This window comes from Dendronephthya gigantea, unplaced genomic scaffold, assembly GCF_004324835.1.
Source record: "Dendronephthya gigantea isolate DGI-Jeju-01 unplaced genomic scaffold, DenGig_1.0 000202F, whole genome shotgun sequence".
NCBI classification, from domain to species: domain Eukaryota; kingdom Metazoa; phylum Cnidaria; class Anthozoa; order Malacalcyonacea; family Nephtheidae; genus Dendronephthya; species Dendronephthya gigantea.
In genome coordinates this window covers 121430-265608 of record NW_021163212.1, presented here as the reverse complement: position 1 = coordinate 265608, position 144179 = coordinate 121430, and the positions used below count along the sequence as shown (strand labels likewise).

At 36.1% G+C, this 144179-nt stretch overlaps 11 protein-coding genes and 2 long non-coding RNA genes across 24 annotated transcripts in view; 6 read left to right on the top strand and 7 right to left on the bottom strand.

Moving 5' to 3' along the window:
• Positions 1-9253: 9253 nt before the first annotated feature.
• Positions 9254-9862, top strand: LOC114539421 (phosphoethanolamine N-methyltransferase 1-like). Its single transcript, XM_028560048.1, has one exon. The coding sequence runs from the start codon at positions 9254-9256 to the stop codon at positions 9860-9862; it is 609 nt and encodes a 202-aa protein (XP_028415849.1).
• A 468-nt stretch (positions 9863-10330) lies between these two features.
• On the bottom strand, positions 10331-22563 carry LOC114539411 (cholinephosphotransferase 1-like). Its single transcript, XM_028560039.1, has 7 exons — positions 22229-22563; positions 17403-17692; positions 16253-16337; positions 15529-15660; positions 14057-14215; positions 11884-12009; positions 10331-10584 (listed from the first exon to the last, which is right to left on the bottom strand). The coding sequence occupies exons 1-7, from the start codon at positions 22451-22453 to the stop codon at positions 10444-10446; spliced, it is 1158 nt and encodes a 385-aa protein (XP_028415840.1). The 5' UTR covers positions 22454-22563; the 3' UTR covers positions 10331-10443.
• A 3996-nt stretch (positions 22564-26559) lies between these two features.
• Positions 26560-52057, top strand: LOC114539403 (multidrug resistance protein 1-like). Of its 3 annotated transcripts, none has more exons than XM_028560030.1 (28): positions 26560-26591; positions 36683-36725; positions 37430-37625; positions 38522-38708; positions 39546-39717; positions 39935-40059; positions 40697-40813; positions 41100-41154; positions 41799-41912; positions 42081-42191; positions 42733-42858; positions 43509-43712; positions 44291-44461; positions 44919-45080; positions 45424-45496; positions 46112-46185; positions 46307-46459; positions 46594-46713; positions 46894-46971; positions 47603-47686; positions 48216-48407; positions 48608-48708; positions 48930-49070; positions 49504-49660; positions 50292-50489; positions 50724-50930; positions 51363-51509; positions 51767-52057. In XM_028560030.1, exons 1-28 carry the CDS (start codon positions 26575-26577, stop codon positions 51968-51970), a joined length of 3729 nt encoding a protein of 1242 aa, XP_028415831.1. In that variant the 5' UTR covers positions 26560-26574; the 3' UTR covers positions 51971-52057. The 3 variants fall into 3 exon arrangements, with proteins under 3 accessions (XP_028415831.1, XP_028415830.1, XP_028415829.1); XM_028560029.1 differs by lacking the exon at positions 26560-26591 and adding an exon at positions 28379-28643; XM_028560028.1 differs by lacking the exon at positions 26560-26591 and adding an exon at positions 31040-33128.
• Positions 52058-52884: 827 nt separating this feature from the next.
• On the bottom strand, positions 52885-54831 carry LOC114539420 (steroid 17-alpha-hydroxylase/17,20 lyase-like). The gene is made up of 2 exons (XM_028560047.1): positions 53985-54831; positions 52885-53543 (listed from the first exon to the last, which is right to left on the bottom strand). Exons 1-2 carry the CDS (start codon positions 54829-54831, stop codon positions 52885-52887), a joined length of 1506 nt encoding a protein of 501 aa, XP_028415848.1.
• Positions 54832-59566: 4735 nt separating this feature from the next.
• LOC114539419 (steroid 17-alpha-hydroxylase/17,20 lyase-like) lies at positions 59567-61509 on the bottom strand. Its single transcript, XM_028560046.1, has 2 exons — positions 60553-61509; positions 59567-60093 (listed from the first exon to the last, which is right to left on the bottom strand). Exons 1-2 carry the CDS (start codon positions 61507-61509, stop codon positions 59569-59571), a joined length of 1482 nt encoding a protein of 493 aa, XP_028415847.1. The 3' UTR covers positions 59567-59568.
• A 2325-nt stretch (positions 61510-63834) lies between these two features.
• LOC114539409 (cytochrome P450 4V2-like) lies at positions 63835-73925 on the top strand. Of its 3 annotated transcripts, none has more exons than XM_028560035.1 (15): positions 63835-64096; positions 65597-65709; positions 65848-65920; positions 66419-66431; positions 66863-66983; positions 67232-67301; positions 67579-67648; positions 68404-68530; positions 68746-68937; positions 69335-69437; positions 69568-69641; positions 70030-70096; positions 71727-71906; positions 72175-72348; positions 73876-73925. In XM_028560035.1, the coding sequence occupies exons 1-14, from the start codon at positions 63916-63918 to the stop codon at positions 72336-72338; spliced, it is 1548 nt and encodes a 515-aa protein (XP_028415836.1). In that variant the 5' UTR covers positions 63835-63915; the 3' UTR covers positions 72339-72348; positions 73876-73925. The 3 variants fall into 3 exon arrangements, with proteins under 3 accessions (XP_028415836.1, XP_028415835.1, XP_028415837.1); XM_028560034.1 differs by lacking the exon at positions 73876-73925 and adding an exon at positions 73070-73154; XM_028560036.1 differs by lacking the exon at positions 73876-73925 and adding an exon at positions 73070-73154 and having other exon boundaries at positions 64029-64096; positions 65611-65709.
• Positions 72180-82198, bottom strand: LOC114539418. Its single transcript, XM_028560045.1, has 16 exons — positions 82194-82198; positions 81730-82032; positions 80301-80566; positions 79686-79787; positions 79337-79387; positions 78904-78978; positions 78665-78772; positions 78155-78262; positions 77248-77565; positions 76759-77215; positions 76110-76122; positions 75615-76017; positions 74774-75395; positions 74309-74699; positions 73510-73564; positions 72180-73278 (listed from the first exon to the last, which is right to left on the bottom strand). The coding sequence occupies exons 1-16, from the start codon at positions 82196-82198 to the stop codon at positions 72992-72994; spliced, it is 3564 nt and encodes a 1187-aa protein (XP_028415846.1). The 3' UTR covers positions 72180-72991.
• Positions 82199-82362: 164 nt separating this feature from the next.
• Positions 82363-83657, bottom strand: LOC114539408. The gene is made up of 3 exons (XR_003688881.1): positions 83598-83657; positions 83068-83265; positions 82363-82832 (listed from the first exon to the last, which is right to left on the bottom strand). It is a non-coding gene; the product is annotated as an uncharacterized LOC114539408 (long non-coding RNA).
• A 2644-nt stretch (positions 83658-86301) lies between these two features.
• Positions 86302-95698, top strand: LOC114539406. 5 transcript variants are annotated; one of them, XR_003688880.1, is made up of 10 exons: positions 86302-86481; positions 89269-89500; positions 90817-91023; positions 91121-91270; positions 91410-91481; positions 91842-92017; positions 92390-92629; positions 93029-93175; positions 95330-95476; positions 95614-95698. It is a non-coding gene; the product is annotated as an uncharacterized LOC114539406 (long non-coding RNA). The 5 variants fall into 5 exon arrangements; XR_003688878.1 differs by having other exon boundaries at positions 92149-92629; XR_003688877.1 differs by having other exon boundaries at positions 92146-92629.
• On the bottom strand, positions 94765-105886 carry LOC114539404 (probable serine/threonine-protein kinase ireA). Of its 3 annotated transcripts, none has more exons than XM_028560032.1 (4): positions 105844-105886; positions 99356-99761; positions 97270-97341; positions 94765-95722 (listed from the first exon to the last, which is right to left on the bottom strand). In XM_028560032.1, the coding sequence occupies exons 2-4, from the start codon at positions 99611-99613 to the stop codon at positions 94886-94888; spliced, it is 1167 nt and encodes a 388-aa protein (XP_028415833.1). In that variant the 5' UTR covers positions 99614-99761; positions 105844-105886; the 3' UTR covers positions 94765-94885. The 3 variants fall into 3 exon arrangements, with proteins under 3 accessions (XP_028415833.1, XP_028415834.1, XP_028415832.1); XM_028560033.1 differs by lacking the exon at positions 105844-105886 and adding an exon at positions 104635-104667; XM_028560031.1 differs by lacking the exon at positions 105844-105886 and adding an exon at positions 103544-103741.
• A 13426-nt stretch (positions 105887-119312) lies between these two features.
• On the bottom strand, positions 119313-119711 carry LOC114539416 (uncharacterized protein K02A2.6-like). Its single transcript, XM_028560044.1, has one exon. The coding sequence runs from the start codon at positions 119709-119711 to the stop codon at positions 119313-119315; it is 399 nt and encodes a 132-aa protein (XP_028415845.1).
• Positions 119712-125222: 5511 nt separating this feature from the next.
• Positions 125223-129680, top strand: LOC114539401 (L-tryptophan decarboxylase-like). Of its 2 annotated transcripts, none has more exons than XM_028560024.1 (5): positions 125223-125345; positions 125768-126067; positions 127556-127782; positions 128393-128744; positions 129035-129680. In XM_028560024.1, exons 2-5 carry the CDS (start codon positions 125797-125799, stop codon positions 129547-129549), a joined length of 1365 nt encoding a protein of 454 aa, XP_028415825.1. In that variant the 5' UTR covers positions 125223-125345; positions 125768-125796; the 3' UTR covers positions 129550-129680. The 2 variants fall into 2 exon arrangements, with proteins under 2 accessions (XP_028415825.1, XP_028415826.1); XM_028560025.1 differs by having other exon boundaries at positions 125229-125345; positions 125771-126067.
• An 8238-nt stretch (positions 129681-137918) lies between these two features.
• Positions 137919-144179, top strand: part of LOC114539398 (L-amino-acid oxidase-like) — an 11931-nt gene continuing 5670 nt past the window's right edge. The window contains exons 1-2 of the mRNA XM_028560023.1: positions 137919-137989; positions 142775-143196. Coding sequence (XP_028415824.1) covers positions 142779-143196 — 418 coding nt within the window. The 5' untranslated portion in view covers positions 137919-137989; positions 142775-142778. The remainder of the gene's footprint in view (positions 137990-142774; positions 143197-144179) is intronic.

The following is a 144179-nucleotide window of genomic DNA, read 5'->3' as shown; positions in this document are numbered from 1 at the left end:
TTTATATCCGTTGAATCAGCCGTAGTTTTTATATGTTTTTTTTGAAAATATTTGCGGCAATGACATTCTACTGATCTAAAGAACAAGAAAGCTTCATTTGTCAGTTGAAATAAACCACCTCTATTTTGCTTGTCAATCCAGCATTTTGTGTAGTCTAAAAATGTTTGTGGATTTTCCACTCCCTTCATCACACCAAGAGCATTAAGACACTGGGTTTGAGCATCACTCTCCATGCACTGCTTCTTTTTGCACCTTTTCTTTAATGCAAAGGGAACAAAACCTGCAGCATATCTCAGGATGTTCTCCTCGACATTTGTTATTTTCTCTGGACTTTCAGGATTTTCAGAGCTAAACTGTGCACCAGATTTCAGAACAATTATTTTTTCAAACAGCTTTCGTACTAAGGTCTGAATAAAAATTGTCAATGGGGGATGATCATTCAAGGCTGGACGCAAGTAAGACTTCAACCCCTCAACAAAGAAGAGTTTAAGCACATGTGTGAAAAGCTTGCCACATTTTCTCACGCTGGTCAGCCAGAATCTTTTTTGAATCACCAGCAGAAACAGCATTCCAAAATCATAGACAATGAAGCAGCAACCTTCAACATTGCATTGATCTTATTTTTCAAAAAACACTCAGCAGTACCAATCAGTTGTCCATTTAGTGATCCTTTTATCTTGTTGAAGGGATCGTTAATAAATCACTCATAGTTTCCTCCACTAACTTTTCACCACCAGCACAGAGCTTAGAAAAGGAATACTTTGTATATTTGCCATGACTTATAATATGTAACCACATCATGTCAAGGATTTAGAATAGACTCTTATATAAAGGATTTCAATATTTTTGTTTGGAAATGGAATGATACAACTTCCCATAATTTCGTAAAACAGAAACAGTATAGAAACAGATTTACTTCACTTCATTAAAAAATCACAAATTTAATTTAAACAATTATACAAATCGTTTTAAAAACTCTTTTATGCCAAACTATTCAAATAGACACAGTGACTCTTAATGACTGCGAGATGTATATTTATTAAACGATTTGATTGATTAAACGATTTGATTGATTGATTGATTGATTGATTGATAAACGTATCAAATAAAGCAAGTACATCAGTTTATATTTCACAGCTGGACGTTTAATAAAAATACTAATTATTAGTATTCAGTTCCCAAATTTTTACCAGGCGTTTCTTCAACATTATCATTTATTTCTGGACATTCTTCACTCAGAATGAATGCCTCGTCTTCGTTAATTTCCTCGCTACTTTCTTCTTCGCTTTCAATAGCTTCTTCTTTATAAGTATATTCAAAAATTGTATCCCAGTTAACAGTTTCGCTGTTTAAGCTTTCCGCCATCTTGGATATAATTTCGCGCGCAAATCGCACAGGCGTATCACGCATCGTATCAGCGCTTTATATTAGCGTTTCCAGTCCATTCCCTTCGATAGTCTATGATCTGACTGAATAAGCTCGTATGCACTCGCCATCAATCCTCGCAGCAATTGGACGAAATATTACAAAGATATTAAACACGTAATCAAGTTCGGTTGTTTTTGTCTCATTTTGAGTCAACAAAATTTCGAGTTTTTAACAAGTGCGAAGTGCGAACTAAAGTCCTCGCTAAAATCAAATAAAGCGAAGAAGAAAAAAATCTCAAAAGAAGAAAGCTCAAAGCTGGTTTGATTTTTGAAAAAGTGGCGACGAAAATACATGATTTAAAGCTTATTAAATAAAAATACATGAACGACTGAGTAAAGTTCATCGACATCGTTGATATGAATATGAAATTCGTTACTGAATTTCTTTCCAATTTCAAGAGAAATCTGTAACGAGGAAGACGCCTTATTGAAGCTTTGTGTATGTACTATTTTTAAGAAAAATATTTTGTTTGTTTGTTTTGCTCAGTCAAAACTTATCTCACAAGTGTTAAAATGCTTGTTATTTTACGAAACATTAAAACCGAAGTCTCGACCGAAGTATGGCAACCTCGATGGCTACCGTTTGGCTGTTTTTTTGTTTAAAATGGTGGATATACGAAGCTTCATAAGGCGCTTTCCTCACTTCGCTTTTTGACAAATTGCATCAAGTCTGCAGTTCACAAATTGCATCAAGTCTGCAGTTCACAAATTGCATCAAGTCTGCAGTTCACAACTTGCATCAAGTCTGCATTTCACAAATTGAACCAAGTCTGCAGTTCACAACTTGCATCAAGTCTGCTGTTCACAACTTGTATCAAGTCTGTTAACAACTTGCAACAGACTTGATATTATCAAGCCAGAGCAAGCGATGCGAACGCATCCTGATATCGGCTTGATGATCGCAACTTGCATCAAGTCTGCAACAGGCCTGCTGCAACTTGCGCGTTTCTGGCTGTTCAATTTGAACAAAGCTTTGTTTTTATTTATGCAGTAGTATTTTAATTTTAACCAGCGAGTTTTTCGAGTCAGAATTTCATAAACACTAATCTCTCCCTACCCTCCCTCTCTCGCGGACACTGGCGCGGGTACTGGAAACTGGACATTTGTCGATTTCCGCGCGCAATGAGCAGAAACGTGAAATATATTAAGTAACTAAAATCAGTAATATGCTAAAAAGGTAAATTTACCTTCCCACACGATGACCATCATAAAAATATTCTTTCTCCGGAACATACTCGAGTTGCCTTCAAGTTTGCAGTGAGTAAAAATTATCAAACATGTCATTTCACTTGTGGGTTAAATAGAAAGCAATTTCTAATGATTCCCCACTCTTTTCTTAGAGGCGTCATATCTAAATTATAGCCCTAAGTCGCGCATGCTTGGCCTACATTGCTTCAACATACCTTTTTATTCAACTTTGACCTACATCGATTTCCGCGATAATTGCCCCAATTTTGGTGGAATTTAAGAAATTGTTAGTCAAAGTTTTTAGATTTCCAGGTTCGAGTGGTTTGACCCACACCCTCTGTTCCATACGCCTATGCCATCTAGACCGTCATAGAGTAACAGGCCAAGAATTTTAGGTACTTTGCAGCAGGTTAATTGGGCGATTTTTCTGGACGGAATGTAATAAAGCATTTTAATCACTATGTTTGAAAAAGTTTTCAATGCAGCACGTACAATATGCATAGAATCGGGCGTAGCTGTGCTTTTAAATTAACGGAAATGTAGGTAAATTAGAATTCGATCCAAGTTTTTGCCTCATTCAGCTCACAGATACAGACTCTACAAAATATTGAAAAACACGTTGATGCTGAAAATCGACATGATTTCTTTAAAGTGCCTATATCACTTGTGGGATCTTTACGGATTTGAATAGGGCTTGAAAAATCTGCTTATAAGTTCTACAACCTTTTTTGATATAATTCAATAGTTTCGAAAATACGTCGGTTGGGACTGGGACTCAAGAATGATTTGCAAATACGCCGTCTTTTATAATGTTAACACGAAGAGTTTCACTAGCGATATAGTTTGCGCTTTCAGTCAAGAAAAAATGCCGAAACGGTGCGTTGTGTATGGCTGTACCAACTGGGCGACTTTTTCTCAAAATATTTTACGTTATTGGAAGATCAAAGTAAAATTACAATTGATTATATTATGTTTGACAACAGCTGGGCATTTTGTAGTCGCTGTCTAAAAATTGCGGGCGCATTTCTTCAAGAAAAATTTTAATTTTTCGAACGCCAAAAACAGGTATTTTGAGGAGCTTTTTCTCCTTTTTTACTGGTTTGTTCATGGAAATAAAAGAGTGTATTCAAAGATTACGTTCCCGTGCTTGCATACAAGGGTATAACGACATTCTCGCGTAAATATTTGCGAAGGATTTTTATTTGCAAATGGGCGACAAGTTGAAGTATTTCACTCATTGTCAAAGTTTCAGGACCAGGTTACAGCAGTATGCAAACAACGAATTAACCCTATTTTACTCTTGACACAAGCTGACATATTGTTGTTTCCACATGTGTGTTTATTAATCTATTTGTCCCTTCTCACGCGAAATAATAAGTACCTTAACATGCATTTTTCTATAGAAATAACACCTTTTCCTCTTTCGATTTCGCGAAAACTGACCTTTGCCTTCAGTTATAAAGTATATTTTATGAAAGTTAAATCATGTTTTGTTTTATTGAAACATTAGCCACTCATGGGAAAAATGCTCTAGATGTTGTAATTTCACAAACCACTTATGCTCTAAAAATGCCATGTTGTAACATACTTACGAACTTCCTTCTGTATGAGTTTGTTATGATGTAAAAATTGCTGCAAAAGTGATTTTAATATGTCCAAGTATTGGTTGTTATGAATTATGAAAAGTCCTATTGATTTGGTAAGTTTTAAGAATCTAACCGCAAACTCTAATATGGGCATGCTTGCTTTGTGAAATTATGTGATGCTGTGGCACATATATAAAAATATTTTAAAATTTTTACCAGTGCCTCATTCCGAAACATGGCTTAAAACTATCCATATTGTTCAAACTTCATAAAAAAGTTAGTGGGCATGCTGAGAAAAATGCGCACAATACTTATTTTTGTCTGTAAACAAACATATAAATTAGCCTGTGGGATATGTTACTTCCTATTTCTGATCATTTAACTAGAGTATAATAAAATTATTTGAGCAAAAATTTAGTATAACATTGCTTGCATCAAAATACAATAATGGGGAATCTTTAGAACCTTTCATTTTCCTAAGGGAGGTGGAAATATATATGTTTGGGCTCAATTTGGCCTGAGACTGTTGCTATAGCTGTCCATATTTCACTTTATTTTATAAAAATTATTAAATAAATGATGTAGAGGAGTCGAAATTGTTTGCATAGCACAGTTGTATATATTTTATAAATTGATTAATATGGAAAGATCAACATCTGATAAAATGAACATAACTATTTTGGTTTCAATACTCTCATGCCATAGTTCCACTGTGAAGATTCTGGTGGCTTTTTTAAGTTAATGTCCAGCTGAAAGCTGACAAATGACTGAAAGCTTCCTGCAATAAATGCTTCCTTAGCTGCTAACTAACCAACGACGACCACATTGTGACTGAAATTCTTAATTTCCACACGAAAGTGACGAACAAAGTTGTGAGTGTGACAAACCAACATATTGTTTGCTAATTTAGATCATTCGGATGCTTTCTCAATGCCATGTTTTGTACCACAAGATACAACAAAACCAGCAGTTACACCAACTTACACGTACATGATATTCTTCTTTTCGTAAAGTGCCGAATTCTTTCTTTTACTGCAAAAGATATTCAACTATCTTCACTCCTATCAGCCGCCATTATTTAAATATACGAGGTCTTTCCGAAAACTACGAAGGCGTTTCGTGTGCGTGGATGCCAAGTTCGCGCATGCTCCGTACAAAATGCCCAGCTTTTATGTTTGACAAGAACTCGGTTCCTGAGTCCCAGGCCCCCGAGCACGACTGCAATTTTGGCAAATCGTAATGTTTAGATGTAAATATTTCCGACTATTTAACTATATCAAAAAGGGTTGTAGAACTTATAAACTAATTTTTCAAACTTTATTCAAATCCGTAAAGATCCCACAAGTGATATAGCACTTTAGAATACTTAATGATATGCTAAGTTGCTAACTGATGATGAGGCCAACCTCGCAGGCCAGGCTTTTGGTACGGTATGATTAATATCATTTACCTAAAGCTTTGCTATTCAGGGAATTCAAAAGATTCACGTATATCACTGCATTTGAATCTCATCGTAATTAATGACTTGTTTTAAGCTATACTAGCTGAAATTAATGCTCTAACTGATGTGATATGGCGGTTTCTGTCATTGTTCATATCAAGAAAATTATTAACAAATATATATTTATTACTTCCTGGATTAATCAGCCGTTGTTGAAAATGGATATCAAATTAGGCCTACCTGCATTTTTAGCTCTTTAATATATATTTTATCAATTTATATAGCTTATTAAAAATAATCTCATTATTGAACCTAATATAACATAATTGCACATCCAATTCGCTAAATGTGTGTAAATGTTAAAATGTTATATACGAATAGTTTTAAAACATTGTTGTGTGAAAATAAGTGTCGAGTCCTTTTATTTTTACTATAATTTTCGGTATTGAACGCGTCTAGCTTTAACGTGTTTAGAATTAGTTTTCAATCAAAATGGTAACAAAATGGAATTGAAAACGGATATTGGTACTGAAAATAAAACCAGACAATATAAATTACTCTAGATGAAACATGTAAACATAGCTGCTATAAGCACACAAATTTTCCAATATATAGATACTAGATTGTTTTTTAATTCATGCGTGCAAGGGGAAAAGATTAGGTATAAAAATCAGCGCATATGCCATTTTATCTGTGTAATATAAAAGTATCCATTGAGACAATTTCTACAGATTTTTGCGGAAATATCATAAAGGAATAAAGAATCGAGAGAATCAGACGATGAGAGGAAAAGTGGTCGTGTACTGGGTGCTTCTTCTCACTGTTACGGCAGTTCTTTTTGAAGTAAGTGTAGCTATACATTTTAAGTTCTTATTTGCGAAATCTGTTTTAAAAAAAAATTGTAGAAGCTGAGCGGAAATTTATCACAGAGTTTGCATTATAGATCGGCCAACACGCCATTACTGTATCCCAAAATTACAAAAACTACAGCCAGGGCTTTGCTATAATAATGAATGATGTGGAAGAAAGCATTTGTACCCGACTAGCTCGTTTAGAACATGACGCTTAGCTTGAATCTTGAAATGTCACACGGTTTGGGCGCGCATCTTGCATGCAAGTCTTCTATTTTAAAATGTGGAATGTTATTAATTGGCGATCTTAAAGTCATGAGAAAGCATTTTCTTTTAACACAAGCACTTCTTTTAAAGCACTTTCTTTCAACAACACTGCAACTATATGTCAAAGCACAAATGGAACGCTTCGCTCATTCCTTGGAAACAGTGCATGTGTTATTTCAAATGTCATATATAATAAACGACCCCAACATGCGTTGTGAACGCTTGTTGTTTTGCAGTCAAACGGAATCCGCTGTGTTTAATTAAGCTTAATTTGTGAATAAAATTTATTATCATGGTCAAAAATTTTCATAAGGAACAAGATTTGATGCAATAAGTAAAACTTTCATTTACAATTCATGCGCCATTTTGTCAAAATTTTTTATGTTATAGAATTATATAAAATTATTCGCCTTAGGCTCCGTGATTATCGGTGAATATTCACGTACCTCGACGGAAGTTTTAGTATTTTTGCACAAGTAAATTGACACAAGAACTACATTTCTTCGCCTATCTCTTTGTAAGAAACGTTTACTTGTGCAAAAATACTAATAGTAGATATTGACAGACTGGAATTAATTAAACAGTGGTCATAATATTTAACATAGGCTAATAGGCATCTTTGGGAAATATGAATTTATTTTTTTTTGCATTCTTGAACGATCTTGAACCTATTAACATTAAACAATATACGAACGAGCTAGGTTGTTAAATTTTCTAGTTTTATAATATAGTTGAAATCTATTTTCAGAGAGAATTTCTCGCCGCTGGGGAAACCCCGCCTTGCCCTTACTTTCAACCCTGTACCTCAAATGATGAATGTGAATGCGAGATAGAGACATTGGTGTGTCAAAAGAAGCATAATGGAGCCCGCAGATGCATGCGGGACAATTCGTAGCCCTTTGGAAATAGTCGTATCTAAATCACCACTAACTTAAATGTATATTAAAATGTTCGGGTTGAAACAAGACTTAGGGTTATCAGTTATGTCATAATAAAATATCCATAAACTAAAATTGTAAACATTTTATTTATTTTTCATATTCAATATATTCAAGGCGTCTACTGAGCATGAAAGTTTCTCTGCTGCTTACAACTATTATTACACTATTAGCATGATAAAAATTCTGGATGCTGATTGGTTGAGAGGTGTAGAAAAAAGTAATTTAATAATTTCGCCTATAAACAAACAAATTTGCCAAAGGATATTCGCATACAAACTTAATTGCTCTGGAGCAATTAAAAAGGCCAGAAAGGAAAATATATATACATGTACAATTGAAAGTACAGAATATTGGATAGAAGTTTCGCAGGATTGTATTTTGACATGAAACTATCACACTACATGGGATTGAAAATTATGTACAAGAAAATATTATAATCAAGCGCATGAAAAATTAATATGAATAATTAAGCGCGTGAGGGGCGGATCTTGGATTTCCCAAAAATTCCAAATGACAAAAATGTCGAGAAAGTTTTCAAATCGGTAGATTGGAAATTTTACTATTTCGACTCATGTTGGGGTTCATGCATCGCAAGCCCAAAAAAGACGTACCTCCTGGGTTCCGCATAAAAAATCATGATAGCAAGTTGATTTGAATTTGATCACACATATCACAGAACATCGATCCTCAAGCCGAAAGATGAAGAAAAATATTTTAATTTTACCGAGTAAGATACATTAACCCATAGCCGTACATATGCATGAACTTTTTATACAAACCATGCCAATCGAAGTATATTAGGCTAAAAAAACACGAGTATTGATAATTAAAAAACAAACCAAATCATCAACAGAATCCAACCCTATGCGTATATTCGTAATGTTTTAATTTTATTCAATTGGTCTTCTTGCATTTCAAAAAGGCTTTGGAATAATTAAACATCTCCTTGTAGCAACTACTTTGCAACGACCAAATCTCCACATGGTAAAGGTAAAAACATAAAATTTATATGTAAAGATATTCTTCATATACACCTCGCCAATTGTATGGTTTCCATGGAGAATAAATGAACTATATATAAGACATCCTGTCAGCAAGTTTTGACAGCGAAACAGACAAAGGTTGAGAAAAAGGTAACTTTTCATAATCCCCTGTTTTTTGACGGGTTTTGAAACTAGATTTTTGTAGAGTACGCGGACTTCGGTCAGAAAATCTATAGGCCTATTGGAACTTCGTATATATACCACAGGAAATCTACTTCGTACTAAGCTATATAGCCTTTTAGGCTAAGCCCGAAGGGTAAACACGGCTATAACCATGTGATGCTGAAGATTTGAGTTCCTGGCTCATTTTTATTTCTATACTTGATGAAAACTTTGAACTTTGCCCTAACATTGGTCGTGTCTGTATTATTAATATTAGACTTAATTCTTCCATAGACTGCCTGGCACGAACAACTGAAACAAGCGAAGGGCAACGAGATAGCAAGGTTTAGATAGGCTATCGTTTGGATATCACTCTAAACCAAAATACCCGACAATATAGAGCTGAAATGGCCTCTTTATACAGTGTTGTATCCTCACGCCAATTTCAGAGTGGAAGAGGTTTTCTTGAAAAACTTGAGCTGAAGCCTGGTGACAAAGTAATAGACATGGGCTGTGGTACAGGGAAACTAACAAAATACATCGCAGAGCAAGTGGGAGATATCGGCGAAGTGATTGGTGTTGACCCAGACAGTGCAAGAATTGAATTCGCGAAAGAGAATACGAATACCATTTGCAACGTATGTTTTCATGAAGGCGACAGCAAATCTGGATTTCCGTACCAGGATGAAGCTCACTACGACCTTCATTTCAGTAATTATGTTTATCATTGGCTGAGTGATGAAGAGAAAGGGAACTACGTTAATTTGGCTTCCCGATGTCTCAAACCAGGAGGCCTGATTGCCATTCAGTGTCTCGCTGCATCAGGCGAGGCCACAATTGATAGCTTGAGTAGGTCAGCAAATGTCAGCGTAGTTGATTCACAAGCTACGAGAGAGCTGCTGCATGATTGTGGGTTTACTGATATAAATATAATGGCAAGGAAACACGCTATTAACTTTATCTTGAATAATTCTACTAGTTTATGCATAAATAATTGTCTCATGACAAGAAATTAATCAATTTTAGATAAATAGTACTTTAGAATAATTTGGATTAACAAGAAATAAAATTTGAAGTTGAAAAAAATAAAGTTTAAAATAGATTGAACATCTGTATGATCCTTTGCTGCTTGAGGTTGCTGCTTTCATCTATAAAACCTCTTAATTAAAAGTTGAAATTAATTCGCAACGAATTATACGTATTTGCGTTTTTTTTCGCTCTTCACTTAGTCGTCCATTTTGATTCGGCCGATTAACATGTAACCCACATACAGTAGCGAGGTAGGTTAAAATTTAAGGCAATGCATATGGCAATACAAACACATTTACCCCTAACCCCCCCCCCCCTCTCGCGCGAATATTTGCAACTTCAAATCGGCTGTTCCATCCTCGTTCCCAGGTTTCCCGAATGCTGCGTGTTTTCTAAAAATCCATATCTTGAAATATTTGCTGTGAAAACAATGTATACGAACACATCATAAAGGCATTGTTAATTTATTATGAACATTTGAATTAAAACCCGCCAATCAAAACACAACAAAAACAAATATGAAGATTCCCTACATAATTTATCATACAGAATATGGTCATGTCCATAGTTAGCTCGCCTTTCCCTCCTTTGTAGACGACTCCTCATTGAGTGGTTTTGATGTTATTCTAAAGCAGCTGATATTAAGATAGTTACATATTTCAGTGATTACAGTGAAGCAGTACTGAAGTGCATTCAAAGTTGAAAATATCTGAAATTGAAAGAAATCTGTTGAAGACAGACCATGCATCCGGAAGGTGTCAAAACAACGAGGTGGTGTAAAATGAGGTTCGCTAGCTCACCATAATTATACGGTAACTTGTACGAGACATTTCCCCCTCCCTCCCAATATATATATATATATATATATATATATATATATATATATATATATATATATATATATATATATATATATATATATAGTGCATCTAGGAAAGGTTGTCCGAAAATATATACATATATACAAATAGTTGTGACATGTGACCACATATTTCCATCACGTGGCATATCTAATTACGCATGCAAACGCTGCAAAATTGCTTCAAGGTTATTGCTAAGTTGGGATATTTTTGTTGTAAAATGCCTAAGCCGTATTTAGACGATATAAGATGGGGGATTGTGTGGCAGAAATTATTTTATAACAGGTCTTCAACCGGAGTTGCTGTCAATTTGTTTGTTTCGGCAAGGACAGTGAACCGCGTTTTCAACCTGTTTATTAAGTTTGGCAGGCCTCTTTGTAGCACAACACTTTACCAGCATGAGGAACTGGCAATATGTAAAATAATTCTCAGACATCCAGAGCTATACCTTAGGGAAATCGCCGATCAATTAGAAAACGCTGACAACGGGCTCTCAGATAAAATAAATGAAGGTATATTTTACTAATAGCCTGTTGTCACATTGTTTACGCTTTGCCAGCTATAAATTTAACGAAGCGTTCGCAGCGTTTGCATGCGTAATTAGGTGCGACACGTGATGGAAATATGTGGTCACATGTCACAACTATTTGTATATATGTATATATTTTCGGACAACCTTTCCTAGATCCACTATATATATATATATATATATATATATATATATATATATATATATATATATATATATATATATATATATATATATATATATATATATATATATATATATATATATATATTCAGAGATTCTATTCAGAGTAAATTAGTTATATATGCTTCTAACATCGAGAATTTTGTTCAACTCATTTATTTCTTGCTAAAGTTTATTACTTTTCGAAGCTTCTCGTGAAGCAAGATTTTGCAGCGATGTAGATACAGAATGCTGTCGCACTATGTAAAAAGAATAATGTTGACTTCTAGTGTTTTACTGCTTGATTGTGGCGATATACTCGAAGACGCAGGGCAATTTTGCATCAACTCAAGCCCATGCAACATTGAACAGGAGAAGGGAGACACGTACACAACCAGTTTTGGACTGCCAACACCCAGCCGAATTAACAATGTAAAGATATATTTTAAAAACCTACCAGACAAAACCATACCAAGCGATATTCGCTTATTGGTGAGCTAAAATGAATATTAACGGCTTGAACAAAAGGGCATAACAATACAGTGTCGACCATTGGTACACTACTTTTCGACATACACGCAACCTAAAAAAAGTTGGAGAAACAATGGATAAATAACTTGAATGCATGGTATTTAGTTGATCTAAACTTATAATAAGAGCTAAAAGTACAGTGTAGATCAATTTCCGCATTAGAAAGATTTCGGGCAGGTATTTCCATTTGCTTTTCCGAAGGTAAATGGCAAACAGTCACTATATTGAAACAAGTGGCCTGAACAGACTAGATACATTTGTTTGTATTCGGTTGATGCAGGTAAAGTTACAAGAAAAGCTCTTTCCCAATTATCGTAAAAAAATACTCCAGAACTGGCTAAAAATGCTTACATATTATTAAAATTAACAAAAAGGCCATCTCCTTGGATTTAAACCAAACTGAATGTGAAGTGTTTGATGAAAACCCTCCCATGCAAGCTTGCTAGTTCGTTATGAGTACAAAAAAAGGTTGGACCCACACGTTCGTTTCATGTCTTTGACGGGCCCAAGTCAGCCAACTTCACAGTGGGAAGGAACAGAAGTACCGCGTAAGGAAACACACGATATTCCATATATTATTTATACACAGTCTAATTCACAATGGAAAAGTTCGTATCATGAAATCGAATCCTTCAAAATAAAAGGCAATGGCCCTATAGGGGTTGTTAACACTGCGAATACGGAGTTTTTGCAGAGGCACAAAATACAAATATTACTAGAGGCGTAACTAGATTTTGTTTTCGTAATGTCCACGTCATGTACACGCCTTCACACTTGCTCGAAACTTCGCTGCCTTAGAATTCCTGGCATTTTACTGTTAATTTGTTGATTAATGATTTGAGAAATGAATTTTCAACTGCGCAAATGCCACGTACATTGCAAGGCAGAGGAAATTAAAGAAACGGGCTAGCAATAAAAAACTACGTAAATCATGATATCGATACTTGCAAAAGCCTTCGGAGTCTTTTACACACGAGGAAGACATCTGTCCATTGCTTATCTGTGGTAGTGGCTAAAGTGGGTACTGGTATCCAGTGGCCACAAGTACGAGATTCATCATTGGCTTAATTTATACTAGAGACGGATGATCCGTCTGGAGGAATGATCCGTCTGACAGATCATTTCCTACAAACACACGATCTAGGCGAACTAAGACGAACATGTCAAACGAAACAGAACCGAGCGTTTAGAAAGTTCATGCGGGAATTGGGAAATTATATATATGTGGTAAAAAGAGTTTTACCACAAAAAAAGTTTTTCACATGCAATAACCGTTTTATCTCGATTTTTTCGTAGTTCGTCCCCACCACGTATTTATACTACCTACCATTCAGATTCGTCAAAATAGACGAAAATAGACGAACTATATAATGCAGATAATTCGTATTATATAATACTCCATTAAATTTAGAACGTTTAATTGGTTGATAACGGTCATGTGATAATGAAAAGAAAATGTCATTTCCCAAGAGTGCAATGGAATACATTCATTGAGCTCTCTAGAGTGCAAATGTACTATACATTATGTTGCATTGCATTCTTTACACGATTTCAGACAAGAGGAAAATGTTATTTAATGCAAACACTACTATTCAATATTCAAGGATTCAAGATAGTGAGAGCTTGTAGTAAGCCTTTTGTTTTCGTTGATGAAAACGACATTTCTCCACTTATCGAGAAATTCATTATTTGTATATTGACGGACGATCCGTCTGTTTGCCCGTGTTTACACACAGACGAACTAGAAGACTCGTTTAGACGAATTGTCCGTTTATAGTATAAATCGGTCCATTCTCGCAATTGTTTGTCATTGTGCAAAACTCGTAGTCTTTGAAATTTCGAGCATCAGTTTGTTGATAATTTCGCATTCCCTACCGAAGGAGTTCGAGTGAGCCCAAGCAAAAACCACCGAGTTTGGCGAGAAAATGTAACGAAAAGTTTGGCTACAGAGGGAAATAATTTCATATTTATCTGTATTAAAGAATTGTTTCATTAATCCACTAATGCGCAATTGAGAATTAATGCATGATTATTTGGTACTTGGTCGTCGTGAATACAGATACATAATAGGTAATAATAGGTTCAAAATTATAGCTTACCAATAATAGAATTGAAACTTTAGCCAAAACAATACCAAACGCAAAAACGAATAAACACGGGCCTTTTGCAAACACGTTCGTGTTAGAATATGCATAATTGTAGTAGATGAGGTAGAGTGTTATCAGCAATGGTACTACAGGAGAAAGGACGCTCGTATCCTAAAGAAAACAGGAAAAAATCATTTCACACACCATTTGGGAATACTTCTCAATTCAACAAAGCATTAATTTTCTAGTTCAGCACTTAGAGAAATAAAAGAATGGTCTATATTGAATATTGGATTAACAACTGATTGAAATAATTATGCCCCAAGGACCGGTTTTCATCGGGAGAGTTCAGATCCAAATTAAGAAAAACTCGAAACGTAGCTACTGAGGTAAGAAAAGTTGTAAAAAATCATTTATACAGACGACATCTCATGTCAAATCTCGTGTGAAAAGCGATTGTTTTTTAAACGAGACTATAGTATAGTCCTCTATATGGTTTTAGCACAGTATATATAAGGTTTAAATCTATTACGCTCTCAAAGTTCACGGTTTTGGATGAACAATTTTTATATGTAGCTTATTGTATGTATAGATGTACAACTGTATATATGTGTACAGTACATTATTCCTATAATATGCATGGTTTGGTTATTTCGTCCTATTACACTATAGTATGGTTATTATATGAATTTATAGTTCCAAGTGCCAATATTTTTTTTTTAGAAAAGAGTCCTCTTAAAAAACGTAATCTTCGTCTAGATAATTTTAAAAGTATAGCAATTAAAGTGCCTATATCACTTGTGGGATCTTTACGGATTTGAATAGAGCTTGAAAAATAAGTTTTTAAGTTCTACAACCTTTTTTGATATAATTAAATAGTTTCGAAAATACGTCGGTTGGGGGGACTGGGACTCAGGAATGATTTGCAAACACGCCGTCTTTTATAATGTAAACATGAAGAGTTTCACTGGCGATACAGTTTGCGCTTTTCAAGAAAAAAATGCGGGAACGGTGCGTTGTGTATGGCTGTAGCAACTGGGCGAGTCTTTCTCAAAATATTTTACGTTATTGGAAGATCGAAGTAAAATTAAAATTGTATATATTATGTTTGACAAGAACTCGGTTCCTGAGTCCCAGGCCCCAGAGCACGATGGAAATTTTGGCAAATCGTCATGTTTAGATGTAAATATTTCCGAAACTATTTAGCTATATATATCAAAAAGGGTTGTAGAACTTATAAACTAATTTTTCAAGCTCTATTCAAATCCGTAAAGATCCCACAAGTGATATAGGCACTTTAAAGCGTTAATGAAAGTCTTTTGTCGACAACAAATCGTGATCACAAAATAATGAAATATTTTGGGCTGGAACTTGCTTTTTCAATCTCAATCTCAATTTGTTAAGTCGGTAAACTTTTTCAGATCACTTTAGTCGAGGCAAACTAGTGAGCACCAAGTAAAAAACGTTATAATCTAATTACATACCGCGATAGAAGATCCGTTTTTTCCTACACCACCTTGAAAGATTTCATAAATTCCTAATATCGTTGATAGCAGCGCAGGTATCGATGCTCCATACAAGAAAACTTCCCGAACCTGCAGCTGAAATATGGGCGTCTGAAAGAACAGAAATGGATATGGCACTGAGAAATATATGTAAAAGATCGCCTAAAAATCATGATAATAGCAGTATTATTTATCAATTTTTTACATATTAATGTTCAATTAGTGAACACATGCAGTTAAGTGCATCTATAAAGACAAACATGTTAATTTGCCTTCAAATAGCTATAAAGGAAACAATGCGAATTTCCGCCAAATTTTCAGATATATGGTGACAGTTCACGTAAGTCACTTGACTTTGTCATCGGCCGACTTCTTGAGCAAAGATTAATTCGTTTTCAAAGACGTCAAACGTTTATGTTATATAGATGCATTAAATGCAAGCACGCAATTTCGTCTAGACGAATTATCCGCCTCAAGTATAGACACAGCTATTATATCAGGGGCTTTTTTCATTGACGAAATATTGACAGACTTGTTTCCTTTTGAATTTTAAGCTTTGACTCCGTAAATGAATTGCGCGTAATGCTTCAGCAATTTAATCTGGAGTGATCTTTCGAACTGTACTGTCGAAGTTTCCTAGTCTTAAATTTACTTTAAACTGAGAAATGATTCATTGGCTTTAAAAGCATGTATATACATTTACCTCAACCCTGAATATATCTTGTCCACAAAACCCAGTGAGAAAGAATATGAATACACCTAATAATTGCAGTTCAGTCACATCAATTCTGCAAGAGAATAAAGCGTTTAATTAGGGTTAATACTATACAGTATTCTTCTGAATACGCATTCTGCAATCTTTTAACGGCTCATCATATATACACATATCTGATAGCTGTGAAATGGCCAATTTGAGGGTTAAAGTATACACAAGGTTATTAATTCAGACGATTCGTTTTTACCGTGTACAAGCTTCGGTGCAACTGAAGCATATTTTGTTCAGCATTTATAAATCGGTTCACGTGTAATCCGGCTTGGTATTTAAGAATTTCGTTATTTTCGTACCTACTATTCTGATCTCGGAAAGAGAAAAGGATAGAAAGGGGGAAAACACTAGCTGGCCCGGATTAGATGTCGATCGATTCAATGAGGTTTTCATCAAGTGATTTGCATCCGCGATTTTAACTAAAAGAAGGTCGGATTTCATCTTTGAAAAAAGGTGAAATACGGCTTTTTATAAAAGCAAAATTAGATATTCTCTCATATTTTAGGTGTTTTCATGACCTTAATAGGAAAATTTGTCACCATCTTATGCGAAATTGCCTTATTCAGCACAAATACTTTGAACAAGCCTGAAGTGTATCTTGTCCCTAATAACCTTTGCTATTTTTTTTAGCTTTTCCAGCCGATCATTTTTGTCTTTTAAAAATCTCTACATCTCATGTAAATATGATTCAGGTTTAAATCTTAATATAGAGTTTAAATACTCAATCTTTTGTCTTCGACTATAGAAATTGCGACCAAAGCGTTATATATTCATGCACATGCGTCTTTTGATGTAGAACGATAACAGGGGGGGGGGCTTTATTCACATATTCAGTTTTGCTAGACGGATTTCCTTTGTAAGGCCCAGGTCAAGCGTCGCTGTAATGATGCAAATGAAGCAAAGACTTTAATTCATTTGCATTAGGTTCGGCGCATGAGAAGAGCGACGTTTGACCTAGGCCTAAGATCGTGCAATAGCTTACAATGGAAATCCATCGGTTAGAACTGAATATAAATAACCGCCCCCTTCTCCCCCCAATTATTGTTCTAGTTATGCCCCTGAGAATATCAGCTATGTAGTCTCTTACTTTCCAAAGCGAACTACTCCACTAACATATGCTCGCCAATGTGTAAGGTAGAACATAGCACCAGCAGCTATGCACATAAACATCATCAAGTCGGGTAGATCACCTAGTTTCATAGCTACAGATGCGCCAGTGATAACAACTACCATAGATATCGCATCACAACCATGATCAAATAACTCCCCGAGCGGTGAACTGCTCCCAGTCCTACGCGCCTGTTTACCATCCACTGCATCCAAAGTTTGATAAACAAATAACCCAAGTGCATTAAAATGAAGACTCCATGATGGAACCTGCAGAATGAAAAAAAACGCCGTGCATTTTCTGGACGAGGGGTGGACTTCCTTAGGGGGAGGGGGGTGCATAACCTAGCTTCAGGATCTCACTTCCCACACGCTCAAATTTTCTTGGATGAAATTCACAAAAACTGTTCACAGTAGTTAGGGGAGTAGAGGCCTGGGGGCCTTAGCTCTCCTATAATGATTTGGCTGTGACTGACTAAAGATCTTAAGGTAGATCCGCACAGTTTTGACAATTATTTAATGCACACTTTAAAGTGCCTATATCAACCTCAGGGAAATAACCTACTTAGATAGATCAGACGATTTTAAGAACATTTGCAATATATTTGATAAGACGAAAATTTGATCTTCATGTACTTTTCGGGCCTCAAAGTTGGCTTTTTTCGTGTTTGACCGTGAGGTGCTGTGAGTGGGAACTAGTTGCCCTTTTTCAGCGGAAGTGACGTACATTGGAGAACACGCTAATTTTGTAAACAAGAAACACGCTTTAAAAATATAGAAGTATTGCGGCAATACAGTGGGAAATCTTGTAGTATATAAACTTTTTGGTTCGTTTTTCGCTAAAACGACGTCGTCAAGTTTTTCCGACAACTTAGACAGCCAACTTGATTCGGATGTTTAATTCATCCCGGATTATGTGTTGCCGATATTGGAAGTTGAAGACGATGCGATACTGTTGCTTCAAGAGACAGTACACATGACGGTTTATATCAACCTAGCCTGCGCCGCAGACCCATGCCCGAAATAGAAAGGCGGGGAAGAAGAGGTATTTCCGCCATATTCCGTCTATGCGTAGACTAATATCAACCTTACCAAGACAAACCGATTGCTGACCGTGCCGAGTATAATGAAGACTAAAAGAGGGTAGTGTACATGAAGAAAGAAGGCAGCTTCTTTCATTCGCAAAACAGCTGGGCTATCCCAGTGTCAGATTGGTCAGTGAAATATATAAAGGCACTATATCATTACATATAAAGCACTACATATACTGACATTTCACCCTATTGTTTCACAATCAATAGGGTTTTTGTAGGTGCAAATATAGAAATTGCATGATCGATCTCTTGGTAAATGAAAACATAGATGGAAGGAAGTATAAATGTGCAAGGTGATTAAAACAGGCAAGTATTCAAAAATAACTAGTGGCTAATATGCATGTCCTTTAGCCATTTAAATTCATACAGGATAATTTAGAATAAGTTCTCAATACTTCACATTGATCTATATTGTATATGCTTATGATTCCATAAGACAAAGGTTTGAAAGTTTTAATGATCTTTCCTCCAAAACTTTGTCTGGAATGGAATCATGAGCACATGTCGACAAAGGTATTCTTCTCTCTCCCAAGTAGCCATAAATCAATAGACCTTTTCATCTTGCATGCAATTGTGACTTGAATTGGGTTAATTTGCATACAAGCTGAAAAGGTCTATTGGTTTATAGCTACTTGGGAAAGAGAAGAATACCTTGGTCAGCATGTGCTTATGATTCCATAACCAGACAAAGTTTTGGAGGAAAGATCTTTAAAACCTTCAAACCTTTGTCTTATGGTATCATAAGCATATACAATATAGATTAATGTGAAGTATTGAGAACTTATTCTAAATTATCATGTTTGAATTTAAATGGCTAAAGGACATGCATATTAGCCACTAGTTATTTTTGAATACTTGCCTGTTTTAATCACCTTGCACATTTATACTTTCTTCCATCTATGTTTTCATTTACCAAGAGATTGAACTTGCAATTTTTACATTTGCACCTACAAAAACATATATTTATATTGATTGTGAAGCAACAGAGTGAAATGTCAGTATATGTAGTACTTTATATGTAATGATATAGTGCCTTAATATATTTCACTGACCAATCTGACACTGGGATAGTCCAGCCGTTTTGCGAATGAAAGAAGCTGCCTTCTTTCTTTATGTACACTACCCTCTTTTAGTCTTCATTATACTCGGCACGGTGAGCAATCGGTTTGTCTTGGTAAGGTTGATATAAATCGTCATGTGTAGGCGGTACTGTCTCTTGAAGCAGGTTGAACCACAACTGTGGTTGAACAGTATCGCATCGTCTTCAACTTCCAATATTGGCAACACATAATCCGTTGTCGAAAGTCTAAGTTGTCGAAAAAACTTGACGTCGTTTTAGCGAAAAACGAACCAAAAAGTTTATACACAACAAGATTTTGCACTTTATTGCCGCAATATTTCTATATTTTAAAGCGTGTTTCTTGTTTACAAAATTAGCGTGTTCTCCAATGTACGTCACTTCCGCTGAAAAAGGGCAACTAGTTCCCACTCACAGCACCTCACGGTCAAACACGAAAAAAAGCCAACTTTGAGGCCCGAAAAGTACATGAAGATCAAATTTTCGTCTTATCAAATATATTGCAAATGTTCTTAAAATCGTCTGATCTATCTAAGTAGGTTATTTCCCTGAGGTTGATATAGGCACTTTAAGGGAAAATCAGCATATCCAGTATTTAGCCAGAAGTCAAAATGGGAGTCACAAATGCCAGGTGGCACCGTGGCAGGCTAAAATTTCCAAATAAGATCCAGCATGAAATTGGCACGAGAATAGAAATCAAATAACAAAATCAAAAAACTTATAATATAGGAACACTAAAGAAAAACAAATATTTTATTTGACAACAAGCAGATATTGAACTATTTCTTAACTTAAGGTGCTGTTACACAGTGCAATTTTTCTGAAACTTGCAATGCAATTCTACTTCTAAGAGATGTAAATTAGTGAAGAAGAAAGAAAAGAAAAGTGCATGAAGTGCATAAACACAATAGTTTCATTGTTCCCAAATCTATACATCTCTCAAAAGGAGAATTGCATGCAAGTCTCAAGAAATATTGCACCATGTAACAGGGTCTTTAAGCACCCAGCAATTAAGTAGCATAGTGAGAGTTGGTAATGAAAAAGTAATATTGAGCTCTTGGAACTCTTGTGGTGTTGACAAAAATTGGCATTTCATTGGAGACAAATAATGTGCATACAGATCTGTTGTGATATTGGTAACAATAATGCCTAATTCCTATCATTTCTGAGCACTGAAGCATACAACAGGCTTGAAGTAGGTGAATGCAGATGCAATAACTTTCTATTATTAATGCTTTAAATGATCTGATATTTTAGTTATATTATCAGATTGTTTATCAATTTAAAATACAACATTCAAGAACTTCAATATTTAAATCTTATAAACTCAATAACTGATTACTTCCATTTCAGTACCAGCTGAGAGCCTGTTCTGCTTAAAGTTAATACAATATACACTTTTAAATGTATGCTCCCGAGGGAAATAGTGAGTTTTGTTTTCCCAAGAATCTGAATGTTTTGAAAACATTGAGACTCAAGGGAAAACAAAACTCACTGTTTCCCAAGGTGTAGCGAACATTAAGTGTTAAAGTTATATAGGAACAAAAACATACATGTTACAGGACAATTTCAATTTAAAAAATTTTGTTATGAAAATATGCAGACAACAATTTTTCACTTGTTTCCCTGGCGGGAAACATTGCATTTATTCAAAGTCATGTGACTACAAATGAACCAATCGCATTTAAAATACACAGCACATATATAACAAACTTCATTATTTATCAAATTGATAGGAAACAAGATCTGTAATACACAAGCCAAAGATCATAAGCAGGAAAATATTTCTTTACTACAGCTCAATTACCTTGAAATGAACTAAAAAACTGTTTACTTATACTCTGTGTTCCAGCTGAATAATTATACATATGCGAATTACTGAGTTGTACTTATCTTTCAATAATTTAAAACCTGGTCTTCGCATTTTGAAGCTTATTCTGTACGAAAATTAAACACTTGTGTTGTTAATACAGTGTATTGTAAAATTGTATTGTTTAGTAATTATATTATGTATTGTACAAATTAGATCATATATTAGTACTGGATATGATTAACTGAACTTTATCTTTTAATATACCATCAGTTTGAGAGCAAATGATTCATTGCAGCAATGTAATGACTGTCGTAACTCGTAGAGGTTTCTCAATTTAATGTTAGCCCCAAAAGTTAAATTAAAATAACTTTATCAAATACAAGAACTGTTGATTTCTGTTAATAACTGTTAATTTAAGATCAAAATAGGCAATAAAAAATATTGTGTATGTGGTTGAAGCTCAAGGAAAACATTGCTCCCACAGCCTCAACACCCATATATACAGCATTTTAAATGTTAATATTTAACACATGCTGAAGGACTCCCAGCTGAAATAATAACATTGCAGGTTATAAAAATCTGATAATACAGCTTTTAATGACTGAAGACGGCATTTTATATCAATACAATGCTATGCCTACGCTATAAATCGAATATTTTGGTTTAAGCAATAGGAACTACTTTGATAAACCTAAATAGAAGGCTTGCTACGTTTATTAGCCAAGAGATAGTTAATTATTACACACAATGTTTATTATGTTTACATGGCATAGCACATGCATTTAATATCAAGGGCAAATGTACTGAAGTATTACGCTTACCTCCGATCGAGCTTGAGGCGAGAAATAGACTAAAATCAAAGTTGTAACCAAGTTAGTAATTAATCCCAAGATTGTTATAGTGTTCGGCGCTATCCACAGTGGCAATCTCTCTACAAACCATCGCCACCAAACTTGCATGAAAGGATCGAACAATGTTGTAACGCTTGCATTATACTTGTGCTTAGCTAGTCTCTTCAACTGTGATTCACTTAAGACTGCGACCATATTGATTCTCCTAAAATATCGTATAATCGTTCAGAATATTGATTTAATGTTCCCTATTGCATAAACTGTCCACATTAATAAACGCCATGTTTTCGCGATACAGGACGCCGCCGGGCAGGCGATAACATCTATGTAAAGCTCTAATTGGTCATTCCGCAACATTCGATGGCAACTGATTGGCTCACGATTATGTAATAATTTTAAAGATTACCGATTACTGAAATTACATAGAAAATGGTCGTTAAAAGCGAAATAGTCAACACAGGATGTTTAAAAAAAAACGAAGTGTAAGCAAAGCGATTCGACATGCCTCATCGAATAGTAACATTACTATGTGTACATATACATATTGTACAGATTAACTCGTCGCTCCGATACAAGTTATATAAAATCCCCCCCCCCTCGAAAGTATATAGTCTGTAATTATTATATAATATTACTATACAGAATGAGAAAAAAAGTGATAGTGATGCCTTTCAAATTCATCCTAGGCACATAATTAAACAGAAATTGCCTACGGGTTTTCAATAAAGCCCCGTACAGCATGTTTTTCTTGACAAGTTTTTGACCAGATCATTTGCTGAGGTGTATGCCGAACAAGTTTTCCTTGCCAAGTTTTATTTTCTCGTGTGTACGCGAAAAATTTGACAACTTTTTCTTGACAAGTTTTACGATGATAAAATGAGTATATAATAGAAGACAGAATCTCAAAACAAACATCTCAAAAAACCCGCTCAATTGGCTCGAAGAGTATTGTTGCTCAGCTTCCCATTACGCAATTCCTTCTCAAGCTTTCCTTGACGGCCGTACACACGAGCATTTTTCTTTGTTAAAGCTGGCATGACTAGCTTTTGAACTAGGCTCTTTGTCAAGGAAAACATGGCAATTTTTTCGCGTACACACGAGCAAAAAAACTGACTTGGCAAGGAAAACTTGTCAATGAAAACCCCGTCTGTACCGGGCTTAACTCATGGCTATACGAAGCATGTCAAATAAGTTAGCATTAATTAGTCTGAAACATAAATTGTGACCCTTTGGAAGTTATAATGTTGCGATAAATAATAATTAAAAGTGTGGAAATTTGCAAATTTTGCATGGAACTGGACGACTTTTTATTTGTCAGTCATTTTACTTGTTGACAAAACACGATGGTTAGCCAACCACTGAACAACGAGTATTTGTTTTTAACATATTTTCATACGTGATTCGACACATTACGGCAAACGCCTGACATGATTCAGAGAGTGTTTCGTGCTCACTGCAATGCACATGCGAACAATTTGTGTTGAAAAACTCTTTGTGCTGAAAGAAACGGTGGTCATGTTGAATGACATGGCGTATAGCTTGTGAACATTTTTTTATTATAATCTCTGTATAATAATAAACCGTGTATCAAGTAGTTTTTATAGCAACTGCGTCACGTTGAATCAGCCTCGTATACTATAAATATAGGAGACTTCAGGTTTTTACATAGATCAGTGGCTGAGCTGAGTGAGCGCGAAGGTATGTGAAAGTCTATAGTGTGTGGTAGTGTGCCTATATTTAATTTGTAGTTATTTAAAGCACCTGGGTACGGGGTTGTAAAATTGGCCAGTCATAAGTTCGCAGCTAATTTAAAAATGAAATTGTATCACTTTTTTTACTCAACCTGTATACTTTTATTTATGTACTATTTTTTAAAGGAATATCAAAAAGCCTGTTTAACATTTTCGCCACGTAGAAAGAAGGAGAGAATTTCATGTTAGAATGTGCATGATAACAATGTGAGGACTCTCTGACCCTCTGATGTAAAAAATACCCAAACCTAAATTGTGTTTTAGTATATAAGAAGTATTGAAGTTCAAAATGTAAACAAATATGAACTTGACTTCCAAGTTGCGCCTTTTGCTTAATAACAAAGTTCGACTATTTTTATGGTCGGTCAGACAGAACGATGAATGTCACTATTATCCACCCACTACCCACCAAAAAAGGTCAGATTCATTTTACAAATTAACCTTATTTCAAATTTCACTCAGAAAATTTCAAAAATCTACATAAATTAGCGGGGTAAATACCGATTCGGTTTATTAGGGGTTACTTGCCTCCCATTAATTTCTTTTCTGATAACTGACAACGTACGCCACTTTCACTGACGAACACGGCAAAGGTTTTATCATGATTAAACACGACAGTAGTTCACCACGCGAACTCCAAAGATATCTACAAAACTACGAAATCTCTGGCCTATGATTGGATGAAGCCGATTTGAGTCTGATTTGAATACTAGCTAATCGTTGGCGGGAGCCGCGCATGCGAGAAAAAACAACTTTAAATTCGACCGGAGACGTGCAATGGCGACCTTATATTCAATTGCTGCGTTATCGTTCCAGTCTGTTTTGAGTTCACAACCCGAAGGCAATAGTTGCTTCTTCCAGTTAGTAACAGATCAGTGCCTCTACTCGTAAGCTCATTCCTGGAGACGAATGATAAATGATTTCTTCGATCATCGAATCTACATGCAACTAATACGTGCGACCTTTTTCAGATCATAAAACGGACGAAAATCTTCGCGCACTCTCCCATTTTAGGTTCCTCCAGAAAGTTACCATTCATCAGTGACATATCAAGACATCTTGAGAATCAAAATATTATTCAAACAAGACACATATTAAGACTGTAAATTTTCTACTTTATTACAAAGTCATCTTCAGACAGAATATCATTCTGTCAACAACAAAATTGTAAAATGGCCCGTTGAAAGTCTGACCGATTATATATCTTCCGAAAATAAATTAAGTAAGTTTTGTCCAAATATCGGTACTCTTATTAGGGTCTGGATCTTCGCCAAATAGCTTCATGTTCTCATGTACCCATTTGAGAGCTAATATCTGATCAAAAAGTGCAAATTTAAACTCTAGGCAAAAAAAGAATTGGTTTGACCAAGTGTGTTGGGGAAAATTTCATCACGCCATCTCCAGGACAGATAGATCGTCATTTTGTGGGGAAGTCTTGGACTGGAGCACCCTAAAAATCTTACTGGGCTCGCGATCAAGCTCTTTGTGAGCTAATCCTACGGTATAATATGTCCATAGATAAATTGATAATGTTATGTTATGGCACTGCCGTCCGATATCATAAAGATTGCAACTGCCAAGATTGAACAAATGATGTTTTATAGTATTTGTCTTGTAATGTAGCAGTATAAATCCACCAAAGCTACAGCACTATACTGCTTCATCGATAACCGACTATATACCATACATCAGAAGTGAATTGGATCCAACAAAATTGGATCGTGTGAACAGACCTTAAGTTTTCCAAATATAAACTAGTAAAGTTTTACGTCTCCGGATGAAAATCTATGGTGACCTCACCAATTAAAACTAAACTAACTTATGCTTTTATGCATATTCAGCAGCGATGAATATCGAAAACATGCAGTCAACACTTGTAAACATCCATAATGGCGTTGCAAAATGAATTGGTTGCTGAGGCCTAGCCTGAACACAGACTTTCGTTTCGCCCGCCTTAAAACGAAGGTCTGTGTTCAGGCTAGCTGATGCCGTATTGGATGTTTACTTTCATACTACGCATGCGCTGTTAAGACAATCCGTAAGCACATAGCTTTCATTTAGCCGCACACGGAAGATTTGCGGCACGCGAGGAAAAAATTATCAAACATGCTAGATATTTGACGTTATCAGTGGCACGAATGACCAAAGTTGCCGGAAACTGCATGAGTCGACCGCACACGAGAGCATCTGGATTACATGCATCAATGGCCACGAATCAATTTTTGCTAAGCACATAGCTCTAGTGTGCGACGGCGTTAACAAAGAAATGATCAAACAAACTAGTATCCGCCTAATACTCGTTACACTTGCACTTTGCACTACATACAATTTGAATGACAAAAATTGTGACATGCATGCGCCCCATGTAATTTCCTCATCGATATTGACCTCCTATTGTTCTCACAAAATACGAAATAAGAACAATGATATTTTTGTGCCACTGTTTTGAACGAATATCGTTTTATACGATAGCTGAATTTTTACACATTCAAAACGGGGAAGTCGTTTAGGATGGGAGACTCGACTGTAAAAACCCATCTGATTATAAATTGTTGGCATGGATAAATGCAAACGAGTGATCGGTAAGGCTTGAAAAGATGTGGTAATTATTATGATAAATATTCTTTTACCCGTGACAAACGCAATACTAATCCCGGATCGTGTAACTGGGACCGTAACATGTTATATAAAGGCTTATACAATCTGAAAATCGGTTTCAAAAAAAGTTGGTCGTTGATGAACTTGATTTTGATCGATTAAAAACGAGATAAAAATCGACCCTCGGCCCTTAGGAAACATTTAATAGCCGGCCATGCAGCATAAACAATGATTTTTTTCACGCTGAGTTGAATAATTTGATGTCGTGAGTATACGATATGGAATACACCACCATTACTACGAACCGGTATATTCCATCATTCCATACTTGTAAGTTTGATATTCGGTGCTAAGTTCGTAATACATTTTAAACTTTAATTATGTTTGAGTCTTCTATTTAAAATAGGCAAGTTTTAATTTGTGACTCTGAAAGTCTGAAACATTTCTTGAAGCCGTACGACTATTATAAATAGCAGATTTAAGTCACATTGACTTGGACCCACTTGGTTAGGCCCGTTTCGGACGTCGAATTTCTCTAGGGAACGTACCGCCGTATCGAATGCAAACGAACCTAAACAAAGACTCAATATAACCAGGGAGCAGCGTGGCAGCGTCTTCAAACAACTTAGCATCAAATGTGGTATAAAACTGCCTAAAATAGACAAAACATTTCTTGGCGTTTCGACCTGGTTGTTCAAAGCTAGGTTAGGGCTAACCCTGGGTTAAATTTTAAGCCAGTGTTTCTATTTATGTGCTTCTGAACCACTGTTCGTTTTGAAACTTTAGAAAATATGACTTCTATCGGTACGGAAATATTTATGAAAAAAATTTATTCAACTTTGTAAACAAGCGATATAAAAAATCGATGTAAAGATTTGCTTTAACCCAGGGTTAAGCTAACCGGCTTTTGAACAACTGGCCCCTGAAGGCCTTCGTCATGAGAGTTGGTATGATATGAGAGTTATCATACAAACTCTCCTGACGAAAGCTCTAGTCGAGGTTCAAACGTCGAGAAGTGTTTTGTCTATTTTAGGCATTTGTTATCAAACAAAGACTCATTAACATTAAGTTCGGCACATGAAAAGTTCGACGTCTGAGACAGACCTTATAGCCTGCGAAATATTGGCATGCACTATTGCCTCGAAAAATGCAATACAGTAGTTGCTATCTAAGTTCAATGTCCTAATCAATTAATTGTGTTAACGTGTTCTAAATAACTCTCTTTAAAGAAGCCCTAATTGTACGTGGAAGCTATAAATACCCAGTTAGTTGGCGCTGCGAGCCTTTGTCATGTCCCACAAAATCCAACTGGCTTGATTTTGTGCGACGTTTTGCAGCGGCAAATTTGCGTCGGAGCGAAAACGTTTTCACTCAAAATTTCTCTGTTTATAGGCGATGAAATTTGTCGCTGCGATGTGTTTTGTTAGCACTAAAATGTAAAGCGAGAAGCACCGATTTGAATGCCTTATTCAATTACTATGTTATTTACCAGTGCATGCAATTCCAACGGAAGCTTCATTTCAAGAGGGGGTACTTTTTTCATTCATCCTTTTACCGCAAAAAAGTACCCTTAACAACAAAAGAATGATTTCAACAGAGGGTACTTTTTTGGGATATATGGTATTATCTCTCCACGTTTATGCATGATGTTAGAATTTAATAGAGCATTTGAATATTTCAACTCCCAAAGGCTAGGAGCAAGTGATGTTTTAAATCAATCACCACTGAACTTTTGTCAAAATTACTGCGGCTCAGCGGGAAATTTGCATATGAACAGCATCAGTTTATATACCCACCCTTTACTTTATGTGTCACAGATACATGCATGCTTTGTTCAGGCTGCATTACGCCGCCAACCATCACTCGGTTGAAAAACGTGGCTTCATTAGACTGGCTGTTTCACAGAGGCTATAGTTCTGGGCTACTACAGTTCCAGACCTAAATCAAAATCGAACAACAATGTCAAGCGAGAAAACTCCACTCCTACATTCTGGCAAAGATTCAAGGGTAGGATCTAAAGCTTCGTCGAAGGCAAGGTAATGTTTGTGGATGTTCTTACAGTCATGTCAACTTGTGTGACAATTCAATTTTATACCCTGAGTACTACACAAAAGTGTTCGAACACTTGCTTGTATTGTACAATATAGATTCTCTACTCAGATACTATTTTATACGAGCATGTTTCATGCAAATATAATATTTCGAAGCTAAACCTGTACTCAGATAATAAGACACGGCTAAGTATACATATCCACGTACGTAACTGCAAACAAAACCCCCGGAAGAATTCGGAAATTTGGGATACATGCACAGCATGCAATCAAAGGGGTCAAGGGCGCTTATATATAAACGCTCTGAAAGGGTCTGTTACACGGTAGAAGTCGCTCTAACACTGGCCGTTGTTTAGTATAACTTTGCTTAAACGTTAGTAATCTTATGTTGAGGATATATTTGCTTAATGATTGCTACCTCCTAGCGTATAGCTTTGTTGCTTTTCTAGCATTTTTACAACTATTGAAAAATCACTATCTCTTGGAAGGCGCTATGTAGCCTTCGTATACAACCGGCGCCAGTTCATTTTTTTTGCCATGCACATGGCCGACAATCCCATATAAAAATATGACTTAAATCGCTAAATTGAAGGAGTAACTATAATTATGCTATTAAGGTATTAAGCTATAAGGAGACCATGCTTTGCATTAAGGCGAAAAAGCGCCCATTCGACCAAGACGGAGCTTAAAAACAAAGCGCGCTTCGCCCACGCGGGCAAAGCAACTGGAAGGGAAAATTGCCTTTGCAGGCGAGGATTGCAGAATAACCCTCCATTAATGATATTACATCGTCTAGCTATACTGTTTCACTGGATACGCGGATTCGCAGTCTCAGTTTTAAAGGCAATCACAAACGGTCGGTGGAAATTTTCATACCTATTGATCAGGCAGTTCACTCACTTCACTGGAGCAATGAAGCCACACGTTTTGTGTTATAGACTTTCGTGTCCTGGACCTTTTGAAACATTAAAGACTAGCCCTCTGTCAATTGTCAAATGGCTCGATCCTATAAGCACCAGGCCCTGTTCACACCGTAACGGATTGCCAGAACAAGTTAAATTGCGAATAAAAGACTGTATAGAGGTCTTTAATGTCCGAGATCTGAATAAATATACTAAGTCTCTCAAATTAAAAAGCGTTGGCTAATAATGCATGGTTGCTTTATATTGGCAAACGAAGATGTCGTGACGAGCGAATCCGGCACCGTGTGAACGCAGTCTCAGTATGGATAAAATATAAACGTTTACTAGCTACCTTGAAAAAAGAAACCTTTAGCTACCTATACTAAAACAAAATCAAAATCTCTTTGAATCTACTATGTCTGTAGTCATGCACGTTAACAAATTTTAGATATTCTCAATAACCAATTGTTATTTCAATAGCGGATTTTTTATTCATAATATATGCATAATATAATTGTTATCGTAAGGCAATAATGACATTTATATACTTTCAAACATTACATCGTTCTTTAAAATATTAAACGACTGCGTATCCACGTGTCCACACAAAATATACATTTATCTTACGTCATATATTTCTCATGTCTTATTAACTTATGCTTCGTTGCTTAAAAAACTTATAGCTACATTTATCTTACGTCATATATTTCTGATCGCTTAACTTTTCCTTCCTGCTTTACCTATTCACGGCGCCTCGTTTAGAAAAACTATAATATAACTATACACATCCACGTATCCATGGTATTTTAAACGCAACGTCTAAAAAAATACAATCTGTATTTTGCAATCGCTCCAAAGGCGATTTCATTACCGTCCGAACGATAATTTCACCCACGCGAACGAAGCGGCTCTTGAAAATGCGCCAATGCGACTAACACGGGGCTTAAAAACAAAACGCACTTCGCCCGCGCGGGCAAAGCAACTGCAATGGAAAATTGCCTTTAAGGTTGGATTTCCTTTCAGTGCAAAATGTCACGCTATCGATTTTTTGCGACGCTTACCTTATAATTGTGTTCTGACATTCAAGTTCATCTATAATCTGATTAGTTCTGTTTGTATTTCAAAACAAAGCGATGGCAAAAAGTCGATCGCGCGACATTTTGCACTGCATGGAAATCCGCCTTTAAACCAAAACCAACCACAGAAACACTATCAATAGACAATACATTCATCGCACTGTATACCTAATCAAATCATTATTATGCCATGGCAACATTTTCCCACTTTACACACTTTTCTCATCCCGCGTGGAGACCACGCATATTTTCGTGAGTAAACTACCAGGGAAAACGTTACAATGTAACGCTTTATTTAAATACACCGACATTAATCCCTCTATTATGAAAGAGTGTTCTATTAAGTTATTAATTAAAGAAAAGAGTTAGTAAATTGAGTAAAATTTTTTTTGAATCCTCAGTATTATGCGAGTAAACCAACCAGATTAAACGTTATCATCGCATTCGTCGAATTTCACTTGCATAAATCATTAATACTACCATTTGCGTTCAAGTATGAAGCGTAAGCCGTAAACGATTTAACGGGTTTGTTTACGTTTTAAACATTGGGAATTTGGGATTACTCGTTCAAGTTCAAACTAAGAAGTTTACGCTTTTACGGATTTTAACCATGACCATTGCTCATTCCGGTTATCAACTAGGCGGAATTTTTCTACCGAACGGAATTTTCTTTTCAATTGTGAGAAATATAATAGTTAACATTCACCGAAGGTCCGAAGGCAATGCAAAGTCTCATTACTGAACGAAACAATCGTTAAAATACAGTTTCCCATTGGCTAACAGCGCTGAATCCGTAGAATAGCAAGCTCTTATTGGACAAACGGCTTAATTTATTCGCAGGAAAGTTGCCAGCTTGGAGAATTACTGAACGCTTGCATGCTTACGTACGGAACGCGAACATGGAATTTGCTTGCATGAGGTGTTATAACTTTGGTCCTGTGGCATGTCACAAATTTTATATTTCACAACTCGGGGAAACGGTATACAGCTTAGTGAGCTTACTCACTAACTTAAGACTTAAGTAACTTTCTAGGATCGTCGTGCATGTAGCTCTGTGCAACTGAATATATCCCAGTTTTAAATCATAGTAATTGCTTGAATATAATATTACGAAAATATTTCTTTAATTCTTAAATTCTTAAATCTGCTCATGAATCAAATGATATTACTTCACTGTACATGTAGCGATAACAAATCGTTATTTCACAGGGGGTAAGGTTTTATATAACTCGCCGATAGAAAGGGATCGCTATATATATGGAAAGTTTTATTGCTCTTTATTACGTTGTCGGGGCCGCACAAATAAATAATGTTATTCCTTTGTGACTCTTGTGGCTTCGCCTAGAAACGTTTCATATGCATGTTTTTAAACTCTGCACCGACTGCACGATTATGAACAACTTGACATGTACGACACGATAAGTTAGGAAATCTAATGATCTATAGATTAGGCGTGTACAGGTACCGACATAGCTATGTTCGACCCGAAATTGATGTTAGCGAATTGAAGCACAATAAATTCTTCTGAATTTGCACATTCTACAATACAAACGATAAGTGCATATGAACATGTACATATATTAAAAAATAATGCTGCCAATCAGATAATGCTTCCACACTTTCGCAACAGAAATAAAAAATATGATGGACTTCCCTTGGTAAACAAGGTCAGAACTGTATGTAAAACTAATTAAAACTGAGTTCCTAACAATCCGGTCTTATTTCATGTCACGTCCGCGTCGAGGATTTGGTGCATCTTAGAAGCTGTTTACATAAGCCCGGTTATTCGAGATAGATGATTCGGTGGATAACACGATCCTGGCAGTCGTATAATAACCACAACGATAGCATGTGCTTGTTTGGTGTCACAAAGACTTATTTCAATACCTCAAAGTCCTCTCACGCTTCGTTGAATCTCGCGCAACCGGGCTAATGTAAACAGCTCCTTAAAGTGTATATGCAAGGAAAAATGATAAAATCAAAATTGTGAAATTCCGAGATACTTTAATGTCCTGGACTAGATAAAATACTTTTTGGTTGTAAAAGCACTGTTAAGGTAAAATCTTCAAATCAGCCTGAAACATACGGGAATTACCCATTTTTTCCATCGTAAATTGTTGAAAAACTGGTACCGAGAGTTTCGGTCTTGTGACGTATGCAGACACAGCGTGTATTCGTGACACAGCTGAGCTGCTTGGCTGCACGAAAGCAACACAACATTACCGATCGCGACTCGCAAGACAGTGACTTATTTGTTGCAATAATCGCACGATGTCCGATAACGAAAGCTTGGAATCACAGACGGCTAAAAAACAGTCGACAGATAGCGAAGACGTTGCTGAACAGTCGTCTGTTGTACAGCCTTATGAGCTTGAGCCGGTTGCCGACAGCGATTATGAGGAAGATGAGGTAGACGAAACTGACGAAGGCGGAATTTTGCTCGAAGAAACCCTCGAAGCAAAATTAAAAAAAAAAGGAGCAGCCAGTTCGTGGTAAGTTTGGGAAGACAATTTTATTCTATAATGTTAAATTATTCCTCATATTCTGCAAATCTCTATTGACAAATGAATTGTTTATAATATTTCATTAAAATTATTGTTATTGTTATTGTTTTTATACATAAAACGTGTACATTTCAGTGTGTACAAACATGCAAGCAATAAAAGTTATGTTTTTCTATCTACTATTACGTTATTGGCTATACAATATATATTTAGGAAATATATTTACAATTAAAAAAAGGCTTTGTTACAATTATATACTAATACTTTTACTAAGAGACGTTTCCGTTAGCATTGTTTTCTAACATATTTTTCTTTAAGTGCTTCCTTGAAAAGATAACTTTTTTAAATTTCAGCTCTTCATCATATTTCAAATTTTTGTTCCTCCATAGCGAAAACTTCTTTTCACCAGGGGGAATGTTGAGTTTATTCCGGGTGTTCATTTTGCGAACTTCATTCCCTTTTAAAAACTGGTCGCATAAATACAGCGGTTCAAGTGCGTTCATGCATTTGTAAGCGATTAGTGTGTCTCAATACTGTAGATATTATGTCATCGTATTGGTTATAATCCTGCGAGCAAAATTTTATACTGTTTCAAGTTTTTTTTATATTTGTTGCCGATGTATTTGATCACACCGTAGAGCAGTAATACAATTTGCTCATCACTAAGGCATTGACAATCGTGCATGTAGAGGGTTTCCCTATCGAAGCTGTCCTTTAGTTTTGCTATTAAAGAGGATATGACGTGTCGTATATGATGATCGTAACTTAAATAGCTAGATATTAGGGCTAAATTGCACACCCGTCCACTAGTTATTGATATCACTGTGTAGCCTTGCTAATGGCTAAGCAGTGGAATCTAAAACTATGATCAAATTGCATGCACATAACTGTGACTGTATATATAGGCTGTATATTAGGGCTGGATTTCCATTGACAGAGAAATTGTTTGCTGGCGAAATATTTGCATATATTTTCTTTAGAATTTAACAGCAGAAATAAATTAGTTCAACTTGACTGTTCTTAATTCAAAAGAAAAGATGCAAATATTTCGCACGCGATCTATCTCATTGCAAGTGAAAATCCACCCATACTGGCTACCTGCTACGCAAATATTCCGCTAATGAGCTAAGCATTAATACGTGGCCTTAAGCGTACTTTACACTATACCGGATTCGCTTCTCACGATATCTTCGCTTGCCTTTAAAGGGCAATGGTTAGTAACAAATGCTTATAAGTTTGATAGATTTGGTATATGTAAAATATTATTTACTTTGATCTCTGACAGTAATTTTTTACTAGCTTTTAAAGCTTCAAAATTTCACCCACTCCGGAGGCAACCGGTATAATGTAAATGGGGCCTTATTAATTTTTAAGTGGGTACTCGGCGTATATATTCGCTATGGCAATGCAGTCCAATCTAAAACTATATAATTATATTCAAATTCAATGTATACTTCACAGCATATCACAGTCTGCCTGGCCCGTATATCTAGTTACTACGGCCTATTAAAAGCGTTTTAAAATTCAGTTTACTCCATTCTAGACTAAATATAGGATTGCGAAGCCGTATTTTTGTAATTAATCGCTACTGCCTACGCAGTTGCATTCAAATGACCCATTCATTAGATAGCGCTGTCACGAACAGATGAACGATCGCATGTGTACGCTTATCTGACAATCTCAGTAACAATTCTTTTTATTCATTTTGAATAACTACACAAAAAAACACTTAAATGAATATACGGTAACAATTAATGTATGTAAGGAAAATTTACTTTAGTATCTAAACAAGATGAAATGTGCATGGGCCTAAATTTCCAAATTGTTCAATAATAAATATACATATATGCTAATATGCATTTTAGCATCAAATGTTGCATAACAACTGTCTATAAAATAGACAAAACACTTTTCGACGTTTCGACCTGAGGGCCTACAAAGGCTCTTAGGTCGAAATGTCGAGAAGTGTTTTGTCTATTTTAGGTAGTTGTTATACCACATTTCATGCTAAGTTGTTTTAAGACGCTGCCACGCTGCTACCTGGTTATATTGAAACACATCTATACAGGGTGAGTCAAAAAAAGTCCCCCTATTGAAATGAAGCCTTTGTTGATTTGAATGCATGATCAACGCAGTAGTGTGTAAATAGCATAGTTATTAGGTTGAGGCATTCAAATAAAGCGTCTTGCTTTCAATTGGGTTTATCATAATATTAAGGCAATCAGATTCTAACAAAGGCTTGATTTCAATAGAGGGGACTTTTTTCTGACTCACCCTGTACATCTCTTCGCAGCGACCATGGTCTCCCTAAAGGTACTCATACATAATTATATGCATTGTTATGCAAAATTAACATTAACATACATTCTAAAAGTCACCGTATATTTTCTTGACATCATTAAGAAAGATAGAAAACAAGTCTTTAACCTTATACTTTCATATCTCGAAAGAAATTTTGCTAGGTATAAGATGAGAATGCCAGCTTTCTCACACCAAAACATGGTAGTTTTCTTTTTTCCTGTTTCCAATGACCATCTGTTTTGTTTGCATAAAAAACCATCTTCGTTCACCAATTTTTTTTTGAATGATTCACTATAACGGCCATAGCCGTTTTAGTTGAAGTTTCGAAAACGCTTTCTAGCAGTCATAGCAACTGACTGATTTCTTTAGCAATATGTTTCTTAATTAAAGGTCAAAGCGCTGCTTTGTCTCTTTTGTCAACTGTTACCACAAAGCTTCTTAGAGATTCTTCTTCAATGGCAGTAAACACCCATTGTCCTTCAACGCGATGACCATGCACGATGATATTTCCTCTTACCAAACTAGCTTTCGTCAATGTGAACAGTTTCCCAGGCCCGCCAATCTGCTCCTCTCGCTCAAGAAGAGTTTCTTTTCGCGACATACAGAACGAGTCCCAGTCGATTGCTGCATGTGTTAAAAGCGATCTTATAAGTTCATGACGTATTTCATCTTGTTTCATATCACGGCACTACCAGTAGCTACGTTTAATCGATCAAATTTCAATGCCCTTACCCTTCTTTCCTCACAATGGTAACTTCCCTGCTCAACAAAATCTTGTTTCCCACACTGGATTCCGATAATTGTTAAATTAAACAATAAAATTTCCGATTGCGTATCTTTAGCTTTTTTTTTCAAGTTTAACGTACACCTGAACGCTTTTTCCCATGTTTGCCGTGCATGCGATCTTGGGTTAGTGTTTATAAATAAGGTATACTGTGAAAGCAATGCTACAGTCTATTACTGAAAGCAACCGATGCCTGAGTTATCGTTCCAGTTTGTTTACAGATCAGTGGTTTTTATTTTCATAGCCAACTTTGAACTTAATTTTTTACTTCTAGTCCGAATTTGTCGACAATGTTGGTATCTTTTTGATCGGGGGTGAACAAATTTTCAGAAAATATAAAAACCCAAACGCGAAGGTTTCATTGCAAAAAAAATCATGTACTTTAAGGTCCCTATTACCCCCTATAGCTAGGGCGGGAATCTACCGCCAGATATAATATTATTGTCTGTATTTTTAGTGAAACAGCGGATGAAAAGAAACTAGTACCTGTTGGACAATTGGTGAGTTATTCAAACATAACATTGAATATTACTAATTTGGAGAACCGTGCTAGAGTTCTTCCGCGCCCTCCTCATGTGAACACCGTCATTCACTTTTACATTGAAAACACCTGCACAGGACGAATTTTGAGCACTGTTTTAAATTCGTACGCGTAAACGTAGTCCTAGCCTTCACTTTCCATAACTATTACAACTATTACATTTCAGAAAATAACAATCCAACGCATTCTGAAAGTTGCCAGAAAATTTGCGACGTTGCGTGTTACTATAAAACCTGGGTTGAGCTTATATGATAATAGTGCCTAAGAGATTGCTTCCGGTCAGGAAAATTATCCTCCGGACCTGATCGGACCGTATGGTTTCTTTTGTGTTTAAGACAATTAGTTTTGGTTGCGAAGCCACTGACATAAGAGAGACGTTTTTGTTTGACCGGTCCAGAGGCAAATTTTCCTGATTGAAAATTAGCGTTGAAACGAACTTTTATTTGATGATGCGAAATTTTGTCTTCATCTGAAAATTCTTGAATTGGTGGCAATAGAGTGGGTTAAGCTCGCTGCTACGTACGGCTCGCTGTCTGCTTTACTTCTGCAAAGTATCCCAGGTGCTAACCCCTGTTAAACATTAACTGTAATCTGATTTCCCCATGTTTTCACGTCGTGTCAAGTTAATTCATTTGACGCCTTTCGAATGAATCCGTACTGTAGTTCCGATTTGCTGATGGCAGAGACAAGTTTCTCATGTTCCTTGGCGTGATTGGCAGTATAATATTTGGCGCTATTGCACCAGTGCAATGTGTATTGATGGGGGAACTTGTTGATGATTTCGTGGATTTTACGATTTGCCAAAAGAATGCGAACTGCACTGATCCACCTGACTTAGAAGACTCGATGACAACAATAGGTCAGTTCTATTATACATCTTGATATTCAATTGACATTGTCTTTTATCTCAGCGCTAGTTGTGTTTACCAAAGGAAAAAAAATAGAGATGAATAGCGAGGTTGCTTTACAAAAAAAATCATCTTTCCACCTACGAATACCGGTACTGTATAACCCCAAATTCAATTTATTAATCAATGAACGAACTTGCGTTTTAGACTAATTTTCGACCGAAGTGACTAGACGAAAATAAATTACCACTGCTAGAAAGATTACTTAAAATAGTGCAAAATTTGGCTGCGAAATTTTGTAAATTACGGAAAACATAGCCATGCGAAGTTGGCAAATTTCGTATACTTTTGTATTACGTGCACGTGCGGTAGTGTAACTAAATTAGTTACAAACTTCCGCCGTAATTCAAAAATTTACAAAATTCGTCATTTTCGCATTGCTATATTTTCCGTAGTTTACATCAATGCGCAGCCAAACTTGACAGTTTTACTAATTTTAGTAAGCTCTTTCAGAAAATGTTGTTTTATCGCCGAGGTAGGAAATCAGTCTTAAGCGCAAGTCGTCCATTACCATATTGGACACTGCTGGAAATAGTTGATCCTCGGTTTGCCTGCCCGGTTTTATCTTTTGATGGGTTCTTATTTCATATCATCAATAACGTGTAAAATCAAACATTTTAAGCAAAGAGTTTGAGGGGCATGTATACGTTAATTAGCACGATCACGGACCGTAAATGTAAAATCGATTTCGAAAAAAAAATAATACGATTATGTCCAACCCACTTATTAGCTGTTGAGTTGGCTGCAAAAATATTTTTGTGAGTGGAAACACATACAAACCAAATGTTCAAGTGAAGAATTTTTTTCTTGATGCTATGATGTTGATGTAATTTTAATTTTTATATAGGGTTGTGGTATGTCGGTTTCTCGATTGCTAACTTCCTTTTTGCTTGGATGGGATTGGGTCTCTTTGGGTTAGCCGCTGAGAGGCAAGCACATAAAATGAGGTTGGCGTTATTCCGAAGTGCCGTTCATCAAGAAATTGGTTGGTTTGATGCTCACACGAGTGGTGAGTTGATCAATCGCTTGACGGAGTAAGTGACAAAATATTTTCCGTAAATCATGTATACGTGTGTAATTGTAATTTGTTTCTTTGGCAGTACATATTCATAATTTGTATATAATTTATAACAGTGCATGATGGGAATATTGCTTAATCAAAGATTGGCTCGGACCCGATTTGCTATATATGATTGTATTTCACCATGGCTGTCCGTTATTTCCTGAACAATGCTATTATAGTACAACTCTTTCTCTCAATAGTCAACCATCCACAGCCCTATACACTGACTAGAGATTTACTTGTCGACAACAATAATATTTGTGGTCGACAAGTCGACAAGTTAACCTTATAACGTTATCTTCAACTGAATAAGTCCTAAAAAGGGACGATACACATACAAGGCGCTTAAATTTGATTTGGCAACTGATACGTAGAGCTTGACAAATAGCTGACAGAATAGCGTGGAGACAAACAAAACAAAATTTCAAACAGCGACAAAATAGGATCATGTGCGAGGACGGTGAGAGGACGTGTATCTCACAAACCCAAATTTTCGTACTGAAATACAAATTGAATTTTATCAGTTTCGTTGTGTTTCTTCTACCATTGATATATAACAGAAAACATAAGAATTATGAATTTTATATGTGTACTTGTTCCGGAAATCGCTCTCTTTTTGGCGACCTCTTTTAACGACACAACATATCATTCACCATCATTGTATATGCCCGCCTCTTTTTTAACAAGTGTTGGCCATCTTTGTGTGAAAAACCCTTTCACAACAATGCAGTATTCCTCCAAGCGCTAGACCCATCTTTTAAATAAGAGAATGACACCTGTAATTACTGATTGATTGTTTTTGATACAGGGATATAAACAAGATAGCTGATGGTATTGGAGCGAAGTATGGGCGCATATTGTCAAGTATCGTTTCCTTTATCGTGAGTTATGCAATCGGTTTTGCTTACGTTTGGCAGTTGACACTTGTTATGTTTAGTCTATTTCCGCTAATGGTGATTGTCGGTGCTATGATGTCGAAGGTAAATATCATGTATTGATACGTGTGAAACTAGCCAGTAAGTTGCGGCTGCGTGAGCTGATATTGTACATCATTGTGACAAACATACAACGAAAAAATGTAAGCCAACGTTCATCTCTTGAGGTGTAAGAACTACATGAAGCGAGTTATCCCGGCTAGGCGAGGTAAAAAGTGCATCACATCAAAGGCTTAAACTGATCGTCTTATTCACTATTTAGCTGACAGGAACTTACGCCGCAAAAGAGTTGGAAGCGTATTCTAAGGCCGGACACGTGGCGGAAGAAAGTATTTCATCGATAAGGACAGTAGCAGCATTTGGAGGCGAATTAAAACAAGCAGATTTGTGAGTTTAATTCACAAGTGCAAAAAAAGAATAATATACTTGAGCTAAATTTTGGGTCTTGCATGAAAATACAAATTAAATTGCACACTCCCCTGACTAGCATATTATAAAATAATTTTAGTAAATATTCCTGCCTACGTCAGTACGTCAGCTTCCTTTGCGAAGGTGCAGTAAGCTGTGTAAATTTCTATCAGCTTGACATTCGCCTCAAATTTAGGCATGATTTACGTGCGATCCTCCATGTGCAGTGGCTAATTTATAAAACAGGCAGCTACCACATAACTCATTAATTTCGAAACAGCTATTGAAATTGAATTCACCCTCAATTCATTTCTATTGACTTTTTTCCTGTGTTTTATTAGCCAAAACCGATCAAATTTAGATTTGAAAGATTCAAGGATAAATGGATGTTTAGCCGTCTTTCAGTCTGACCACATGCAAGATTTAGTTTTGTCGGAACTATATTATTCACAGTCATAACTGATTATGCAGTACTGCTTCTTTGGCTTTAGTTGAGTGCTGCCAACATACATTGCATGAGCATACCATAAGACATCCGTCAGAAATTATTTGGATCGAACTTATCTTTACTTTTACGATCACTTTACTTTTATCACTAAATTTCAACCGTGTTTAGATATGAATCAAAGCTGGATGATGCTGCTAAGTACGGAATCAAGAAAGGTTTTGGAACCGGTGTTGGCATGGGATGTTTTCAAATGGTGAACTACATCAATTACGCGCTTTCGTTTTGGTAAAAACTTATGAATTTGTGCCGTATTACACTAGAATCGTTCAATTAATTACCCACTTTTGCTACCGGTAAAAGAGGATAAAAGCAAAAAAAAATCGAACATTTCCTTGATAGAATTAAACGTGATCATGCAGTTAAACGTGATTAATCCACAGTGTGTTTATTCAATTTGTACCCTTGAGATAGGAAATTTTATTGTTTTCAATACTTTTTAGACCTTCTCTTAATTCCAATTATGAGTGTTTTAAAAAAATCTCTAAAACCCTTTCAATATCAATTTTAAAAGGTACGTCATCAAGTTAACCCGAGACGGTGATGCCACTGCTGGAGATGGGATGCTGGTAAGCAATCAATTTCAGTGTTGGTCATTTAGGAATACATACCTCAGCATAATTCTAACAATAACAGTACACTTACCTTGAACAACGATGCTATTAATTTTGCTAATATGAATTTCCAAAAATTCCGACATTCAAATTGTTGAATTGGATAGGTTAAGATACTCAGTTCCGTATACGGGGACATTTAGTCTTATTCAATAGAATTCAATTTCTTCATCTTTTATGAGGCAAACCTTGCTTGCCAGAAGAGGCTCAAGTCCTCCCTGCGCAAGTTAAAGGTCTGTTCACATGATCCAACTTTCTCGGATCCAAATCACTTCTCATGGGTGTTTTAAAGTTTGTTGACTTGCAATATAATTATATTGGACAACAAGTCCCCTGAAACCAATGCAATACCACTTCATGCTTTCGTTTATCAATAACAAACTACATTCCATCCTTCAGAAGTGAATTCGATCCGACAACGTTGAATCGTGCGGACGGGCCTTAAACTCATTTCTAATCAGCTATCCAGCAAAAAAGATATCGAGCTATGTAAAATTGTAAAAAGGACTAGCTAAAGTGATACGGACAGAATCCTAGATTTTATAATTGCAAGTTAATCATAATCATTATAAGTAATCCATGTATTCATTTTTTTCCAGGTATTCTTTGCCGTAAGCTTAGGATCATTGATGTTGGGGCAAGCGGCTCCCAGTGGCGAAGCACTGGCTGCTGCCCAGGGAGCTGCTTTTGCCGTATTTCATATCATCGATAGGGTAATGTTTGTTCAGTATATGTAGCAGAAATAAATGGAATTATCACAAATCATAAGCTAAATGTTGAAGATTTGAATTGAGTGGAAGTTGAATGAATGAAAGTTGTGAGAAGTCATTTTAAGATGACATAATTATAACCTAATTGCGATAACAAAATAATTCTTACAGAAATCCGAAATAGATGCCTCAGCTGATGGCGGCCTAAAGCCGACGACTATTAGGGGTGACGTCACTTTTTCAAATGTAGATTTTTCTTACCCAACTAGAAAAACGGTCAAGGTTAGTTGATTTATGCCAACTAGACTTTAGGTTTATCTATTTGTTTCTGGGACCGGTTGTATGATAGCCGGATAGCGCTATTCACCAGATAGTGATTTTTCAAACGCTTTGAAATAGCCTGCATGTAATTTGCTAGAACTTTGATCAAATATTGGTATTCCTAAATTAAGGATGCTCTATAATAATTGCTCGTTCCAAAGAAGAAATTTCATCGCTTTTTGAGCATTTTTTGAACGGTTGAAAAAACCACTATCCGCGGTGGATAACGCTGTTCGGCTTTCATACAACCGGCCCCTGGAGGCTACTAATTTTGTCATTCACAGATAACCCCAACGTTTTCTCCGGTTACCAAAATTCCATGCATGCACCCTAAACATTATTAAGATTATTGTGCTTGTGCTCTAAAAAGGGATGAATATGCAAATATATGTTTTGAAATTTGTGGGTAGATAGAAATTATGCATGTTATAAAGAAGGGTTTTGTGCAACTCCGTTATTGTACGCACTGAGTTTGAACTCTTTACTTTTACACACTGAATAGATCCTTGGCGATTTTAATTTGGAAGTGAAAAGTGGAAAAAGGGTTGCATTAGTGGGAGAGAGCGGTTGTGGAAAAAGTACGATCGTCAAACTTGTGCAGAGATTTTATAAACCTCTCCGCGGAACTGTGAGTAAATATTCACTCGTTTATATGTCTTTTTTACCCACATTTTTAGTTTTCAGTGATTGTCAATATTTTTGTACATTTTGTACAGTTAATCTTTTATCAAATATGGTGAAACAGCTGCCCAAAATTGATAACAAATTCGATGTTCCGATATTATGACCTTTATTCGCAGTGTACTGACGTTATAGCAACCTTATAAGAGGTCCTGGCAGTACGTCTAAACGATCAGAAGTATTTTTGTACATTTTAGGCAGTTGTTTATTCACATTTGATGAAAAATCATTGCAATGATTTCGTTTATCGTTACTATTACTAAGTCTTATTGGATGGATGTTGTTGTTAAAATGTGTTATCGGTCTTTCCGAGTGCCGTAAACGATGTGAAAAAAAACGAAAAAAGTTTGCAAACCACGTAAAAATGCAATGCTGACATCACACTTCATGTAAACGACTGTGGCGCAGCCACCCTGACAATTTGGGCCTGCTATGATAATATCTTGTTATTGATTTACTGTCAAACAATGAATTTTTAAAGAAATGAGTAATAATAAAATATAATTTGCGTATTAGGACTAAATCGCCAGGCTGGCTACGGCCTATATGGCACTGGTAAACGATCATTGCATGGACATCTTTCTTCTGCTGGTTCAGGTTTTGATTGATGGTAATGATATATCAACATTTAACGTGAGGCATCTTCGTCGATTCATCGGCGTGGTTAACCAAGAACCGGTCCTTTTTGCAACAACCATCGCAGAAAATATTGCATTTGGCAAGGAAGGAGCAACAAAAAAAGAAATTGAAGAAGCTGCACGGCTGGCAAATGCACACGACTTCATCACGAATTTTCCTGACGTATGTGTAATTTGAAAATGCGAATTTGTTTGTAAACTCTGCTCACCTAAGCCATGAAGATTCTTAAAATCGTGTTAAACGAATCAAATTCAAAGAAAGTTATTTTTACATTCCATTCACAATTGGGTCTATTTGAGAAATTTGGGGCTTAATGCTTAATGCCATGTTACATGATGCAATTTTTCTTGCAACTTGCAACGCAATTCTACTTTTAAGTGATGTAAATTAGTGAAGAGTCTTCAAAATGTTAGTGTAAGAAACACCATAGAATGTAATAAAGACAAAAGTTTGGTAGTTGCCAAATTTACATCTCTCAAAAGAGGAGTTGCATTGCAAGTTGCAGGAAAAATTGCACCGTGTAACAGGGGCCTTTTGGGCAAAATAGAATTTAAAGGGGCCTTATATAATTTCCTAATGGAAAGAAGGGCGTTATTGTTTCGCATCTAAATTTTCTAACCCTTACCCTTACAGCCTAAAGAACCGGTGCCAATACCCTTGTCTTCCTGCTTGTTTTCTCCTCAGAGAGCCCTTTGACATGGATTATTATTTTCCGTAAATGTATGTGTTTTTATTTTTAGGGCTACGAGACTCTTTGTGGCGAACGTGGAGTTCAAATGAGTGGTGGACAAAAGCAAAGGATCGCTATCGCGAGAGCACTCATACGTAATCCAAAAATCTTGTTATTAGATGAGGCAACGTCGGCGCTCGATTCAGAAAGTGAAGCAGTTGTTCAAGAAGCTCTTGATAGGGTGAGACAGCAACAAATACTTGTTAAGTTCCCATTGAGTGCATTAAAAATTTGTTGAAACATTGTTTTACCAAAAGGCGATGAAATTAAACGAATCAGAGATGATATGTTCCCAAAACATCGAAGCAGCGTAGTAGGCGACAACTGATAGTTATCGACGACCTCATTTTTTGGCGTTTTTTTAGTGTGTGAAAACTATTGTTTTAGTTCTCAAGTACTGTTAATCTCCGCGCTATTTCGGTTAATTGCTAAATCAGTATTTGAGCGCCAGTGTGTCGAATCCTTTATCGGACTTATTTAGTTGTCGATAACTTTTAGTTGTCGAATAACAAATAGTTGTTGACAACTAAATCCCTAGTCTGTCGAGGCCCTTAGATTCTTAACGTTTTAACCCAACAAGCTCCTAGCAAACTATCTTCATTTAAGCTACAAGACATTGTACATTCCAATTGATTTAGGCAGGAGAAGGTCGCACAACTATTATCATAGCTCACCGACTATCGACAGTGAGAGATGCCGATAGTATCGCGGCTGTAAGCGAAGGTCATATTAAAGAAATTGGTTCGCATGATGAGTTAGTCGCAAAGAAGGGTCTCTACCATACATTGTTGAAAATGCAGGTAACCCTTTGACTACACAACTTTTGATGTGGCAATCAGTTATTTCTGGATGTTGACTATCTGTATCGACGATTTCATCTACTTGTATTTAAAAAATCCTTTCAAGTCACATGCTTATAAAATGCCTATTAATTTTTATAATTAAATGTGGCGATAGTTTTGTATTGTACATTTTGTATTTTAGCATCTGCATTTTATGAAAGCTACATAGTCTATTAAACCTCTAAGCCGCTTTCTCACTTTAATTGCATGTGAGAGTTCGAAAGGCAAAAAATGCCCGATTGAGGAATTAGCTACGCTTAGTGGCAAACTGCTCTTTAGTTTCAATTTTCCTATCACGTAGGAAAAAGGAAAGGACGATGTCAGCGATGATGAGGATGATATGAGAGCAGAAAACGATTTTGAGAGGGGTGAAGGTTGGTGCCTCTACTTTTAAACAAATGCATATAGTCATTGCAATCGTTCGGATAACTTGAAGCGCTTGTGTGTGTGAGTGTTCACGGAAAATCTTTAAGTATTTCTAGTTCTTAGAAACTGATTGACGAATGACGTATAACTTCAATAACTCTATAATTCCTGAGCCGGTGCGGAGCACCGTGCGAGGGTATACTAATTCCGTCCGAAGATTAGGAATTACACCCGGAACCCGGGAGAACAAAGCGGAATCAAATGTTGTCCAAAATTTTTTCAGTAGTCATTGTACATGAACAAAATTTAGACGAGTACAGACTGGTACTCAGCGACTTGCTGATTGGCTAAGATAAAAAGGTTGTATTTCAATAAAAAATCTTTAAACTGCATGCAGCATAGCTAATTGAGCAGGAAAATTGGTGAATTTACTTGAATTTTTAAATGACTGTGTTTGTTTCAAATGTGGAAAATCAGTTATCGGCTTTATATTCAGTTAAGTCATTTCATAATATAAGTTTAGAGGGTTAGGTCTGGCTAATTCAGGAAACATTTTACTTCGTTTGAAATGGCGTAGGGTTGCTGCATGCATTTTTTTCTAGCTCTTTGATCTTGAATTTCAGCAATTGATGGAGCGTTCAAACTGGGTTCTGTTGGTGGAAGTACATTAAGCGGTTCATTCGTTACGAAAACGCAGGTGAGTTTGAATGGCGTGTCCGGCTTTAGCCATAACTTTTAGCCAATTTTTCGTGTAATCATGTGAAGACACCTCTTGATAGGTTTTTACGTAATGTATTTCTGCATACGGGAATTTGTAGATTGATGATGATGGAAGAAAACCAGTATCATTTAGGAGTTTGATCAAACTGAGCGCTCCAGAATGGAAATACTTGGTTGTTGGTTGTTTTGGTTCAATCTTGTACGGGACCTTTCCCTTTCTCTACGGAAAAGCTTATGGCGGACTTTTTGATGTGTGTATATGTTCGTTATTATAATTTGAATTAATTGCAGAAATTTTTATCCTTCAAATAAAGGTCTCGCTTAAATAAATCGTTCTGTCTCGCTAATCAAATCATAAACTGTCTCTCACACCTTTTCCTCTTAGACATTTAGTTATGATCCGAAAATTCCGGATGAAAACGAAGAAATGGATGATGAGAGCAAAAAGTGGGCAGTCGTGTTTCTTCTTATCGGGCTAGAAAGTGGTATTGGAATATTCTTACAGGTATGCATGCTTATTTAACCCTATTTTAAGGCGTTTAATTTTCACACTATGCCACTTGCTTGACTTGCTGTAACCTTCGCTTTCAATCTTTTATTTCATCAATAACACCGGAGTATAAAAAAGAAAAACAAGAAGCTGAACAGTTATTTTATACTCTCAAGCATAAATTATTTTGTTTAGAATTGGTATTTGGCGAAGGCTGGCGAAGCGTTGACGAAAAGATTACGAAAGAAAGCATTTCTGGCATTCCTTCGTCAGGTAAGTGATATTCATACAGAACGTTAAGAAAAATAACCTATTAATGTTTACATGTATGTAATGTAGGCGTAACATTTTTCCAATTATTTGTTTATTGAGATATCGAAAGAGAGCATGTAAATTTTTCCAATTATTTGATTATTGAGCGAGATTTTGTAGCTGCATATTGGACAGAAGCTACCGTGCAGAAGCATGTGTTTTGGAATAAAGAATTGATTGTACAGTAGTGGCACCTTTCCTTTGCATATTCGCGCGTCTTTATTGTGAAATAGCGAGTTTAAGATGCAACAGATAAACGACACTAACATCCTGACCAGAACTTATTTTCCATGGAAATAATTTACTCTGCAGTTAAATATATTGCTATGTTGTGAACATATCCTGGCAATAGGAACAGGGCCTCTCAGAGAAATTTGAGGGGCCCGGGGCAAAATCCAGCTTGGGGCCCTTTCACTATAGAAGCAGTTTACTCCTATTTTATCTTATTGTCATCGTATCTAACATTTTTTATTTTCGTATTCATCCTGGGCACCTTTAACCCAGGGGGGCCGGGGAAAATTGCTCCTCCCCCCTAATGAGAGCTAATCAGAATGTTATAGAGTGTTATCACGAGTAGACGTTTCATTTACAGGAAATTTCGTACTATGATCTTCCTAATCATGGAACCGGAGCAATTTGTTCCAGGCTGGCGACAGAGGTCTCGTCTATTCAAGGGGTATGTATCTTACTGATACGAGTGCTCAGAACTCGTCATTTCTTAGCTAGCGCTGGATTTTTTATGGCAATGGGAAATGAATGGTTGCCATTCATGATAAGAGAATACATGTGAGTAGGGTTGTTTCGATCATAAATTTCAGGTCGATAAAAATTTTTACTTACCTATTCTTCACTTGTGCGAATTGCGAAATCAAGTACTTAATATTTTATCGAAACCATGCATGAATTAGTTAAAGCGGAAGTCAAGTCCGTATGTAAAGAAATTATTTGTTTACATTTTGAACTTCTATACTTTTTTAAATCCGTTTTGAATATCTAACAACAGTTACGTTCGTTATAAACTAGCGTTGTTGATGAGAAAAATTCGACTAAAATGCGAAATTTGGGCAAAATTTTTATCTCAGGACCTCACATTATTATGAAAAACACCCATGCACAGACTTGACTTTCACTTTAACAAATTGGAAAAAATAAAACTTTTATACTTTAATAAACTTTTTTATGATTTTTATGCATGTATTTATTAGGCAACTGGGCCACAACTTGGATTACTTCTTGCTGGTATTGTGACCGTAATTGGTGGCCTAATTGTTTCCTTAACTGCATCTTGGCAACTGGCATTACTCATGATGGCTTTCATCCCCCTTCTCGTGGGAAGTGGGATGTTCATGAACGCCTTTTTCGGCTCCTCAAAAGAATCCCTAAGTAGAGGTGGCAACGTACGTACTGACTTTGTGTCATTTTATTGATAATCTCCTGGCCTTGCATGTTGCTTTTTAAATTATATTCGCTGTCCATAGGTAGAAATTTCTTTTTCGAGTGGAAGCACTGTTTTGTCAGTTCTTTTCTCTTGTTTCTCATTAGTTTAATGTTGTAAAAATTAGGAAATACTTGTTCTAGTAAGAGGCTTTTTTTTCAGACCGCTGAAGAAACGTTTTCTAATATCCAAACAGTCGTATCATTAGGAAGAGAGGAGGAGTTCTACCAAAGATATCAAGAAGAGATGATTATTCCATACAGGTTAGAGCACAGATTCACTGTTCACAAAATAGATTATAAACAAGAGATGGCGCTAAAACACGTGATGCAGAAGTATTAGAAAAATTTGGAGACACGACGAAAGTTTCTGGATCACATGAAGACCAACCATGAAAATTGATAATAATAAACTTAATTTGTATTTCTTTAAACTTTTTAATAGTTTCGTCGTTATAAATCTAGTGTTATTTTGTTTCATTCAGACGTGCAAAGAAAACTAGCCATTTTTCTGGGCTTTCCAACGGTTTTTTCTTTGGAATCATGAATTTGAGCTATGGAGCAGGATTTCGTTATGGCGGATATTTGGTTGAAGAAGGTGACGTCAATATAGAGGAAATGATGACGTAAGGAAACCCATTTCGATCTTGAATAAAGTTGTATTTACTTAATAGAAAGAACTGATGAGGTTGAAAATGTGGAACATAAGTGTTTTTAAAAGCCCTAAAATCTCATCACAGATTTTTTAATTTCGACGTTTTTTTTCCTCATATTCTTGTCTTTTCCACAAAAAACCTCAGATATACTTAAACCAGATAAATAATTCATTTACGTTGGGGGTATGCATAACAGAGGCTTTAAACCGCTTGAATTTTCGCTCAATTTTTGCTAAACATAACTTGACAACATAAAACATAAACTCAAAATTCAATAAAAAAATTAAACTGTGTGCTCATTCCCTTGGTCAGCTGGCCTTGATACACATATTCTGATGTTAAAATAACGCGTGCAAGCATTTAATTTAATATTTTTCAAACGCATTTTTTCTCTTCCGTGTAGCTCAATAATCACCGTATTAATATGCTGTGTTGTGCTTGGACAACTGGCGTCGATAACACCGGATTACAAAAAAGCAAAAGAAGCAGCTGAACGAGTATTTTATCTCCTGGGTTCAGTCCCCGACATCGACGTTTACTCAGAGGATGGATCGAAGCCGGTGAGTAAAATTGAAACTCACCATTAAACTTTACAATTTGTACAATATGTAGGTATTCTTGGATGTAATTTTTAACAATATCAAAATTAATATGACCTTGGCTAATTTTGTTAATCGCAGTTATATGGGAACAAATGTTACCTTGTACTAAACAACAACTATCTTTGTTGCAACATTTCTTAGCTCGCCTATAGGAATCACTGACGACGCAATTGTGTCCATTTTGCGCGTTTATATATTATTGTTTTTAACCGAAGAAATTCTTGGGCTCTTCAGTTGTACGTAGCCGCGACCCTTAAAAAATACAGCTATATTTATAATTTATTGACTCAAAAACTGACAAGAGAAACTCCAGCCACTCAAATCAAACTACATAAGCATTTTTGCCATCGAAAATTCAATCAATCATGTGTTTAAGCCCCCCCCCCCCTCCCCTCACACCCGCCTTCGTATGAAAAGTTCTTCCTTTTTGTGTTGCATGATTTAAACACTCTCGATGTTAAAATACCATCGCTTCTTAATTAGACAGTATGTATATCATTCCTGCAAATATCAACTCGTGAATCCAGTCAGTTCTATCTTATTACTATATTTTTGTGATTACTTTTATATGCTCGTTCTCATCATTCAGGAAACGTGCAACGGTGAGATTACATTCGCCGGTGTTAGATTCCGTTACCCTACCCGACGAAACTTGAAAGTTCTTCGTGGTCTTGATCTAACTGTTAAACCAGGTCAGACCGTCGCATTGGTAGGAACAAGTGGGTGTGGAAAGAGTACAACAGTCTCATTGGTCGAAAGATTTTATGATACGAGCGCGGGTCATGTGGTAAGACGTCTACCTTATGATTACTTACATGTAGAGACGTCGGTAAACGGTTATGAATTCAGTTCAAGCATTTGACTTCTGTTCTTTTATTTCCTCTTTCGATAATTACGTAACAACTTCATTGTTTCAAAAACTTTACAACAACATTACATTAAAAAAAATGGAGGTTTTACTAAGATAAAAATCAATAAACAGTTCTTCGCCGAGATTCACGGAAACTTCTTCTCGTTATAGATGGTGGATGGGGTTGGTGTGGGGCAACTCAATTTGAAGTGGCTTCGACGTCAAATAGGTGTAGTTTCACAAGAGCCGGTTTTATTTGATTTATCGATAAGAGACAACATTGCTTTTGGTGACACGTCAAGAAAAGTTTCTGACATGGAAGTAGAAAAGGCAGCGCAAGAGGCAAATATTCACCAGTTTATCGTATCCTTGCCTAAGGTAATCTTAAAAAAAAATTTGTTAACGTCATATTAGCTGTAAATGTGTATATCCAGTTAGATTTTCCCGGTATAGTGGTGACGTGCTAATCGTGAGACACACAAAACATTAGGCATTCCAACAACAAAGCTATACATATACATGTGTTAGCTATATACTTATATTATTGTTCACCGAATAATAATTTACTAATATCAACAGTAAAAGAAATCAAAATCGGAAAAAAATAAAGCATGAATTTTATCTTTTTTATCCCTCCCTTCCAACCCTAGTCACCAAAGTGTGCATGCAGGGGCAGCCCCTTTGAATTCCCCTTATAAATCTTTGACTTGCGGTAGTAGGAACTATTGTTGAGATTATGATATCGCTTTCAAAGTATGATGTTAATTGGTGTTTTTGTTTAACGGCTTGTAATACTACTCTTGTGCATAGGGCTATGACACAATTGTCGGAGACAAAGGGACCTTGATATCTGGAGGACAAAAACAGAGAATTGCAATAGCACGGGCTTTGATTAGAGATCCAAAAATTTTATTATTAGATGAAGCAACATCGGCTTTAGATACAGAAAGTGAAAAGGTAATTCAAATCATTATACTGCAAAAGATCGGACAAAGTTTGGATCCATGGATCCTCATAGCTTGTGGCTTTTAATATAATACGTTTAAATACCAATAATTCAATAGAAATTTTTAAGCAAAGAACTTACAATGTGGAATTGAGTATCATGCACAGAACACAAAGTAGCGGCATAAATCAGTTGTGCAGGTTCCTGCATCAGCTTCCTGCATCAGCTTCAACTAAATTTTATTATAACCAAAGATTTCTTACTTTAGGTAGTTCAAGAAGCTCTTGATAAAGCCAGTATTGGGCGAACAACACTTGTTATTGCTCACAGATTGTCTACAATACAACATGCTGATGCTATTTGTGTAATTCGCCAAGGCCGAGTGGTTGAGCGTGGAACTCATCATCAATTGCTCGCAATGAAAGGAATCTACTACGCTCACAATAAAGCACTATCTTTGAAAAAGGAATAAATTCATTACCTTAACTCTCTCTTTTCATCCATAATGGGACTTGTTACCTTTTTTGATATTTTCAGTTAGTGTATTATAATTTCGCATCATTTTCAAAATAAACTTAGTCATGTTTAATAAACTAAGTCCGAGTCTCATCCTTTGCTTTTTCATATAATTATTCTTTCTGACAGGAAAATTTACATCTTGTTAAACTTCGCGGTATTATTGCATATCAAGCTTTCAAAATATTTTTTTCGAAGTCGCGAAAAGGATTTTACGGGTTTTTTGGGTGGGAGGGGTAGAGGGCAAGCGCCTCTTGCCATCTTGGTCAATTGCAAGCTCCTACCTATAGTACTCTTTTCTTACCTAGGTTGAACGGTCCACACTTTCCTTCTGCATTTATTTTTTATTGAAAGTATTACGACTGTGTTCTAAAAGTTTACTCGCACTCAAATTTATTGAGTGAGCCCTACAGTGTTTCCAATCCCGTCTGCCAGAATTTAAAGGTGATGTCCAGCCGTTATGTAAACAAACGACATGTTTACATTTTGAACTGCTATATCTTTTAAACATGAGGAACTGTATGTTTACCTCACACATTATTGGTTCTCTATGATTTAAAATGAATATGTGCATGGTAGAGTCTAAATAAGCAGAGCGCATTGATCCGTAATAACAATATTACAAATTCTCATGGTAGTCATGGGAAATACCAAACGGAATTTTTCGCAAATATCGAGCTTAAATATGAGGCCGTTCCAAACGTTTCCTCGATTCTAAGTAAAACCTGATACATTCAGCGATATTGTTATATAATATTTTATTTCTAATAACACTTCTAATAATAACATTCTTATATCTGTTCATTATGAAGGCAATTTCCTCTAAATTTCACTTTATTATTCTAACGAACACAAAGTTTTCATGTTAGTTTAAGTTTTTACTGTATTTATGGCTTTCGTGCGTTTTATAGCTTTCACTTCATAAGGCTTTGGAAATCTCACAGAACTCGTCATCGCCTCTAAGGTAGGTTTAGGCGAGCCTGGTGGTATTTTAAATCGAAATTGATGGAACAGCCTTGATAGAGTGATAAAAACGTTCATTTTACCCAGTGCTATTCCCGGACAAGCCCTTCGACCAATAGAAAATGGGAAGAAATCTAACTCAGATTTCCAGCCGATAAACTGTTCGTTTTCATTTAGAAAACGGGAAGGAAGGAATCTGGATGGGCTTTTCCATTTCGTTTCATCATGATGTATCCTCCAAAGATTCAAGATTATCGTTGTTCCTTTCGGAATGATGTGATCCTGAATTTTGGTATCCCGTACAGCTCTACGCATGATCAACGCAATTGAAACAGCATGTCTGATAACTTCACATATTGTAGCTTGAAAATACGGGAGATTATCAGCATCTTCTAGACAAGGGAGACGGGAATCTCCAATAACCCGGTCAAACTCTTCGTGAACTTTCTCTTGAACATTGCGGTATAATATCATATACAGTATAAACCATGTTGAGATGGCGTTGTTGGTATCGTGAGCAGAGAAGAGAACATCCATTACCAAGAACTTAATATCTTCTATGGAACCTAGAAGGAAAAAAATTAAAACTTCAGTCTTAATTCGAAATCATGCCTGCTGCATGAGCAATAATCGTACTATAGTAAGACTTTTCCGGTCTGATCAGTGGAACAGATTTAAAGGTTTAGTCGTACCAGTCATTGTAATGATACTAGATATCCTAGACTGAGACAGGCATGAAAAATATTTTTAGAGCAACAAATGTGATCAATGCCTATTGTGTTTTTTTTGCGATCCTCGTCTTCGTGTTATGGGTTTTCATACATTTATTTGTCAGAAGATAAATCAGTAGTAATTTTTATCTATATAGGATATCTCACTGGGCAGAATCGTACTTTCAAAGATACCGTGTTTATTTAACTATTATCACAGTCCGAGGAAATCTTTCTGTATTTAACCGTACTTAAATAATAGTTCAGCATTCTTTTGTTGGGATACGTTCTTCCTACCTATGTCACTATCACGTTCCTTTTCCTTTTCATTGCGAAATTGGACAATGAATGCATCAATTATGTCCCGAACTTCCCCTTCTTTGTAGGTTTCAAGGTGATATTTCAGCTGCTCACCGCAAAACCCGTCTCTTATGTTTAACACGTTTTGAAGGGATTTCGCATATGACGTTGGAAAGAACCTCAAAAATGGGAGAAAATAATGTGCACTCCCAGGGCGGATTACAGTAGCAAATTCTTCGTTGAATTCTATCAACTTCTTTATTGTCGGATCATCATAACTGAACTGTTTTCCAACCAACCATTCACATAGGATTATCATGCTTGTTTTCCCAAGGTATTCCTTCACTGAAAACGGATTCCCTTCCGTTTTGTTTATCTTTTGCAATAACCTGTCGGATGCGTTGTACAATCGTTCCTTTGCAAGGTTTTTACCTTCACCAAAGACGCGCAAGGCATTTGAAAACACCCTTCGACGAAAAATGTAAGCACTGCTGTGGTTTGTAAATCCGAGATCCTTGTTTTCAAATATGACATTGAATGGAAACTGTGATTCGTCAACACGACCTGAAAAATCATCTTTTCTTGTCACAAAAGCTTCCTGAAACAATTCAGAGTTGTTTAAAATAAGAAATGTTCCAATGGGCAGAGAAATTGTGTAAAGGTCTCCAAATTCTCTGCGAAGGTTTTCCATTGAGAATGGCATATCCAAACCGACTTGAAGAACGTTCCCAATCAGAGGTATTGGTATGGGACCTCTTGGTAACTTTCGTCTGACTGCATAAGTGGACAGGTAAAACCAAGTCACATATAAAATCGCCACCAAGATGAATATTTCCAGGAGCATGATGAATTAAACAGTTCTGCAGAAAAAGGTTGGTCATGTTAATGATTAAGACAAATAGTTATGAAATAAAAGAAGATAACACATATGTAGCAAGGCGACTAACGTACACTCTACCATCAGCTTAAAACAGCTCCTTTTGCCGGGCTTTGGAACTAATGATGAATTTCACTTCTGAACCTTTTAACACCAGTGCAATTAAGCGGTGGCATTTTTATGATTGTGTTTTTCTTTTTGTCATGCACCTGTTTAATTACGCTCAAAAGTGAAAATATGCGAATCTGGGGCCGGTTGTATGTAAGCCGGATAGCGCTATCCACCGGATAGTGATTTCAACCCGTTCTAAATTCTAAAAATGTTTGAAAAGCAATAAAATTTCAACTTTGGAAAAAAAATTATTGAAGACGATTTAGTGATAATAAGATTCAATCAAAGTTATACCCAACAATAAGCGATTCTAAAGCGATTAAAAAAAACACTATATCCAACGCTATCCGGCTTTAATACAACCGGTCGCAGACCAACTATTTTTATCAGCCTCGCATTTGCTCATTTTTTTCTCCATTTGGTACTGAACTGAAACGTGTCATTCGATAGTTAAAACGGATTAATCTTTCCCAATGTGAAGCAATTATTAAGTTCATCTTTGATACTTCTGCGCAATATACTAAGCCACTTGAACCAGACTCTATATACTTGAAATATACAGCCATGCACAACATTAACTTGCATGCAGGAGACTCGTGTGGTCTTTGACCTTTTAATTACTCGAGCTAAAGCGAGAGTCTTAAATTCGGTCAGTTTTTTTCACGCAAGACTTATTTTCCCACTCGGCCAATCTTAATTTGGTCCAAAAGAAATACGTGGTGATCGCATGTGACGTATTTGTGACCATCTTATCGGCGTTGAGCGGCTCAATCAACTTTCCGCTTCTTCGTGCTAACTTAAGCGGCTGATTCCGTCACTTACACGTCTTTGTACTTAACATCAGCTCATACTAACTCTCGTCACGAAGGCCCTCAGGTCGAAACGTCGAGAAGTGTTTTGTCTAAATAATTGATGCTAAATACGCCTTCTAAGCGTACTCAATGGAAGCTAATTGCTAAATGACACTTCACGCATATTTTGTGTACTCAATCAACACTAAACGACGGAACGCATGTTCTGTGAACTTGATCAGAGCTAAACGACTGCACGCGCATATTCTGCACGATCAAAATCAAAGTCCGGCTTAAATCACAAGCAAAAACACTCCTTTTTGGCTCGATAAAACGCTAAACGTTTGTCATGCAGCTTGTAGGAGAAAACAGGGCCATTATTAGGATCTTATTTGGGGTTGTATATTCACGAGTGGCGTCGATTCATACCCTTTTAATACAAATCAGCCTTGCATAACAGAATATCGCTTCCGGCACTTTAAGCGGCTAAAATGGTCAAACCGTTCATATATCTTGAATTGAAATAGAGCATTTCCTTAAAAATACATTTCCCGTGCTAGAGTTCTTGAAAAACTAAAAACAAAGCAATCTGTCTGTACTAGCTGAAATGCGACTAGACCGATATGTCTGTTTTTACTGTGTAAATAAAAGAAAGCGCTCATGGTCCCCTCAACCAACGTTTGATTAACACCCATGTTATTTTGTATATTCATCTTCAATTACATAAGCGTGAAACAATCGCGACCAACAGAAACATGTCGGGCGTAACAATAAATATGAATTTTCATGCTTTAATTCAAATCGCAATCGATAAGTACTGTAATAGATTAACTGCATCACACACCTCTTGTCCGCACACCTCACCGTTTCCTCTGTTGTCCTTATCACTTCTCAATGCATATAGGCACAGTTATAGAATATACAAGGTTTGGAGACCACATAAAACTACAATACAACTCATTAACTATGTTGAGGTAGATTTATGCAAAAAATTGTGCCTTTCTCATCACGTGCCTATTGTATTTACACTTATAAACCAATAGCAATCTTATAACTAACATGTTTTTCAAGCCTAGGTTGAGGAGCTTAGCAAGACGAATGCCATTGGTACGTTTGGCTAAAATACAATAGACACGTGACGAGAAAGGAACCATTTTTTGCATAAACGTCGACAATAACACTGTTAATGAGTTGTATTGTACTTTTGTTTAGTCTCCAAACCATGTGACTATATTCTATCAACTGTGATATCGGTGATTTCAGACAGTTATGATTCGAAAAACAACAAAAGCTATTTTAAAGCTACTTAAAAGTATGGTGTGGCGTCCAATGGGTAATAACCGATTCTATAGTCTCCCTTGGTTTACATTATATCTACATAATCATATGTTTACATATAGCAAGTTCAACAGTGGCAATTCCTGTGCCATGCACATGCATTCAGTGGCTGTCACAATTTGCATCGGGTCGACATGTCAGGAAATCATGATGCGACGTCTGAAAAGTTTGTTGTATGAAATACGAGACTTGGAGATTGAACGAAGAGTTTTCCGAAAATGAAGGGTAGTTGCTAAAAGTAGCAGTAGCAATTTCAAGGTCAAGAAGTGCTAATAATTTAGGTGTTCAAATTTTAACTTTTTTATTAAATTCTAAAGTTACATGCGCTATTATTAATTTTGCCGCAAAATCATTGCACATTACTAAATATACACAAAAATTATAGCGAAAAAAAAGCATTAGAAGTTACCGATTTAATTTGAAATAGAAGTTCGGGGATTTAATTGACGCATTCATTGCCAATTATTTTGCATTTATTTTGATAAATGATAAATGACACAATTAGAATGCATATGCTAGAGGGGTAGGGGTAAAATGCGGATACGGATTGCGGATGGCCGATGCGGAAGGGGAATACGGATGTGAAAATGCGGATGAGGGGGTAAAATACGGATGAGTGGATAAGTATGGCTGTGTCCAGCTTACCAATTTCTCTTAAGATCGAACAAGTATTCAGGTTTTTTGCATTATTGAAGGTTGTTGTTTGGTTAATAATTTAATACTAAAAGCAATATTCGCTGACGCATCCAAAGCAATTCGCAGGCGAAAATAAATAAAACTGTCAAGTAGGCAATTCATAGATAAAATGTACGTATAAACAAAGCAATTTTATGTTTATTCGTATTTTTAGTTCACATTTTTCTGCATGGCTATTTGTGTCCATTGTTCCACTGACTCCCGAGAGATTATGAAAAACCATATTCAATTCAATATTCAAAACTTCTTAAACAAGGTGAAAAAAGTGTACGCCTGTTGATTGACGTTGATTTAAACAACCAAACCTACGCACCCCCAGTTATTACAGAGCTCGGTGAACAGAAAAAGGCGGCAAAATGATAATTTGCATCCCATGCGTCGGGCTATACTTTCAGTAATTTGCAATGTGATGTAAATTGCATGTATGCATGTACGTTAAAACTGTTTTGAAAGCGGCTACCTGTTATGTAAGCGGCTCCATCGCCCTTGAACGACGGAATATTGATTGATGGCATCAAGCAAATCCGGTTGGCAGATGTTGTAGAAAAATCAAAAGAACCCTTAGCTCAGCTAACAACCCACTTAAACTCTGCTTCACTGATCTGAAGTGAGGTAAATTTGAGCATTAGTTCAAATAAATTTAAACGCACTAGTTCACTAGATTACCTAAAATTATTATAAAGAGATCAGAGAAAAACTTAAAGAAAATCTCGGCCCCAATGTCAATTTCAGGACGCCTCAAACGATATTTGTGCCAATATACAAGTAGAAAATATCTGAAAACCAATAAGAAGAGCTATCAGCCACCTTTCTTTTGGAAAACTGAATTAGCCGCATGCAAGATTGGAAAGCGAACTCAACTGATTTAATCGATTTTCTGCGAGCAAACTCACGCAAAGCATTAGTTCACAAATTGTCGTCTTATTACGTATTTTTATCATTATTGTCTTGACTGTCATCTGTCCATTTGCCGGCGAACTCGTGCTCGAAATTAGGCAAAGAACGAGACATCGATGGACAAAAATGCCTTCACAAATCCGCAGATTCTCTTGCACGAAAGTGAAAACACGCGGGACACAGCTGCAGCCATTGCGTTGATAAACAAATTGTCAGCGGATAGGTAATAAATTTTTAGTTTTTAAATCCCAGCTTTTACATATAAAAATCGTTTTACTTTTTTTCGCATTTTACCACCTCATCGGCATTTCCCATCCACATTTTACCCCCACATCCGCATTTTATCCCCTCATCCGCATTTTCCTATGCGCATTTTACCCCCCCCCCCATCCGCATTTTCCCATCCGCATTTTACCCCGTCATCCGCATTTTCCCTTCCGCATTTTACCCTCTCATCCGCATTTTCCCACCCGCATTTTCCCTTCCGCGATCCGCAATCTGTATCCGCATTTTACCTCTACCCTATGCTAGAGGAGGTAGATTTAACTAAATGCGGCTGAGTGACTGATAAAACGGTTTTCTTCTAAATAATAGGTTATTTGGTACGAATATTCATTTTTATATTTTCAATTTTCAATATGCCTTAGTAAGTTCACTTGATGTAAAGTATATAAACATTTTTATTTTGCAAATATATTTTCAAATTTCAATGCCGCGTTTAAATATAAACAACGGATTATATCACTAACTGATCGCCAAATAATAATTTTTATACTATCTAATGTTTTTACTTTTTTTTACTAAATCATTTTTCAAGAGATTTTAATTATATATAAAATCATATTGTCAATGTCTTAAATCTGATGTTCGCTCACTTTCGTTTTATCGCACACAATAAAAATTGTTTTGGATAACAAACCCCGCCTGGCTGCGATTCCAAACTTGGCTCAGCCTCTCCACAAGGGATATTAAATTGGAAATGATGCAGCAAATTGGACGCTACCAGGAGCAAATTCATCTTCGCTAGTGACTGCCCGAGACATGAGCGAATTCCGGCACCAAAAGGATAGAAACTCGCGGACGTGTTCCAGCCGCGGAACTTTCCACTCTCATCAAGAAATCGATCAGGATTGAAAGACAACGGTTCATTCCATTCTTGCGGATCGTTGTTTACATACCACATGTTTAGCAAAATTTTTGTGTCTCGAGGGATTTGGTATTCTTTAATGGTAGTATCACGCAAGGTTTTTCTACCGAGCAAGGGCACAGGCGAGGCATGGCGAATCGTTTCACATATGACTGCGTGTAGAAATGGCAGGTTCTCTGCATCTTTCCAACACGGAGTGCGATCTCTGCCAACAACAAGATCTAACTCTTCGTGAACTCTTTTCTGCACCTAAATTTCATAAATAGAATGAGTCATTGCTAAAGCCATTAGATTTGAAACGGAAAGTGGTAAAAATTTAACATTTAACGGCATCCCATGATATCTGAAATGAACAGCCACGTACTACAATTTCAAAGCTTTAAAGGGGTACGGCAATACAAATAACAAACTATCTTTGTGTTTTTAAAATTGCCTCGAAATATGTGGTGAGATTTAAAACATAAATCTCAAACTTTCATTTGTTCCAGACATTTTTACTTTTTATTTCCGAGAGCGCGCCGGGATTAATTATGCTATCGATGTGCGATATACAAGCGTATTTGCGAGCAAATTCAATTTCACACCTCAAGCCAAATTTAACTTTGGGATTCCTTTGTGTAAAGAATTTTATGAAATTTATTCATGATAAAAGCGGATTTGTTCAGTTTCGAAGCTATTATTAATCAAGACTTTTTAGGTAGTACTTACCTTTTCATGCAACACCATGTACAGTATAAACCAACTAAGCGTAGCTGTGGTAGTATCACTCGAAGCAATGAAGAAATCCATCATAATAGTCGTAATATCATCAATTGTTCCAATATCTTTTCCTTTCCCTTCAACTTCCTCCTTCTCATAGGCGGCAAGAAGGGCATCCGCGATGTCACGAACCTCGCCCGATTGGTATGTTTCTCGATGTTCCTTGAGCAATTTTCCGAAATATTCATCACGTACTTGTTTCGTTTGCCGAAATCGCCTCGAAATATCAAAAGGAAGATATTCATAAAACGGCAAAAAGTCGATATTTGTCCACTGGTGACTGACATACAAAACGTTATCAACAAATTCGCGCAGCGTTTTGAAAATAGGATCACCAGGCTCGCACCTTTCGGAAACAAGCCAAGATGTTGTTACGTTCGTGATAGCTTGAGAAAGATATTCCATGGGGCAAAATGCCGTCTCGTTTTCTCCCTCAATACGCGTCACCAGTTGCTTGACCTCATATAGCACTCGGTTTTCCGCGGTTTTTACACCATCACCATACATATGAAGTGCATTAGTGATGACCTTGCGACAAAAAATATAGAATGGACCGTATGGGACAAAAGGGATAGCCTTATCATTGAACAAGTTCTTCTTGATCAACCTTGATCCACTAGGTCTGTTCGCAAAGTCATCTTTGCTTTTGATAAGCATTTCATGCATTATTTTACCGCTGTTTACGACAACGAAATTTCCTGATGGTACAAAAAGTGTATAGACCCCACCATATTTCTTTCGTAGATGTTCCATTGAATAGGGCATCCGCTTGCCAACAAGATGAACGTTTCCTATCAAGGGTAACGGGAATGGTCCAGGGGGTAAGGTCTGTTTTTGCTTCCTGGTCGACCAAACGAACCAAACACAGTAGAAACAACACATCAAGAAAAACAGTTCCACCCACATTCTAAAACAATCAAGATAATCCTATTAATTTTATAATAATTTTACTGTATTGAAAACCATGATTACTTACTCAGTCATATGTTGCAAAGAAATACATCAACAAAATTTATAAATTTGGATTCGGATATCAAAATCATATGATTAATGATTTTAAATTTTATAATTCTATTACATTTTGCAACCTTTTCCGCTCACGCAATTAGCCGTCGAACAAATAACCTAAAGGCTGTAACCCTATATGTATATTCTGCTTATTCTCTCAATTGAGAGTTCAGAGATTACAGAGCGCTAGCTGTCAGACGATTGTCTCCGCCGCCTGGTACGAGCTTAATTTGCATACAATTTCAGGAGAATGAATCAAGCATTATGTAAATTGTATTTTTTGTAAATATTACTCGCCATATTATGTTTCAGTTTTCACGAGCTTTGGTTGTGATTTAAGCCATTGTTAATATGTAAGTTTGAAGGAAGTTTTAAAATCACTGAAATTTAGCTCGGTATGAAATTTAGCATGATTCTTAGCAAATATTCATTTGGAACTACGCATAGCTAACTGAAATAGTACAAGTGTAATAATTTATTATTCTGAATATTATTGGTACTGCATGTTATCACTAACCGTTTGGCTTTGGTCACACTAACCCGATTCCCGATTTCAGTTTTTCGGACCAAATTTGCTATTACACAAAAGCCCTGGCGTATTCCAACGTACATGCATACACACTGGACGGTAAACAAATATGCTGCGATTTTAATCTGGTATAATATGAGTTTAGTTGACGTGACAGGGGTTTTGCAGGGATATCTTCCTAACAAAGTAGCCTTAATTTCTGCAAAATCAAGTATACAGTCATTACATACAGGGATATACAGCACTTTTTATCTTATTAAATTTTAGTGCATCGGCTGGAATAGACTATTAAATTTCAGCTCGGCTGAGTATATACCTCACCAGCATGCGATCGATAATATGTCATAGTCTGATGATGATTTAATACTACTTACTTGAGTTTGTAATGTTCTTGAATTCAGATCTGGTTTCTGACTTCGTTAGTTTAGATTTATTAAGCTAATTCGCAGTTTCGACAACTCTTTGAGTGGAAAGATACAGAGTACGGTTCTATTATGGTGGTACTAATCACTTTGAGACAACACAACCTAAGGGGAAAATCAATAAAAAGGCAAATGACGGCCATAACAAAAAAGATGGCGGGTGTATATTTTACCAGATTGCATTGCGGTCGGAAATCGTTTAAAAAAGCGAACTGACGTCTTTTAAAGGGAAGGCATAAAACAGGAAGTTATTTTCTTTGCTGTGTGAAAATTTCCCGTCATTAGGAGTTTTTCATGCCGTCTTTTTTCAGTCAATCATTCTTAATTCCCGCAATGCAATCTAGATCTGGTAAAATGGACATGCCGCCATCTTTTCCGTTACGGTCATATGCTTGATTGATAATTATACCTCGTCAAATATCTCAACACATAATCGGCGGCCAGAAATACACAAGGATTCATTCATTCATTCATTCATTCATGGTGTCATTGCACCGTCAGTTGAATGGAAATTTTTATTTAATGCCACGTGATCAAAAACAACCAAATAAAAGACCTATTAATAATTATATAATACGTAGTAAAAATGACATTACTACGACCCATATACAATTTCAAATACCTAGTTTGAATTTCAAAATATGATTTGGAGGTGACGAAATATTTTTGCAACCATGCCTTGCAATAGCCAAAATCTTTGCCAGACAAGTTACAGTCACACGTTGCAACTTGCAAAGAGTAAACGTACTTCTATACTTTGTATAATGCTTGAAGCAATTTGTTACGCAACGTAACGTCTTTGAGAGATATGTTGCATTAAATTTTTTTACCGCATAAAAGGGCCAAGCATGTATGGCAGCACCAGGGGCATAACGTGGAGGTCAGGGGGAAAGGGAGGGGGCTACATCCGGTGGCCGGTGGGTATGATAAACCGACGAAAAGGCTATACTTTCTTTATACGCGACAAGCTAAAAATTAAAAGGCAAACATAGTTGCTGTTGCCTTTTTGGCGGTTTTGTTGCGAAAATCCCCTGTCACTCAGAAAATAGTTAGAACGAGAGCTAAGATTATGAATATGAAAATTGAGACATTTAGCTGATCGTTGTGGGGTACCATGCAGTGTTAAAATAAGAAACAGTTAACTGCTTGATTATTCCACCCACCGACTGTAATTTGCAACAAAAGATCAAGGTCATTCAATGTGGTGTACGGACAATGGATGTAAACAAATATGTAAACGAGAAATAGAGTACCTAAAGTACCTAAAAGGCTTGGGCACCTAAAAGGCTTAATTGGTTTGTCACAAGAACGTAACATATTTTATATCAGTTAATTTTATCGATTAAAATTGTGATGATGGCATTGGAATTGTTCGGTATAATTGTTACGATTTTGTTATGCCTAATATGTGTTTGGCTGATTTGGATAGCGTGGAAACGAATTCAATTGTGCAAAGTTTTGTCGTCCATTCCAGTTCCTTTAACACCTTGGCCTATCTTTGGTCATGCTCTACAAATGAAAAGGGATCCACACGGTAAGTTAATTCGGCTCTCGTGGCGTAGACTGAAAGACTAGATCCGTGTCGTGCTTAAATGAGTAAAATGACATATTTATATCTTATAACGGTTTCAACCGAACTGCGGAGTTTACACTAAATTGCTTTGCTTCTTACTGCTAAGCGATTAACAAAGTTGCTTAAGTGATCAAATTCAGTTAAATCACAGGTTAAATTATACGACACAACCTATATTAACATTCATCAACCAAGAAATATGGACCTGCAGTCGGTATTTTCTCCCTAATACATTGCTCACTTATTGTTATTGTTATGCCATGAATATTGCATGTAATAATGCAGAACAATGTTGACTTATATATATGTGAACATTGCCATAAATTTTACTTATATTGCAAAAAAATTCAATAATTATAATATATAATTCCACCAGACTGTTACAGAACAGTTGGCATATAATCTAAATTGTAATCTCTATTGAATGTTTATATGATTCCACTTCCTTATCACCTAAGTGGGATTCCTGCATCAGTTGCCTATATCTGACCATATAATGAAAAATTCCTATATTACTTATTTAACCATTCATATCCTAGCTGGCTTGGCAAGATTACCTTTTACTGACCTATACCTTTTAATACAATATAACACAATTTTTATAGCTTCATATTTCCCAGGAAAGCCTTTGTATATTAATTATTATATGTATATTAATATATGGTATATATTAGTCCACACAATAGTTTAGTGTCTAGCTGACAAATAATCGTCATATAAGAAGCAAGTTAATGTAAATCTGAGATGACAATTAATATATGCTTAAAGTCGACCAGAATGAAGATTTGGTGATATGTTAGGTATCAGTACAGTTAGTGAGCTAGATTAGGTTCAACAATAAAATACAGAGTAATTACTTAATTAAATGGTTAATTAGCTTGTGTGGGCCATATATAACTGTGACTTTTCTCTGCCCTATGATTCTATACTGGTAATACATAAATTGAACAGTCTATTATTGTTATTTATCATATCGATATGATAGATAACGATAGGCTATTCCATTTATGTTAATTACTGGTATATATACCTTATATTTTTCATACTAATTAACATAGCATTTGTATTTATAATTATGTGAAATTGTGAAAATTGGGGGCATAGGAAGCAGGGGGCAAGGCATAGCCCTCAATAATTATCTGAATATCTTTTGGCTTTCTTAATTGTTAAAGTATGATAGAAAATGCTACACATGAAATTACTTGAAATTGTATATATGTTGCACATGTAACCTAGCTGTTCTCTGAAATGGCCATTTCCTGAGGATTTACAGCAAACAAAAATAAAATTTTTCTTGCTCAGTGCCAGCAATGAGCCTGGCACTCATAATTTTGACTTATGCACCGTTTATAAAGCTAAACATGCTTGATACTACCAATTCCTGTGCGCTAAAGCCTGGAATACCGTGGTTAAACAAAATAACCGGAGGTCATCATCTTTTGTATTACAATTATTACACAGAATTTTACATCCAGATTAGAAGTTGGATGGAGAACCTCCGGGAGAAAGGGTTGACTTGTGTATGGATAGGACCGAAGCCCTTTATTGGTATTTTTAAAGCAGAGTTTGTGGAGGTATTTACATACTTTACATATTATATATACTAAAAATACTTTTATGTAAATGACAATTTTGTTATATAAGGTCTTTCTGAAATAAGTTTGAAATTGTCAAAATATTAAATGACTATGAACTTTCTAAATTTGATGTAGATTTTATTGTCGAGCCAAAAAAACATTACGAAAATGCCTCTTTACACTTTTCTTCACCCGTGGTTTGGCGAAGGTATGATTTTAGTAGAAATAAGTTGAAGCGAATGCGATTATATATAGTCAGTGATGATATGATATTTGTGATTTTGTGTGTGAGTTCGTTTTTTCTTTGATTAAACTGAAAAGTTATTTCCGAGTTTCTTTGTGACATAATATAGCTATTTGAAAGTTTTTCATCGATTTTTATTATTTTTGGTATGAGACTTCTGTTTCTGCAGAAAAATCAATAGACACACGAAACCGAGGCTAGTTAGATTTCAATTTTCGGAATTTCAAAATCATGTTTACTTTCACTTTTCCGCTGGACCTGTCAGAAGCCAGAAAAAGAATATTTCTTTCAATCAAAATCGAGCAATGCACAAATAATTTTGGACTTATTTTGGCTGAAGAAAACCTGACTAGCCTCGTTTTTGTGTAACTCGCTACAGGCCTCTTGCTCTTTTTCGAATAGGTTTATGAAACCCTTTTTTCTCTTTATTTTTTTTTCTTTCACTTTTTCTTTTAATTTCAGGCCTTTTAACAAGGTTAGCAGCTCTCAATGTTATTATGAAGCACTTAAATGTAATATGAGTGGCAGCTATCGGGTATTACACGAAGCTCTATTCTATCTCAGAAAGAGTATTAGTAAGGTGTACCAAACTTGTAAGTGTACCAAATGTGTAATGATGAGATAGATTTTCTATATTTGTTTGTCTTATTGGACAATTTTTATTGGTTAAAGCAACTAAAAACGCGTGGCTAAAAAAAATCCTCTTGTTTTCCACAATGAAAAAAATTGGTTTAAAAGAGAAGGATCTGAGACAACCAGTATTAAATTATTTATTTTTTTAACAATCTAATTATACCGAGTTGCTTTTGGAAAGAAACAGTCGTCCCTACACATCCAAAACCAAAAATTTAATTTTTTGGGCCATTTTTCTACTACAATAAGTATATTATATCTTTTACTTTTCAGCGCTGGCAGTAAATGGAAATCTCGTCGAAGGCTTCTTACCCCGGCATTTCATTTTAAAATTTTAAATGGTTTCGTATCCGTTTACCAAAAACAATCCGCTGTTTTAGTTCAATTACTGCAGGTAAGATAATTTAGAGGTCAAATTAGAGGTCAAATCAATAGACCTCATGCATAATGACGTATCAAGCCGTGACGCCTGAATTGAATTTTGGTTTTTTAGTCACGGAGAACAATTCAAACTTCACATTTAAAATATAAGATGGATTTCAAGATTTGTGAACAAAACATTCACAACAGTCACTAATCCTTAAATAACCCTAAAATTTGTCCTCAAGAGATGTATATAATAATAATATTGCTATGTTGTAGGCTAAAGCTAGTAAGGGTGAATTCAATATAGTTCCATACATCACTCATTGTGTCTTGGATATTATATGTGGTAAGGTTGTGTGGTAAAACTTTTCATATGTTTCCGAAGTTCTGTGCATACATTTAGATGAGAAACAAAAATTGAGAGAATGTATATATGAACTGGGTATGGCGAAAATCATGAAATATTTGAAATAAAATAAAAATTGAATATTTTTGAACTGACTGAAACTATTATTTACTTGTTATCTCTCGCGCCAAAGCATTATGCGTTGATTCTTCGTGATCAAATATAACTATAAGTTTGTCAAAAATTATCATAAATTATGCTGCATTGCATTTTTCAGAAACGTCCATGGGTTTTGATATCAAATCTCAATTTGGTAGAAATTCTGAATATACCGAAGCTGTATTAAGGTATTCATGTTTAGTGGTTTTATTTGGGGCAATATTTCTATAAATGACTCGCTTACTGCTCAATACAGTACCAGGTGACTTGCGCTAAGCCGGCAAAACAGAGTTGCAAAAAATCTGCGGGTACGCGGGTACCACTCAGAGAAAGGTTTGCTTTGAATGAGGTTTGTGAGGAAGGTTCAAAGTTGAACACTCTAAATTATTGATCACATACATGAACCAAAAAACAAATATTTCTTTATGCTGGTTGCCACTTGACTCCGTGACGTAACGTCATTTTGAGGAAAGTTTTCAAAACTTAAAATCCTACTGGAGGAAGGTTGAACTCTTTTTGCAACTCTGCCGCAAGATATGCTTTATAAAAATCCACACTAGAGTTCATGCAGTTAAGTTAACCCTTTAGCGGTATATTGCATCCAGAAGCCAATTAGTGTAATTTCCCAGTTTCTTTTCCCGAAGTTACTCTAATGCTTTCAAAATCATAATATGCCTACATGGGGAAGTTTTGTTAGGAAAAATTAATTTTTCGGGTAGACACATGCACCTTGTGAGCAAATAGAGACACTTCCCGAGTTTGTTCTCGGGCAAGGAAAACCATCCCACTAACAATAGATTACATTGCCCGCCTTGTTTCCAAGCTATTGTTTGCAAATTCGGGGAATGTCTATTACAAAAGAAATTAATAATACTGAACGTCAATAGATGAAAATCTCTATATATTTTTGGGCTACTTCGAGGAATATTTTTTTGTTTTTCAGCATGAGTGAACTTGTTCAAGAACGCCAAAAGTCACCATGGCTCTGGCCTGATCTGATATATAATATGACGTCATCTGGAAAGAAGCATCGAAAAAATTTAAATATTCTCCATGACTTTACAAATAAAGTGCGTCATTTTGTTCTTTTTATCAACTTTGGATAAATATTCAGATGGACGAGATTTTTTATAAAGGGTTATAATCGAATACAATGCTCTGCGGTGCATTATTTGGTTATAATTATAGAAAATTCACGGACATAGTATTGTTTACATAGCAATGCACAACAATCTATTGAAAACATAAAAAATACGTCTTTAATTTACCTTTCTTGTTATTAAAGGTGATAAACAAACGCATTCAACAACGAAAGACACAGAAATCCGGAAATCCATGCTCTTCAGATACAACGGCGTTATATTCGCCAAGTAATCGTCCCATTCGAGCATTCTTAGATTTATTACTCGAGGAATACGATCAATCATATTTAACAAAGAAAGATGTCAGGGAAGAGGTGGATACTTTTATGTTTGAGGTATAATTATTTTGTTTCTTTGTATGAAGCCGCTTTTTTGAGGTAATAAAAATTTTTCCCCAAAATTGTTTTTTTCATATGGCAGAAACCTATACGATCTTTCGTATAGGTTTATATTGTGTAAGCTTGCAAAACGTCAATTAAACGAAAATTTTTGGCTAGCGCTTGTTTCAGTATTAATGACTACGAAACCCTGTAAAGGCTTAGCAAGCGTCTTGTTTATATTAAAGGCTCTTTTCCACTCATCGCAAAATCAACTCCCAAGCTCGTTCCGGGTGTTTGCGTCTATTTAAAATGAACTGTCAGGCGTTGTGATTGGATGAGATTACTGGCAGCGAACTTGCGAGTTAGTTTTTGCGATGAGTGAGTGGGAGCCTTAATTGTTTTCACTTCACAGGGGCACGACACAACGTCAGCATCGTTGCAGTGGACCATCCATCTTCTTGGACGTCATCCTGATATTCTCTCCCGATTACAAACAGAAGTTGACGAGTTTTTTGGTGAGTAAAATAGAAATTCAACTATATACATACACATTTTATCTCAAGTCTCTCTGTCTGTCTGTGATCATTTTTTAAAATAACAATTTCAATGATATCGATTAGCTTTCCGACATGAAATATTTTACAGAATGTTTACCAAACGATGGAAATATAAAGCCTGATCAACTTAAGGACCTAAATTTTATGGAGTGCGTCATAAAGGTAAAGTTATATGTGTTTAAATCGTTTAAGACTGAAAGCAGATTTTAATATTTGCACTTGTGATGTCATAAGTGACATAACCAGCTGCAGAAGTAGTATTTATAAAACACGAGATCTATAGTGAGTGTTTTATCATATCAAATTTCTTTATATATGATAAAACGCGAGTGTTTTAGATTACTTTAAATACGCCGCATTTTTTTCGACCAATAAATTTGCTCCATGTGTACAACGCTAATTAGGTTGAAGAATTAAATAAAGAATACTAATGAACGTGACAAACATGTCTTGACAGTCATGTGACGTCTTAGGGTTAATTTTATAGGCTAAAATGCTTATGAACTGTTTTAACAGTTAAATGAGTTTGAAATAATTACTTTTAATAAAGGAGGCGTTACGATTGTTTCCATCAGTCCCATTAATCGGGCGGGAGTTGACAGAGGAGTGTAAATTTGGTAAGAATTAATTTAACACATTTGACACATTTATCTGCAGTGCTGTGCAGACGTCCTCAAAATTGTTGCCAAGTAGTCCATGTAGTGAGTGAATTGTGTGCGTACACATTGCTTGGGGAATTAGTTATCGCTGGGCTATCTTTAAAATGGGGAACATGGGAACAGGGGAACATGGGACCAGGGGAACATAGGGACGGGGAACTACCTGGTGGCTCTGTTCTCCAGTTCTCCTGCATGCTTCCCAGTTCCCTTAATCCCCTGCTCCCCTCCTCCCTATTCCCCCGCTCTTCATTTCACGCAGATCCCCAGTCCCTCCAAACTAACAGACAAAAGTAAAAAAAATTACAAATACTACAATTTATATTATTCATATGGATAATATGATGAATTATTATGAATATGTTTTGTTAAAGAAACATTTTTGGTTACAGTGAAATAACACTTTATAACATGAAAATATTAAGTAATAAGGAATATTTGCACTTTTCAGACATTATTAAACACTTTATCTGTTGTATATGAACCTCAATTAGTTGCCAAACAAACATTGCAATATCATGTGTATTACCTTTTTAAGACATTTATTGGAATACATAAATACTTTCTGTAATACTATAAATATCTAAAATGCCCTACTGATTGTATATGTATTTATAGGAATAATTAAGGAATGTATTACACTGGCAATGGCATCTTTTAACAAAACCATATTGTGTAAAGTCTAAATGCTAATCCAAATGAATTCTTCAAATGTTACGTTAATTACAAAATACAAATATATAATTATGATCAGATCCATATGAATAATATAAATTGTAGTATTTGTAATTTTGTTGCTTTTGTGTATGAGTTTGGAGGAACTGGGGGTGGGTGAACTGGGGAGCGGGGGATAGGGAAGAGGGGAGCAAGGGGTTGGAGGAACTGGGGAGCAGGAAAACTGGGGAACGGGAGAAAAGAGCCACCCCGTAATTCCCCTTCCCCCGTTTCCATGTGCCCCTGTTTCCAATTTTAAAGATAGCCGTTATCACTGTGAATGTTTGTGCATTTAAAATCATAACCTCGATAAGCTTGGAAAGTTATAATGATTGAAATTAGCGATATTACTGTTTGTCCTTTCATAATACATTATCTATATAAAGCCGCGTTTACACTTGCAATATTTGCGGCGATTTTCGGTGCGATTTTCTTCTTTTGAACGAGTGATTAGTTAAGGATGCTCAGCTGATGTATGTCATTTGAACACCCGTTACATATAAAACAAACAAACTGATCGATTCACAGCGGTGTTTTCTAGGTTCAATTTTGGGATCACGTAATACGAGTGTATAATTATTTCTTTTCATCAACCAAATCGTCAGTTTAAATATAGTATTTCAAGCTAGGAATCTTTCATGTTCTTTATGTTAATTAATGTACATGCAACTCAAAGTATGTTTTGCACTCCCACAAATATGCTTTTAAAATCGAGCAGTCGATTGCTCACCCTGATGGCAAAAATCTTTTGGTTATTTGCAAGTCTTTCCTGTGGTCCATGTTTACTTTCCACAAGATTACATGTACGGGCAAAACAATATAATTATAGGATCGCATAAAACTATAACTAAAGATACTCAATAACATTTATTTCCAGGTCCACACCTTGTTCCCAAAGGTTGCAGTGTCATCGTCGGACCTATGGCATTGCATCGTGACCCCGAAGTGTGGGATGAACCTGATGTATTCAATCCTGATCGTTTTCTTCCCGAAAATAACATTGGACGAAATCCCTATGCTTATATCCCTTTTTCTGCTGGCCCTAGAAACTGTATTGGTGAGCTAAGTAACAAAGTGTGCATGCATGCATGCTATTCATATTGAATGGCATTACGAAGAGCAACGAATATCCTGTTGTCTTATAAGTGGGAATTGAGCTCATATCTTTAGGTTCTATATCGCTGCTCTACCAATTGAAATAGCAAAGTTTGAAAACGACGTACATTAATTTCCAGCCTCATAACCAAGTGGATTGTTTTCTAATCCTTTTTTTACTTCTATGCAAACATCCGTTTCATGCCGAAAAAGCGTATTTATTTTTTAAGGACAAAGATTCGCGTTGATGGAAGAAAAGGTGGTTTTGGCAACAATATTGCGTCATTTCAATATCAAATCAACCCAGGCTACGGAGGATATTAAAATAAGTACAGAGCTTGTTCTAAAATCTATAAATGGCATCATGGTTGAACTGGAAACAAGAACAATTTAGATATCATCAGGTAAAATATTATTCTGATCGGATTTTTTCAGACATGCACGTCACAAGACGTGTTTTGTAGATACCGATTTACAGTCGCGCTTTTCAGCTGAAATAGTGTCTTGTTGTAGGTTTGTCAGTGAAATTTTTAAAATCGCTAAATTTAATCCAATATGTTGTTAAGGCCAGTTCCCACGTACAACTACGTGTAACTATACAATCCGTCTCAACTAATGACAGTTTTTTAATTGGAAAATGTGGTACGTATTGGGACCTTAGATGATCGTTAATAAGAGTGCGAGCGTTTGTTGGATGGAAAATAGGAGAACCTCGGCTGATTGTGGAAAAATGAAAGGGTGGAGATGATCATCTAAGGTTCCTAATACCTAATATCTCAAAATGAAAAAACTGCCTGTAGTAAATTACCAATGAACTAATATAATTAATTAATTAATTAACTAAAAATAAGTAATGAACAGAATTTGATTCATGTGTAAAATTGTGCTTTAACGACACTACAGACTACATCCCTTCCGAACTTAGGATATGTGCTATCAACTGAAGGTTATATAGCTTTTATGGGGGTCCAATTAAATATCTTCTGAGGAAATTAAAATCAGCTCACGCGGGACGCAGTTCAGGGATCACTTTTTAAATTGTTTTTGTTAATTCTTGCTGCTGTGGCAATTCTTACAATGACTCACTAGCTGCTCCGCTAAGTCCTTTCTTGAAATCTTTTTCAGAGCACTGGCCAATAAGCTAACAACTGCTGAACTTCCAAGATGATTTTTCCAGGACAAAATTACTTTAATTCCTCGTTCCTTTTGTTCATGATTTTCTTCTGAAATATTGTCCATTTTTGATTCTTCGACGCTCAATTCTCTTCCTAAATCCTTCCAGTTGTTGCCCAGTTTGTTGGAAACGTTTGTTATACAGCATTCGTCCACAGCACCTGAAATGCACATAAGAAAAGTTTTTTTTTATAAATAAATGCGCATGCATTCTGTAAATACTATATTTGACGGAGAGCTATTCGAAGAATGCTTCTTGGTTATACTGGAAGAATTGGAGATTTTAATTTACTTTATGTGGCTTACATAGGTACAGGTGAAAGCTGTTTAATAAGTGATGTTTCTTTCAAATTAACCCAGTTTTAACAAACTTCAAAATAAACGTTCCTTACATTCTTTTAATTCTTCCATGTCTTCTTCCGCCAGAGCAGGTAATGGGATCTCTTTCTACAAAATCAAGAAAACAACGTTCATTTTCGCTATGCAAATATCTCAAATTGGTTACTAACATTTATTAATATATAACATTAATATATAAATGTCCTGGTTGAATTGAAGACGTTTATCTATATGACCTCTAAACCTCTCCTATTATTACGTCACAAATTCACTGTTTTCAATTACAAGGAACTCTTGAAATTCCATCCGTTATTCACGCTCTGGAGTTATGCATGAACGTGCCAAACATGCATCTTTTATTTCCATGCCAAGATCTCTCTCATGCATGTGTTGAAGAAGAATGTATTGTATCTTTACAGATTTTTGGTAAGAGTTGCAATTCATTTTATTTGAGGGTGAATCGACAAAGATTTTTGGCACTTCACTCGATGTGTAGGTAAATTCTAGAGGTTTTAAAGGGTCTTAATTTCGAGTGGAATTATACACCCTTCAATTTCAAGCCAAGAACAGTTGAAGGAAAAATGAGTCAACTATAGGTCCTCCGGCAGGAATCGAACCTACGCTTTTGCGATGCTGGTGCAATGCTCTTGCCAATGGGTAATCGAAATTAAGACCCTTTAAAACCTCTATTCATTTTATTTAATTAACTCTGTTCTATGTAGAAAACGAAAAAGTTGTTTCGTAATTGTAGCGCAATGGTACGCTTTGATGCTGTGTAGAAATTAAATGCGGGAATTCTAGGTTATGCATGAGAAAATAAACTGTAATTACGTGCATATAGGTCAATAATACCTGAACATTTAAATCTGGATTCCAATGAGATAGTAATTTGCTCAAATCAACTGACCGACACCAATACGGAGGATGGTACGATTCCGGATCAACAGAAATCACATGGATACGTTTTTCATTGTCCCCACACTTACTGCTTGTGACTGCGCGATTTTGTGTGCTGGACCCAGCTTCATCTTCACCTGACTCAGAACTTTTCTCGCTTCCAGACGAGCTTGATTCGCAGGGCCTCTGTAGATCATCCGCGTTGAATGTTGCTCCAGGACAATCTTTATGTGGGCAAGGGGGGCCGCAAATAAATTTAAGAAATTTAAAATACTGACGACAGATTTCGCTGACTTTTTTCTTTAATACGCTTGCAAGGTGAGAAAAATGTTCACCTTTCTTGCATCTAAAAAAACACAATAAAGAATTCATCATTTCAGAACGAATAAATACAGGTAAAATAGCTTTATATATACAAACCTTGCATGGACCCAAATTTGGCAGTCTTTCAACACCAATTTTGTGCAGAATAAATATCTGTTTGAAATTGAGAATATCCCTCCCCGTCTTTGCAGAATTGGCTTCATTCCTTTCGATTTGCAGCTGTGATGATAGACGTGAACCAAGAAGTAGTCGAACAAAGGCGGAGGCAGGAAGCCGCCAAAATCGAAGACGAACTTGTGTTCAGTTTCCGTGAGATCTTCCCAATCCTTGCAAGCCTTGAGCCAACGTTTACTAAAACTTTCATCAGATTTATCCTTTAGCATGCATGGTATAATAAATTCTTTAGCTTCAGTGGGGCACGATGCTACTTTTTTATCACTTTCAGTATATAGAGCGTGAAGAAGTTTAAAACTTGACAGCAGTTCAGCAAGCACGTCAACATCTTCGACCTTATCTTTCCAAATATGTTCTAGTAGTGTACCGGCCACTCGGCCTTCTTCTTTCAGCTTCTTAAATTCGTTAGAAAATTGACGTTTAAAGTGATTTTCATTATTTTTCGGAACTTCGTGGATGCTGGTCATTATATCTACGAGATACTGCGGAGACAAGATTACCAAATCTTTCCCTACGGATTCTTCGCTAACATCGTGCATGATTCCTAAAATGAGACCATCTTTAAACTATAAGCCTTTATCGAAATCGGCTATGAGAAAATGACATTGACTGTAGTAGAAGTCAGAAAAATTTTAGAAAATTTCACTCTTTTTGCTCTCTTTGAATGCAAACGATAATTCATCTAAAGCTTCACTTTCACACCAAAAACATCGATTAAAAAATTGCATAAAATATGTTTTCATGTTACAACAGTACACGTTACCTGGGAGAAGAATTAGTCCGCTATCGTGAAAAAATGTTAACATCGAGTTAAATTCGTGATCAGAAAATGTTGTCTGGCATTTGTCTTCTAGCAATTCTTTCACAGCACTGATATCCAAACATTTCTTGCTCTCTGGATCTTTCTGATGCTCGATAATCTCCTCTTCACAATGAAGCCACTTCAGAGGTAATTCCTGATTAACAAACCAGGTCTTGCCCGAAGCAGAGATATCCCTTGCAATTGCATCCTTTAATTTTACAATTCCAGCATCGTCATGGGCATTCGAATTTTCAACAACGAACAATATGTCGTCATCAAGACTTCGGACAAGGCGATTACCAAACATATGTGCAAATTTCTCTTCACAAAATCCTCTTGCTGTGTGAATGAACTGGGAATCAACCTATAAAATATTGTAAAGAATCCTCTCTTATACAACGAAGTTGAAGATCAAAAGGGCTGAGGACCCATTCAGAAATTGGGTGGGGGCACTACCAAAATGTTTACTCTAGAAAATTACGTAATATCGATTAAACTGAACAACTAATTGTTAATTACAGTGACTAATAAAATACTAAATTTTTCATAGCTCAGGGGAAATTCTTTCAGTTTTTGAAGAAAAGGCGACACAACTTTTTTCACTTTATAAAGGGCAGGTCTTGTTCCCCAAAAAGGTAGAAAGAAAAAGTCAAGAAAGATAAAGTTGGTACGGTTGCTTATTGCTAATAGGGAGCTTTAGCAGTGACTACGAGTACGAGATTCGTCATTCTCGCGCGTTGTTTGCTTACGCCATCAGCCGAAACTCGTGGTCGTTGGGCTTTCGAGTACGAAATTTATCAAAAAACTCGTACTCAAAAGCTTGACGACTACGAGTTTTGACTAATGGCGTAAACAAACAACGCAAAAGAATGATGAATCTCGTACTCGTAGTCGTACTCGTAGTCACTGCTAAAGCTCCCTAATTTTAGCCGTGCGGTGCAAATGAATTGAGTATATACATATATAGTACACTGGTCTCTGCAAGCGTTGCTGGACTGTGTACTGAAATGAAGCTAGTGATTGCGACAATTAGTAGCCTGATGCAGGTATTCAATCTACGTGCAAACGTTTTGATACAGAAGCGTATAACTTCAGTTGGAATTACCTTAGCTTTTGGGTTCCCACAAGCATTACTGGAGTGGAGGAGGACGTGTGACTCGCGATCGAATTTAACCAATAGTGTATCTTGCGCAAGCTTTTTTCAGGAGATTTACTCATTTTCAATAAATTAAACACTACCAAATAAAGACTGTTACTATTCATGAACACGTGATGCATTGGTTCGTAGAGTTGGTGCCCGGCGAAATCCCAAAAAATTTTCTTAACGCTTGACTCTTCAGTCGCGGCGCTTGATAATTTTCTGGCGACAAGGGTGGCCGGGTACTTCCGGGGAGAGTCTTGAATAGTGACTGATGGCTCGGTCACCACGCGCCTCACATACTCTGGGGAGTCCAGAGTCGGGATCGATGGTGTTTGCAAACCAGGATAAGTTGTTACGGCTAGTTGGTCCACTAACTCGCGTAAATCAAAATTTTCCGAGGTCCAGGGTAGTCCTGGCAGGTTTGCTTTCTGCATCTTTTTTTTAAAATCTTTGTGACGCATCGTGCTGTTAGTTCATCGCAATGGGACTCGTTGGGGTCAGCGTGTTTCCACGTTTCGTCAACTTTGCTGCTTGTTATGATAGGTTCACTTATAGAAGCCGTTTGGATTCCACGTGTCTTTTCCCGGGTATCAATAAACGGTTGACCACAAAGAGACCGAGTAAGACTTGTTTTTCCAGCCCCCACTTCGCCAACAACGATGATTTTCAATCTCGAAGCCGAAGCAGTGCCTTCAGCCAAGGCAGTTTTAAATGCATCTACCGCATGCTCTCCTCTGGCCAAAATCTCGTAAGGCAACATCTCAGATGAAACTAAATAGAAAGATAGAAAGCCTGTACATCAAATGATCGGATCCCTGAGGTATTACAATGGAGAAGGCATTGTTTACAGGACTCTGAAGAGATTGCGATTTCAGATAATTCTCTCAGGTCTGTTTATTAAATCCATGAGCAGGCAGAGTATAATTGAAAGGCGCAGGGTGCTTGGGGTAAGCGAATATGTAATAAAATCTAAAAACAAATTGCCAAGTTTGCCTCAACTACATATTGGGCTAATGAAGGCCCTGTTACACGTTGCAATTTTTCTTGCAACTTACAATGCAATTCTTCTTTTGAGAGATGTAAATTTGGCAACTGCAAAACCTTTATGTTTATTACAATTCATAGCGTTTCTTACACTTCCATTTTGAGAACTTTTCACTAATTTACATGTCTTAAAAGTAGAATTGCTTTGCAAGTTGCAAAAAAAATTGCACCGAGTAACATGGCCTTCAAATATATGTCCGACAGGTCCTATGATGGTTTTATGAAAATATGAAAAAAAGGGAATTATGTAAAACTCAAGAACTTATTAAATAATTGAATAATTCTGTCAAACGTCTAATGGCTATAATGTATCTACCTTCAGTGAATCTACATTCTGTAATTATTTTGTTGGTACCAGTCCCAATAATCTCCTGCCCCTTTTCAACGTCATCAATTACAGAAGAGCATATTTTTTCGAGATTACCTACAAAAAACAAGTTCGTTAAAATGATAAAGATTTTGCGTAAAACATTACATTGATATAATTGCACTACTCTATCTAGGACGAAATTTATTACACGCGTAAAAATAATGATGTTGATGCACGTTTTCAAAACAAACAGTGAACAATGTTGTGCTGCACAGTCTATAGATGTGAACATTTGACAATGGTTGTTGAACTGTCAATGCTGTCATACTGCAACGATGATGGTTTGACATCTTCATGGGGTGCAATATTGTTCACTTCTGATGCGACAACCCAGTGGTGCATAACAAGATCTATTAATCAGATGCCAATTGCCTGGGCAATTCTCATACGTCATGTGTGAAATAATGTGTGAGAGAAACGGTAAATAACGAGGCAGACGTCAATTATTGAACTAACCGCAATGTGTAACATTATCAGAGTCCCCCAATTCAGAGAAATCGTCTACACTGGAGGCTCCCAGTTTTTCAATACTTTCATTCGTCTCCAGATCTTTTTCAGAGAAACCTATTGCAGACAAATACTTCTAATTACATCACGACGTCACATGATATCAAATAACTCTGTATGTTATAAATAAGTGGATGATACCGATTCAATGATACACGGAGTCAATCATGAAATATCAAAGAACTTACAACTATCCTCAGTATAATCCTTGGGTTCTGAATCAGAAGTCTCGTTATGTTCTTCAAGACTTATACTTCTCTTTGCTACAAAGGAAAGACTATCAATAATCGCCATATCGTCATCATATATACGACATATTTAAGGTTACAATAGTCAGTGGCGGACCTAGGGCTGTGCAGAATAAATTACACAGCAATTTAAAATTATTTTAAATTTATTTTAAATTCAAAACACCTTAATAACAACGCTATTGGTAATAGATTTGAAAACAACATTGTTACATTAAAATCTTCCAATACACGCGATTCTGATTTTAAATTCTGCATACCCGTAGATCCGCGACTGAAAATAGTGCTTTTTGCACTTTAAGCTCAACAGTCGTCAGTCGTGTAAAATTGAACTAAAAAGTTCCTTCCCTAAATGTTGTCGCACGCAATTTACCTGTGATTTTCTTACGGCGAAGTTCGGATATCATCGCTGCAATTTGACAAGCTAAAATTGTATCCATACAAAGATTCAGTACTAAGTTCCAAGAACATAAAAGTCTGGTTAGAGCCATGAAAGGTCTATGTGCATTCATGCAATGTCTGGCTAGATTCAAGCTAAATCTGGTTACGTCCAAATAAGATATGGTATAGATTATTGCAAGGTCTGGTTGAACTCGAACAAGGTCTATAGTTGGATTCAAGCAGGTCTGCATGGTAATATCCATGCAAGGTTTTGTCATAGATCTAAGTAAGAAAATATCAAAATGGAACTCGACGAAATCGGCGTTAGTTTCTCAACTTACCCCAACGGGAAACATCATCAAAAGCCCCAAATTCCGAAGAAATCTCGGCGCAAGTGGCTCCCTCGACATTTTCATTTGTCTCTTCGTCTTTCCGCGAGGCAACTGTTACAAACAGATAAAGTTAATATGACGCCAAATACTCATGTATCCGTAATTTCTACCTATGATTGAATTCAGTGGACGAGATTAGTTATATTGAAAATCTTTAAGAGCGTAACCCGTTATTAACATCCTGATATTGATGCTTGCACCGGCAAAACTTCGTTTTCTGTCTAAACCTGGACTCAAAGTATGGCTTTCGGTGCGTAAGTTTTTTTATGCACTGAATTATAAATATGTTTATTTTCACATCCATTTAAAAAATGCGGTTGACTAGTACTTAATTGTCTTTATATTTATCCGCTAGGGAAAAGACGCATTTGAGATACACGTTTCCAATGGGATAAGAAATGTTTAATTTGGTAATTAAAAAGTTTGCAAATAATAATTATTGCAAATAAGTAAATTGTTTGACTTACTGGGAACACTTATTTATGGCAGTCATGAAAATAAAAAAGTTTACGCGTTGATTGCTACAACCATGCAAAATTAAAATATCAAACCAGCCTGATTTACCTTTGAATGTTTTTAGACGAAATTTCGAAAACATTGCTAAAATTTGATGAATTAGAATTTCATTCATACAATCATCGTGACAACGTGCCAATTGAATTGGTGTCTGCCCACTCTCATCTTTTAAATCTAGTTTTCCACCATTATCGAGCAAGAGACGTAAACTGGTTGCTCTACCACACCTTGCTGCCAGGTGGACTGGAGTCTGACCTTGTTGATCAGGGATATTCGGATTTCCGTCTGGCCAAGAGAGCATTACCTTGAGACATCTTGGAAGTGAATTAAAGTATTTATTATTAGCCGCGTATACTAAAATTACTGCATGTGGATTGGTCAAGAGGAGTACAATTATTTCATTAATTGTACTGCCAAAATAAACAAAATGGCGGAACGTTTTTGCACACAAACTAAACAGCTCTGGAGGAACAAATATTTATGAAAGAAGAAATTCAACTTTGTAAACAAGCGATTAAAAAATTTAAATGTATAAAGATTTGCTTTAACCCAGGGTCAGGGCCGGATTAACCTTTCTCGGGGCCCGTGGCATTTTTTCAGTGCGGGGCCCCTCAATCCCGTAAAGCATCAAAGCCTTTACTCACCGGCCACAGAATTTTTGGGGCTCGGGTAAAATTCTCGTTAGGGGAATAAATTCCGCAAAAAAAATAGCAATTTGTGCTACTGTAGCGAGATAATGCATGACCAAAACATTGGTGTAGAAAATTGAATTTTGGGGGCTATAGCATGCAGTCTTAGGGGGGTTTGGGAGAAAATTTTGAGTTTTAGAGTGCAACAATGCGATTTCCTGCATTTTGGGGGTGAGATTTCCGCAAAATCGAGTATAATATTGCATTACCTAAACTATAAACAACCTAAGACGTTTTCTGAAAGAGGACTATATATTCCAACAACATGATGCAGTTTAATTTTATTCTTGTAGGTTTTTAGGGACCCTTACAACCCTGGGCTCAGGGCTAATTTCCCCCTTTGGCCACCCCTCTGGGTGGCTCTGCCTTTACTTGAAGTTTTGAATTTCTAAGTTTTCCCGTTACCGTAAAATTTTCTTGGGAGAATCTGGTTGCAGGGGTGCCTAATTGGGCCTCGACTTTTGATTTCTAAGGCTTCGCATTATTTATTTCGCTCCGATAGCTTAATATAAGCTTTAAAGACACTTTTATTTATTTATGGGGCCTCGCTTTTTGGAGTCACTTTATTTTATTTTGTGGCCATGAGGCTTTGTGGCCCTTTTTCCGTCTCCCACGCACCGAAAAAAAATTGAACTGAGTAAAGCGCGGGGCCCCCAAAACCGCGGGGCCGTGGCATATGCTACTTCTGTCATATGGTTAATCCGGCCCAGCCCAGAGTTAATCTAAGCGGCTTCTGAACAACTGGCCTGAAGTCCACATGCATTATGAGACACGGGTTTGGTTTTTACCTCGAATATCCCCTGAATGCTGCACAGTGCATTGGTGTAAAACCCAACTGTGACGAAGGATTGACCTGATGCGATGCCCCGGTAACATTTGCGTCTTCAGTGAAAATTAGCTGACCGACTTCTTGGAACCTTCCGCAACACGCAGCTTGGTGAAGGTCATATCTGTGAATCCACTTGTGTTTGAGGTGATGAATGTAATCAAACTCGCCTATGAAATCCTCATTGCATAAAGCACAACGAAAACAGTTCAGGCTATTGCGATGTTCTTTATGCCTTATATCCTTTCTCAGATGCTTGATCACACTGTTATTTTTAGGGAGTTATTTTAACACCAAAAAAGGGGTCAAAAAAAAAGGTTCAAAATGAGCAGCTTTTTGGAGTAACAAATAACTCCACTTCTGGTGTTATAATTTAACACCGCTTTTGGGGTTAATTTAACTCCAATTCTGGACTTAAAACATAACTCCATTTTTGGAGTTAAACATATTTAACACCGTTTTAGGTGTTAGGCCGGTTTTCTACTATATAGGTAAATTACTTCGATCGAAGGAAATTTTTCGCTTGATTTTCTTTTCAATTGTGATCTATCAAGTAAATCTGCTTCGGTTTAATTTCACAAATTAAAAGATAAATAAATTGAGCGAAATATTCCGTTCCATCGAAGATTTCTACCTATAATACCGATCGAGTCAACAAACAATGCAGCACAAATATCGTTATTATATTATTATAATATTGAATACATGAGATCAATTACATTTCTGTTTGAGTACAGCAAGTCAACTACGCATTAAAGGAATTGCTTCTATAGTATAGCTCTTTAATACTTTTTATTTACACTTTAACACACATGCACATTTGCAAAAAATTTAGAAAATGTTTTTAAGTGGAGTACCATGCATGCCTAAAACATAATGGTATAGTCATTAAGACACTGGTTGTTCAGTTCTACTAGAGTTCTACTAAGCTAAGACTCACTCTACCAAGATGATGACCTGGCTGTATAAGCAATACTGATCCACGTTTCTTCTTTTACAATTTTCCTCGTAGTAAAATTTTCGGAGGTTTCCTGTTGTGCCAATTGCACGAAACGAGTCTTCAATCTACGAACAAATAGAAAAATTGCATGTATATGAGTGTAAATTCGAGTAGTGTGCTTTGTATGCATATAACAGAGCACATTGTTCAACAGACCTTCAAAATCTATATGTTCTATGTGATCCACAATGCAAACATACTCAAACAAATAAGCAGAAACATGTGAGTATAAGGAAGGAATAATTTCAAGTAACTTAGGCTTAGCTAATATAAAAAGAATAGGAAAAAAATTCCACATACCTAGATTTACTGCATCATGGTAAGTTGCTTCGTCCATTGAGAATTGAACAGTTATTTTGGGGTTGTTTTCAACATCGTTTCGCTAGGTTAGGGCCTGGTTAGGGCTTTCTTGTATTGAAATTTGTGTTTGAGTTTCCCATTGGCATTGCTTCTTCTACCCTCTACCGGGCATTGTGGACTTCTGTCCTTCTACTGCTTCTAAAGATACGAATTCGAATTGTTATAGACTATTAAAATATCCCAGGAACTTTAAGGTAAATATCGGAGGCTCGCGATATCATGTATTCATGCTGCTGATCAGAAACAAAAAAATACTTCGCCGTCAGTTTTGCGACTGAAAAACTCTTTTGGCAACAGCCCCACAGAAAAAATAAATCGACCAGCATCAAAAATTATAGAAACAACTATTTGAAAAACATTTTAGAATCAAACTATAAGAATCTTGCAATAAATTTGTCTGTTTTTGCAGGCCAAGTTAACACAATAAAAAGGCGGGAAGACTAAATGCAAGAAAAACTTCAAATATTTACCTTAAAATAGCTCGCACTAGTCGCCAAATCCAGCTTTTCGCATCCAAAATCGCAAGTCCTTACTAAGTTTACAATTTTCGAATGAAAAGTACCGAGAAAGAGAACTTTTTACGGAGCAAGCGAGGGCTTCGTGTGTACTTTGCAAATATTTCGCCAAGAAAGACCCGGCCACTGAGCTGTATAAAGACCTGAAGTCTTAGCATAGGTGTCCCTGGCAATTCAACCCACATCATGAGGTTTTCTTTTTCTTGATTAGTTGACTCAGTTTGTCTTGATTTTAAAATCAACTGTCAAAATTTAAAATGAAAGTTAATGTTAGGATACTATCAGTAATGTTTTTTGCTTTATTAATTTATGAACATATTCTGTGGTACCTAACAAACACTTATTTCTTCAGTTTAATTAATCTATGATTTGATGTTGTTGGTGATTTTGTATAAATGTTATTGAGGTCTCCAAGTGGGACAATGGAAAAGACATATAAATTAATTATTTTTCATACATGAAAATTTAACTTTCATGAGCCCTCAAGAATATTAATTCAAAAGGTCAAATTTTTTAAATTGATTTCTGATTAAAACCTGCCTTGCAATACATATTGTGTATAATTATAGCTCTAAATTATCTGCACAGTTTAATGCTTGATTCACATGATCTGCACTGTTCAATGCATGGTTCTTTGACAGATAATATTAACACAAAATAGTTTTTTCAAAAAATTGTATTTAGCCTTATGAATATATATAGCTTCATAATCATATATAACATGTTTAAGGGTCAGTTTTGAGAGATGTATTACTTAAAATTTTGAGCATAAAAGACCACATTTGATATGGAAGACTGCAAATCACCAAGCTTTTAAATGCCACTTAACTCTCACATATATATGTTATCCAAAAATGCACCAATCAAATGTTTATAGCACTTCTTGGTTGTGTAAATAGCTAATGTGCATTTGAGCATTACACTCAAATATTGACCACCTTTCAGACAATTATTAAAAAGAACCAGGAATGGATATTACAATGTCCCATATTACCTGGTTATTTTAAGGTGATCCTGAATATAAAAATAAAGAAGATTCATTGCAAAATAATTAACAAAAAACAGGAAAATTTTTATTATTTGATTTATTATAAACTGAAATAAACAAGCATGCTTGGATTTCTTGCACATAAAGAGGTTAAAATAGTTTTATTGAATAATTCATGAATAAATCATGTTTTAAAGTACCAAAAATATAAACCTGGGGAATTCGCATTTCCATAAATATATCAAATGAGCTCTTTTATATAGTTTGTTTGAAAATTTGATTTCGAAAAAACTTCAATTAAGGCCTTCCAGGCTAGAACTACAAGACCGTAAGTTATGATATTTTTAATGCGCTGAATACCTTATATAATAATGCGCTATACGATGTATAACGATCGGTTGTCAATGCTTTACTCCAGCCGATCGACCATGTATTTCGCTATTTAATGATTGATTCTATGACATTTATCGTTATAAACTTACCGGAACTATCCGAGGCAATCTTTTCATCACGTATTCTGATGTAGTAAATGATTTCAATACAAGATTTTGTTCAATTTCAATAAAAATTATCATTAACGCGATGTGCATCACCAATCTTCACTCCTTGTTTTCAAATCTCCATTATGAATATATAATGAGAGGAATTTAACTCCAAAAATGGAGTTAATTCCTCTAACCCCTCTAGATGGGATTATTTTTGCATACTAATCAACGTTCGAAGACCTCGTTACTCCACTGAGGAGTTAATATAACTCTAAAAGTGGTGTCAAAATAGCACCAAAATTTAACACCCCGAAAAATAAAATTTGGGGGTGTTAAAATAACTCCCTGAAAATAACAGTGCAGTGCAAATGAATTAGGAAATTTCTCTCCTGGACAAAATGAACATTCGTATTCACCACAGCACCCAGTACATGTGCCAAATGCCTCGGAGAAAGACATGGAATCCTTTATATGCACAGCTTCATCGATCGCTGTACAACAATGAATTTCTAAAAAAAGTTTAATTTGAAATGTTATGTACATGTTCATTCGTTTTCACAGTCCAGGAGGAGGAATAACTTTTGTCAAGAGGAGAGGAAGTTGCGAGAAACTTTCGGGATTAATAAAAAATGAAAAATAATTATCGTTCTTATGTGCAAAAAATCGCAATTAATCGACTAAAACCTAAAATGTTTGTCGCAATACATTGACGAGAGCCAGGCGCACACGATGCGATTTTTGTCGTACGATTTTAGTCGGGGGACCAAATCCTCGCGTGTGCGTTCAGCGATTTTAGTCACGGTTTGCCTGCAATCGGAATATATCAAAACAGCTTGATATTTGCCGTTTAAAATCGATCGCTAAAATTGTACGACAAAAATCGCGTCGTATGCGTCTGGCTCAAACATGCGGGATGCCACTGGCAAGCGCTAACGTAACGAAGGAAAGGAATAGTCTATGGTCTCAGAGTAATACTAAAATGCCTCACCTAAGCGTAAGCGATTCGTCCTATATGCATCGCTTGTTGAGTATAGCTTATAGCCAGTGACTAGAGGCATTCATATATTAACACAGAGTAAATAGTCAGACACAAAGTGAGACAGACTTCTGGGTATAATCTGTTCTGCCTTGGCTCGACCACTCGACCCGGGGCCTAATCATTTTGTAATGTGATTAGGGGATTAGGGCTGCAACCACGCCAAATATGGTGGGCAACAATTTAGAAGAAAATTCAAAGCTTAGGACACTTTCATCACGTTGCTGCCTATAATTGTGTTTGTATGTATAGACAATTTCGTTGTAGCTGGAATTCAACACATCTGGGCGATATTAAATCACACACAAAACGTGGTTAATTTGATTGGAGGTTAGTGTACACTATAGGCGAAGAGCCTCAACATAACATGGTTCTCGTCTTCTCGAAGCTTTGAAGCCTGAAGAGGCAAGCAAACGTACATCACATGTTGTTGTTATCTGCATTGCCAAATCGAACAGCTATGGTTTCACGATTTTACAGAAGTATGGGGTTGACAATACCTTTTTTAAGCAATTAAGTGATCACTATGGATCTTTGATTTAGTTGTGGCCAACAACCCCCCTAGTATATCTATTATCAACCAAATACTGTGTATTATATATATGATGTATACGTAAGATGTAGAAATGGCCCTTCTGTTTTAAGACCAATTGCAAACAAACTAATGCTATTGTTAGGATGACTACATGATAGCCAGGATCATGTACTATGCTTACATCATATACCTCAAAATCATTTCAAAATTTGTTTATCACACTGTCTATGTGGGATCATACATGTAAACAGTTAACATACAGTCCACTCTTGTATTTTAGTTTAAGGTCACGAGCAATGCTAGCTTGTGTTCATTAAAAGTACCGTAGCCAAGTTTGAACTATTAAAAACCATTTCAAAACATGCATTAACTAATATGCAAATTTAAGGTATATTACTCAACACATCGATTCATTTATTTCGTGTGTAATTTCAATTTCAAACAAACACTTTGTCTACATTTAAAAAATGTGTATAATTCCTAAAATATCAAGAACTTTCAGACTATTTGATACACTTTTAGTTTGAAACAAGTAGACTATTCATTGTAATGAGTAGAACATAAACAAATTAAACCCCCCTTAAATTAAATAAAGATTTGTTAGTAATATTCCTATATATAGCCTAAACATTGTTCAAATAGAGAAAATTGTAAATGTGCATATTTTCACTCATATTTGCATCTATGTCACATGTGGTGGTATATTAATAATAGGGTCATTAGCTATCAATTTTATAAAACAGGCAGCCAAGATGCAGGTTTTAAAGTTTCTGTATGTATTAATTGCTTCAGAGAATTAGTTATTCTGGTTCCATAAAAGGCTCCATAAATTATGACCATAATAGCTGTAAAAGCATGAACGGAAATAGCTACACAACTTTCATGATAAATTGCATGAGTTGCATGTGTTTAGACTACATACATACACTGTGTGTTTAATCCGCTGTGTTTAGACTACATACATACATGTAAGTTTATTGCATATGCAGTCCACTCAGCCATAACCATATGCCCTGTGTTAGAGAGTAGGAGGTGAAATCTATAGATACTAGATAGACAACTTGTGTGCAGATTAGCAAAGTGCTGGATGTGTTTAAAAGAAAGTGTAACAAAAATGGTCTAATAGAATACACATATGTGATATATATTACAAAATTTGGTTTTGAAATTTTTAGTTATGTAACTCGTTTTCGGTTTGCCTGAATTTTCAGCTAAACTTTGCCCCAATGTCTTGATTCTTGAAATTTGGGGGGGGGGCAAGTGCCTTATAAAACACTCTCTCCTATTTTATTTTAACCTGACTATATCTGTAATTATTGCCAGGAAAAGTTGCAGTGACCGACACTCTTTAAAGCTCCCTTACTTTTTGATAGATGGAAAAGTAGGTTGGTATAGCCCCCTTCTCCGCAGGCTTTGAATGACAACGTATATAGTATTACGTTGGTCTACATTCTACAAACTTATCCACGTCCGGTCAACATGCGATTTATAATACTATAACTCATGTGTACATAATACATGTTTCTTTCTATGAAGCATATATATACCAATAAAAACATGTATAGGCCTTAAAAGAAAATGAGAAAAATAAATTTATCTTCATTCATTTTGTATTCTCTTAAAATATAAAATGAATTCTTTTTAATTAATTAATGCATTAATTAACACTCTGTGATTACAACATGCATGGAACATGAATAAAATTATAAAGTTTTACTAAACAAAATAAAGTTACTAAACAAATGTTATTCCTCACTGTTTTGGCCAAACCAGGGAATGGAACAAGGAGCTATATACTCCCTTAGAAGTAACTGGGCTTAACTGGGCTTGTGGAACTGGGCTTAGCCCCCAAAATACTTGAAACATTTTGTACTAAAAATAATGGTTATATGAACATAGCTTGTGTATCTATTCCTAGTCCCCACAATATAGACCTGTAAATAATATATTGGTTTACAATAGTTAAGTTCAGTAGAGCACTTCATCATAATCACAGGATGTGGGCTTGATTGAGTTAATTCTTGCTATATAAAGGCAAGTTGACTGCTGATTTTGAGATAGAATTCAATTTTGCAATATAGGAAATTAGTAACAGGAAAGATAGTGTGTAAATATTAGTGTTTGGTCGACTGAAATGTATAATATTAATAGTGGCTGCACGGATTAGAGTAAAAATATTCTACTAAAACGCCCTTACTCATCAAGCGGTAAGATAAAGTTAATTGAATTGCATTATGCCAAAGCACCTACTATGTCTTAAGACGGCTAATGTATTATTATCAAAATATCATCATATATGGGAATACACGTTTTTGTTTGCTAATACAAATGACGCAATATACCTCTCGCTTTTTACATTTGAGCAGAAATAAAAAATCTGTTAAATGTTTTATCTGTTTATTATGAAAATTAATGTACTCACCTTTTCAGATTTTCTTGACATTATTAGTTGGGCCCTATGAATTGTTGACTTATGAACTCTAAAATAGTGAAACAGCTGTTATTGGCATTTTGCATCATTCATAATCATAGAATGGTTTAGCCGTTGGGAAGGATATAATATTGATTTTCATTGAATATAGGCGATTAGCGAATTTGCTATCGCTGAATTCACAGGAAATTGTTACAAGTTCTTGGAATTAGAACAAGCTCTGAAACAAAGATTCTTGCATTTGGAGTTCCGGTACCGGCGTGTTGGCGGTCTGAGGTTGTCACCTCACCTGTCTTAGCCTGTGTCTGGCCTGTGTATGTAACAGGATAATGAATGTACCTCAGGGTACCTCATGGGATATAGATTTGTTTCCCGAAATTCGGGTAAGGATAGTATTTAAGTACAACATTCAATGGGAATACCGATTGAAAAATTGTATTTAAAACAAGCAAGGTTGTAAAAGTGGCAACTCTCCACGCGCTCTTGCGAAAGAGACGAAAGCCTTTGGCTTTAATAATAGATTAAGTGTTAACGCTCAGTGTTATCGCTTCAACATACACATATGTACTCGCCTCACCCATAAATAGCATCACTTTGCTGTAATGAAAAGGCTGATCCCAGGTTGAAAATCTTTTCAAGATCCTGCTAAGATCTTGCAAATGACAGGATCTTGGCAAGGTATTTAGGATCTTGCCATGCTTGAAGATCTTGAAAATTCTTAAATCTACTTGCCAAGATCTTGCTAAGATCTTGCCAAGATTCTAAGTTCAATGTTTGCTTATTACATTAACATGAAATTTGTTCAAAATGAGCATCAGTTTTCTCATGTTATTAAGCTATTGCTTTCCCGCAGATTGGTGTTGACTAAAATGATTTTTGCAATGGTCCTGCTAAAATTTTATCATGATCTTGTCAAGATGTTATCATGATTTTGCCAAGATTTTATCATGATCTTGCCAAGATTTTATCATGATCCTGCCAAGATTTTACCATTATCGGAGCACGATTTCAACTTGATCTTGCCAAGATTTCACTTTTATGTAGCCAATATTTTATTACCATGATTTTACAAGATTCATGGGACGATCAACTGCAACTTGCCAAGATTCTGCTATGATTTTGTCAAGATTGTACTGTGATCTTGCCAAGATTTTACTGAGATCATGTCAAGATTTTACTGATAACTTGCAAAGATTTTACTGAGATCTTGCCACGATTTCTTTGTGATCTTCGCAAGATTTCGCTGTGACCTTGTCAAGATTGTACTGTGATCTTGCCAAGATTTTACTGAGATGTTGCCAAGATTTTACCGAGATCATGTCAAGATGTTACTAATAACTCGCCAAGATTTATTTGAGATCGTGCAAGATTTCACAGTGATTTTCGTAAGATTTCGTTGTGATTTTGTCAATGTAATTTGCCCAGCTAGGTTTTACAGTGATTTTTCCAAGATTCCACAATAATTTCGCCAAGACTTTACCATGATTATGAGTCCACAAAGAACACATACTTCACATACGGGACAAATTATTGTAAACTCTTGAAATATTTACAAACATGCTCGTGCTTGCAACTATGAACAGTTAATGTTAATAACAGGTGTAATATAGGCATTCACAAATTCTTCGTTCATTTCAAAAACTGCTGTATGTTTCCGAGAGATGCCCACGTTTTCACGTTTTTTTACATGACTTGATAGACCCATCTGGAAACAAAACTGAGAGAAAGCGAAGCCTCAGTCCACAAGATGTTCATCCTTATCAAGACTCCGACTTCGAAGCGAGCGATTTCCGAGGTGAAGATAAGGACAAAAAATCCAAAGTCGCATTTGGATTTCGACTTCGACGATGATGCCCTGAGCAAAGAATACGAAAAATTAAACCGTCTGTCCGAGATGCTAACGAAGGTAGCTTTACTGAAGTTTAACTCGCATATATATGATATCCCACATTTTCATCAATGTTTTAAAATATTCAAAGAATTCTTTTTTTCGACAATTTTAGAGTAAATATCAGTTAAAATCGAATGATAAAGCAACAAATGAGCGCTTGGATTGACTGGAAAACGATGTGAAGAAAATCTCCAAGGCAATTGATAATTTGAAAGATGCAGTAAAAAAGTTAACTGCTGTAAAAACCACTTTAGTTTTACAGGTATCCATGTATGCAATATATGAATATTACCACAACATTTATACATGCCATGCACATGCATTTTCTATAAATTCAAATTTCAGGCAAGACCTGTATTTGCTTTATAAATCATTGATGTTTTGATAAATATATATAATAGGATGACAAATTGCCTAAGAAGTCATTAATAAGTCCAACTACAGCTAAAAAGGAGACTGAAAACGCAGCAATGGTAAGTTAAATTGAGTGTACAGCAACTACAGTTTCAATAACTTTTTTGCCTTTTAACAAAACAAGCAAAGTATCATTATAATACACAGTAGCATAGCCAGCCTGACGATCCATTCCTGCTATGCTAATATTTTGGTGGTCATTGAAAGGAAAAAAGAATGAATTTCTAAAGAAATGAATATTAATTATAATAACCTTAGATTTGCATAGCGGGTATCAATTCTCAGGCTTTCTACGTTGACTGATCTTAATTGATCACTGTTGAATCAGAAGTGATAAGTAGAAACCAGTATTGTTCATTTAGTCTTCAGTATCAGCATGTTGTAATATTCTTTATAATATTGTATTTTATATATTATAGTGGCAGAATGAGGTTAATTTAATGAATATGAAAGCTCAACCAAAAGAGCCAGCAAATGTGCAATTAATTTGCTTAACCACTTGTGTAGTCAAAGCGAACTCCAGGACAGGATTTTGTTTAAATCGAAAAAATCAACGAAAACACCCCTAGATGCCGAGGGGTCACTAAACTGTTTGGTAAGTTGCGTTATGTATGTTGATGCTAGAGTGTTTTGGCACATGAATTTCACATTTTTGAATCTTTGTTAGCAGTATAATTTTATACGCTTTTCGAAAACTGAATTGCAATTGCGTCTTTACTTTAGCAGTTATTGCCACTTAAAACACAAAAAAAGCCGCGCAAAAGGGATTGGTACAAAATCATTGATGTGACGTCACAATAGCAACTGGTTTGACTCATTCATATTACAAAAAGAAGAAAGATGGCGGCGCAAAAAATGCACGCAAATATAAATATGCCCAATAGATGGATTGTTGGGGGTTGCTCTAATACCTCTAATCCGGAAAAGGAATTTTTCTTCATTTTATACCGTTTCCTGGTGACGAAAGGCCAGAACCAAAAAAAAAGACGAAAGCAGAGGATTGATTTCGTGCTGTTGAAGAGGGAAAATTGTATCTGACTCCAAATTTTACAAGAAAGATTTCACACAAATGTTTTCTGGTTTCTCTGGTGAGGTATAGCGGTTAGCCACCGATGAAAATGGCGTTGTGCATGGCAGCCCCTAAGTGTCACGAAGTAACAACGGAAGTCAAACCTTCGTCTGCAAGAGCTAGGAGAATGATAAGTTCGTACGTATCGTTAATTGTTAGTTGTGAATAATCATTTTTATGGTTGCTGTTTCTTAAACACAGTGCAATTTTCTTATGTCAGCTATTTGAATACATACATACGATTATAATTATGCCGCTTTATATGCAAATATTTATCACATTGCAAAGGTTGTAAAAGAAGCGTCGTCTGTAAGTCTGACCGCCCAAGGCGAAGAGCCGCATGAACCTTGACACAAAGTCCCATTTGAACACGCAATTGAAAATATTGGAGAACAACTGCCAAAAAACGCCTCTCAAAACAAAGTCCGTATAAAGTTTAAATAAATAAATGTTTCGGTGTAACGTTTGCGGGCACCAAACACCCATTGACAGTGATCCCATTGTGTTTACATTTTTGTGTTTGGCTTCTTGCTTTAGACAAACAACGTTTCGACTGGGACAGACGGTTGTGTTGGTTGTGTCGGTTGTGCGTATTTACTAAAAGAAAAACGGAAGACTGGGAACAAGTATATAGCGCTTAAAAGCAAATACGATGAATTGGTGTTAAAGTTAAACATTCCAAAGGTAGCGTGTTTTTATCTTTGGTACTGTGCATATGTGCTGCAGGAAAAACCCATGTTTCATACTCTGCGCTGTGCTTTCATTATGCAAACGTACTACAGCCGGTGACACGTAGCAAGTCAAACATAATGTTATTAATCTTAATAAAACGCATTATGTTGTGAACAGTGAACCTTATACAGGGTGTATAAAAAAATGTCCCAAATGTAAAGTTAAGACTTATGCCAAGTTTGGTTTTTCATTAACAAATTATGTTGCCGGGGGGTCATTCCTTTGCACTGATATTGGGAGGGCTTGCGCGCGAAAATGTGAAGCTGAAATCGAGATATTATTTAGCTGTCTAAAAGTAGGAAAGCTTTTTAATAAACTGTCAAAGTTTCAGGAAAATAATGCATACTGGGAGCACTGCGCGACCCCTAAAGCTGACGAATATTTCATTGCGCGCAGTGGATTAAATTCATCGTTGATTTTAGCGTGACCGATCTCATGCAAGGGTAGACAAATGAATAAATTAAAGCGAGAAACTAAAACATGCCGGATCATGAGTGCTGCTTAGTATAGGTACCGAACCAGACTTCCAAGCATGGGCTCTTAAAGTGCCTATATCACTCGTGGGGTTTTTATGCATTTGAAAAGAACGTAAAAAGTTACTTAATATATTAAAAAAGTTTTTTGATTTAGTACAATAATTTCGAAGATGCAAGCCTCTAAACTACCTGCGGTTCCTGAGTCCCAACCTTCTGGGTTTAAACACGGCTATTCAATTTGAAACTGCCCATTGTTTACAGGACCCTGGGACTCAGGAACGGCAGGTAGTTTAAAGGCTAGTATTTTCAAAATTATTGCACTAAATCAAAAAACGTTTTCTAATATATGAACTAACTTTTTACGTTCTTTTCAAATGCATGAAGATCCCACGAGTGATATAGGCACTTTAAAACTTGATATGGCGACGTATAGGAGTGGAACTCGCGTGTCTGTATGATTATTGACAGATTTCTTGTATTACAGTAATACGGTGTTTCAAAAACGATGCATTCAAGTATATTGTTATTTTATTTACATCTGCCTAGCACGGCAAATGCAGTTTCATGCACCCCAATTATTTCAACGAAATACTCTGTTTCAACTCAATATTATAACCGTGGTTTGACGATTTTGGCCGATCAAAGAAAAGCGCCTAAATATGTAGTCCTGTATGATTGCAATCGTTTACAAACACTCCTTCAGGAAGGCTGTTAATGACTTTGGATATGGTACTTTAGATATGGTAATATCACGAAAGGAGTGCAAAAACCCAAAAACCTGTGAAATGATATCCCTAAAACTGCCCACATTACCCGAACAACATTTTCAATTTCAAGAAACTTTATTCGCAGCTTAGTGCGGTGGGAACAGTACTACCCTGAAATCCATGCAGAGGCGTACAGGTTCGATTCCTGCGGGAGGATTTTTTTGCAACGTTTTTAATTTGATAAAGCTAAAAGAGCATAGCCATAGGGAGGGATTTAATCTTGCAAAAGGTGCTGATTGATACCCTTACAGTACGCGTGTCGTTCTCATATGCCAACGAAAGTTATCCCCAAATGACCGCAGTTATTAATGCAGATTGATTATTTAACTTATGATGAACTGTCTTCGCCAATTATTCCATCTTTATTCAAAGTTTTATTCAATTATATCTGGGAAAATGTAATAATCATATGATCATAGTTATATAAATTCTTCATCGTCAAGAAAGTCGTGCTTCAAAGCGTCATCAGCATTTGGTCTGGCATCAAGGTTGTGTTGGATCAACCATGACACAAAGCGTCGAGCATCACGTTCAGCAAGCATGCGTAAATTAACGGGATTACCGTTCACAATATTTGTCATTTGTTCGTAGCCAGTGGTACCAAATGGATGCTCGCCTTTGCTTAATATGAAGAATGAAAGCATACCGGCCACCTGCACATCAGATTTTTTTTTATACCAACCTTTGCTTGGACATTTTAATTGCTCATTTAAATGCTTAATTACTTCAGCAGGCATCCAGCCTGTTGTTCCTTTCGCATCAGTATGAAACGTAGTTTCTTCTTCATTAAGTACGCGGCTTATTCCAAAATCTGCTAATTTCATACAACCTCCAACGTCAACCAAGACATTTTTTGGTTTTAGATCTCTATGCAATATTCCTTCTCCGTGAAGAAATGCAAGTCCAGCAAAGATATCTTTGATCATTTTTCGCCCATGCCTTTGCAAATGATCAGTGGAAAGAGAACAAACGTACTTATCCAGTGTCTTTTCACAGAGATCAAGAATGAGGTACATAAATGTATTGTCCATTAGAAAATGGCGATAGCTCACTATAAATGGTGATTTCTTTGTGTTAATGAGAGAGAGGATATCTCTTTCATTTTCAGCTGTATCTTCACAGGCTTGTATCAACATTCGCTTTATAGCTACTTCACTGCCGTCTTGCAAAATCCCGACATAGACAAACGTCCCTGAAGAGCCACATCCAAGAGTGAAGGATTTTTGCGCAGAAAACCTCTTTATTGGTCCCAAACCCTACGGAGAATTCCAAACAACAATTTTTAAATTGCATAATTTCACAGACAAACCTGCTGCCTGTATAAGTAGCTGTTTTAATAAGAGCTGGTATGGTGAATCAACGTCTGGTAGAATTCAGGCTTAACATGTCGCTAAAGATACTTAGTCTAGTTAGCATGGCCAGAAATATGGGATATTTGAACTGCGCATACCTGCGATTGACTAAACAAATACGGCCGACGAACGATAATAAAGTATATATATAGGATGTGTTGTTAAAATGATCAAAATTTTGGCGTTTTTTTTTCACCGCTGTAGCATTTACTGCCATTTCTCGAATGCAACTACAGGCTGAGACTTGTTAATGAACCCAGTGATACACCATTTCCCAAGAATCTATAAATCTTTCTAACTTTTAATATTTTATTAATCCGGGAGGGGGTATGCGGTATATTCATACATTGATGTTTACATATCGAGGAACAACAGCGTACAAAAGAAATCCGTCGGGCATAAGACGAATATATCAATACACACTCCCCTCCCCATGCAATTAAGCTTCTATATAGCTGGGGTCCGGCTCACATTAACTAGTTTCAATAGAAGACGTTTACCGAATCAAACTGATATAATAACAACACGCCTGTTCTGGCGTTAACTCCGGCGCACGTGCCAGTCTTCAATATATATATAATAGAGCTTCTGGACATAAACAATACAGTTCATATTCGCATTTAGATGCCTTGCGAACCTAAATGTTCGATCGCGAAATTCAGAAGCACATCGCAGTGATAGAAGTTCAATTGTTCAAAAACGTAAATAAACCGCATGATACACTCGCTTTGTCTTATATTTGCCCTCGGAATTCGCGCTTATATGGTTAGTTAAATCTTCAATCCTGTGCAAACTACGACGTGTCAACGCGCCCATACACGACCACATCATCTTGTTAAACGGCGAAATAGCAGCGATATTATTAAAATAGGACCAGAATCTACATGTATTTAATATAAATTATTCTTACCCTAATTCAATCTAAACTTAATCGAACAGCATGAAAAGAACGGTTTATTTGTTCCCTTATGGAGGAATTGTCGTATCATGTGAGCGAAATCGAATCGCGCATCGGAAAATTAGCCAAAGCTCTGCACCACAAATCTTGGGAGATAAGACTGGGACGTAGAAAAATACGGTCACATACACATTTCAAATTGGCGCCGGAGTAATAAACCAAATGTTCATGACTTCAGGCCTTAGCCCAGAAACGTGAACGTTGCATGGGCTTGAAGCATTTCGCAATTTTGGTATCAATAAGAAGCCTAGGCTGCTTAGCAACCAAGTTATTTAAATATATGGGATCTTATTCTATTCTTATAAATTATAAATTACTCAGAGCGAAAATAAACTTTCTCCGTGAGAAAAATCGAGAAATAAATTAATTTAATTGGATTAATACGATTTATCTAATTTGATTAAATTAAATCAAATAAAATTGATTACCAAAAATAGGGAAACTAATTCATGTAATCACGTACTTAGCATAATAATATTACACTTCTACCTACCAATTTTCCTGACTCCAGTGCTTCTAACTCTTCAATTTTTTGGCGATGTTCAACTGACTTCCTTATTTGCAGCTGGAATATTTAGTTATAAAAAAACTATTAATTTATACACGAAATGTATAGTTTCCAGTGCAACTACCGATGCACGAGTGATTTTTATAGACTGCAAAATTCACACTCTTAAAGAAACTCATGCTCTGGCGCGTAATAATTCGTCACTGCACGAGAAATTATACTGCTAGAAACACATGCATGCAGCAACCCTCGTCATTTTAAGCCAAATAGGTGTAGTAGTTACATTATTGATGAATGACTCCAATGAGCCGACAGCTAATATTTTTATTGTTCGAAAAAGAATATATGTATAGTCTTAAAAGTAAAGTAAACATCGCCCGTTTTTCTGCTGCATTAAAGGCAGGCAATTTATAGACTCTTATACAGCTTATAAGTTATCGCTAAAAATTCAACCTCGAAAACATCAAAACAGAACAAAAACTTTAAGGAATGGACATGAAAATGTTATGCTTCGAATTTTTATATGCAGCAAATATTTGCATGCACTTTGCCGTAGACTTTAACCCTTTTGAAGTTAAAGCAATGGTGCACGTGATAACTTTTTGTAATCGGTTATGTACGTATTTGCAAAATGGCATACAAACTCATAATTCATTCCATAATTCATTCAGTAGGGGGCAAAAGTTTGAGTCCAGTCGTTGTAGAATTCCAGTATTAAATTCTGGCAGCGTATTCGAGTTAAGACATGCGTGCTAATGCTTCAGTACTGTAAACTATATTAATTGCACTGTTTTGGTCCTAATGATCTGAATTATAACAAAATAAAGTTCTCATTCCTTTACACTGCCTAAGATGGGTGGGAAAAAGGGCAAAGTGGTGGTGCACAAGGACAAACATTAAGTATTGAAGGATTCTTTCCTCGTAAGATCGCATAAAAAGTGAGAATTTCAAAAGGTGGTATGCATCTAACCTTGGAGAGGTTCCAAGAAACCAAATCCTACTCAAGCAAACATTTAGCTGCTTCGGTCATGCTGGGTTTGGCAATATTGAAAGATATAATAGGATCCTAATTAGAGAAAAGTATCATCCAATTCTTCAAGGACATGGAATTTCATCTAGTAGAAAGATGATCGCACGTCTAACCACATGATAATCACCCTAAGCACATGCACATCTTCTATGTCCCAGGAGTCTTTAAGAGGCAAACTCGTTCTGGTGATCTCGTTCTCCTGGCTTTCCAACTCAAATTCCAGATCTAAAACTTATGGAACACTTCTGGGACCGTTTCCACCGGAAAAGGGCGAGGCACAGACCCAGCAGCCACGATGACCTGAGGTAAGTGGTCAACGAATGCTGGCAAGGTATTGAACGTGCGACATTAAAAAACCTATGAAATTTATGCCAGCAAGAATAAAGGCCGTTTCAAGAGCAAAAAAGAGGGATACAAAGCACTGACATTTAATGCATATTTGCACATTAACATACGTTAAATGAATATCATAAGATCTCATAGTTGTTGTGCAGCGTGTATTTTTCAGTTTACTAATTTACTTTTTTCTAGTTCACTTATCGGTAAGGTTTTCTGTAGAAAATTAATGTATGCTGCTAAAACAATAAAATACAATCACTGGACTCAACTCAAACTTTTGCCTCCTACTGAACATGCAAATAAACTGCATGCATCTCAGCATATACGGAGTAAACAGAATAGACATCTACCCGTCTAAAACACTTGGTATAGCCAGCGCCCTGGTATATATAGCTTATACCCCCGTTTACACCACATTCGATTTAATGGCACGGCACGGCTAAAATGGGTACCCGTGCCCATTTCATCTGTGCTCGCCGTGCCAATAAATTGACTGTATTGTAAGCGGGGCTTATAGAATACGTATATTTTCTCTTTAATCGCTCATTCGTATCTGTATCAAGCAGTGTTGTTTATCGATATGTTTGCCGTCATAAATCTCTGGAAGTATATCATATATCGTCTCGACTTGTTGAGCTAGAATCGACTGGGATCTGTCAGACAGGGAGAAATTGTATATAATTATTACTATAAATCTCCAACCTCATTATGCGATAAGCCCCTATCGTTATTCCAATCAGACAAAAGCTGCTGTCTCTGTTCTGGTGTCCAGGAATTCGTAATGTTTGCGCATAATCCAAATTGCTGATTTTCTCTTTTCCATTCTTGTAAACGGCTCTCTATCTCGCATTTCCTTTTGAGAAAAAATTGCCGTTCAAATTCATTAAATGACGAGCTTTCCAGCAGAGTCGACAATTCGACAATTGTCTGACATTCACTTATTATTCTAGTTAAATCCATGCTCAGATTCTTTTAAAGTAAAATAAACAATAGTCAAAAGCCGAAAGCATTATTCAAAGCTTATTCTCTCTTCGTTGGCATGAGGTTAAAAAAACATATTCAAGTGCACGATGATGGATTTTCTGCTCGACGATCGATGCTTTAAGACCTGGAAAAGAAAGGAAGTTGATCGATAATTTGCGATTTTGCCAGCTTTAATTTTGTGATAATTGTTCCCTGCAATAACATGGAATTGTCATGGATGCTTTTTAAAAGAGCCGTGCATGGACAGTTGTGTAAAGTTTATTATATATATGCTGTGTCTGGAAAACATTTTGACTTTTGTACATAAAAATTATGAATAAAACTATGTACGCATAATTTGTTTTGCTTTAACTTATACGGTGCGGAATATATTAAATCCTGCGCGTCAACATAAAAAAATTTAATGTCGACAGTTTTTCCGGAGAACAATGGAGCGTTGAGCAACTATAACAACATAGAAACGTAATTCAAAGCAACACCAAAATTTTTACCCACTTAAATATGTTTCAAATATGGTGGTATAGCTAACTTATGAATATGCAAATTTTAATTTTATATACGTTTAATGAATATGGATTATATTGGACTGTTTGCTTCTCAATCTCGAACTTACGCAATGATTTATAGGATAAAAATACCATGTTTTAGAAGTATGTTATGGCCATCTGTAGCGGTTACAGGTTTACATTGTCTTTCGCCGATTTTTCTTTCTTATTAACAGCATTTCACGCAACATGCGCACATAATGTGTGGTTTTCATTCAGTAGTGTGTCGAGAACATGTCAAGGTGAGTGATGTGATGGAATGTTTTTATATGTGTGCAGTCAACAATGACCGATTTTAATAGAAAAAAAAAATTACATCCGGACTATATCTCGTAGGTGAAAAGGACTTGTTCACGACAACTGGATACTTATTTGGCAAATTAGCAGTATATACCTACGCTAGAAATTTGAAACGTTGATAAAAATCCCTGGAACCAATCGCATTGCTCGCATGAAATTGAGCTATGGAACACAATACAATTTTATTTATAACTCGAACACGTCGTCTGTTCTGGCGTTAACTCCGGCGTGCCGTGCACGTGCCAGTCTTCAATATAAAGCTTCGGAACATAAACAATACAGTTCATTTTCATTTAGATGCCTTGCGAACCTAAATGTTGTTCGATCGCGAAATTCAGAAGCACATCGTACTTTAAAAAGTATAGAAGTTCAATTGTTCAAAAATGTAAATAAACTGCATGATACGTTCACTTTGTCTTACACTTTGCCTTTGGAATCCGCGCTTATATAGTTTATTAAATCTTCAATCCTGTGCAAACTGCGCCGTGTCAACGCGCCCATACACGACCACATCTTGTGAAACGGCGAAATCGCAGCGATATTATTGAAATAGGACCAGAATCTACATGCATTATTCGAACAGCATCAAAAGAACTGTTTATTTGTTATTTTTGGAGGAATTGCCGAATCATGCGAGCAAAATCGAATCACGCATCGGAAAATTAGACAAAGCCGTGCACCACAACTCTTGCGAGACAAAACTGTGACGTAAATAAATACCGTCATATACACATTTCAAATACTAGTATATTTCTCGCCAAACACACTTGCGGCGACGAAAAATAAAAAAATAGGTACGCAATGCGTACATGTGGGTAGCCGTAAACATTAACTGCGATAAACCTATTTTGTATTTAATGTCAAACGACAGGCTGCTATAGTAAATATCAACGAGTAAATAGCGAGTAAATATCAACTGATGCTTAAGGCCCTGTTACACGGTGCAATTTTTCTTGCAACTTGCAATAAAATTCTTCTTTTGAGAGATGTAAATTTGGCTACTACCGAACTTTTGTCTTTATTACACTCCATGGCGTTTCTTACACTTACATTTTGAAGCCTCTTCACTAATTTACATCTCTTTAAAAGTAGAATTGCATTGCAAGTTGCAAGAAAAATTGCACCTTGTAACATGCCCTTTACTCTTACATTCTAATGATCTACCGATGCCCCATACTGACTACTTCAAACGTAGTTTTAGTTATAGCGGGGCTTGTTTATGGAATAATCTTCCAGAAAATGTTCGGAAAATTATCTCTCTGCAACAATTTAAATCCGAACTTGACAAATTCTTTTGAATATCTGATTTCCACACGGCAAACATGTAAAACAGTATTTTGTGTTATTATTGTGTGTTTTGTTTATTGTATGGCTAAAAGTTTTTAGATATTTCTCTTTATTGTTTGTTGTATATATATAACATTACTGATGATTCTACCGTGTATAAATAAATTTTTAATAATAATAATAATAATAAAACGGCAAAAATGCCCTATAGTTAGCTAGTTGAATACAGTTATAACAAAGTCGATTTTATTACAGAATCTATATATTATAATATTTTATTGTATTAAATACATTTTACTACAGATCAAAACATATATAAAAGCAGATTTACAAGAGATAGGAAATGCATATTTTTAAGCAGAATAGTTGGAGAGAACAAAAAAGAGAGTAAGGTTCCAGAATAATGGCACAAATCCTCTGATAACATAAAGCTTAGTTTAAAAGTAGAGAAAGAAGATTTCAGACGTTTTCAAATTATTTTGTTTTGATGTCCCTTGATCATCAGCATGTCTTTGTTACATACAACATTGGTTATTTTGTTGATCAATGAATGTTATATAAGTTAATAAATGTTAGAATGGTTATTGCTCCAGTAAGATTATAAGGCTTGTTTGCCAAAGTTTATTGACAATAACAATCTGTTATCACCATTATAACTAAGATGATAGTGTGATTTCATAGATCCAGAAGGAAGGTACAGGTGGTTTGCAATGTTGATTACAGATAACTTATCAGCATGGAGATAATAGCACTAGGTCCAATAAGACTGCGAGGCTTGCATGTTTGCAAGTTTCATTGACAATATCTTATCACTGTGTTATTCAGTACAACAATCAGTCAACATTGAACACCATCATTCATCATTCATATAAATGTGCATTGCTGAGTAGTAGTTACCAGGAAGGTATGTCCTAGGACCTGGATTTTCCTCTACCGATACATCATTTGAAAGTCTCAGCAATAATGGCACATAAACATTGTGATGGTATATAATTTGAATACACCATAAGCACTATTCACTGTTCTTTCGACTCTTAATCAATTGGTTCTTAAGATATGACAAGCAAAATACATTAATATATAAAACATTAATAGTATTTGATACCAAAGCTTGCCTTTTCGACGGCAGAAACTCTATCAACGGTCTAGAAAATTGTGGTGTGAACCAATCCTGGAGCGATTAACTTCAATAATGACGCACATATTTGTAGCCTTACACTTAATATTTTGTTTGAATATATCAGCAGAATGGCTGCCGTTTTATTTATACCTGCACAATGGCTGGTTTCAATTTCAATACCTGCACAATGGCAAGGTCTAACTTCAATACCTGCACAATGGCAAGGTTATTGCTTGCCATATCTCAAGAACCAATTGATTAAGAGTCAAAAGAACAGTGAATTGTGCTTATGGTATGTTCAAAATTTTATATACTATCACAATGTTTATGTGCCATTCAAATAATGTGCCATTCAAATTCATTGCTTTCAAATAATGTGGAGGAAAATCTAGGTCCTAGGACATACCTTCCTGGTAACTACTACTGAAGCAATACACGTTTATATCAATGATGAATGATGGCATTCAATGTTGACTGATTGTAGGACTGATTACCACAGTGATAAGATATTGTCAATGAAACTTGCAAACAAGCCACGCAGTATTAAAGATTTGTACGCTCGTATAATCCGGTTGTGATCAAAATTGCTCGCAGTGGACAAATGAGCGATTGAAATGACAAATATTGACACAAATAATGCAACGTTGATTTTACCTTGACTTTTATACAGAAATTTGCCAAAACTCAAAGCAGCCCTTCGAATAAAATCTGACTAAACGTCGGAAATGTTTCGAGTGTTTCCTTCAGCGCCAATCTGTCCGAGTGATTACCGACGAGTGCCGAAGATCCCTCCATGCTACGCGGACACTTTCGACTCTGACATAGTGGTTAGCCGTGCATGCGCAGCGGCTACCCACAAAAAAACAAAACCAGGCGAATTTTCCGTCGCTCACGCCGGAGTAAAAATACGAGGCTTATTCAGTAGGCTACAATCGAAGCAACTTCCGGTTTGCTAGACAATAACAATGCAACGAAATTTCCGGAAAGGCCACCAACGTTTTATGTTTATAGTTATAGACTTAAAAGTAATAAAATGAACATTACTGTGAAATATCTGGGTCTAGATGCGTGTTTATTGTGTTCGTGGTACGCGCGAGAACATCTTAATGAATGGAAATTTTAGGATTATATTAGAAAGATCCATTTGCTATTTAAATGAACTTACGCAGTGATTTATAGGGCAAAAATTATAGGGCAAAAATTTATAATTATATTCAAAAATATATTTATATTACACAAATATATATTTATATTCAAAATTTAGTTTGTTTGTAATAGACAAGAAGAGTGCTCAATACCAAAAAAAAGCAGAGCATAAATAATATTTACTAATTCTTTAATCTCAAAATAAAGCCGTCGCTACAAGGTGTTTCACGCTAAGCTAAAAAAGCAAAGCGATCATCAGGCGACTCATAATCGTCGCCTGATGATCGCTTTGCTTTTTTAGCTTAGCGTGAAACGCCGTGTAGCGATGGCTTTATTTTGAGATTGAAAGAATTAGTAAATATATATATATATATATATATAATTATATATATATATATATATATATGCAATTTTCATTGAACACGACTTCTCTTGTTATACTAATTACAGACAAGTAACCTCATGATAAATTAATGTACACCAGCATAGTCATATTGGCAATTTTTTGCTTAATGCCAGAAATAATGACTAATAAAAATAACTCTAATGCCCCCTGCATTTACTCCTCTGGAGAGAAGAGGGATTACATGGCCACATACCTTAGCCTGAGACTTATCACAATAACAGAAATCCTGTTATTGTGATGCAGACAGTACTCCTGTTCCTTCTTGTTGGTGCATTCCACCTAATGGGGATGAGAGGCTGGGGGCTTATTTATTTTGAGTAGGATTTATTCAACTATTAAATGATTTGGCACACTGCCATACATACACAGAATGTGTTATTATAAAGAAAACCATTAGATGTTACAAAAGTACTTGTCTTTTATATGAAGGAAAGACTTAATAACTTAAAAAATTATATTGTGATGGGAGTGGGAGATATATATATGAGACAAGACTGATGTTATGGTAAATCTTTGCATATAATAAACAATTAATTTCAGCACTGACACTGTGCCACTTTGTACTGTAATGCAAATCATTTTACCATTATAAAGGTAGGTGCTGTTGAAAAAAGTTTTTTTGTAACTGCATGCAGAAAATAAAAGCATTTGAGACCCCATATCATACGGTACATACCTTTAATTGCGTGTTAAAACATTAATAACTTTTCATTTTTACCCTATATAAATATTTGCGTAAATGTTCGATTGTATAGCATATAGATCTTTGTAATATTTCAGCATCGTGTGGTTTCATTTGTGCAGTTGAACCTGAATGAATCTTTGACTTTGTGAAGTTTGACTTATACATCCCAAAATAACAAGATTTCCATTAAGATGTTCTTGCGCGTACCACGACACGCAATAAACACGCAACTAGACACAGACCTCTCAACACCGACTTCAAATGACGAATCAATGACGAAAGCACGAAACGGAGATTTCATTGGCTCTTGCTGTGTTTCAAATTTCTCACCGAATTCAAACGTTCCGCAATAACCGCAGAGAATATTAGGTCGAGAGGCTGCCCTAAAATCGAAACTAGTAAGAAGAAAGGTTCATTTGCTATAGAATGACGTGCGAATAAATCCTTTTCAATCTACGGAAATAAAAATGCTACTAAATTAACAGTTTTACACGATTGCAAACAAATAAAACATGAAAATGACAAACCACGTATTCATAGTAATACTCGTACGGTGACTGCTAAAGCTATACAACACACCGAGAGGAATATTTTCGTTGATTATGGCATAAATATACATTAGCTTTGTATTAAACGTAAATATTGTATCAAATACTGACTTGAAAAGATGAATAGAAACACAAAATAACAACAAAAAGTATCTATACAAATACAAACCTTCGACATCGCGAATATTGTTCATCACAGCATCGGGCCAGTGCTTCCACTTAGTGTATTCTGAATTTCCTTTCCTATTTTTCTTTTATATGTCTATCCAACCATCACAAAATTTGCTCCTAATTTTACTGGCAGTCATGTCTAACGATGTGTCAATTATTTTACAATTTATGTAAAACTGGTTTATTAGCTAGCTTGTCACTTGTAGAAGTGGAATATTAAATTGTAGCACATGTAAAACAAACTCATAGTTTATAATCTTTGATGTAGTAGGTGTCATGGTATGTCGTTTTGCAAAGACATAACCGACTATTAAAGACGTTAGTCTCTTTACATCATTGCTTTAATTTCAACAAAGAGTTCATGAAAGTCAAATTCGGAGTTTTGATAAAAAATCACTTCAGAGCTTTTAGAGTCGACTGCATCGCCGCGAAAATGTATTTTGAAAAACAACATTCGATGTTTGAGTAGGGGATTCAATTTGAACTGATTTCACGTCTTGAATGTTCAGTGAAATAATATTTTCCGGCTAATCAGATGATCTTTAAAAGTGGTTAGCTCATTTTAACTTGCGGCGCCTGTGCGAATTAATACTTGAGGATTTCGATGAAATTTTAACTTGTCCATTTTAAAGGCTACTTTCCACTTCCGCGTAATTTTCTTACGCACGTACACGTACGGAAAATTTTAAATGCTTTTAAATTTTTATTATTTAACATCTAGGTCAACTAATGCATAATAAAATATGCAGAAAACTAAGTTCCTTTGATAGTATTTTCTTTGCTTCAGATGGCGAGGGGTTCTTGCACGCATGAATTTCTAGTATAATTATATTATTTCCCAATGAGCATGAACAACAAACAACATGCATATATGTCCGTTAAATTGAAATTGAACTAGTATATCTAAAACGTAATAAAAACGTCTTAAGAATCTTATAGGGATCTAAACAGAGCCCTTTCGATATAATTTATAGTTAGTAACGATTGAACTCTTGATGGATCTTTAGAAAAACGGCTAAACCTTCCTGTTTCATCTCGTTGATCAACAGTGCATGACCTCTTTTAAAAACTAACCAGCAAAAACTACATACGTTTTTCCTTCGCTACAAATGACTGTGTAGAACCTGGCATCGATTGAATAATTGAACATTTACAGAGAATAACATAGCCAACAGCTGGTATTAGGAGACAGCAACATTACACTATTAAAATCCAATAAAGTATATGTGATCAAACTATAACCATGCTAAAGTCAAGAATGACTTTTCCGTTTCCCAACGGATTCTTTGGGTACATTTAAGAACATGTTTGTAAGTTAATCTTGGTGGAATTTTAACGCGTACGTGTAATTAGGTAACAAAATAAATTGGTTTGTGATAAAGTACTAGAATTGCGGTAAATGCACAATGTTCGCAATTAGTATTGCCTAGAATACCATGGCAAGTACTCCAAATCCACCTTTGACACCTCTCTTGTTGAACAGTAGTCTTATATCTCTTCCCTTCTGGCACTGGGCGTTTACGTCCTTTTTTGTTCGTATCATATGAATCCTGGGGGGAAATCAGGTCCTCAAAGAGCAGGGCTTCTTGTGTAGTGTTCTTTCTAGGGATATGCCCTTTCCGTAACTTCTGGGTGCAAGTTTTATCATCTGGTACATCTGAGAGTCCAAGTTCTATGAAATCAATAAGCTCTATGATACAAAGCAGCTACTACATGTTTGCAACAGCCACCGGCACCAGCAAGGCAACAGCAAAATCAACACATACCAAGGTTGTCAACCGTTATCCACTCCGAAAAGGCCCGTCGAAGCTTTTAAACTTTAAATATGTGTGAAGGGTATAGACATTTGCTGGAAGCACCCCTTCCCCCTAGTTAGTTTTGTCGTGCAAGAGTGGTCACGTGACCATGCGAAGACACGTTTTTTTGAGAGAGGAAAACGTTATGGTTTCGTTTTAAACATTTGTGTATTTTAAACACTGTAATCTTTCAATAAACGCGTTCAAATTTATTCTACTGGTGCTATTGCGAAGTGGGGCACTAGTAACATATGCTTTTATTTTTTTCATTTCGGCAGCAACAGCTAGAGTATATTTTCGCTTCGGGAGACGTGTCGATGCCAAATTACAATCTTAGCAAAGATTAGCCATCTCCATTTTCAACTGCAACCAGTAGTTTCACTCAAAGGGAACTTTTATATTAAGAGCGCCTTTTTCGCTGATCATGAATTATTTTGAACTTTTTCCTTGTTTTATTGCATTTTTTCAATACTTTAGATCAAAATACTGTCACTTTTTGTAAATACGAGTCCAAAGTCTTGTTGAAAATCAATAATAGCGGTCAATAATTTGGAGATACTTCATGCTACTTCTCTGTTTAACAATTACCCCACGCAAGCTCCACGCAAGTTAACTACGTGATTAGTTTTGTGCAACGCAGTTAAGTCGTGTAGTTAACTAATCATAGTTAAGGATTTAACTAGAGTGATTAGCGCTAATCATAGTTAAAGTTAACTACGTTTTTATACAACCGGTCCCTGCAATGAAACAAAGGGCAAATTAGTTAGCTGAAGTTTGCAATCAGTAAACAAGCCAATCAGAGTTTTTGTGTTTAGGGCAAACCGTTGTTCCATGTTTTCTTTAAACTTGTCTATGGTTTAAAACTTCACGCGCAAAATTGTCCGACATTTTAAAAATCACGCACGAAGCGGCATTGTAAACTTGGAGTTGCCTCATCCTTCACGCCTACCAACCAATCAAATTTCGGATTCTATTTTAGTTATTATATAAAACATATTACATTGCATAACATTACATTGCATTGGTTAACATTACATATCGCAAAAGAGTTGTATATTACCAAGCAATTACTTGATGGTTTCCGTGTTTTGATGGCCTGATCAAAACACGCGGAAATGTTGCGAGGGTTAAGAAGAGCGCGCTTTTGATTTTGCGAGCTTTTCGTGAACTCAAGCAACATTCCCAAGTGTTTGGATCAAGCCATCAAAACACGGGAAATATTAAGTAATTTTTTAATAAAATAACAAGATCAAGGTAGTGTTCCTAGTTTAATTTCCATACGCGAATTAAATTTACGCGTATGGATGGGCTGATTTTCTCCAAAATCAAATATTATTATTTTTTGGATGACTTAAATTTTAAATTCTTCATTAACGGTTGTCTAGAAAGTGGCAGCTGTTGTATCACGCACTGAAATTCTCTTAAAAACCATTCAATTTTTAAATGTTTTAGAAACTACCCCATGAAATGAACGAAACCAGGGAGTAGGTATCTCCTTTACCACGCCAAAACATACCACGATTCATATCTACGAACGACAAGAATGAGCCTCGCATGGATTCATCTATCGGTAAACCGTGCAGTCAAGTTGCACTGATTTATTTATGCTGGTAAAATTCAAAAGAAAATATGCAAATAATTCGCTAGTGAACAATTTCACTGTAAGTGGAAATCCGCCTTTACTGATCCAGAGGTCAAACACAATCGGTTAATTCGGTTAATCGGTTAAACACATTAATTATCACGACCAAACCACGAACTTTTGCGAAAATTCAACAACTTTCTTGTGAAACGTTTGCAGCTGCTATTAGTAATAACAAACTTCATAACAAACTTCATTCCCGCGTCAGATGTGAATTGGATCCGGTCGACAAAGTTGGGTCGTGTGAACGGGCCTTCAGGCGTAAACAAACAACAAAGCCCTCATTCCAATAGCTACTGATAGTCAAGTCATTATACTCAGCAAATCAGGCAGGTATCCGCACTTGTAATAAGTCTCTAGCCCAAAATTATTATAAAACATTTATAAAATTAATAATTGATACTGTGCATAGAGGCATTTGTAAATAATGAGAATACTGTATATAGTAAAGAAAATAACAACAGTATTATTATGAGGAGATTTTTTAGAAAGTCGCGTGAGTGACACACAGTCACACACTAAAGTATAAACATGTTGAAATATACTGATTAAGTTTGATTTTAGTGATTTAGAATTAACCTAGTGATAGAATAAAATTCTCAAATGTCAACGTATTTATTCCTAGGTCTCCAACACATATTGGAAAATATGAACAATAGTTTCAGATACCAGTAAACTACTAAACTCGCATAGTGGATGGTTATGTCACTTCGTAGTAGCTCGAAGATACAATAATAAAAAAGACCCTAAATAATCTATTTGAAGAAACAACACAAGAAAGAAAACAACTGCCCTCTAAATAATCTTTTTAAAAAACAACTGCCCTCTCTATTTTAACAATGAATTCCTTGTGTGGTGGGTACATAATATGGGACATGTAGGACAATTGGTGGGACAATCATGGGACATTCATTCCAAAATTATGCAGCTGTTCATATAGTGTGATATATGTGTACATATCAGGGGCGGATCTAGGATTCTTTTTACGTTAGTCAAAATTTTCGCAGGTCAATACTCAAGTCAATTCTACGTTTACAGAGTAAGAAGAATTTTCGTTCCCCCCCCCCCTAGATTGATGAAATTAGTTATATTTCACAGTTTACTAGCTGATTCAATATAAATGACACCTTTATTGTATTGAGCTTGGTCAAAGCAAAATTGCTTTACAAGTTTATAGCAGAAACATGCACGCGGGCCACATAACAAGCATTAATATATAATACTATTAAACATGTCTGGATATTATTTCTACGGTGCAGACATATAAACATACAGACATAACATGATTTTACAAATATTCATATTCAAAATTCAAAATCTATCACACTTTTAAATAATACAGATAATTATAACACACCAGCTCGCTCAGCTAATATGAATAAACAATACAACAAATGAGAATATGAACTGCTCCAAATTCTAAATATTAATATAATTTTATGACATTTGACCGGCGGCGGGCGAATGCAAATAAATGCTAATAAAGGCAGCTTCAAAGTCCAAGTGAAATGTACAGCTTATGTTATCGTTCGGTTTATAGTTTATATTAACTTATAGTATTATCGGAGAATAGTTTAAATAAACATGAACAGAGAGTGAATATTAAATTTACCTTCGCGTAGAACACTCGACATTACACTTCTCGATTCGTTACGCAAACGAGTATATTATGAAAACAAACCTCCATAGCAAAATTACTCGACAACATGTTATCAGCAATGGTTATCAGTGCCACAAATAGCGTCCGTTGCAAAGAACTGTATTCGACTGCAAAAGCTTTCTCTGCATGAAGTCATCCGGAAAGCTCAAAACGAAAGCTCACAGGCTCTGGCTCACAGGCACACCTCCAGAACGAGCAGACCAAACCCCCAAAACGAGCAGACCAACCCCCAAAACGAGCAGAATTTTTGTCTCCATGGAAACTACCGAATGGGCCAATCAGATTGATGAGAAACGCCCCTAACCAACCTCCAAAACGAGCAGACCAAACCTCCAGAACGAGCAGAATTTTTGTCTCCATAGAAACGAATGAAAATATTGCGCAAGTCTGCATTCAGGAGCGAGGAAATCGAACGAGATCAGTGTTTATTTAATTTATCAAGCGCAAAAATTATTATGCGACTGTACAAATTTACAACAGGACTGCGATCTGAAAAATATAATCTCACTGCATTTAATTAGTGCGAAATTTTTACGTTAGTCGCGTGATCGGTGTGACTACCCCTAGATCCGCCCCTGGTACATATAGCTGAACATTATAATGTGACTTTGTTGTTAAAATATCATATAAATAGTTTCAATAAATAGTGTACTGCATGCAGCTGCACTACACTCAGTCTATACTTATACTGTAATAATTAGGAGGAAGTCAAATACTTACAAGTGCTTTCAAATTATGATATTCATCTTTGTGAATACAGAGAAAATTTGATTGGAAACATTTGCATTGTTTTTTTATGGTTAAACACAAAGAAATGTGATGTAATACATAATTCTAGCACATTTCTTTCAAGTGAAAAAAACCTAACAAAGCCACCTTAACTACATTGGCAATTACCAAAGTTATTGTGCCACTAGTTATTGTTTTCAAAGCAACCCCTTATAAATATAATTGCCTAGGTATTTCGATTGTATCAATAATATTGTTAATACAGGTGCCACTTCTACTAATGCCTAAAGTAAATATACAACATATGGTTGATTTTAAAAATGCCAAAAAACGACCACGGACCTACCACCCAAATTTGAGCAAAATTGTATTTTTTGCACACTACAATAACTGGGGCTTATCATAAAATATAAATTAGTTTGATCGGAAACAATTCTGCACTGAATTTTAATGGCTAAACTTAAGGTTCGCATAAAGTCCCTTTTTGACAAAAATGACCTAAATAAAAACCTATGGATTTTTTAGATGAAAATTGTTTATTCAGTAAATTAATTGCTATGGATTTTGTAATATGAACTAAGGAAGGTGTCTATATGGCTCAAAGTATCTCTATTCAAATTCTACTCAAGAAGTAGATAGCTATTCTGAGATGTCAGGTAAATATGTGCTGTGATAATTGGAAAATTACTTGATTTTGAAAATGTCAAAAAACGACCATGGACCTACCACCCAAATTTAAATCAAATTATACTTTTTGTAAACTACAATACCCAGGGTGTATTGCAAAATATGAATTAGTTTGATCGAAAACAGTTTTGGTGTAATTTACCAGTGTTGAACATAGGTTTTAGCAATAGACTAATGTTTTAAGTTCATGTAAATCAAGCAAAACCTCAGCAATTATTTTAGGTACATCTAATGTTTGGATTTTAAAACTAATGCATGCTTTTACATAAAATACATCTATTGCAAAAGAAAATCACGTACAATACAGTATTTCCGTCTAATATTTAAGATATACGGTCAAAAGTGCTGATTGTAATACATTTTTTCGATAGCAATTCCAATATTGAATTGTTTGTAAAATAAGATGGTATATTAATAAGATTAGGCACTATAAGTTCCACGAAACTGCAATTTTGAACACTGATATGTCAAAGGATTACATTATATTTTATTCATTGTGATCACAGGCAGTTACCTAGCTAAAAAAACAGTAAAATGATCATCATACAATCCTAACTTCTATGAACTGCAATCATAGCGAACTCTTGTATAACATTCCACCGTCCTTAATTATTTGGCAAACAGTGAATCCATTTTGTCTAGGAGTTTCATATCTTTAGATGATCACATGCTTTTCATTTTCTGTTAAATTGCATAACTTTCCGAGAGTTATGGTTGTGAAAACGGCACTGAAACACTCATACTATTTGAAATCCGGCCGCCATGTTTACATGGAATTGCTTTTATCAACTTCCAGCAATCTGATTGGTTTTGAGCGCTCAATACGCGAGTTTGTAAAAAATCTCCTCTTATATACATTGGCTATTCTTTGTAGAAATGCATGATATTGCATGCATGAAAAAGTCAGATCAACCCTTGAACGCCGATGCGCCGCTTTAACTGGTCTGCAACAATGGCGAAAATGATGTCACACAGAATACATTCGGTTGTACAGATCCCAATATAACATGCTTTGCATCGTATTGACATAGTTATACATACAGCGTGATACATGTATTTTCACTGAAACTCCGAAAGGCATACACTATCTCTATGTCTATAAACGTTCCTGCGTGGCCGTTATATATAATTAACAATTATACCACCAGCTCGACTCGTATACCGAGTCGGCTATCAGCTATGCATACACGACGAGAGCGAGTGGTATAATTGTTTTATAATCAGTATAGCCAAATGCCATTTTTTTTTTGGTTTTGCTACCCAACGTTTATAAGCTGATATACGCTTGGTACTTGGTAGCTCGACCAATCAGGCGGAATATACAGTGAGTAGCTATATTATAATAGATGTTATTCCCGAAATCTGAGTGCTATTGTTAATGTCCAAGTCAAAGTAAATAATTATTTACTCGTTATACCATAGGCAGCCCGGTCAATGCGGGTACCGCATACTATTTTATTATAGTCAAGTCACTATACAAGCGCATTTGATCATATTTACATGTTATTTATGTATACATAATATAAATGGTGTGCGTTATGCGCATTGACCGGGCTGCCTATGGTATACGTACATAATTTTCGGCAGTTTCATATTATTATGGAGCAGTTTCATATTATTTGGCAAGGAAGCATCTAGATGACAACTATATTAAATAGAGATATATTAACACTTTCAATGTCAATATATTTCATTCACTCAAAGAAATAACATCCTACTTAGATACTTTTAGATCTATTGGCATGTTTTTATTATAGACAAACTCGAGGGTTTACTGGAATACTCAGACAAATTTGCGTCAATAGATATGGCCCCCATCGGAAAGGACGTTACTGATCGATATTGTTAATCTACAGCCGAGACACTCTCATCCGACGCAGCGATGTGCAAATAATTACATGACAATAGATGTATCCTTTTCGGAAAGGTTAATCTGCATTACTATATTCTTTAATCCGCTAGCGAACAGTATGCATATACTTGGGTCCATACAACCCCAAGTCATTGGCGAAATAAAGTTTCCTGTAAGAAGTTTTGAAATCTTTACTGTTGGCAGACTGCAAACTGAGGTAAGCTTCATCTTGAAAAGACTCTTTTCGGATGGCGAGGGGCTATATCAAAATTGGGGGGCAGATTTTAGGCCTTGATCATATGGGTGTTTTCAATAACGAGTTTCTATAGTAAATCAGACTGGTCTTCGACTATGTCTAATCTCAACTCCTATATAGCTATTCTCAGGTAAACGCAGAATACGTTTGTATATACATGACCATGCATTTGGAATCGTATTGATATGTATATAGCTATATATAAATATGCCTATTATTTGCAGCTTGATATATTCACCGAATTATCACAATGCCAAAAGGCATACATGCACTAGAAACGTTCCTGCGTGGTTATACAGGGTGAGTAAAAAAAACCGGACACTTTGAAATTCAAATTAGTCGCATAGCGGCTGTAATGTGACAGAACTTGCTTAAAATATTTCATAGGTATACGAAGCATATCATATTAATTAACCTAAGACATAAAGTTTGTTCCCATTGGGAGTTAAAATGCATTCTAAACTCTGTAAATACAAAAGAACAGTATTATCAAATCGTTTTTGCTGATTGTACATGGGAATTGTCATATTCCAGCCATAAGTTCGCAGCTAATTTGAATTTCAAAGGTGTCCGTTTTTTTTACTCACCCTGTATAATATCTGAGTGTTATTAATTGTTGATGTCCAAGTCAAAGTAAAATAATAATAAGTCGTTAGGTATATATACGTACATAATTCTAAGCACTTCCATGTGATAATGCATTGTTTTAATTCACAAAAAGGGCTGCAGTAATCAATGTTAGGCTACGATATAAAGATCAGCATATGCATAACTTGTGTTCAGGGCCGTAGCTTGACCGCTTAATTGGGGGGTGTATATTCATATATTTATGTGTATATACCGTAGAAACAATAGCTTACAAAAGAAATCAGTCGGGCATAGGACGAATATATGAATATACACCCCCCAATTAGCTTCTAGCTACGGCCCTGCTTGTGTTCAACCCTTTCTCATATATTGGCGTTATATATCCATGTCTTGTTAATTTCTAGATATATTCCTTACCCAAAATGGATTTCCGTCTGAATGTTTGTCTGTTGTTGATACTTTTCGTAGCATTTTCTGAAGTTGATGGCCGTACATCTGTAGAAGGTATTTTTACCTATGAGGGAGGGGTCATACAATAGGCCTATCAGCTGGCCGGGGGAGACGCTATAGTTGCATGGTTAAAGGATACGTAAGAATTTTTTTAAGAAGGGATCGAAAACTTCGCTTAGTGCATATAACTGTGGGATATCTTCATTCAGATTTTTCAAAATGAAAACTGAGATGTGTCCCTGAGCTATGTGCTTAGCAAAAAGTCATTCGTGGCCATTGGCGTAAGCTAGTTGCTCTCGTGTGCGGGCGACTTTTTCGGCGACTTTGGTCATTCGTGCCACTTTCGGCAAATATCTAGCATGTTTGATAATTTCTGCCTCGCGTGTTGAAATCTTTCCGTGTGCGGCAAACTGAAAGCTATCTGCTTATGGACTGTCTTAACAGCGCATGCGTAATATACGAAAGTAAACATCCAAGATAGCGGTGCAAACAAAGCAAAATGAATTGCTGGCTGAGGCCATATTGGAAGACAAACTGGTTGATCTTTGGCCAGAATACAGGTGTTTATACGATGTGAATTCTACAGATTTTAGAAACAGAGAGAAACGGGAATGCGTTATTGCAGAAATAGCTAGTAAGCTTTCTCAAACAGGTGAATATAATTAATAGCACTTGGATAACGGTGTTTAGTCTAGTCCGACGCAACAGCAACAAAAATAACAACGCCTTTTCGTCTTCACTTTCATCCTTTCATCCAATTTTGTTTTTCAATCTGTACGCCATCTTAGATGTTTACTTTCGTATATTACGCATGCGCTGTTAAGACAATCCATAAGCAAATAGCTTTCAGTTTGCCGCACACGGAAAGATTTCGGCACGCGAGGCAGAAATTATCAAACATGCTAGATATATTTACCGTGAGTGGCACGAATGACCAAAGTCGCCCGAAAAGTGGCCCGCACACGAGAGCAACTGGCTTACGCCAATGGCCACGAGTGACTTTTTGCTAAGCACGTAGCTCTAATGTGCGCCGGCCTTTACTGTGGCGGTCAGTGTATCAGACTCAGCAAAGATTGCCCTGAAAACACTGTTCCGTGCACCTTTCATTGTGGTGCATGCCATTCAAAATGCTGTTGGTAGGTATTGTCTCTTGTAATATTATTTTCTTTCCAGTATGTTTTAATTATTCCCTCCACAATATTTTAGCGGAGACTTTTTCCTTTTCAGCCAATACTATGGATAATGAAACTGAAATGATTTAATTAAGAAGTTATTGAATGTAATGCATCCAATTTACTTTGATTAATTAAAGGGGATGATAAAAAATTCCACTCTATATATTTGGGTTTATTCGACAACTTCTGTCATACGGATTGTTTATTGTTGATTTCTATTATAAAACCAGATTCCAACCAATTAGAACACATTACACCAGCTTCTGCGCATAGGTTTTGCACATACCGTAGCTATAGTTAATACTTCATTTAATATCACCGTACCATAACTCAGATACCTCCATACGGTAGGGAAAACAAAACTGATTTTGAAGGTATTTTTGGGTATATATATTTGGGTACAGATGGTCTTACAATCTAAGTTTATAAGATTTAAAGATTTAAAGACTTAAGGAAATCACTGATGAAATACTTCTAAATCAAAACCATAAAAGTTTTACTTTGAAAAATACAAAAAAAAAAACGAGAATTCGCAGAATTGTTAAATTTCTCAGGGTTTCAGTACCCCGAGCAAAGAAAAGTTATTCAATGGCTTATTGTTTCATTGTTACATTATATTGTTCTGTATAAGTTATGCAAAAACGTCTATATTGTTTTTTGAGGAAACGAAAAATTCTGGGCCTTTGGCTCTCGAAAAAAAAACTCGTGAGATATAAACATAATCAGATAAAATTTTCATGGCCCAATATCGAAACTTTTTTCTTGACGATGAACAAAAAAGCAAGTACAGTAAAATGTAGGAAGGCGCTCGTAACATGCAGAATATAAAAAATGCTTCCTTTCCATTTCCAATGGTGTTGAAAATGAATCAAATTTGTCAAATATATTTTGCATTATTACACGCGAAATTTAGGGGCTGATTACATGAGCCCTCTTACCCGGGATTCAACGAAGCGTGAGATGACTTTGAGGTATTGAAATAAGTCTTTATGATACCAAACAAGCACATGCTATTGTTGTGGTGATTATATGATACTGCCAGGATCATGTTATCTGCTCATTTCAATACCTCAAAATCATCGTTGAATCTCGGGTAACCGGGCTCATGTAAACAGCCCCTTAAATTCGAATTTTTTTTATACACCCTGTATTAACTGTGATATAATAAGCCATATAATTATATTATTTTTGCCACGGGGAGTCTATACAGGGTGTATGTAAAATAGATGTTAATTAGAAAAAACGTGTTCAAGCATACGACATCCGCTCTTCAAAATGTCGTTGATCGATCCACTTCAAATGCAATCTTGAAGTGAAGCAAACAAGATCACAGACTACTAGGGATTCGACAGCAAGCATTTCCAGGTATATGCGTTCAATTTCTCCTTAATAATAATACTACTTCATAATGATCACTTGCATATTTTCGATTCAACGTCCCTGTATGATGTTTATTGTTTGTGCTCATTGGCAAATATATATAAAGTGAATTTCGGGAAGCAAATATCCTTGTTTATATTTATGCCATATGTAGGGAAAATCCTTGCAATAAATATGTTAGCAATTATTTAAGTCTCATTCACTGACTTGTAAACGTTGTAAGCTGTATAGCACAAAATATCTAACGCTCAAACTGGGAGAACACATAGAAAATAACAAACAATGCTCGTTCGTGTCCGAGACGGTAATTATCATACATTAACATAATTATCTTAAACTATAACATCTCCCTTTCTTATGAGATTTGGTCTTTGTCACCATGGTTTGCTATAACATGGTGTAACGTAATGTCAACCGTTAATCCGTCCATCCTGGTCAGCTTACTGTAGAGTTCTATGAGAGGACCTAGTCTCCTAGCCCTGCTGGTACTCAGTGGCGTAGCCAGCCCGACAATTTAGTCGTGCTATGCTAATATTTTGGTGTTCATTGACTGTGAAAACTATGAATTTCTAAAGAAATGAATTATGATAATAACATGAAATTTGCATAGCATGACTAAATCGTCAAGCTGGCTACGCCACTGCTGGTACTTGCTTCTGTCGTCGTGCCCTTTTGGCAATCTCCGGTTCCATGTCTGGATTTTTCTGCCGGTCGTTCGTGTTTTGCCTCATCATCTGACATCTCCTCATCCGTTTCCCTATCTTCGATCGATTCGTCTTGCTCTTCGTCTGTCTGCTTTGAGTATTCGTCGTTTTCTTCCACTAGAGGATTTGCAAGTTTGAGTTGGCATCTTTGATCCATCTGATAATGATAGAGGATCCTTGGATTTTTGTAATGTTGTAGAACGCTGGCTCGAATGCGGTGGACCATTTGTTTTATTTCCTCTGCTTCAACAGTACGTAATCTTTCACAGTAAGGGGCTGTTTACATGAGCCCGGTTACCCGAGATTCAACGAATCGTGAGATGATTTTGAGGTATTGAAATGAGCAAATAAAATGATCCTGGCAGTCGTATAATCACCACAACAATAGCATGTGAGCTTAGCATGTGCTTGTTTTGTGTCATAAAGACTTATTTTAATACCTCAAAGTCCCCTCACGCTTCGTTGAATCTCGGGTAACCGGGCTCATGTAAACAGTGCCTAAAGCTGTGTTTCTTGGTGTTTCTTTTCTGTTGTGACATGCGGATTTTTTATTCTTTGTCTCGTTCGTCGATAGCCCTGTCCTTTTCATTTCGATCACTTTCCTGCGCGTCTGCGTGGTTTAATCTGGTGCGTATTGGTCTGCCCGTCATGGCTTCATATGGTGTAACCCCTGTGGCAGGGTGTGGGGTGTCCCTGCAAGCGATTAGCATGTTTTGTAGCGCGAGTTCTCTTTCTGATTTGTTCTTTCCTTGTAGATGGGCGATCTTTTCTGTTTTGTTGAAGGTCTGCATGAATCTTTCTGCCTCCCCATTGGCCCTTGGGTGCTCGGGTGTGATGCGATGGTGCGTAAACCCTTCCTGGCTAGCAAATTGTGCAAATTCTTCTGAGTTGAGAGGAGGACCATTGTCGGAATCCACGCGTTTTGGGACACCGTGGTTGGCAAACATTTGTTTTAATCTCACCTGTGTTGGTTGAAATGATGTTGACGGCGTGTCGTGACCTCAACTTCCGGGTAGCGAGTTCACTTGTCGACTGCCACTAGGTTGTAATGGCCATCGGGGCATGGCCCAGCAAAGTCGATGGCGATTTCTTCCCACGGCTTCTTTGGGATTACAGTCGATTTGATGGGTTCTTCTGTATGCTGTTTGGTGATGATCTAACAGTCGAAACACTATTCAATGAGTTGGTCAATCATTCCATTCATCGTTGGCCACCAGTACTTTGCCCGAAGCATTTGCTTAGTTTTAGTTTTCCCATGATGTCCCATCTCGTGAGCGATCTTTATTATCTTCTTTTGTAGTTTAGCGGGTAGGATAATCTGATTCATCCGGTAAAAGAGACCGTTCGCTTCACACAGCTCGTCTTTGATAGCAATGAACGGAGAAATATCATATAATAATAATTTATTTATCCATCTTAGGTATAAAATTACAATGGATTTACAATTACTAAATATGATAAAATGTATGTATAATTTATATACAAATATAATAAATTTACGATTTTAAAATTATGTCTATAATAGTGCATTAGTCCTTGGAATAAAGGGTCCTTCTTCCAGGGTCCTTCTTATGCGCCCACCAGTCACCGTCCCTTCTGACGCGACGGAGTTTTTGGAGAGCGTTGTCTCGCGTCGTTTCTGCCTTTATTATATCAAGGATGATAGCTGGCTCAGCCTCGGTGACACTCTTGATGATTTCTGCCGTTTCTTTGTCTCCTGTGAGGGGTAAGGTGTGCCACGAGAGGAAGTCCAAAGGATCAGCCTCATCTTTTCCAGGCTCATATGGCATTTCATAGTACACATTCTGCATGTCTAAGACCCATTTCTCGATGCGTGGCGGTAGCATTGCAGTGGCTTTGTTGAAGAGGGGGAGCAAGGGTTTATGCGCTGTGACAATGGTGAACCGTGGTGCACCCAGTAAGTAAATGCTGAATCGATCCTTCGCCCACTTAACGCACAACGCATCTCTTTCAGTCTGACTGTATCCTCGCTCGACGTCGGTAAGTGTGCGGCTGATAAAGTGGACTGGCTGCAACCCCTTCGCGGTGCGTTGAAACAGACCAGCTGAGAGACCTTCATTGTAGTTTGCTTCTGTGCGAACCATGGCAGGTAGTTGAGGGTCGAAGAATGCTATGGTATCGTCGTTGGAGATAATGCATTTTAGCTTCTCAAAGGCAGCTTGTTGTGCATGACTCCAGTGGAATTTATTCTCGTTGTGGGTTAATTCCCTTCAGGGCTGCGTCAGAGAGGCGTATCTGGGGATGAATTTTCCCAAGTATCCAGTCATACCGAGGAAGCTTCGTACTTCCGATTTTGATTTCGACGGAGTGCACTCTTCGCTGGCTCTCACTTTGTCCGGTGTCGGGTTCAGCCCTTGTTGGCTGAATCTGTAGCAATAAAATTCCAATTCTCGCTGACCGAACTCGCATTTCGTCCGGTTGAATGTGATGCCGTAATCAGCTGCTCTCTGTAGGACAACTTCGAGCGTCGCATTGTGCTCAGTCTAGTTTCGTGCGCTGATTTGTAGGTCATCTTTTTGGTTTAGGCATCGGGGAATATCGCCAAAAACTCTCTGCATGGTTTCATCAAATAAATATTGCGATGCCTTCGCTCCAAATACTAGTCGCGATTAATTCCTCAGTAACCTGTCCTCTAATGTTTTCCATTTGAGCAACTTCAGTTAAGAATTGAGTCAAGTTCCAGGCCTTGTTGAGGGCTTTTTGGATGAGTGTTTTGTTGTCTGTTGTTTGGATAATGTGTTCCAGAATTCGGTCATCATAGGTATCACCAAACTCACAATCGGTTGCCTTTTCTCGCAGTCGTGCTGCATAGCTGGTTGTTGATTCCCCTGGTGTTCGTCTTAGCTTGAGAAACTGGTACCGGGCATAGTGCTTGTTCTTCTGAGGTAGATAATAGTTGTTGAGTTTTGTTCGCAATTTCTCATAGGGGTTGCTGTGTCTGAGTCGGGCAAACTCTTCTCTAGTTTTGCCACCTCTCTGCGGCCATATATAATTAATGCATCCTTTTTATCAACGGGCTCAGTGATTTTGAAGTATGTAAACTCCCGTTCAATACCCTCCAGCCATTCTTCCCAAGCCCTACTATTAGTACATGGATCGTCCGGGGGAACAAATGGTCGTGATCGTAGGTTTCTAGTCTCAGTAATAACTCGTACTGGTGGTGACGATACTGCCCCGTCTGCAGGCGTTTCGTCGGTCATTCTCGCTTGTAGTACTCGCAAATTGTCTTACCTAGCCCTCTTAGGGTACTTTTCCTCTCTCGTCGCCAATGTTAAGTCTCATTCACTGACTTGTAAACGTTGTAAGCTGTATAGCACAAAGTATCTAACGCTCAAACTGGGAGAACACATAAACAATAACAAAGCATCCTCGTTTCTGTCCGAGACGGTAATTATATCATAAATTAGCATAATGACCTTAAACTATAACAAGATATCAAAAGTTAATAAAACGACTTAAAAAACTTAGGGGCGTCAAATTTGTAACAGCCAACAGCTGGGTTTAGCAGACGCAACATTACTCTACGAAAACCAAATCAATATACATCGGATCAAACTATAACCACGCTAGAGCAAATGACAAAGAAAAAATTTAAATTATTATTTCAAAAACAAAAATTAGAGGAAAATTATTCACCGAGAACCAAAAGTATTTTTTATCAAAAAGCAGGAGCAAGAAGACTCGATTTTTGTCTTTGGATCGCGGTATGTCAGCGGTAACTACCCAGGCCATTTAGGACCATGCGGCGTCAGCAAAGCCTAAAATCCGCTATCTTTTTTGCCTTCACATGACGATGGCGAGCACTCCCTCCAGGAATTATAGTATAGCTCAGTTATGTGTAGTCAGGTAATTGCACTGATGAAGACCCGGGTTAATGGACCGAAAGCTTTGCAGTATCAAATCTTTACGTGGTGTACCTGCAAGGTAATTTACTTATCGGCTGTAACCATTGAAACTTACAACAATATATGCAATGCCCTCAATATTAATTTCGGGTAGAACTATTACACTTAAGGTGCGTGAAAAATTAATGTTAATTAGCAAAAACGCGTTCAAGCATGCGCTATTTTCTTTCCAAAATATCAAAATTGACGAATAAATTAATAGATGTGAATACATTTGTTTATAAATCCACATATCAAACTTACAAATTACCTGCATGATTCAAAGCACGAAATCTGCCAATGTATACCAGTTCAAAAACACTCTAAATTAAAGGGCTTTACAGTCAATTTTACTTACAGCATTTTCTTCTTCTAGTCTAAAAAACGTGAGTAAGTTTGTTCTGTTATCCTTATAGCGATTGCGTTTGTGCCGTTGATAAATACACTGAATTCGAGCCGAAAAATAAATGAAATTTTTAAATATGGAAACATACAATGACAATAACTGCAGATCTCGAGGGCATAGCTATAAGCTGTTCAAATATCCAAGAGATGCTCATGTCAACAACGTATTGAAAATATACATATGTAAACGACAATTCTTCAGTCAAATTCTAGAGTATTTGACAACAAGGACATATAATGTATACAAAGAATTTATAAAAATGTAAGCATTTTTATTAAATTGATATTAGGTGCAATAATTCATTAGTTTACGTACATGTCCTTGCCGTTCATTTGTATTTTTACACTAAGATATGGTAAAACCTTCTAAACATTGTATTTCGATCTTGAAAAGCATTCCTCGAATATCTGAAGTAATATTTTCCTTTTTTCTAATTCAAATGGTCAAAAATACCACAAATTTGTATAAGAACTCACTAAAACCTTTTTTAAAATAACCTATATGACGTGAGCAAGAGTGGGGGAAACATTAGGCTTCGAGCGCTCAGTCTATCTAATATAGGTCAATTGTTTCGACTCGTCCTAAACAGACGCATGCGCGTAACTTACAAAAACACCCAACGTCCTTGACATAATGGATGACAACTTCCATTTCGCTTTGCATTCCTGGGCCTGATTAAAATCTCCGGGTGGGATTAGAACCCTGGATCAAGATCAAGTTTTCTATAGGGATAGTTATGGGGATAGTTAGGGATTGAAGTATATTATATCAAATGTAATGTCAGCTTTTTAACACTATTATTATAACACTATTACTATTTAAGGTGTATTATACTATTCAAGGTGTTTCACCATAGACAATCCAGAAGACAGGGACTGGAAACGCTATTGTTTTCGCGTGCGCTCTCCATGATACGGCCGGCAGATTTTGCGGGCTCATGTAGAACTCCATTTTCGAGAACAACAATGGAGACACTTCTTAGCAAAAAGAAAAGGCACGCAGTTATTTGGTGATTTGTAAAAGAATATGTTGGTAAAAGCAATAAGTTAACAGTTTATTGTTTTTTGTTTAAACTATCTTCAAATGGGACTCTAAAACTGGCTTAAAGTAAATTTAATAGGCACATATTTCGAGGAAAACAATGGCGACACTCGGTTTAGCAAAAAATACAACGCACGCAGTTTTTTTATGATAATTTCACTTTTTAGATATAAGACGATGTTGGAAAATGCGATAAGTACACAGTTAGTTGATTTATTGTGTCAAACTATATAAAAATGACCCTCTGTGATTTTATGATTTTAATGACCCTCAAAGTGATTTTATAGGATCCCAACTAGGTACATATTCTACGAGAACAAAAAAGTGATATTTTAACATCAAAACACGACGCATGCAGTTATTGGCGATTCTTAGCTTTTGAAGCGCAAAAAGAGGCTGAAAAAGGTAATAGATGTATACCCTGTGTTATATTTTGTTTACACAATGTAAAACAAAGTTTCTCAATTTATCAAAATTGTAGTTACAGTGTACAAATTAATGGTGCATATATGGCGGTCCTTTTGTGGTTGAGACTGAAAAAGGTTCTTACTGTCGTGCTCATGCTCACACACTAGTTTGCATGTAGTTAAAAGTTGCAGTCGCTGTCCTAATGCATTCTTTTGTAATATAAGATGCGATTTGTTTGTTGTCAAAGATAATTTATAGCTTTGATTTCAAGTTACAGGGTCCCAAAAAACTACCTAATTTTACGTGCCTATATTTTTGATGCAAACACTTCTGGAACTGGAACTATGAGCACTGTTTACAACACTCAAGATGAAAAATGAAAATGCACTTACCTTGGAAATTTATCTAACTTAAAGGTCAGGTAGAAATATAATATTTATATTTAAAAAATCCTTCAAAATATGCAAACTTGTGCTAAATCTATTTGCATTATTTTTTCTGAATAAAGAACCCGGTTGCGTAGCAACTTAAAAATTGATGTGATAAAGCCATATCACGGATGGCACGTCAGCATTATAAGTGTTTTAGCTTGCGTTTCCAGTCCCTGTCTTTTGGATTGTCTATGATTTCACTGACACAGCATTTGCTATCACCTCTAAGACATCTTTTATTAACTTATTTTGTTAAATATTGCCCAGAATCTTACAGGAACGCAACCTCGTACCCAGGGTCTTTAACCTATGCTCCACGGCCCACGCTGCGGCGAGGAACGCCCAATATTGCCTAGGGACATCCAATATCGCCCAGACACGCCCAGTAAGGTATGGAATCACCTATTACTATTTTTTTTAATTTATCCAATATCGCCAAATTCTGCCCAATGTCGACAAATTTCGTAATTAATATCCCATTCAGCTGTAAACTAATATAGCAACTCAAATCCACCACCACTACACCTCTAAGCGCTCGGGTGATGACTGCTAAGACTCTTAAAGACGGGTTTTACTGCAATCAAAAATCAGTCGCCAGCCTTTTGCAATTGCGGAAAATTTGAACTCAAAAGAACAACAAAGACAGCTTTGTGATCACAAATAGGAACACGAACACGAACACGAACACAAATTTCGTGCGTAAAGAAAAAATGGGAATTGCTAGCTGACCGAAACAGAACTGAGCATGTGCAAACAAGATAGACAGTATAAAGATCTGCACGTCATTGATAATTGTCACTTTGTTGTCGTAGAAGCAGTGAAGCATACAGTAGGCATAAACATGAGTGGCGAACCTGAACGTATCGGTCAGCTCCTTTCAAATAAAAAGGTTTGCGACAAATTGCTTGCTGGGTTACTCAATGAACTTGAAACGAAGCACAAGGATCAGATAGACCTAATTTTGAAGGCGCACCCACCAGCCTCAAATGAAAATGCAGCGTTGAAAGGTCATCCGCACACTCACGGCCAACCCGGCTATAATGAGATGATAAACAAATTGGCTCTTCATCCTCCTGTGGCTGCACTTCGAAATCAGATTATTAGTGACCCAGGTACGTAGGGACAGTGCAATTGCATTTCATAGCCGTGCGCCCACAGGCAATTCATTTCTGTTGGCTTAGCACCAGATAAATGGCTACCGCCCCTCAAAGGAATCACACTGGTCCAATGACTTTGCTTTCATTTAAACCGAAATTGATGTTGCTATCTTGATTTATTGTTTTACCAAATCTTTTATTCTTCTCCCGACCGTAATGGCAAAGTCAAGGAGTCTTTTATGGCTCGGGGGAAATGTTAGAACCACGCCTGCATGTACATGCCACGTCAGAGAACTTGTTAAACGTAGTATCGTTAATTCGATTACAATAAATTTGAATCAAGCTCTCAACGTACAGGCAATAATTGTAGGGCTATTGGAGTGTGTACAGTTAATTACAGTATAAATTAGTATAATCTGCACGCGCATGGCATGAATCATACCACAGTTAATAGAATATACATGGTTGTTGGGAACAAACCCAACTGGATGTCTTATTAAATCCTTTATCATTCACCAATCATCATACGCTTCGTTTTATACTCTCGTTATATTTACTCTCGTTGTAACATCGTTACATTTCAAATGTCAATATCGATATATCGAGGTTAACAAAGGTTTGCTGTAAAGAATTACATCATGGAACTGTTAAAACATAAATCTAAGTTATCCTTAGTAGAAACAAGTTCAAAATATACTTACATCTATGGCGAATTTAAGTCATTTTATCTACATGTGTCACAATCAAAATATCAACAATTTGCGAAGCTTTCGTTATCACGCCTAAGAACTAAATACATTATGCTAAACTCGAAGAATTGGCGCGAAATAATTAACATAATTATTGCGTCTCTGTCTGGTCGTAACAATGGTTTGGAGACTAAATAAAAGTACATTACAACTCATTAATTATGGTATTGTCCAGGTTTATGTAAAAAATGGTTCCTTTCTCGTCACGTGTCTATTGTATTTTAGCCAAACGTACCAATGGCATTCGTCTTACAAAGCTCCACTGCCTCCACAACCTTGACTTGAAAAATATGTTAATTATAAGATTGTTTTTGGTTTATCTGCGCAAAATAGAATAGACACGTGATCAGAAAGAAACAGTTTTTTGCATAAATCTACCTTAGTATAGTTAATGAGTTGTATTGCAATTTTATGTGGTCTCCAAATCAGATAAATTCTAATAACTCTGTTCATACGCATGCTGCAAAGATATATATCGCTATTCTCATTACACTAATATTCACTCACAGATAGTATCGCGCTTCATGTTGCACATTGCAGTATAAACGAAGGGCCTCACTGCCAAAATTCCAATATTCAAAAGACGAGAAATCTTCTTCCACTGCATGACGATATCCACTAGATGCGTGTAAAGGAAAATATCACATCTCCTGCTTTCGAATATTATGGTGGTAAATGTTACTGGAATTCTTACAATAATGAATTGTTTCATTCCACATGTATCATCATACTTGCATTATCTAAAACATTTTAGAAATAAACATGTTTTTTCATCAAATGTTCTGGCAACAACGAACGCTGCCAGATATTTTGGAAGGAAAGAAAATCTGGTGTTGGCAAATCATGATTCTTCTTATCAACATGATCATGAGAAAGGCACCCGAGTATAACAAAACTGATTTTGTTGGTTGTCCAATCAGCGTGATCTTGAACTGGCCGATGGGAACTACGGCTGGTTTTGCTGCGTTCCTGAACGAAAAGGTAAACAACGCAAACTTTTAGAGTTTGAGCTTGATGCAACGTCTCTATCAAATCATCGAATATCGCCAGCTTGTTAACAAGCACCTTACATGGGTCTTAGCCTGAAGACACCTGCCCAACCTCTAGCCTGGCTTTTCTCGCACCTTCCAGACATATGGTAAAATGTGTCATTGCATTTATTTAGTTTATAACAAATAATTAACAAATATTATTGAATGCGGTTGAACATGGCCTAAACCAAAGCCGAAAACAGAATTAATATTCATAACGTCAAACCGAAGTTTGATAATCAATTTCAATTTCAAATTTCCGTCTGTTTGCACTGGATATAATTGTCATTGATATAACGTGCGCGTGGCATACGATTAATTGTCCGACGTTTTGACCACCCGGCCCCCAGTCAGTCTCAACATCCGCACCAGAGAATCTGATAGACACGTTACATTGTTATTTTACAATGTGTCATCTTGAAAACAAAGCTATCAAAGAAAGATCTTCCTGACTGTATGTTGTGTTTTGCTTCGGTCAGAATTTTTGCGCAAGCAATCCCTCCCCAGCAAAAATTGGTGCGTAAGTTATTTTAAATAAATTACATTACCTTTCTTATGAGGTGAACAAATTATTCAAGAACATCTTGAATTACTGGGGCGAGTATTTGTCCAGCTATGAGTCTACGTATGTCTTGAATGAAGACAAGGAATCAGGTTGGTTTGGTGAAGATGCGATGGAAGCAATGCCAAATTTTGTTCAAGAATTTGAATGTGATCCTACTAAACCTCACTATGGCTACACATCGTGGGATGATTTCTTCGTTAGGAAGTATCGGCCTGGAATACGGCCAGTCGAATCTCTTGATGACGACAATGTCGTAGCGAATGCCTGTGAGTCTGCACCCTTCAAACTGGCACATGACATCAAACAACGAAACTGGTTTTGGGTCAAGAAACAGTATTATTCACTGGGTAAGCATATCAGAGTATCGTCGTTGGGCAACTTTTGTTGTTTCCTTCAGAAAGAAAAGCTCGAAACAAAGAAATACTTACGTTCTTGCTCATGATCAACGCACGACTGCAGATCTTTGGTTCTTTTTTGTGCGATATTATAATTTGGTGCTTAATTGCGTAAATTACATATAATTTATGAGAATCAGGCTTGCCAATGATCACACCTACCTTAAAAGTGTAAAATTTCTTTTACTTATGTCTGTAATGGAGAGCTATAGGATATTACTTATCTATTAATATTCAGATAGATCATTTGCTCAACAATAATGCGATGGCAAAGAAGTTTTATGGTGGAACCCTCTACCAAGCCTTCCTCAGTGCAATCAGCTACCATCGATGGCACAGTCCCGTCTCTGGTCAAATTGTGAAAACAGAGTTGGTCGATGGTTCTTACTGCAGCCAACCTTTCAACAATCGAGACCTGGATTCTCAGGGTTACATGTGCCAAGTTGCTGCAAGAGGTATCATCTATATCCTGGCCGACAATCCTGATATTGGTCTGATGGTTTTTGTCTCCGTTGGGATGGCCGAGATCTCCACCAATGAGATTACCGTGAAAGAAGGTGACTACATTAAGAAAGGAGATGAAATTGGAATGTTCCATTTTGGTGGCTCAACTCATTGCCTCATTTTCCAGCCGTGGGTGAATGTTTCGTTTGATTTACGTGGTCAAACACCTGGCACACATAAAGATCTGTTCAATATCCCAGTACGATCAAGAATTGCCGTCATTTCTAAACCGAACGGTAAAGGATGCAAATGACATTCATACTTGACTTTTTCTCTTTCACTATTAATTTGCTGCTCGGTAATTTGTTGTAGCTATACTAAAGGGGTGTTGTATGGTATTTGTTTAGCATTTGTCTAACGTTACCATTAAACACGATCATTAGAAATTGGCTAAATTTTGTATTTTTTGCATGATTTCAATATGGCATTGTTGTAAAATCTGGCATTTGTTATAAGCGCATTAAAGGTTTTGGAATGAATGTTGATTGCTTGATTTTTTTTCATTCTAGTTCACCCACTGATGCGTATACGTAAGGCAAGTTGATTAAATATCATTCTCTCATTATAATACGAATTGCCAATTGCGGTCGTATAATCACAACTGCCTGAGCAATAGACACATTAGATTTATTTTCAATTCTCGTTTTCTCTTTCGACCAAGAATAATAAAATATGTACTTAGAAATGCAATTAGAAAAAATTCCTATACGTGGGAAGCATTATATACCTAATTTCGGCAAAAACAGATTTATTAGGCAGGCAAGTGTGATGGTTTTCTTATATAAAATTTTTTATTTGAGACAAAACAATTTTCACAAGTCTAATTAATTTTCTGATACTTATGCTTGGGCCCTTTTATAGGTGGTTCCAAAAATGTTGCGCGTAACTTCATAAGTTTTTCGCCTCAATGATAGAGTCATTGCTTTGCTGGACTTTAATTTGACTGTTTTGCCCTTTCTCGACACCAATATACGAATTGAAGCTTGCATGATTTATGCAAATTAATCTACTGGCAAATGAAACTATAGCTATATACATTACTTTTCAACTCAAATTAAACTTTCAGCTGAGCTTGTTGCGAAATATTAAACAAACATTAACTTTAATGATTGCGCGACGCGAATTCAATATCACAAGAAATGAAAAAGATGATGGGATTTAATTGACCCAAATGAAATGCAAATGTGCGATTGAATCGCAGCTTCTTAATCAAAATCAACATCAATTATTTTTTGTTGTTGGAGCATTAGCGCTTGATAAAAGCAGTAAGGCTAGATGACAAATAATCGAAGAATGATTCGACTTTGTAATATTAGACTGATTGCATTTATCTTTTAGGCTTTTGTAAGGATTACTAGCTTAGAAGCTAATATATAATAATAATTGGGCAGCTCGTAAAAGCGGGCTATATATATTTTTCATAGAGATCATCAAAGAAAGCATGAAAATATTTCCGGTATCGACTCAAAACTAGTTCTTTGCTGTAATTCATAGTTATTTTGATTTATTTTATCAAGAATTTCGAATTACATATGATTTTTTAGAAATAAGGTGGTATAGCCCGTTTTCCAGTAGGTGAATTTATTCCCGTGATGGATATCTGAAAACCGGTGTGATGTGATTGCTTTGCGAAAGAATTCGCTGCGCGAAAAAGTAGAATCGAATTTGTATCAGTTTACGCGAATAGATTCGCCTAGTGGAAAACTGGCTTAATATACGTAACTTATTTGTCAGCAAGCCAACAGTTAATTTAGAAACAATGAATCAAGATTGAAAGAAAACAATATAAGAATGCATGAGCCAAGGAAAAAACCCGCATACCTAGTAAATTTGGGTAAATTTGTATAAATATTTTTGTATAAATTTGTATAAATTTGTATAATTTTGGGTAAATAGGTAAATTTGCAAGCACAAATGAGAAATATGACAAAAAAAAACGTTCGACTCAGGAGTCAGAGCCGTGCTAGAATCTTAAGTGGGAGGCAAATATTCATGTAATACTCTTCTTTTGTCTTTCAATAACAATGGTCCACTAGCGGAATAGAATAACTTATTATCAAAGTGGTAAGAAGGAAATAAATCAAGTCACACAGCTAAAGAGCATATACTCAAATTAGTATAATTGCCATGTTTGGTCATATGTCATGTAGCACTGCAAATAAAATTATAGCCATTTGAAGTAGGCAATTTTTGTATACATTTGCATAACGGCGAAAGTGAATAATTTAGTTACACTTTTCCCATCATAATTCAAAAGAATACAACAATTACTAGTTTCGCATTGCTATATCTTCGGCACTTTAGAATAACCGCTCTCTAAAATATTATTGATCAACCCACTTCAATTGCAACAAGATTACTAGTGCTTCGACAGCAAACATTTCCAGATATGTGGGTTCACTTTCTCCTTGATTAATTGCTAACATATCTATTGGATTTTCAGAATAGCATAAAATATAAACCGTGAAATTTTCTTGACGATATTCACTTTTATACACTCGCTACGAGCATGAACACCAAACATCATGCGGGTCTTTGAATCGAAAACAAGTGATTATCACGAATTAGTATATCAAAAACTTGACAAAACGCCTAAAAAAACCTAGGAGTCTCAATTCAGCTAAGCTTGCCTATTGATATACTTATTGCTGCGGAGCGAGCGAGCCTGAAGCGAGCGAGCGTAGCAGCAGTCTAATTTGTGCAGAAGGGGGGTTCAGAACTAAATTTATTTAGCGCAAGGAATTGTGGTCGTGCGCGTTTTTTATGCGCAGAACACTAATTTTAAACTCGCTCATATCCATGTACTTTTTGATTTCGACGGACAGGATCTTCAAATTTTTGTCAAATTTTAAAGCTTCTGATCTATTTTGACTATTCAAGGTAAGATATTTTGTCTTCGTTCATATGTTACGTTTACAGTTGATTACAAATTTAACTTCTATATATTTATGAAACGCTAAAAGCATATACAATCCATCGCAGCTAAATTCATACTGTTTATATACGATACACTAAATATACAATATATACTATCCAATGTGCTAATGGCTAATTCGCTTTGCTTGAGCAGTTGAGCCGTCAGTCAGTGCTGTGAAGCAAATCAAGTCTTACATACAGAAGTCTTTTTATCCATTGGCATTTGTATTCTTTTGCTTATTTCCATATTTTGCATCAAGTGATGTTTCAAGTATGCGGCTTGACGCTTGCGAGTCGTGTTAACATGACACAGTCACAGATGAAATATGAAATTGATCGTCTAAATTGCCTGACTGAATTTTCAGATTCGTGCAATGTTTGACCTATTTTATTTTAAAGCATAGGTATATGTTTTTATTCCTATTTTACAATGAGCTAAATGCCTAAATATTTTTGTTATTTAGTGCTTTTACCGGATCTTCACGTGGTTTCTGATTACACGTCTTCTCGAGCGCGTTCAAAGTTCAAAATCAAAGTATCAAATGATGTTTTGTCACTCTTCACATGAAGCCAAACATTTACGTGGACTCATACAACAAGAGAAATAACATATTTCAAAAACAAATATCCATCTTACCAAAAAATTTTCTATTTTGTTAAACATGCGCTACTGCTTAGGGCCTGTATTTTCGCTAGGCGGAATTTTGCCCGAACAATATTTTCCGCGCGGAAACTGGAAAGTACAATGCTGTCAACTTTGTTGCAGTGGAAAATGTCGCTACGCGCGCAAAATTCTGCGTAATATTACTATTATTCTTAATACTCCTGTTGTGATTCGTATATCAAAATATTTTGAAAACTAGCTGCTTCTATAAAGACTTTGACTTGAAAACGAGCCGCAACTTGTATCTCTATCCAACATCGTAGAAATTGGTATTTATGACATTGAAAAATGGCTATTTTGAGACGATTCGTTTTTGCTACAATCTACAAATCCTTTGGGCAGCAAATACTTTGTTGAACATATATCTTTTTGCTTGACAAATTTACTCGCGAAATCATAATATAAACCAGCAGCCTATTTCAAAACAATTTCGAGATAAAAGTTAGAACTTGAACAGTTGAACTACACAACGATGTTTTTCATACGAACTACATTACATAGCATATATTGACCTATAATGACGTCAATGCCAGTGTTCTCCCTAACAGGTATAAATTCATGTACAGCCCCAGCGAGTTAACGCTCAATAGAGATTCACTTTACGTGTTTTAAACCTGCTATTGCTATTAGTTAAAGCGGATTTAGTTCACTAATATTTCATATAACAATTTACTTGGACCCTAAAATGCTCACAGCAATCCCTACCTTGCAGGTAACCTAGTTAGCTATACTATATAGCGATCAAACACTTGATGAAATCTATGAATAAATCTCCTAAACAGGAGATTACAGTGTTTATTATAAGTACTTTATAATATAATTAAAATTTTGCATTAGCATGACGTCACTTGATAATTTATTCAAGGAAAGGCACGTCAACAGCCGCATTCAACACTGATGGGAAGTCTACCTCCAGATCGGCTTGAGGTACAGTCACCATCCTTTACAGTCACCGGAATAGACCTATTCGGACCATTCCTGCTCAAGTACGGGAGGAAAAATCGACCAAAGCTTGGGGAGCCATCTTCGCATGCGCAACAACAAGAGGAATCCATCTAGAAGTCGTAAAGAACGCATCAGCCGAAGCCTTCTTACAAGCTCTCAGACGCTTTGCATCTCACTATGGTTGGCCAGATACCATAATCTCAGACAACGGAGGCTCATTTGTCGGTGTAGAAGGAGAAATTCGAAGTCTTTTTATCGAAAGAAAGAAGCGGTTGCAAGACTTTGCAGTCTTGCACAAGATTCATTGGACGTTCATTAAACCATTAAGTCCGCACCAAGGAGGAATGTGCGAAAGCCTTAGTAAGGTAACGAAGCGTGCTTTGCGGGTAACCGTTGGTGAGCATATCCTTTCATGGAACGAAATGGTCACCGGGTTTGCAAAAGTGAAATCTATCTTCAACAGCAGACCTTTGACCTACATGTCAGACAACCCAAACGATCTACGCCCTTTAACCCCGAACCACCTTTTGTTAGGCCGTGCATCACCAGATATTCCGCATGGTCCGTACGAAGATACGAAGAATTCACGTAAACGCTCCCAGTATACGCAGACCATCACCAATCACTTCTGAAGACGATTCATCCTAGAGTATATACCGAAGTTGATCGCAGTTGGAAGATCGAAATGGCAAAAGAAGAAGCGTCAAATCGAAAAGGGTGATATAGTCCTTATCGTAGAGAATAACGTCCCACGAGGAAAATAGAATCTCGGTAGAGTTGCCGAAGTCTTCCCAGGTAAAGATGGGATCGTAAGAAACGTAGCCTTAAAGACGAAGAACGGCGAGGTGAAACAATCAGTTCAGAAGTGTTGTGTTCTCATGGAAGCAAAGTAAACGAACTGGCACTTTACCGGCGCCCCCGGAGGGTTGTTTAGGATAAGTACTGTATGATATTAAAATTTTACATTAGCATGACGTCACTTTATAATTTATTCAAAGCGCAAGTGTAATTTAAAACCTAAAAATCACTGAAAAATGCAATTAGTATCCAGACAGCATTTGAGTTGCTATACAGAGACAGAAAAAACGTTTTAAAGAGCTCGAACGGAGGAGATCCACCCTTCAGATACTGTAATGATATTTATTTGATTGCGCAAAAAGATTTGTTAGTTTATTTGGTTTAGTAAGTTTGATTTATTGTGATTTGAACGATTTATTTTGGAATAATAATCCATACAATCGTAAAAATATGATCGGAATGTGCAACACATAATCTTTGTAAATTTGTGATTTTTTCAGAATTATATACGTAAAATTAAAAAGAAATCTCCTCTCGTGTCGCAGTTTCGTCTTCCGGGCATGCGTTTAAACCATACAGAACAAACGCTGATAACAGTTGTCGCACTGTACTTTATTGTATAAGTTTTTATTCTGTATAAATATTTAGAAATAATAATAATAATAATAATAAAATCTTCAAGTTATATAGCCAACAGCTGGCTTTAGCAGACAGCAACATTATACTCTACGAAAACCAAATCAATCTACATCTGATCAAAGCATCACCATGCAAAAATCAATAATGAATTTCCCGTTACGAATAAAATCAACGGATTCTTGGGGACAGTTGGGGTACATTTTAATACCATGTTTAGAAGTTAAACTTCATAGCATATTATCATGTAATCAACATATTATTAATGAATCGGTTTGTCATAATTAATTATACTACAATGGATTCTGTGCTGTGATATAAAGTGCTGTACTTGGATTATTGTTTGCCGTTTTAACAAATTTCCCACAATAAATTGAGAGACGATTCATACAAGTTGGAAAACAAAGGCGTGCCGACGAACAATGCATGCAGCTGGTGCTTTTTTGTCTTTAGAGCTGCTTGTCTTCTCTGATCTCTTCGGGGTGTGATGGATTTGGAAAAAAGACGCAATATACTATTCAACTAGCCTACATTCGCATCAAAGCTTAATGGCAATATATATATATATATATATATATATATTATAATATATATATATATATAATATATATATATATATATATAAATATATAATAAATATAATATATATATATATATATATATATATATATATATATATATATATATATAAATAAATTCAAATGGATAAAAGTTGTTATTTCCCATGAGATAACACGTTATCTCACTCTGCAGGGAGTCGCGCTGGCGACATCAAAGTTTCGTCACTCTCGCGTGATTCGCTCTCGACCAATGAAACGATACGAAAACAAAACTTTGCCAAGTGGTATATAATAATTAACACTTATTTACTGCGAACGAAGGAAACATAATGTTTTCTGAGTTTTCGGTAAATAAGTGTTTTATTATATACCACTTGTCAAAGAAAAACCAAACTACAAGGTAAACAACGAAATATCTATTCATAAAAGAGATAATTTCAAATGGATAAAAGTTGTTATTTCCCATGAGATAACACGTTATCTCACTCTGCAGGGGGTCGCGCTGGCGACATCAAAATTTCGTCACTCTCGCGTGATTCGATCGCTCTCGACCAATGAAACAGGGGCGGATCTAGGATTTTTCAAACATAAGTCCAAATTGGGAAATTTTGAGAAAATTTTTCAAATCGGCAGATCGGAATTTTGATTATTTCGGCTCATTTTAGGGTTCATCACAATGCCCAGGAAAGACATGCTCGATTCCGCTTAACAGAGCTGGCGAGGGTCATATTTCAAAACACGCAACTTCGTAGTCTCATATATTATCCCCTTATGATAGCAATAGTTGATTTAACACAAATTAAACAATATCCTCAAATAATACAAACAGAAATATTTCCATTGCTTCGCGTAAGATGCATTAGGCGTACAAGAACTTTACAAAACCATGCTAATCATAACAAACATAATATGCTATAAATAGACGCGAATATTATAATATGCATCGCAAACTTCAGTATAATGCAAATTCTCAAACACTCTAGCGAGTGTTGAGTAAGTAGGCTTTATCCATTCTAGTGCATTTTACGACAGGATAAGTTTTATAACCATAATATTATGAGCATAGGAACTACTAGGAAGATTATGATATATAAACTATATATTGATAATTGATCAGGTTACACAACAAAGCGGCATGAAATCAATAACTGTGAACGAACTTGTCACATGCATGGAACACTCCTAAATCACTATATTTTTAGGTATATTGCTTTATTTGTTATATTATATCGTGTTAAACGTTTCTCTTACCAACACAGTCTTTCATGTTCAGCAAGGATATCGTGATTAACAAATTCCCTCGTCTATTGAAGTCTAACATCAACACAGTTGCTCGCATAAAATCGCTGCTCCACGATAAAGTTTATCAAGAGCCTGTTATCTTGAAAAGTCCTGCTTCGAATGTCCGCGTATCAAAATAATTTTCTAACGATAAAGTTGTAATCGTTTGTATAACAGAATGTTAGAAGTGGAGAGCCTGGCTTCGTTTAATAATAAATTTTGTAATTTTATCATTCTGAAGACAGAGCGATCGAACCCCGTTTAAAGTTCAAGTCAGTCCGGCCACCCCGCAAATCAGTCGAGATAAGTCCGGTAAATTCAAACTGACCAATCGCAATGCAAGAAATGGACTGATTTGGCCCCTTAAGGTTCAAATCAGTCCGGCCACCCCACAAATCAGTCGAGATAAGTCCAAATGGCTTATCGACCAATCAAATGAGCCGGCTGACCCACCCGGTTCTGCGAGTTTTTTGCGTTTTACCGCTGCTCTGAATAAAAGAATATTGCTTTTTTGAAACTGAACCCTTTAAACTGGACTATGACTTTAATTCTTATTACAATCTTGAAGGGGTTAATTATTCATATTTCAAGAAAATTTGAATATTTAATTATCATTTTTACTGCCAAAAATACGTAAGTCGCGCGACTGACTGGACTTACCCTAGATCCGCCCCTGCAATGAAACGCTACGAAAACAAATCTTTGACAAGTGGTATATAATAATTATCTTTTTTTACGTCGACGTGGAGTCTATACAGGGTGTATGTAAAATAATTGAATGTTAATTAGCAAGAACTCGTTCAAGCATACGACATCCGCTCTCCAAAATATCATTGATCGACCCACTTCAATTGCAACAAGTCCACTAGTGATTCGACAGGAAACATTTCCAGGTATATATGCATTTAATTTCTCTTTGATTAATTGCTAACATAATTATTTATTGCATGGATTTTCACTATAGATTAAACAGTGATATTTGCTTGACGAAATTCGCTTTTATATATTCGCTAAAGAGCATGCATGAATCTCAATGGCATGAACACCAAACATCATACAGGCCCTTTTAATCCAAAACAAGTGTTATCATATCGTATCATACCACTATCATAAGCCTAATAAAACGCCTTAAAGAACATAGGAGTCCAATTTGGCTGAGCTTGCCTTTCGATATAATTTAATCAGTGGTGGTGATTGAACCCTTGATGATGAGTCTATGAATAAATAAATCTCCGAAATCTTCCTGTATAGCCAACCGATGGTTTTAGCAGAGAGCAAAATTACTATACGAAAACCAAATCAATGCATGTACATGGGATCAAAGTACTACAATAAGTACAAAGCTCCGTAAGACTATTACTTTTATAATACTAAGTAAGTAAATTAGCTTGTAGGTACATCACGTACGTTTTAACTACTATTATTTACACAGTGCAGAGAATTATATATACAATTACTTAATGGTGTCAATCGTGCGCTTTTCTTAACTCTTGCAACATTTCCACGTGTTTGGATCAGGCCATCCACGGAAACCATTAAGTAATTGTTTCACAAAATAACAAAGACGAGGCCTGAATTTAAATTTAACTTCTTTAAAACTTTAAATTTCCGTGTTTGGATGGGCTGATCTTAACACGGGCTTCGACCAATCAGAACAAGCGTTATATACATGTTATTTTATGGACCTATTTACTCTCTTCATGCAAAAAAATCAATTATACACAGTACGAGACATTTGTGAAAATGCTTCGCATTGACTAGGGGATTTTAAAGCTACCAAGTTGATGAAAGATGATTAACAAAAAAAAGCTAATTAGAAAAAACTCGTTCAAGCATACGACATCCGCTTTCCAAAATATCATTTATCGATCATTTCAATCGCAATCTTGAGGGAGAGCAAACAAGTCTACTAGTGATTCGACACCAAGCATTCCCAGGTATACATGTATCTCATTGATTAATTAATATTACTATCATATTTATCGCATGGATTTCCACCATGGCATAAAATTAATATAAACAATGATATTGCTTCACGAAATTCACTTTTATATAATTTATTCGCTATTGAAGATGAACACAAAATATTGTACAGGTCCTTTAAATCGAAAAAAAGTGATTATCATGAAGTGGTATAATATTATCAAAAACTTGACAAAACGCCTTAGAAACCCAAGAGTCTGAATTCAGCTATGCTTGCCTTTCGATATACTCATAACTCATTAGCTAGCGATTGAACCGTTGATGAATCTATGGATAAATCTCCTAAATCTTCTTGTAATTGCCAACAGCTGGTTTTAGTAGAGTCAGAAGACAGCAAAATTACTATACGAAAACCAAATCAATGTACACCGGATCAAACTATAACCATGCTAAAATTAATTAATAATGAATTTCCCGTTACGAATAAAATGAACTGATTCCTCGGGTACATTTTAAAATCATGTTTAATGAAATGATTAATGGAATCTTACTGTTATTATTGAATCAGTTTGTGATAATATTATAATCTTATAAAGCCTTATAATGTTTATAATCTTATAAAGCCTTATACTTTGATTACGTACGGTTTGCCGTTTTGGCAAGTTTACAACAATTAATTGAACGACGAACCATGCAGCTAGTGCTTTTCGTGTTTAGAGCTGCCGGTCTTCTCTGATCTCTTCGGGGGGGGGGGATGAGGGTTTTGGAAAATAGACACAATATACAGTATTTATTCATTTACTTGGCACCGCCTCGTGCTGTATTGAACTTCCCGTTCTTTGTTTATGAACTGACGTGCTTGTAAAACCCGATAACGCACTCACAGAGTGCTTTTAGTACTAGTTAAGATACGAGCGGCCGATCTGTATGGATATTGTAAATCCCATACATGCAAGTCAGCCGCGAGTATTTTTATAACGTGGTTTTAATTGAAATGAATAGATTAAGCTTAATGCATACATAAGGGCATGTGTGTAACAAAGTTATGAATACTAATGTATCAAAGTTAATATACGAATTACTAATTCATAAGAGCTTTATGGGGAAAGATTTATGCATGCATGTGACCAAAATACTGCGCAATGATTGGAAGTTAGGCTTATTAATTATTCATGAATTTAACAATCCTTTTTATACATCCCGATGTTCTGAAATTTGCTCTATAACAATGCATATGCCTTCAGTTTGGGGGAGAACTTTTACACTTAAGGCGATAATGCGAACGCAGCCTCAATGCGTGAAAAATGAATGTCAATTAGTAAAAACGCGTTCAATCGTACGCCATTTTCTTTCCAAAATATCACCGATCAACACACTTCAGTTTCAATTTTGAAGCAGAACAAACAAATCTAGTGGCGATCCGACATTCGACAGCAAACTTTTCCAGGTATTTCTAGGTCGAAATTATATAACTACTGTTATTTACACAATGCAGAGTATATTTAGTATTTTCGAAAACCATCAATTATATTCACTACTAGACATTTGTGAAAATGGATTTATTATATTATATTTATATTACCAATACTAGAAATACATGCATGTAAAATCCCGTTGGCTGAATTAGTTAACGTATAATTCCAACAGTGAAATTTAATTTATAGTACTCGTCTCTGCTGAATGCATGCTTGATCGAAGTCGTAGAAGTAAAATCCTATATCAAGTATAATTATTAAGTTGACTATCGCGAGTTATCAAATACAACTATAATCATAATTGTACTACGAATAGTTTTAAATATCAAACTTTTTTTAGAAATTTTGAGTTTTTAACGAAATTCAGAGGTGTCATACATTTGTTGATAAATCCACATATCAAACTTACAAATTACGTCTATGCTTTAAAATACAAAATCTGCCCATTTACTTGTTTAAAACACATAATTTTTCACCATTCATTGAAATCAAAGTTTTCCAATCCGAAGAAATCTTTTAAATTCTCCTTTAATTAATTTTAATAGTCAATTTTGTCGTATATTTTCAAGATCATCCGATTAAAAAATACAGAATACCCCCCAAACTTCAAAACATAAAAAAACTATAAAACATAAAAACTATAAAAGCATGGAAACTAAAAGAAATACACCATTCATGTAGAAATGACTAACGTAGACTTTGATATAAAACATATTTATCTATCCGAGCGATATTGTTGGGGCAAATTAAATTCAAATTTGAACTGCCATTTTTGAGAATGTCCAGAATTAACATAAAGCATTACATCAAATTAAAATTTAGTTTACTTGTTCATTGTTTCTTTCTTACTAAAATAATGAATTTTTATTTACAAAAGGATTAACTAATACAAATTTACTCATCAGAAAAAGCATTTCGTTGAGCCTGAATGCATGCACTTTGGAATGCAGATTTAACCGACAATGCTTCTTTCCTATACGAGTTAATTCGAATTCCAGGGGATATCAAATGGACCTTTTTCCATTAAATGCAACTTGAATTCATTTTCAAGAGTAAGTTTGAAACGTAAAAGACTACAATTAAAGTTAAAATCGCTGAAGTTAAAAACTTTTCAATGGGGTGACATGTATTTTCGAATTGATTTAAAAGCCAATTTTTGTCGATATTTTTACAAATTTTGAAAGTACCTTGCGACATCAAAGCTTGTATCTCCGATAACATTGTTAATTAATAATTATTTAGTGTTATATATCAAAATCTAAGTTAGCCTTGCCAGCATGCAACGAAGTTTATTTCAGCTCAGTAGTTTATATAGATAGATGATAAGGAGGTCGTGGATATAGTTTTACCTGATCTTTCCAAGGCCTTTTACAGTATAGATCATGCGTTACTATTGAAGAAGCTCAATGTGTTGGGAATATCAAATACGCAGGAACAACTTGGTTCAAAAGTTATGTGAATGAACGCAAGCAGGTTGTGTGTCTTGAATCGCCACTCTCTGAAGATCGTGAAATCACCCATGGGGTTCCACAGCGTTCGATTCACGTTCCTGGATCGATGTTATTTATATAATTATAAATGATCTACCGATGGCACCAAAAGCATCTTCTATTAGGTCATTTGTTGTTGATTTGAAACTTTTTTTGGCCTTTCTATTCAACGCAACATTTGGAGTCTGTGCACGTGGTTGTCAAACTTAACCAGGATCTTGAAAGAGACCTCGTGTTCCTTAAATAGTCTCTTTATCAATCCAGAGAAGACGAAATTCCTCATGTTTGGAACTCGTTACATGTTGAAACAGATACCAACAAATGTTCACTTTTCAATAATGAGGAAGGAACTTACACCTGTACATGCAGATTTAGGTGTTAAAGTACTTAAAGTACGACGAGCATATCACTAAATTGGTTTCCTCTCGTGTAGGAAGCCTATGTCAAATTAACAGAGCAAAGCATATCTTCGATAAGAAAACGCTACTTCGTGTAATAAATGCCTTAATCGTTAGCAAGCTCTATTACTGTTCAACCATATGGTCAAATTCGTCAAAGAAAGTATTGCAAAATTACAAAAAGTTCAAAATTTTGCTGCACGTTTCGTCACGGGAAAAAGGAAATTCGATCACATTACACCATCTTTAAATGAGTTAATTTGGCTACTAGTTAAATACATGGTACGCTTCAGAGACACCGTAATGGTTTTTAAATGTATTAGAGGTATGACTCCATCATATCTCCACCGCATAAAATTAATTTTCCTATAACAATTCTCCTTATTTTCTAGGACAATGGCAACATCATATCTTTTAGACAATCCTCACCTCCTAAAAGGCGTGAAACTATTTAGGGAAAGAATAAAAGGGAAAAAAGACCTTGTTATCCAACAGAGTGATATTCTAAAAGATTTCCTGCTCAAAATCCAAAATGACGGATTGAAAGCGGCTTATGAGAAGTATGACTACTCGCCACCTGACCCATTTCAGCTAAAATGTCAAAAATCTGAGGTACAGGAATATATGCCACCGAGGAATATTAAGTATGACGTCATTATTGTTGGAGCTGGTATGGCTGGCCTGGCCGCAGCGTATGAGTTGAAGAGAGAAGGGCTGAAAGTGAAAATCCTGGAGCAGACTGATCGCTATGGTGGTCGAGTATTTAGTTATGACGAAAAAAATGGGGGTCTAGCACCCGGATTATATGGCGAAGGTAAACTTAAGAAGACTTGTGGGTATAGTTTTTTAAAATATCTGATACTTTTTATTTTTTTTAATCATTTTTAATCTCAGGCATTTTTATCATTTCTCAGCAAGGTCGTAAAAATGTTTTACACAATTCTTTCCTTCTCACTAAAAATATGGAAGTAACTTTTTAAGCCTACAGCCCCAGATGTTTCTATGATGATAGTTGAAGCTTAGGCATCATGATCCCATAGTCTTTCCTGATTGGCTATGGCAGCTGCATGGTGGAAAATTACGATATCCGTAATTTTTTTCCTGAAAAAGTATTTCCCAACTTTTAGCTTTTTTATTTTATACAATAAACTATTAGTCTATTACTGTAGTGTATGCTGCATAAATCAATTACGCATAAATTAGCTTTGGAGAGGAGAGAAAAGCGTGGTTTTGTGTTGCACGAAGTCGAGAATTGTAGCTCGATAATCGTTGCTAAATATCGTTGGAAATATTTCGTAAAAGGGTTAGCTATTGTTGACAAAGGTAGGATAAACGCTAAACGGATTATTTAAAGTGATCAGATCCTCTTTAGTTTTTACATGTTGATCTTTAAACCATCATTGATATTTGGACATTTATTGTCGAAGCTGTTTTTTACGTTCGATCGATCAAGTAAATAATCTATACCCCTATCGGAACGAAGAAACAATTACAATTACATTCCAGTAAAAGTGAGCTTTGATAAATTAAATGAATAAGGTTTGATTGTTTTATAAGACTAGTCACGGTTGCTGAAGAGTAACCGATCGAGTATTTTACTAAAAAAAACAGTATTGTTATCAACTATTTTAACAATTCCGGATGAAAAAAAAATTCCTTTTCGTCTCAAAAACGATCTTCGCGCCGGCTGCTTGAGATCCTGGGGAAATATTCTGAGCTTCTACCTCGACCTTCAAGCTCGTATATAACTCAATATAATTATTCAGTTCTGCCCGACGAATTTCTTTTGCGAGTGCA

Coding starts and splice junctions, on each gene's coding strand:
- LOC114539421 (XM_028560048.1), top strand. CDS start 9,254: ATGGCCTCTTTATACAGTGTTGTATCCTCACGCCAATTTCAGAGTGGA.
- LOC114539411 (XM_028560039.1), bottom strand. CDS start 22,453: ATGGTCGCAGTCTTAAGTGAATCACAGTTGAAGAGACTAGCTAAGCAC. Junction 17,693..22,228: donor CGCCTCAAGCTCGATCGGAG/GTAAGCGTAATA, acceptor TTCATTCTGCAG/GTTCCATCATGGAGTCTTCA. Junction 14,216..15,528: donor AAAACGGATCTTCTATCGCG/GTATGTAATTAG, acceptor TGTTTTCTTTAG/GATACGAGCGTCCTTTCTCC.
- LOC114539403 (XM_028560028.1), top strand. CDS start 32,908: ATGTCCGATAACGAAAGCTTGGAATCACAGACGGCTAAAAAACAGTCG. Junction 47,687..48,215: donor AGGTCTCGTCTATTCAAGGG/GTATGTATCTTA, acceptor TGTATTTATTAG/GCAACTGGGCCACAACTTGG. Junction 49,071..49,503: donor AATATAGAGGAAATGATGAC/GTAAGGAAACCC, acceptor TCTTCCGTGTAG/CTCAATAATCACCGTATTAA.
- LOC114539420 (XM_028560047.1), bottom strand. CDS start 54,831: ATGCTCCTGGAAATATTCATCTTGGTGGCGATTTTATATGTGACTTGG. Junction 53,544..53,984: donor GGAACGTGATAGTGACATAG/GTAGGAAGAACG, acceptor TTTTCCTTCTAG/GTTCCATAGAAGATATTAAG.
- LOC114539419 (XM_028560046.1), bottom strand. CDS start 61,509: ATGTGGGTGGAACTGTTTTTCTTGATGTGTTGTTTCTACTGTGTTTGG. Junction 60,094..60,552: donor ACATGGTGTTGCATGAAAAG/GTAAGTACTACC, acceptor TATGAAATTTAG/GTGCAGAAAAGAGTTCACGA.
- LOC114539409 (XM_028560035.1), top strand. CDS start 63,916: ATGATGGCATTGGAATTGTTCGGTATAATTGTTACGATTTTGTTATGC. Junction 69,438..69,567: donor AGAAGTTGACGAGTTTTTTG/GTGAGTAAAATA, acceptor AATATTTTACAG/AATGTTTACCAAACGATGGA. Junction 71,907..72,174: donor TGGCCCTAGAAACTGTATTG/GTGAGCTAAGTA, acceptor TTATTTTTTAAG/GACAAAGATTCGCGTTGATG.
- LOC114539418 (XM_028560045.1), bottom strand. Junction 77,566..78,154: donor AGAATGTAGATTCACTGAAG/GTAGATACATTA, acceptor CTTTCTATTTAG/TTTCATCTGAGATGTTGCCT. Junction 74,700..74,773: donor CAAATTTGGGTCCATGCAAG/GTTTGTATATAT, acceptor GTGTTTTTTTAG/ATGCAAGAAAGGTGAACATT.
- LOC114539404 (XM_028560032.1), bottom strand. CDS start 99,613: ATGGATTTAACTAGAATAATAAGTGAATGTCAGACAATTGTCGAATTG. Junction 97,342..99,355: donor GGGGCTTATCGCATAATGAG/GTTGGAGATTTA, acceptor TAAATATTCCAG/CTGCAAATAAGGAAGTCAGT. Junction 95,723..97,269: donor CACTGGAGTCAGGAAAATTG/GTAGGTAGAAGT, acceptor AATTCTCCGTAG/GGTTTGGGACCAATAAAGAG.
- LOC114539416 (XM_028560044.1), bottom strand. CDS start 119,711: ATGTTTGCCAACCACGGTGTCCCAAAACGCGTGGATTCCGACAATGGT.
- LOC114539401 (XM_028560024.1), top strand. CDS start 125,797: ATGAGTGGCGAACCTGAACGTATCGGTCAGCTCCTTTCAAATAAAAAG. Junction 126,068..127,555: donor TCAGATTATTAGTGACCCAG/GTACGTAGGGAC, acceptor AAAACATTTTAG/AAATAAACATGTTTTTTCAT. Junction 127,783..128,392: donor CTGCGTTCCTGAACGAAAAG/GTAAACAACGCA, acceptor CTTTCTTATGAG/GTGAACAAATTATTCAAGAA.